Source organism: Cyanistes caeruleus, chromosome 6 (assembly GCF_971803275.1).
Source record: "Cyanistes caeruleus chromosome 6, bCyaCae1.hap1.1, whole genome shotgun sequence".
In the NCBI taxonomy this organism is placed as follows: Eukaryota; Metazoa; Chordata; class Aves; order Passeriformes; family Paridae; genus Cyanistes; species Cyanistes caeruleus.
In genome coordinates this window covers 53,780,539-53,924,717 of record NC_141706.1, presented here as the reverse complement: position 1 = coordinate 53,924,717, position 144,179 = coordinate 53,780,539, and the positions used below count along the sequence as shown (strand labels likewise).

At 38.6% G+C, this 144,179-nt stretch overlaps 4 protein-coding genes across 26 annotated transcripts; 3 read left to right on the top strand and 1 right to left on the bottom strand.

The window, feature by feature from the left end:
* The first annotated feature begins 9,338 nt into the window (after positions 1 to 9,338).
* On the top strand, positions 9,339 to 18,764 carry LOC111929853 (alpha-1-antiproteinase 2-like). 7 transcript variants are annotated; one of them, XM_086895599.1, is made up of 7 exons: positions 9,608 to 9,782; positions 10,149 to 10,248; positions 13,686 to 13,803; positions 14,143 to 14,802; positions 15,736 to 16,006; positions 17,792 to 17,939; positions 18,519 to 18,764. In XM_086895599.1, exons 4-7 carry the CDS (start codon positions 14,160 to 14,162, stop codon positions 18,711 to 18,713), a joined length of 1,257 nt encoding a protein of 418 aa, XP_086751725.1. In that variant the 5' UTR covers positions 9,608 to 9,782; positions 10,149 to 10,248; positions 13,686 to 13,803; positions 14,143 to 14,159; the 3' UTR covers positions 18,714 to 18,764. The 7 variants fall into 7 exon arrangements, with proteins under 7 accessions (XP_023783402.2, XP_086751723.1, XP_086751725.1 ...); XM_023927634.2 differs by lacking the exons at positions 9,608 to 9,782; positions 13,686 to 13,803 and adding an exon at positions 9,339 to 9,408; XM_086895597.1 differs by lacking the exons at positions 9,608 to 9,782; positions 13,686 to 13,803 and adding an exon at positions 9,339 to 9,408 and having other exon boundaries at positions 13,922 to 14,802.
* A 10,420-nt stretch (positions 18,765 to 29,184) lies between these two features.
* PPP4R4 (protein phosphatase 4 regulatory subunit 4) lies at positions 29,185 to 107,698 on the bottom strand. Of its 16 annotated transcripts, XM_086895594.1 has the most exons (26): positions 107,430 to 107,684; positions 106,823 to 106,896; positions 84,399 to 84,501; positions 79,871 to 79,968; positions 77,522 to 77,669; positions 76,725 to 76,798; positions 75,587 to 75,693; positions 73,002 to 73,109; positions 70,838 to 70,959; positions 69,186 to 69,308; positions 66,892 to 67,061; positions 65,743 to 65,862; positions 63,905 to 63,982; positions 62,972 to 63,055; positions 61,663 to 61,845; positions 60,839 to 60,944; positions 59,958 to 60,105; positions 56,891 to 57,035; positions 55,978 to 56,019; positions 55,810 to 55,884; positions 53,797 to 53,872; positions 53,288 to 53,368; positions 52,853 to 52,946; positions 52,345 to 52,415; positions 51,406 to 51,541; positions 29,186 to 29,278 (listed from the first exon to the last, which is right to left on the bottom strand). In XM_086895594.1, the coding sequence occupies exons 5-26, from the start codon at positions 77,640 to 77,642 to the stop codon at positions 29,251 to 29,253; spliced, it is 2,292 nt and encodes a 763-aa protein (XP_086751720.1). In that variant the 5' UTR covers positions 77,643 to 77,669; positions 79,871 to 79,968; positions 84,399 to 84,501; positions 106,823 to 106,896; positions 107,430 to 107,684; the 3' UTR covers positions 29,186 to 29,250. The 16 variants fall into 16 exon arrangements, with proteins under 16 accessions (XP_086751708.1, XP_086751714.1, XP_086751709.1 ...); XM_086895582.1 differs by lacking the exon at positions 79,871 to 79,968 and having other exon boundaries at positions 29,185 to 29,278; positions 107,430 to 107,698; XM_086895588.1 differs by lacking the exons at positions 77,522 to 77,669; positions 79,871 to 79,968 and adding an exon at positions 89,556 to 89,608 and having other exon boundaries at positions 29,185 to 29,278.
* On the top strand, positions 34,841 to 43,046 carry SERPINA10 (serpin family A member 10). Its single transcript, XM_023927648.2, has 5 exons — positions 34,841 to 34,912; positions 37,224 to 37,985; positions 38,938 to 39,211; positions 39,890 to 40,037; positions 42,767 to 43,046. Exons 2-5 carry the CDS (start codon positions 37,265 to 37,267, stop codon positions 42,956 to 42,958), a joined length of 1,335 nt encoding a protein of 444 aa, XP_023783416.2. The 5' UTR covers positions 34,841 to 34,912; positions 37,224 to 37,264; the 3' UTR covers positions 42,959 to 43,046.
* Positions 107,699 to 115,907: 8,209 nt separating the features above from the next.
* Positions 115,908 to 131,265, top strand: DDX24 (DEAD-box helicase 24). Of its 2 annotated transcripts, none has more exons than XM_023927650.2 (9): positions 115,908 to 116,161; positions 116,560 to 117,296; positions 120,212 to 120,589; positions 122,235 to 122,388; positions 122,749 to 123,264; positions 125,330 to 125,405; positions 125,979 to 126,167; positions 128,511 to 128,640; positions 130,092 to 131,265. In XM_023927650.2, the coding sequence occupies exons 2-9, from the start codon at positions 116,567 to 116,569 to the stop codon at positions 130,316 to 130,318; spliced, it is 2,400 nt and encodes a 799-aa protein (XP_023783418.2). In that variant the 5' UTR covers positions 115,908 to 116,161; positions 116,560 to 116,566; the 3' UTR covers positions 130,319 to 131,265. The 2 variants fall into 2 exon arrangements, with proteins under 2 accessions (XP_023783418.2, XP_023783419.2); XM_023927651.2 differs by having other exon boundaries at positions 116,006 to 116,426.
* The last annotated feature ends 12,914 nt before the right edge of the window (positions 131,266 to 144,179 follow it).

The following is a 144,179-nucleotide window of genomic DNA, read 5'->3' as shown; positions in this document are numbered from 1 at the left end:
ATGGATACCATTAGATTTTAGTAGCTAAGGATATTAAACTCACATTAGCTATCTGTGTCATAGATTAATTCACACAATTAATTAATTCATGCCCAGTTGGTGAAGCTCATTAGAGCAATGACAGTCTACTCTGTACAAAGAACCTCTTCTTTAGCCAGCTAAAAAGGCAAATTACATTTTTGCTACCTTGAAGATGATTTTTAATTAAACTTTTAAACTTTTAGAGAAAGCAATAAGGCAAACATGGACCACTGAGCACAAATTGTAAAGAGATGTAGGATTTTTGGTAAGATCTAATTCCCATCACTTGTAGATAACTAGAGTATCTAGTTCTTTGGTACCTAGATGGCTTCCACAGACTTCAGCTGGTCAGAACAGAGGCATTCACAGACTATGAAATAGATCCAGGAAGTCTCACAGCAGAAAACCTAGAGAAAGAATCGAGAAACTCAAAAGCAAATCTGCAGCTTCCAATGAATGGACATCCTTCCTCTGGCTGTTTTGGAGTCAGAGTGCAGAGGTCTGAGGGGCATGAATGAATTCATGCCAATATGGAAATTTATGATCAAGGCCTTTTCTGTGAAGGTGATGGAGAGATGGGGAGGGGAAGGAGGGGAGGGGGGGAATATGGAAATGTTTAAGGGATAAAGATGCTTTGCCACCTCTGAGATCATTTAACCCTTCCCAGGAAGACCATCTGACACTGCAGGGGCAGCTCAGGTAAGAGAGAAGAGTTTCTTGCCCTGGGACACCTTTCTAAGGTTTCTGCTGCAGCTAAAGACTCCTGCCACAGAGCAGCTTTCACCTAGTGCCTATCTGCCTAAAGTCACACACAGATGCACACACTGCTCTTCTTAATACTTCCTCATTGGGTTCAGACCCACCAGCAAAATCGATTTTCCTTCTGACCACACCTCCCAGCTACCTTCTTATGCCTAGCTCAGAAGTATCCATCCTAAAGCTACATCCTCTTCAGGATGAAAAAGAAAAGCTGCTTAACAATAACTGCATTTTTTTGAAAGAATGATGCATATAAATATCCACTTTCCACTCTCAATTTCTTTCATCATGTATCATGTGAATCTTGGATCACAATCTGAGGAGACTTGAGAACATATGGCATTCCTGGCTGTATATAAATTTGAGATTCAGGGCACTACCAAGACAAAAGTCTTGATGACAGATTCTACGATTGTTGCATGGGACACTACTGGTAGCTGCTTCCTTTACAGTTGTTATCTGATCACATGTAGGTAGCTTCCCATTTCGTGCAACTCCACATAACCCTTCTACTGCAGGAATAATTATCTGCATTTGCACCCAGAGTCCTTCACAATCACCTTTGCCTAAAGCTCCTATTCCCAATACCTGTGCAGTAGTGTGCTGACTGGTCAAAACATGGAATATCTGGATAGCTGATCTGCAAATATTAAAGAACAGAGAGAAAATAGGAAAGAACAGGGGGAGCCCTCACTGGCGTCACAACATGCTGGAACAAATACATGGAAATTCCTGATGGAGCTCAAGGTGAAAAGTTTGACTTTGTGGTACCTTCAGTACTTGCAAATAGTACTAGGATGTTTCACTTTGCAATTATTCCTTACATCTTATGCTTCTGGTAGGGAACAGAGTCCAAGTGAGCAAACAGCACCTCCAGGAGAAAGAGGGGTTTGTAGCAGACAGGTTAGAAGGTTGCCAGGTAAGAAAGCTCAGGGGGTCCAACATGCTTTTTCTACAAGAGCAAGGCAGCACTGCATGAATTACAGTTCCACTGGCCCTTCCCTTTCCCTTTGCTCACAACTCACCAACTGCAGAAACTGTAAAAAAGTGTTGTTTCATGTCTAAGGGCAACAAAGGATATCAATTACGTGCTTTACACACCTACAGATTGCAGTCCATCATCTTACAGGCTATCTCTGGTTTCTTGTTGGTTTTCTTCCATTTCAGTTTTACTGGAAATTTCCCTTCTTGATCCTAACCAGAAACACAGCCTTCTTACTGCACTATTTTTTCCAAATGTGAATTTAATTTATTGAGCAAACAACTGCACATTTCACATTACCAGATCACCTGCCTCTGCTTACGTTGCCTGAGTCCAAAAGACACGGGGCCTCCTCTGACTGAGGTGACTGGTTTCTATATCTTAGCTGGGACCAGCTGCTCTCTCACACCCATCAATATTGTTCTCCTTAAACACACCTGAAGATAACAGAAAAAAAACCCAAAACGCAAACAGGTTTTGTAAGAATACTAATATAAATATTTCATAGTATTCAATTACTACAATATTACATGCATCAATTGTGTCAACCATTCCTTGCACTTTCATGGAATTCAGGAGTTTCAGTCACCAGAAGCAGGACTCAGCTCTGCTGAAGTGAGTGTGCGTGGGATGGGAGCCTTTCCCCTTGGAGGCAGGTTGGTGCCTGTACATAGTCCTCCACACCCTTCCTTAATTCCCACTGGTCTCATCCCCAGATCTGCTCCTGAGTGAATGAAACACCATGCCAGTGCAATTCTAAAAACTAGTTTCAGATCTGCCTTTGGATGAAAAACATTGTCAGCAAACCACTTTTCATTTTCTGAGTAAATGAGCTGAAAGTTTCTCCAAGAGATCAGCAGGTTTTGTCTGACCCCAGCTGAAAAGCAGCAAATTACTGAGCTGAGGCAGGTATTGTAAGAGTCAGACAATATTTTAAAGAAGATTCTAAAATACTGATCCAGTTCAGAAACTATCAAAATTAAATGCTTTCGTTTTTCATCTAAAAAGTATTTGGGAAGAAACTATTCAGCAGATTCAGCAAAAGCTTCAGAAGTTGCTCTGGGCAACCTGACACAACATGTCTGGATGAAGATGAGATTTGACAGGAGTATTTCACCTGTCAGAGGCTCTTCCCTCTTCACCATGCAGCTGACCTTCCCCTAACTAGAAAGTCTCTCTGCTTTTGTGAAAAAAGAAACACAGGCAATATCTACATTATTTGCTGTTCCTCAGGAATGGTTATCTGTCCCTGATCTGGTTAATGTTTATGATAGAGTCTGGGTTCATAACATTGTTCAACAGCTGAAAGGATATGAAGAACAGGACAGACTCTGTGCATTGGAGATAATTGACTAGACAAGGAATGAATATCTCTGAAAAAAGGCTGCATTTAGACACAGCTACTGAGCATCAGATCTTTCACAAACTGAAACCTTCAGAGCCCCAAAAACCTGGCTTTTCCTTCTACCTTGCCATCTCCAGTCACCTCCATGGCCGCAATCTCCCAAAAGCTGGGTGTGTTTCTGAGAAGTAATAAAGAAGGTAGAAAATAAAAATAAAACCATACAAGTCTCATTATAAGCAAAACAAGACTAGCTGTTAAACTTGGCATGAAAATGCATTTTTATGGTGTAAGAGATATTTCAAATCATTTTTCTTCACCAAAAGACATAGGGTAACTCCTGCCTGCTAATATCAGTGCACTGTTTTGCCAGATTGTGTTGGATGTATCTGTATATGTCCAGGTTACTTGTGGTGATGGTCAAGACTAGCTGGATCTGTTTGCTACGTGTCCATGATCACCATCATGTAAATAGTTGCAAAGTATACTCAATGTCAGCTGAAAACTGAGCTAAATCAATGCTGAATTTGCACAATTGTCTGTTTAAGTATTAGGAAATACAGAAATTCATGTGGCACTGACAAATACATCTCAAGAGCCTCTGTGCTGGTATCTTTATATTTTCCTTCAGGAAAGGCACCATGTTGAAAGAAAAAAAGCTGGATATTGCTTCTTTCAAGTATATGAATATCTGTGCTTGGAAGTAAGAATGAGGCCTCAGAGTTTTACCTCTGGAGAAATGTAATGTCAAATCAGTGTCAGTGGAGCAGGACTTGCACCAGTCCCACCCTTCACCAAGAAGCACAGCCACTTCACCCTGGCATTTCCTAACTGCAGGAGTTTGCAGTTAATGTGTCCCACTGAGGCGCCTGGCATGTGACAGCCCTTCCAAGAGCTCCAGGTTTTATCACCTGCAGTATCCCATTTCTGAGGTGTCTAAGTGCATAATATTCACTACATGTGGTGGATGAGACCAAAAAATGAGATTCTGGGGCAAGAGAAGACAGTGCAAATGCTGGAGCGATCAGCCTAACACACGGGAGATAATAGACTTATGGGGTTTAAAATCAAACTAAATAACAAGCTAGTTTTCAGTCTGCTGGGTATTTGTGTATTTCAAATTTCTGTAAATCTCCAATTTCCTAGCCATTTCAGAGAAATCTGAAGGCATCTGAGCAGAGGTGATGTGCTTTTTAAGGAAAGATTTCAAAGCCGAAAGTGTTTCCACAGGACATGTACAGAAGTTGATAACCCCTGAGCAGCTTCCAGAGCTTAAATCCCTTATGGACCATGTCTCACAGCTCAGGGCAGGAGGTGTGCAGTCATTTTAAACCTGCAGACCTTCTTTTGGTGAAAGAAGCAAGCATTATCAAAATAAAGATCTAACACTGAGTATGTTCAGACCACATAGTTTTAGAGCATAGAAGCAACAGGTTCACTGAATCTTCCTCTTTCCTATGGCTCTCCATAGGAAGCAATTGCAAACAGACACAGAGAGGAAGGAGATTTGTCCACATAAAAGGTAAAGAACTGTCAACATTTGTTTCCAGATACACTTACATATATTGTGTATTCACGGCTCAATAAAGAAGAACATGAATGTAGTCAATAATAAATATCTATGTGCAAGACAAATGAGTGCGTACTTGAACATTTTACAAACTGTGTTCTCCTATGATGATTTTATCACTAATTAGACTAGCTTTCCCCATGCAATCACACTTCATCTTGGGAGATGCCTTAGCTTGTCCTGAGAGAAGACAGCAGACAGTCAGATCTGTTGAGACACTTGCAGTCATGCTTTTTGCACACATGCTTCTTGCACACTAAGAAAGTAAATTGAATTAAATCCCAACTTCTTGACCCCCACTAAGGACACGTCTGAAAACTTGCCATCTTAATGGACATATGTGAAAGAAAATGGCCATATCAAATACTTCTTTCATAGCAGCTTTTTAAATAGCCCATTCAAGTTCACCTGTTCCAAGGTTCACCAGTTTCCATCTCTCCACCACGTAACCTATCAGAAAGTGTACCATTAGCAAGCAGGTATAGAGAAATCAAGACAGCTACATGGATTCCTACTGGGATTCAGTAAGTACTGGGAACTGTCAAAGTCTCTGAGGAGAAAAGCACGATCCTGTGCAGTGCTGCAAGCCTGAGCACAGGCAGCACCATGGAGAGGTGTGAGCCACCTGCCATGGCTGCGGCGTGCTGGGAGCAGGGCAGATGGCCCACCAGATTTGTTTGTTCTCGGGGTGTTTTTTGTGTGCTGTGGTCTACAAAGCTGTGTCTGGGCAGCCAGGAGGGAGCCTGCCTGCTTCCCTTGTGCTGGCTCTGCTAGGGCATGCCTGAGGACCAGGAAGATGACACCTTCCCAGGAACTGTTTCAGGGAAAAGCCTCAGGACTCATGTGGTGAGAAGCAGAGGGGAGTTTCCCTGAAGGATGAAATGCAAACCTGCAGCAAAACTGGAGACAGGGACTCCTGAGAGCATGGTTTCACAGTCATTTTTTGTTAGAAAAATGGAATAGTTTATGTTGGAAGGTCATCCAATCCCACCACCTGCTCACAGCAGCACCTGCCTGGAATCTAGCTCAGGTTGCTCAGGGCCATGTCCAGCCAGGTTTTGGATGTCTTCAAGGACAGTAGTTTTACAGCCTCGCACAGAGATGTGCCCTTATATTTCACCTCCCTGTGAACACTCCTTTCCATAGATCTCATTGGCATTTCCCTTGCTGCAGCTTGCATCTCATGCCTTGCTCACTACCCCTGAGCACCGCCGGCTCCATTTGCTCTCTAACATAGCCCATTATGTGGGGCAGGACAGCAAGTGCAGTCTCTCCCTTGGCCTTCTCTTCTCCAGGCTGAAAAATACCTGTTTCCCCAGTTTCTCCACACTTGTCTTGGGCTCCAGAGCCCAGAGGCCATCAGCCATCCTGGAGAGATGGCATGGATGCAGGGAGATGAGGCATCTCTGGCAGCAGCATCCTGTACTTTGGTCAGGTCAAAGCAACCATGCAACCACAGCCTAAGAGAAGGAAGCAGAGTCCAAGCCAGATTTTGGAAGTGATGGAACATAATTCTCCTCGGGACCAAGAAGTTCTTGACTGCATTACAGAAAGAAACAGATGCTAGACTGGCAGTAAGGGCAGGGACTCACTGCAGGGGCTCAGGGGACAGTACTCAGTGTGCATTCCCTCACTGAAGCTGGAATTCGTGTCTGAGCAAGACATTCCCCCTTGGGATGAGCCCAGACCTAATGTGTGGGGCTGGCAGGGGGCAAGACCAATGCACAGCATGAAAACAAAGGAACTTGAAGGTGAAGGTCTGCTGTATTCTCACTTGGAAGCACTAGAGAAGGAACTTGACACAATTGTACTTGATCTGTACTGGCACTTGTTCCAGCAGGTCACTACTGAACTGTTCCATGTAAACAGGAGTGCCTTTCCTCTTGGAACACAGAGCTCCACAAATTAAATATAGCCTGGCAGGGGAGAGAGGGATGCAGCTTTCACCAGCTCCACGCTGACATTTACCCTCAGCACTATCATAGGAGGGACTCTGTGCTCTCTGTACTCCAGAGGGCATCATCAGAACAGCAACAACCCATTGTGTTTTAAAATGGCTTTTAGGGAAATTAGTTACATATTTTAAAAAGATGAAAGTGTATCTCTACAAGAGAAGCAAGCATACAGTTCTTCTAATTTAAATAATTAATTATTTTTGGACCACAGCCAGCCTGATTTCAAGGGAATTCATGCTGGATAACTCTTGCTAATGTTGTCATTATACTAAAAAATGAAGCAATATTATTAAAATATAATAACAATAACAACAAATAATAATAATAATAATAATAATGTTAAAATTCCAGAGTAACTTGGGTTTCAAAGTAATGACACCTAATATTGCAGACCAAGAGGACCAAATGGAAGGACTGCTGTCTTTCAGAATACCAGAGCAGTACATACATAAGCTTACTGCCTGCATAAAAAGAGAGCTACAAGTTCCTATGCAACATATTCTGACATCGAATATTGAAACAGTCTCAGCAAATTTCAGGGTGGCTTACATGGTTGGATGAAACTGTTATATAGATGAGGAAAAAGAAATAGGTATCACAGTGGGTGTAACATTGGAGATTGATATAGATTAGTTTTATTTACTTCATTTTCCTTCTTGCAGTCCCATACAAATGTCAGCAAGTCAATGGCATTTCCAATTGCAAGAATAAATTGCTCTTAAATAAAATCATATTAAGTTGATTGGTTTTTCCTTCACCTTTTTCAGTAACTTTACTCATGCCTGAGCTTCTGTGCTCTCATTTTGCTCTCAGTGCATGTGTTATTCATCTTCAGTGTGAATATGTTTTAGGTAACTTCTGTAACCTCAAAGGCGATTTTCATTTTTTTGGTTTACAGAAAAATAGGCTGCATGTGCCCACCTTTTTTTTTTTTCAGTCTGTAAACAATTCAAACACATTTGCTAGCAGTCTGGATCAAAATTTCTGCTGAAATACTCTGCTTACCTTTGCACAGGTAAAAGGAAACCACAGAAGAGAAAGAGGTAGAAGCCAGGAGGGAAAGGATTTGCAGAAGCTCCAACAGCTCTAAATGCATAGAACCCTCCATGTTGTACAAACGTGCAGGCATACAGGGTGGAAAAGAGAGGAGAAGAAATGCTTCCATTCATTGCTAACCCCTGAGGAATGGCCCAGAGGAAAATCCTTCCAAAACATTTATCCTATTATTATAAAGCTTTTCCCTCTGAAAGATCCCTTCTTTAACATGTATTACAAGAAAAGGCATTTTCTTTACAAGAAGAACATTGAGGTGCTTCAGTGTGTCCAGAGAAAGGCAATGAAGATGTTGAAGGGTCTGGAGCATCAGTTTTATGAGGAGCAGCTGGAGGAGCTGGGGTTGTTTCTGCTGGGAAAAGGAGGCTCAGGGAAGACCTGATCACTCTGCCCAACTCCCTAAAAGGAAGTTGTATCAAGGTGGGTGTTGGTCTCTCCTTCCGAGTAACAAGTGAGATAAAAACAGGCAATGGCCTCAAGCTGGGCCAGGAAATGTTCAGGTTGGATATTAGGAAAAATTTCTTCACCAAAAGGATTATGAACAGTGGAACAGGCTGCCCAGGGAAGTGGTGGCATTACCATCATTGGAGGTATTTAACAGACATGTAGATCTGGCCCTTATCATCAAGGTTTAGTGATGGAGTTCTCAGTGCTGTTCAATGTTTGGACTTGATGATCTTGGATGTATTTACCAACCTAAATGATTCTATGACATATAGCACCTTTTCTCCTTGAATCCCCTACCTCCCAAGGGGAAGTTCCTCCTGGATGGAAAGTGTTCACTGGGGCACTGCCCTGCAGCTTTTCCAATCCCTCAGTCATACCCACATGAGCACAGTCCCTGTGGCTGTCCCTCCATGGGTGCTGCAGGAGCACACCCTCACATGTGACAAACAGCTGGCTCCAGGTCTGTGTGAAAGCAGGCTCTGGTGTCCTGGCCTGCCCTTCCCTGTCTGCCTTTTTGTGCCAGCCCACACTGGGAGTGCAAGGCAAGGGTTTGTCCTTCAGTCCATTGCTGTGTGCTGACAGCACTCTGGCTGAGGTGTGCTGATCCCATGGGGTCCTGGATGCACATCTCTGCCATCATCCTTATAGCAGCCCCCAGCCACTACAAACGTCAGTACTGCAGCTTTAATTTTAAAGGGGATGTCCCCAGAAATTGGCCATTATTAATGGCAATGCAGGCAATTAAGAAATAGTGTATCATTTAAAACAAATATACCAAATAAAAACTATTAAAAGTCTGGCATAGAGGAAGCAAAACACATCATTGAAAAATACTTGATTAAGATCTGGCTGCAGCATGCATCCACAGCTGTCTTTTCCTTAGGCTCCTGTCTAGTATTATGTATATGTTTCATTTTACTCCAGTTAATGCTACTGTACGAAATGATGCAGTTTACAGAAGTTAATGATGCACGTGAAGTATTTCCCAGAGTAAGTAGATAGATTCCCATCAGGAGGATGTGAAGAAATGCAGGGGACTCAGGACTGTTCTAAGAAAAGGCCATGTCTGGCCATGCATATACAGCAAAAATCAGGTGCCTGCCCAGAAAAATTGTCTTCACTGTTTACTCTGCACTGTTCCTAAAGTAATAATGCTTGTCTGCCCTGGTTAATGTTTTCTAGAGGACGTTTTGCTTTCATAATGCTGTTCAACTGTATAAATAAGAGAGGGAGTTGCAGGGCAGTCCTGGTGAAGACAGCAGGATCCTTGGAAGCTGCTGTAAGTATTGATTTTTTGCTTCCTATAGAGACTTTAAAAGTGTCTCCTCTTGTTGAAAGCAATCAGTTTTAAATCTGTTCTAGGGTTGTATCTTATACTGAAATCTGTGCATATAATGAGGGTTTCATTTTGTCAACTGGATATAAAAGACATTAGGCATCACAATTGAGGCAACGAGCTGCCTACGCATTGTGAGGTCACTGGAAGAGGTAGAAAGAATCTAAAAGCAGAGCAAGGTGTCGTGCCAGAAAGCAAGGTGGTCTCTGGGGTCAAGAAATCCTAAAAGGGGGACTTTCCCTGATATACCTCCTGCAAGAAACAGACCCTGATTCATTAAAAGCCTGAGGACGGGTGCTTAGAACATTTTTTTTAAGGTATTGGTGCTTCCTTTTAAGTAATTCTGGTGATTTTTTTACTGAAGGTCGACAAGAAATACCGTTGCTTAGGGAATGGTGTATCTAATGTCTACTTCCATTTGAGATGAGACATTATTGAGGTAATCATCAGATTACAGGCCCATTGAGAGGGAAGTGGAGAAATTGGTGATTTTCACATGTTCAGAAGATCACAGTGAGGTCAATATTTTTAATGAGTCAGAAACCAAGCTGTGGTCAGGTGTACAATGGAATGTAGAAACTGAGAACCTGGTCAGGTCTGTTCTTGCAGAGAGAAGAAAATCACCTCTATCTTAACCACTGCACTCACTCTTTTTTGTCTACTTTTTATTCTCTTGGCCTCAGTGATGCTTCATCCCTGAGTGTGTGCAGTAACTCAAGTTCAACAGCAAATACTCATGGTGGCCTGGTAGAAGAGTGAGAGCTCATGTTCACCTATTTCCAGGTAAAAGGAGGCTTTGAGGTGGGTGATGCCACTTTCTGGGTGAGTTCTCCGATGCTAAGCTGGCTCACAGAAGATAGAAAAAACACAAAACAACCCTGCTAAAGGATAATGCAAATGCTTCCACATTTCTGTTGCAAAAGGAATTACTTTCAATGAAATATTCACAGTGGTTGGATTCTCTGAACAGTCCAATGCCCTTGGCATGTGTTTGCAGTCTTCTCAGGGGCTCAGGCATAGAGGTATCAAAACTCTGAATGACAAGAGAAGTGAATGTCTAAATGATCAGCCTGGAATAGGCTCTGGACCTGTTCAGGTGCATATGATTAAATATGCAGAGCTTTCTGGGCAGCCAGGAAAGCACACATGAGTTTGTGGTGCTCCTTTGGATAGGTGGTCCTGGACAGGGCTTCTGAGATCGTGTCCTCACACATAGATATGGCTACTCAAGTCTTTCTTCTGTGATTTTTTGTGTGCTTGGGTGATCCTCTTTACAAGACTCTGAGTAGCTGATATTTAATTCAGCAGACACCACTAGTGGTTGTGGTGCTGTAACTTCATGTGCCCCGTGCCCTCAGAGTGCTGCTTCCAGGAAAAAAATTTCTCAGATTTCCTTCTTCAGAAACAATCAGGAGGGAAGCAGCACCATCTGGTGAGCAAACAGCTTTTCAATTTATGCCTTCATATGTTTTTGAGTAGTGCAAGTTTTCATGTTGTCTGAATGAGATTATCAGTGAGGACTCCTTATGGGAGTAGTATGGGATGAATTTTCATCTCCTGGAATATTACATGGGACTCTAGAGGCAGAAAGTTGTCTCCAGAATCTCTTCAAATCATAGAGACAGAAATCAGCCCTAAAATGGACAAAATAGCTATATCCACAAAGAAGCAAGGTCTGTCAGTCAGAAAACTCAGTCCAGCCCACTCACAGGTTTTCTGGTGGAATTATCTAAGGTAACTACAGCTGATCCCAGTGCTCTCCATTTTCTTTTTGAGTTGCATGGTAGGGAATACGGTGTGCCAGGGAAGAGGAAATATATTCAGCAAATGTTATCACCAAGTCTACTACAGATAAATTGCTGAAAACACTGTCTTCCAAGTGCTGGCATGCTCTTGTATCATTGTCTGGTTTGATTGAAAGCTCTTCTTTGAAGCAAACTATTCTTGGACACTACAAATAAACTGCATTGTGTAACGTACACAAAGAATAAGAGGCAGAGGTTAACGTGTTTCCTTCCAGGCTATTCAACAAGTCAGACTAGATTTGGAACTAGAATTGAAGTGCCTTTCACTTCTACTGCCATGTTGATGGATAAACTATTTTTTCTGGAAATTATAGAAGTTAAGGCCTTAAAAAAATTTCTGCAAACTTAACTCCTTCAGTCTGGGAATTTCCTAAAGGCTTTATAGCACAGGTTCTCAGCCCTTTGCTTTTTAATAGCTCATTAGCAGCAATGGTCCATAGGAAAATCCGTCAGTCTTTAAGACCATATGATAATTTGCATCTTCTGTTTCCTGCTGAAAGAGTGTCTGTTGTCAATTTGTCAATGGTTGATCACTTGCTAACCCAGAAGACACAGTAACATAAAATGAAAAAGTAAATATCAAATATGAAATAACAATCCCCAATCACATTCTGAAGGTTGGAGGGTGCAAATCTTATTATAAAAGTACCTTTAGGTTTCAAAACTAGGACCAATAAACATGGCCACTTGTATATGGAAGGCTTAAACAACAAAAAAAGACTTCTAAAAATCACAGATGCTAAGTCTTTTATAATTTTATGCCTTTAAAACTAACCATTACCAAGATTTTTGTGAGGTCTGAGTCATGACTCTTGACTGTTTGTGATTGGCCTGTACTAAGTAACAGATGGATGATTCAGATTCAGATTGTATTTAATTATCTGTGAATTCAGTGCTGTAATAAAATGAAATTAATTCCATGAAAGTACATAAATTAACCACAAAATGTGAACATGTTATAACTACATAGAGAAAAAATATCAGGATAGAGAAAATTGCCTTCAGAAAACTATAACTAGTATTATACAAAGCCCTTACAAGCAAAACCATTCCATATCCTTTCACCATAATTTTGAGGTCAAGTTAGTTAAAATCTCTTTCTGCTTTGCATTCCAAATAAATAGAATTTGCAGTCTGAGGAGTACAAAGAAAAGCCTATCTATCAGGTGTTATATTTTGTAATAAATATTAAATGCGATGAGATAGAGAACAGGTGGCAACTTATGTTTAAAATGAAATGTTTCTCTTTTTTGGAATTCATGTTATTCTTAATAAATTATGACTGCAGCTGAGTAAATAGTTCATAGTAAATAATTTATCCACAGGCAGCTTCTGAATCAGCCTGCTGGATATGTGGAAATAGATTGGGCTTAGCTCTGATGCTTTTGTTTGGGAGTTGATTTCTTTTCAAAGTCTGACTAATACATTGGCTCACTGATAGCAGTTTTAAAAACTCAGAACTGGAGCTCTTGTATTGAGTTACAAGTATCTAGATACATCGAGAATTACTTCAATGTCAAAATCAGACGAGAGCAAACTATAATTTAGAACTACTGTGTACAGTAATTAAAAGTGTAGCTACCAAGAACCCAGCCCTTATAGTTCTTACATTTGACAGTAATGCTGTTATTGCAAATAGGCCTGCTTTTTAACATTACTTATAATAAACATGTAAATGTTTGAATGTTTGATTATAGCTTGAAAATGTTTTGTTGTTCTCAAGAGTCTAAGTGGATATACTAATACAAATTGCTCCCTCTGATGCTATAGAGCAAGCAGGACCATAAGCACAGCACCTTCTGATGAGTCTCAAGTTGAGTCAGGCCAGGGATGAAAGGTGCAATTGATGCAATATGTCTCCCTGTGAACAATTTTAGCAAATCTGGCTCATTATCTCCTCAACCCCTGTGCAACTCTTGCACCATTTCTTTGCCCTAGATTCCTTTTCAGAAATGAGGCCTCTTGGGACATTGATATCCCCATTTCCAAGGTCTCTTTTCAAGAGCTTATACAGTGCAGAGTGTCAGCTCTGCAATGAAATGTGGCTACCACAGCCAAGTGTAACACATTGATAAACGCTTCGCCCTTTGACCAGTGGAGCAGCTGATAAAAATAAAGCCTTGTTCTTTGTTAATGGCTTTGACTGCTTCTGCTGTGCTGAAAATGAACCCACTCCAATGGTTTTGTTGAAGAGACAGCGCCTTGTTTCAGGGTCTTATTTAAAACATTACATTCTTTCTATTCAGAAAAAACCCACCTATTCCTTAGAGAGGTGGGTGTTTATATCTGGTTTGCTACTGAAGAACAGCCCCCATTATTTGTCCTTTCTTTAAACAGGACTCCTTATCAATCTGACCAAAAGTTTATTTAAAGATCTCCTGCCTGCCTGTTTGCTCAAATTCTGTTTCTATGTAGGTACTGATTTCTGCTCACTTGCATGAATTTCCTCTTTCTCCCCAAACTTAACAAAACACCCAGACTTCTATGATGAACTTTTAAGGAATTATTCAGACCATTAGTGTCAAAAGCAGAGGTATGGCAGTCTTTCAGCTATTAGCCAAGCAGTGTTTTCTGATGAGATATGCTCCATTCTGCAGCCTGCTGAGGGTGCTATGTATTCAACTAATCCATGCTAAATTTTGTCTTTGCAGGTATTTAGGGTGGGGGTGGCAGTGAGAGTTGGTGGAGACTTGCCAGGAGGCCTGGGAAAATAAAAAAAAAAATTCTGTAAAGAATTGGAGAACATGAAAACTGAGGACAAAAGAAAGATAAGACTTTTTAATTCAGTGGTAATGACAGAATAACTCTTTCCACTTCATTAATTTACTTACCTCAGAAATATAATCTCGTTTGTTTTTGGTTTTTTTAATAGGATTTTAATACGAGAACATGAAGGCCACGTTCTACCTAAGTTTGCTACTGGCTGGGTTTCACACTGCTGCCCACAGTCAGCTCCCACCCAGCGACCACAGCGATCCAGATGACCCTAAACACCACATACATCACGGAGGTGAAGCCATTGCTTGCCTCAAACTTGTGCCAAACAATGCTGACTTTGCATTCCAGTTTTTTAGGGAGGTTACACAGGAGGCACCTAATAAGAACATTTTCTTCTCTCCTGTGAGCATCTCCGCTGCCTTTGCAATGCTGGCCCTTGGGGCTAGATCATCCACACGGTCTCAGATCCTGGAAGGACTCGCCTTCAACCTCACAGAGATTCAGGAGAAAGAGATACATGACGGCTTCCACAACCTAATCCACATGCTGAACCATCCTGAGGGTGGAGTCCAGCTCAACATGGGGAATGCCATCTTTATAACAGAGAAGCTGAAACTCCTAAAAAAGTTCTTAGATGATGCCAAAGCTCTGTATCAGCTGGAGGCTTTTACAACTGACTTTAACAAACCCACAGAAGCTGAAAAGCAGATCAATGATTATATAGAGAGGAAAACACAGGGGAAAATTACTAATTTAGTCAAGGACATGGACCCAGAAACTGTAATGCTTCTGGCTAGCTTTGTTTTCTTTAAAGGTAAGTCTCCTCTAGGGTTCACATTCTCACCATTCTTATCAACAAATCTAATGTTGCCCACCTCAGCTGAAAACTGGTCTGGGGAAAATTTCAAATGCTCTTTTCTGGGTCAGAAGGTCTCCTAATGGCATAGTGGAGGTGGTGGTGAGGTAGCAGGACCTCTCTCAGCACAGAGAGGCAGCTGGAGGCCACACAGCCTTGTTTCTCTTTGTGACAGCTCCAGGAGCTCTGTTCCAAGCCACAGCCTTCCATGCAGCCTGAGCTGGGTTCCTGGGTTTAACCATAACTACGATTGTCCCATATGCTTCTAACTCTCAGTGAAAGCACTGAGACTTATATATGACCTAATGCCTCCTTTTAAATTATGCATGATTCAATAGCCTAATTTACTACATCTTTTTTTTCTCCTATCAGTCCTTTATACATGCACACTAACATTTATATATGGGAGAGTGACAAACTGGGGAGAACATTTTAAGGAACAAAACGGGAACACTGCATTTCTGCTGTGGGTTAGATGTGCCTTTAAGCCTGACATAAAACTACTCAGATATATTATTTTATCTACAAACTGAGGCTTCATGATTAAAGTCAATATAAATAAATTGCATGCAGAATATAAGTACACAGATGATGTTTACAGAAAGGCCACTTAGTTCTCCTGAACAGAAAAGCAGTGGTAGGTGCAAAAAAACACCTAATTATTTCATTACTGGCATCTGAAACATAAATTGAAAGTGGAATACAATGCACTCTTTTGAACAAGTAAAAGATCCTTACATTACTGTGATACACATTCTAAAGTGTTACGTTTGAAAATTCTGTATTTAACACATGGAAAAATAGGTGAATATTATTACTAGCTATAAAAAATTTAGTCTATGATGGGATAGAACATGGGATATTCAGTTAAATTCTCCTTCTCTGTATCAGGCAGCTGGGAAAAGCCTTTTAAACCAGAGCATACTGAAGAAAGGGAGTTCTTTGTGGATGCTGAAACGACTGTGAAAGTCCCTATGATGTACCAGATGGGCAGCTTTGACTTCTATTTTGATGAGGAGCTGTCATGCACTGTGGTACGGCTGCACTATAATGGGAGTGCTACTGCATTTCTGGTTCTGCCAGCAAAAGGGAAAATGAAGCAGTTAGAGCAAACTCTGGACAAGGAAACCATCCAGAAATGGTCAGACCATCTCTTCAAGAGGTAATCTTCTGTCAGTCAGCTGCAGCAGCACATAATTTATAGTATTTTTTTCTTTTCAGAGAATGCATACACTATGAACATGGTGATTCTGGGAACTGAGTGGGTTATTTTTGGCTTGTGTGCCCTAGTTGTAAAAATCATGCAGCTGGTTGGTATTTAACTATTCTTTTGTTGATGGCTGAGTGACTTGCTGCTCTCCTGACCAGAGCAGAGACCATCCTACTCCTCTCTGAGGAACAGCAAGCCTAGATTGCTGTTTCTAAAATACTCCATGGACTGAGAGGTATGGTTTCAATTTTAAGCCAGATCTTCTATACTAGCTGAGATTTCAGCTAGTGTGTTTTTCCTTTTATGTCAGTGATGCACTGTGACTCAGGCATAAGTCGGAATCTTAAATAAAGCATAACTTACACAGTTTGTAGTGGTGCTTACAGACATGGTATGTCCTACACAATTTTCTTGCAGCATTCGGTTGTTGTTAGAACAGGCAAGTGATTAATTGTGGATGTCCTGATTTTCTGGCATTTTGTTTTGAAACTATAAATATCTAATGAGTTTCTGTTAGCTTCAACCATTGACACCAACATCAGCTAATGCATTTTACAACCTTGTTTGTCTGGGAGAGAAGAGATCTTAGCAACAGTAGATGAGTAATATCAAGTTAATACATGCTTAATTTACCAAGCTCTGCCCTAATTCACAACTAATAAGGCTGTGCAGTTCACACCCATATATCTCAGTGCATCATCACAGAAATACCAGAACAGTTAGTAAAAACATAATGGGTAGCAAACTGAATATGAGCTAATAATGTGATACCTCAAATATCAAAATAAAAATGTATCATTCTCAGCTGCAATATCAGGAAAACCCTTATCTAAATGAATTTGTGGTGCAAAGTCACTGAGGATCAATATAGAAATACGTTCTTCATGGGAGAAACTGTGAGAGCCAAATGGCAATTTCTGTTCTATTGCTTTGTTGTTGCCAGTGCTGATACACTCATTCCCATCCTCTTCTAGTGACTGGGCAGTATCACATGAGGGCTACAGCACCACAGTTTGGGTCCCATCTGTTTTGCTATTCAATATTCAACCCAAGCTGTCTCTGGGCAGGCAGCAAAAGACCTGAGCTACCTGAAGTGTTATCACTACTGTGGGTGACTTGGACTCCCTGAGGATCCCTGGACGGGGCACGAAAAGAAATCCAGCAGAAAGCACAGCAAGCAGGAGCTGCCTACAGACTGCTCACAGGCAAAGGGGAACTTGATCATGGCCAGCCCACAGGAGGAAGACAATTAGAGGACATGGCATCCAAATGTGCAGGCAGCAGGGAACAGACCTCTCCCGGGGCCATGTCAAATGCCCCAGTTATGCCAGAGATACTTATTTGATTTGAAATGATGGGATTTACCACAATTCTCCCCAAGCAGACTTTGTCAGGACTTCTCTTCAGCTCTCCACTTTCCTGAGCAACATGGGTTATCCCTCATCCCTGCCTGTAAATAGGGGGTCTTGTTACTGTTCTACTTAGCAGAGTGCTCTCAGATTTCCTGAAACAAAACACCAGATAAATAACATTATGACTGCTATTATTATGATTAAGAGTGATAGTTCTTGTATCACCATGAGAAGCATCAGCAATCAAATTAGTGCTCATTGTACATTCAGGATCCAAACCCCTGGGATTTGACACTCATGGGAATTAAACAAATTTCTCACCATCATTTATATTGGTGAAAAAATCCTTCACACCACTCTCTTGTGTTTCTCTTCTCCCTAACAGGTTTATGAACCTCTACTTTCCCAGATTTTCTATTTCTGGGAGCTATGAAATAAGTAACATCCTTAGCAAGATGGGAATTGTGGATGTGTTCACCAACAAGGCAGATCTCTCTGGCATCACTGGCACTCCAGAGCTGAAGGTTTCCAAAGTAAGTCTGTGGCTGTTGTCCCTTTCCTTTCTTTCACAAACTTGCAGGAAAATCCACCAGTGGTAGCATCCAGAAACATCAGGTATGTACAGCTCCCAGCTTCCCAGCTTGCCTGCAGCCTGCAAAGCTTACAAAAGGAGATTGGTCCTTGGTGACACTGGAGATCAGATTAGATTGCTGCACGTCTGTTTTTTCCAAGACTGGTACTGGCCAAGATTTTTTCTGCAGTTTTCTGAAACATGAGAGGAGCAACAACCCCTGACTCCTCAAGGAAAACCACTAATGTTCCCAGGCACAGCACAACCTGTCCCTCTCACCCTGGAGATTCAGTTTTGGAGGTGCAGACAAACAACTACAGGTGGAGCCTCCATCCTTCATCCAATATTTTGGATTTGTTATAGGAGTTTTCCATAGCTCCATCCTAACCCTCATTTAAGCAGCCATGACTACAGTGCAGCTCTCCTGCCTCTACTCACTTCTCAGGGGATCCCTCAAAGCAGGACTGCTTTAAAGGGACTCTGATTCATTTCTCAAGGGGCTGTTTACTGCCCAGAGTGACTCTATTTTCTTTTTTCCTAGGTTGTCCACAAGGCTTCTCTGGATGTTGATGAGAAAGGCACTGAGGCAGCAGCAGCAACTGCTGTTGAAATAATGCCAATGTCTCTTCCTCCAACCATTGAATTCAGCCATCCCTTCCTCATGCTGATTTTTGATAGAGATACAAACAGTACACTCTTCATAGGAAAAATAGTTAACCCGACTCTCACTAGCTGAAGTGACATATGAATTTTGTTTGCTACTACTAATTAAAGATGTGAAAATTCATGACATGGTTTATTTCCATTTGTACCAGCTCACATATTTTTCTTTGTTAGTAACAGTTTTTATTTTATGTCATCATCAAAAACTATTGGTATTGACCATTACACTTGCTGAAGAGGAAGGAAGAAATTGTTTTAAATTCTGCTAGAAAATAATACCTTTTTTACTTGACTGAAAAACAAGGAAAGACCTAATCTTTGCCAGCATTTGGAAGGAAACATTTATATTAAAATGGAAGACTCCTGCTTAATACAAGGTAGTCAGCAGGTAAAATTATGAACATTCTTGCCAAGAAAGCAGAAGTGGTTGCAATTTACCATAAATTAATCTGAGATGGGAACAGTTGGATCAATACTGCAGGGTCACAGAAACCTGGAGCTTCTAATGGAGACAGCACTGCGAATGTGAAAAGCTGCCTTCAACAGCTGTCTGTACCAAAACCTTTTATCATTCTTAGTATCAATCTAGCAGAAAATCTTCCTGAGTTTCTTGCAGCTTAAAAGAGAGCAGGAGGATCAAATCTGCCTTGAATCTGAAGATTTTCACCACGTGTTACCAATTTGTCAGATTCAGATGGAGTTACTGACTTCTCACACATGTTTCCGTCAGTGGTGAGAGGGAGGATGTAGCTAAATGGGAAGGTGAGGTATTTGGATGGCAATTACACTAGCATACTGTCAGCTGAGATTTGTGGAAAACCTATAAAGAGACTCTGGAAAATTAGAGATCTTTCAAATGCTTTTGTCCTTTTACAGCAAAAAATATAAGTAATAAACATGCAATAAGCAAATCATCGGATCCAGGTAGGGGTGAGAGGCACCCAGGTAGAACATAGGGCAGTTTGAGGCTGGCTGGGAACCACTTTTGGTGGACTTGCCTTGGCAACTGGTATCAGAAGGAGCACAATTGGACCTGTTTTCTCTAAAGTTGTGGGATTTGGGAAGAGATGAAATGGTGTCATGTCATTGGCAATGATGCTGGGAACAGTCAAATGGCTTGGGAAGCAAACACAACATCAGCAAGGTCTTGTGTGCCCTCTGCAAAATTAGTGTGGTGCAAAGCATTGTCTCCCTGTTGCAGTCTAAAGGAAAGCCCTCTCTCTGTTCTGTGTTCCTAGTCAATACCCTCTGTTAACACGATGCTTGACGGTGCTTTTTGACTAAATACAGTCTCAGTACAGACGGATATGTCAACAACTCCTAGCATCGAAGGCAGGATGCACAGTGACAGAAATGCATGCATTCTGACACATTCCTGCACTCTCCTCCATCTGTCTGGGTGGCTTTGTGGCCCTATGCCCACACAGGGTAATTAACAAGGCCCCCCTACCTGACTGCAGGTTTTTCATCTCCCTTAAATAGAGTTGCAGAGAGCAACCTCAGTGGGGTCAGTCTCAGATGTTATCACTCCTACTGTTAACTACTGCTAAGCAATGGGCATCCAGCAAAGCAACAGCAAAACCTTTAGGGGGTAGAGAACTCAAAGAGGTGAGATCCTTGCTTATGTATTGAGTTCCCTAGAGTTGCAGTTGGAAAGAATTGATTTTAATAGGGTGATTCTCAGTTTACATCAAGAAGTGTGGAAGAAAGAGGGGCCACAGCTGAATTAAATATTGCTTTCTCCCTTGTAAACTAGTTTGCAGTGGATGAAGACATAAACATAGAAATACAGCATAGTATAAGGAAAGTTGTCCCCGTGTGGTTCTGGGAGAGATTTGAAGATGAAGAGAATTTCTCACATAAGCTAAATCAGCTTTTGCAGGCTGTTAATCCTTATTTTTGGAAGGAGATTCCTTCCTTTCCTACCCTTAGTGCCTTGGTGCCCTGACAGATGTGCCCCCTTCACAAGCAGGACGCTGGAATTGTGTTTTCCTCACGTATTCAGAGAGAAGAGCCCACAGGGCAGCAGGAGGGAGGCAGAGGAGCAGAAATGCTGCTGTGAGGAGCTAGCTCTTCCCAGTTGGTGCTTCTCACCGCATCTCTCCTGATACGATCTCTCCGTGTTTGTGCAGTGTGCTGGGGAGGGTACAGGGGCAGGGAGTGGTGGCAGCCACGGGAGGACAGAGTGGCGGTGAGCAGGGGTGTCTGCCGTTCCCACAGGGGATTTCCTCTCCAGCGAGACCGGCGTCCAGGAGCCGATTGCTAGACTTGCTTCATCAGGCAATAGCTCCTGCTGTACTGACATCATGCTGTGATTTTCCACTGCAGGATTTGCCAGAGACGGTGTTAAGAAGAGGCAGGCACCACACTTAGCACAAAAGAGCAGCAGACAGCTTGCTCCCTGCCTACATCCGTGCTGCGCTGTTTGCTATGTGGCCCCTTCTCATCTCTCCCCCCCCATCCACCAAGTCCTCCTCCCTTAATCCTGCTCTCGTCGCTGCGAGCAACGAAACAGGTTTTCCTGATTACACTTATTCTTCTCGTTTCCTCTCCGGACCAGCTCTTTTTCACAGCCTCCCACTCTCCCTCCTGCAGACTAACATTTGTCCCTCCCACTCCTCGGCAGCGTTTGTTCATGCGGGAGGGGGATGCTGCCGCCTCAGCTGCGGCGCCTGCTCCGCCAGCAGGTCCTCCTCTCTCCTTCCCCAGAAATGGAGGGCAGGAATAAACAGGGGTCCCTGCCTTCCACAAAACATTACTTCCACAAATCACTGCACATTGAGGAAGGCAGGGCTTCGGGTCGCTTGGCTATTGCCATTTGCTGTGACGGGCAACGTGGGAATATAAATGAGCCAGAGACATATCTCAGGGACAATTAGCGGCCAGGTTAATTAGCCATTGAAAGAGCTGAGACAGCTCTAGAGTGTAAGGATGGAACTCACAGCTGTGCTTGTGGCGATCCCAGGTTTGGGTGACCCGCTTGTCCTTTGGCCAGGTGCCAGTCCTGCTTCGCTGACTGCACCTCGGTGATGCCGTGGGCAGCAGCCTCCATGTGCTCCCAATGTCCCATCCCAAACTGCAACAGCCCCTGGGCTGGGCTCACACACTTGGCTGAAGCAGGCGTTTAGGGGTTTGCTCTTTTCTCACCATCACTAAGGCTGTACCTGGAGGGAGGGAACCAAAAGCGCCCTCACTTCTCGCCCCACAGCCTTCAGCCTTCCACAAAGAGGAGTCAAGGGAAGAATTCCTGATTTATTCTTCAGGCAGCTGTGATCTGATAGTTCTTGCTCAGCAGGAGGAAACACACATGTCAGTACAACCTCTAACTTTGCAAATACAGCAGTGTTGTTGCTTGTAATGCCGTGGTCTGCATTACATTACTTTTGTTAAACAGCCCAAACCTTGGTTCTCCCCGCTCGCCGGGCTTTGCTTGGACCTGCCCAGGCCTGCCTGGGGTTTTGTTTTTAGCTACTTTGTTTGTAACAGTAACTATCCAGCAATTGAGTGTTGTTACCTAATTTGTTTCAATTTTTCCTTAGCTTCGTGTGATTGTATACAGATAGTTATGTAACCAGAAGACATTAAGAACAAGGAGTTCCTCAGCTTAGAATGAAGTGTCTGTGGCCCTAGAATGAAAAATGAAGGCATAGACATGGTGGCATGGGGCTGGAGAGTACAGACAGATGATGATACTGGACACCTCAGAGCTAAAATCACCTTTCCAGATGTCACTGGTCATCAAAGCTTTACAGACCCAGGAGCTGGGTGAAAACAGTTTGGGTCATACCTAATAACTATGAGAACAGAGACATGGTGTATGTATCCAGTGTATGTACTGTGGCCAAGGGTACTGTGGACCTGTGAAACATTGAAGAAAATCAAGGGGAAGAACAGGTGAGCAAATGTGTAGCAGTGATCCCAAGCAGACCCCCGAGCACAGAGGTTACATCGGCCCTTGTACTGCTCCTGGAAAAGAGGTGGCCATCCCTTTCCTTAGGTTGATCGTAGAAGAAGAACTGATGTTTTGGAAAGAAAGCATCCCCCCCAAAATACCCCTTTGTAGTCAGTCACTGAGCTCTGCCAAGCACCTCAAACCTTGTGGACCAATGCTGGATGAAAGACAAAAGTTGGTGCAACGGGGGAAGAGGAATTGAAGGCAAGGAGCCAGCCCTCGAGGGCAGTCCCAGTTCTCCCCCAAAGACCCTCCTCTGGCCTGCCCTCCCACCAAGCCTGGGGCTGCATGTTGGGCCACTGGATGTTCAGTTCTTCCCCACAGCCAGGCAGCAAGACCATGAGGAGGGCTGGCCAAGGGCCACATCACAGAGGGGCAAGGGGACACCCCAGGCAGGAGGCTGTGATCCACAGCCCAAGGACCTTCTGGCTGACTGCTCTGTGGCTAGCAGGCACAGAGCTCTGTTGACATCTGTCCTACAGACAGCATTTCACTGCTTTCTTTATTAGCCCAGAAACCAAAGGAAGCAGTACAACAGGAATCAGTAGGAGTCCTTTTTCTGTGCCTTGTTATCTTATCTCTTATACTGGTACTCTGTTATTCAGTCACTAGATGTTTAGCAACTTGGCGAAAAGCACCTTTTTTTTCTCTTTTTCTTCCCCCACCCCGCACTGGATAGCTGCAAGAAATAAGATGTCATCGTTATTTATTCTGTTTTATCTTCAGGAGCTGAGCCAGTCAGCTACAGATTAGTGGAAGGCATCAGTATGCCTCTACTCATTGACAAAGGAGAGCAGCTCACTGAGAAGAAATGCGACCACGGCTGAAACTCTAGTAGGTTGCTTTCTTCATGGTTACATGGAAAAAAACCTATTTTAAAACAAATCTTCACAGCTCTAAATGACTGTCAGTCCTATGACAGCAACACAGAAGTTGCTGTGGCAAAACCACTGCGTGCTCATTCACAAGTGTCAGAGTTCCCAGCCTCTGACCAGAACTGATGCTGAAAAATCCAGTGGTGTTGGGGCACCGAAAACAGCCAGCATTTTTAAGGACACTGTGCTGCAGGCCACATGTGAATGTGGTTGTGCTGGTTATTGATTGTGGCAGACAAGCATGAGAATCTAGTTTTGTTTGTCATCGCTCCTTAGGCTATCTGGGTATAATTTGAAGCACTTATATTACAGCTTGATCTAGTTTTATCCATTATTTTATATCCCTGGGTTGGCTATGTTAATTTACACAGAGAAGCTATTTGCCTGGTAAATGGTGCAGCTGAGAGATTATCAGACTACCTACTGTGTTGAAATAGCTGGCTTCAAAGAACAGGAATTCACTGTTTAATCAATTTAACATGTTTGACCACAGGTAAAAGTCTAGCATGACTTAATAATTGTATAACATTTAAAACTTTAACAAAAGCTTCTTGGGGGATTTATTTTATTTTATTTTATTTTATTTTATTTTATTTTATTTTATTTTATTTTATTTTATTTTATTTTATTTTATTTTATTTTATTTTATTTTATTTTATTTTATTTTTTTAAATTTCTTGGGGGATTTAATTTTCAATATCCTAAAAATATATCCTGAGTCCCTTATGCAGTCATGGGGAAAAGACACACTACTGGAGTGGCTCTGCAGTGGAAATGAGCTCAGCCTGTCATGCTGGCCAGTGAAGGTGATGCCATCCCACGGAGCCCAGCAGCATCAGCCAAGAAAACCTGTCTAACTCAGCAGTCTCCCCAAACAGGCAGATTGTGTGTGCATGTTTCTTGGTCAAGTTTGTGTCCTTTGGTCACAGAAGAAAAACTTCCTAATGATTCCAGGCTGTAGTAAAATATAAATGCAAAGTTCAAGTGTGTGTTTGAGCTGGTGGCTGCAGAAAAGCTCAGCCTCTTTGGTTAGCACAGGAGATCATCTCGTTCTGCTTCTGCCCATGGCACCAGAACTGGCAGTGCTGGGGCTCTAGCTGAGGCCTCTTGGGCAGAGAAAATGGGGGTATCCCCAGAGGGGGATGCTGATCACCAACAGGAGTTAGGGTGAGAAGAGGCTTGGGGTTGTAGCTCTCAGCCTCACTGCCAGGCAAAGAGCCACTGACCATGGTACAGAATCCCAGGGTCATCTGTCAGGTGTCCCTGGGTCCTTCCTTGGGTAGCACAGGCAAGGGCATGAGGGGAAAGGAAAGATTTCCATGCAGCTGGAAATCTGAAGCCAGGAGTGAATTTTGCTGCCATATTTGTAGGCATGATCTCCCTGGCAGAAAAACCACCAATTTCCAAATGTCCCCTTTAACATGACACAAGCAAGCCCCACAGTTTTTAGGATATGACAGCTGAGATCACCTTATCGCTGCAGAATCAAGAGACACAGAAACAGTACACTTTGTTTCAGCTTAGCTCTGCCTGACATGTATATCATATTGTAACCAGTGCAGGTCATGTTTATCAACATAGGACATATCTCCATGGCCCCTGAAATGCATTGAGATGAGTCTCACACCTCATGCAGTTGGGGAAGTGAACAAAACCACACATCAAGATAGCACAAAATCTGGATATTTTTGAGATTACTGGGAGATTGTGATGACAGCACTTTATAAATACAGGTTTCTCCCCAGCTCAAATGCATCACTGTTGAGATGACAAAAGCAACCACGGGGTTGAGGACTCTGCTGCCTCCTGGCTGTTTCCCCACACTACTGAGCAGTGTTGGGGCTGCTTGGCATGCCAGCAGGGCTCCCTAGGTGGGCTGTGCTCCAGCAAGGCATGCTGTCTTCTCAGATCCCTTCCCAAGATCTGCTCTGAGGGTGAGCAGATGGTGCAATTTGGTGGTGCAATTTGCCACCATTCCTAAGCAAACCCTGGCTAATGGACAGAGACACAACCCAGGTGCTCCCAGCTCTGCATCTGTTTGCTTAAGTCCTGGCACCCAGGCTCAGTGTCCTGTTTCTTTCCTACAGATGCATCCACACACAGACAGACTTGCTCACTGATCTTTATTGTATGGTTTGGGGACATTAAAGTGTTAACCACTGTTAGTATAATTAAACCAAATTAGTCTAAAGGAGATGGTGGCTAAGGCACTCTCAGTGCACAGAGGAGATTCTATGAGAAAATGCTTTGCTAGCTTATACCTTTGTTTTCTGCTCTCTCGGGGCAAATTTAAGATAACGCTCATGTTTGATTTGCAGTGAGCATGCTGACTTTGCATTGTTCTTCCACCCTGTCTCCCTATTTTAAACTAGGAGATAAAACTCTGGATGAAGACTCCATTGCACAGCTCATTTTTCTTTTCAGCAGAACTGAAAAAAAAATGAGGCATTTGCATTTCATGTGTGCTTAGGACAAAATTTCAGCCTTTTGCTTTTGCAACCTCATCTGTTAGAGCTTGTTTGCTTGCAGGCTTTCAGTGTCATGCTGTGGACTGGCCTCAGCAGCTGAATCTATCACATCTGCTTGAACCAGACACGCTGTTACCAGCAGAAACTGCAGCATGTACAGAATTAATTACTACAATGGTCCTTGCCTGAGCAAGAGCAGTTAAACCCGCAGCCTGCTCAGTGGAGTAAAGGAGTTATGTCATGATACCACTGTCTCATACAGAGACTGTTTATGCCACTTCTTCCCCTGAGCAGCATGAGCTGTTCTGCTACAGGCACAGCTGTATTGGTGTAATTGCTCCTACAGGGAGCCTCCCCCTGGCTCAGCTCTCAGAGAGAGCTCAAAACACCACGGCAGGTCTGGGCACGCCAAGAGTGAGAGCTGCTGTGTAAGTCAGAGAAGTATGGGAGTCACACAGCCACAGAGGGGCAACAGACCTGATCCTGGGCTGCTAGTTGGCAGTGTAAGCTGTGAGCATTGCAAGGCTTCTCATGTTGAATTTTGGTCAAAAAGGCAGAAAGAGTGAAATCAATTTCCCAGAATTATATTCAGTGATGTGCTGAATCATTCCATCTTCCAGATGCACGCAAAATGCACTAGATGCACACAAAACCAAGGTTCTCCTATGATCTAGAGGATTGGTTTAAAGTAATATAGTTCTAGATTAAAAATTTTCTTTACAGAAACTTGTTCTGACATAACAAATCTTTTTTATTTCTCATCTGCTGAAGAGTTTAAGAGTTTAAGCTCACCCAAGAAGTCACTCATACTAGAACAAAAGTTCATAAAAGGATTTAGGATAGTAACAATTTTCCATCACAGTTCCACTGCATTATTTCTTCAGCCCTATGTCAGTTAAAATTTACTGATATAACAATAAAACATCCACACAGAAAGCGCTGGTAGTTTTCCTCCCCTTTCTACTGGAACTGCCTGTATCTTATATGTTTCTTTTTACCATGAAGAACATCAGTTCTCTATTTCTGATGTTCTCTTTTGTGCTCCTGATGTGCTGCAGCCCATCACGTTACACATTACCTGGGAGGGGCAATTTGATCTGGTACACAACAGCAGCACATGGTCACACATGAGCCACATTACTCATACTCAAGCCTAAGAAGGAGTGGAGACAGGATGTCTGCAGCAGGTTAAAAGCAAAGATGTTCGTCACACCAACCTATATGGAGTACAGGCAGGCTGGATTATCATTGTGTCTGACCAACCACAAGCATCAAAGCAGGTGCAATGACTGTATTCTTCTTTAGAATGGGAGCACCTTTGTGTCCAAGCTTAGATCTTCCAGGGCCTACAATGGCTACGTTGTGCCTAAGCTGTAAGATGACTACAGCCAAGCCAAAGATCCAGGTTTGGGTGGCAAGTGTATGAACCATGATGTTAAAAAGTCTCTTACAGTCTCTTGACAGAGTCCTCAATTCTTTGCTATTACTGCACTGTGTTCACAAGAGCACTTGTTTGCTTTTTGGTCAGAGAGAGCAAAGTCTTGTTAAATATAGCCACTTGCTCAATAAAATGTAGCTGAAATATCATATTCACCCTACGCTTATCTTCTGCTGAACAGAGATGTTGGCTGACAAGAAGTCTGACCACAGGACTGGCTGTCCTTTAGAAGGACAGTGACTGGAACTTGAAGACACCACTGCTCACTGAAGAGGAATGGGTGGTGGTGTGTAATTTAAACCTCCCGTCAATGCAAATGCTCCCATGCTCATTACAATGCCAACAAGAAAAATGAATACCTCCATCAAAAGCAAATTATATGATGCAGAAATCTTGCATTCATTCTATAATCACATGCTGACCAAGGTTACTATCATTTACTATAAGAGCGACTTCAGTGGGATCCAAAAATTGTTTCATTATATAGGGAGTAAAATAGGTGCTTTCAATCAAAAATGCCTAAGAAGGAGCAAGTAAAGATGCTAGATGAGGCCTTCTGGGAGGTAAGAAGGATGTCTTGGATGTGTTCAGTCACTTATTCTGATCTGGCCACAGCCCCAGGAAGTGTCTGAAGTAAGACTTCTCCCACACTGGAGATACCACTCTCTTTAAAGGAATATATAATACAGTGTATTATAGGCTTTTAAATGCTTCAGTTTGGCACAAAATCCTGACTGTAGGAGGCTAGGAGTCTTTCCAAGAAAAGGCACAGAGAACAGTGCTGATATTGTAGTTATGACTGCAGCACAGAAGAGCAAGATTAACCTACAGCTGAATCACCACCATGGTCCTGACAGTGAAGGTGTTTTGAGCTGACCCGTGGTCCACATCCTGTGGGAACACAACTTTCTACTCCAGGTGACCCAGAGAGTTCACTGAGAGACTGCATTGTCCATGCCAACCACGTGGGAACATGCTGTTACTAGCCAAGGAACAGACCTCGAATGGCCAGATATGTTTCATGGATTGATGGAATCTTGGGCCAGGTTTTGAGTGCCTACAAGGTTATTTTTTCTGAGCTCCATTCGATAAAGTCTCAGCTTTCTGCAACCTTGATTGTTGTCCTTTTCTTCTCTCCTCTTTCCAGCTCTCCTATCACCCTGTAGGAATGGATACTTACATAAAAACTGTTAATCATGAACATATCTCACTACTCTTTGTTATCCCAGAAGTGAATATGTCGCTCTATTAGGAACAGCGAGAAGAACGACACAGACTCTCTATGGAGTCGATCAGGAGAATTTCCTCCTCAGTTTATTACTTCAGGTCTTTTTTATAGACTGATACATGAAGAGTACAGAAAAGAAACTCTTATTGGTTAGTAAACTACTACATCACCATCATTGGTCAGTGGGGCACACCACTTCTCGACCTTCTCCTGCAAAGAAAACAAGGAACAAACAAACAGCACCTGCAAGGCTGTTTTCTGTCTCTGAGGATTGTTTTAAATCCTCCCCATAATTTCATAGGCCACTTTCTCAGGCAAGACTGAAAAAGCTATGCAGCCTGTAATTTTCACAGGCACTGTGCTTCTCTGTTTCACAGTTAGCATCCATATGAATATTAAGATTTTACCTACCTCTGACGTTGATTGGATTAATTTACATCTGAATCTGAATGCAAACTTATTTGCACTGTTTTGGTACATACAAAAAGTTACCTGGCCTGCAGATTCAGTGAAATCTGGTGTCCATAACTTCTCTAGTGTGGATTATCTGATGTCTGGCAAAGATGAGCTCACCACTTCCTCCCACAGTACAGGCTGTAAAAGTGTCTGGCCTGGTTCAGGTCATCCAGCTTCATGGATTTGGTATGTTTCAGACCTTTACCATTTTGTCACGGTGGCTGCAAAAAAAGAATGCTTTCAAAATATATAAAATGCAATTGAGAGAAGGCTAGAGAGAGAGAGAGAATGAGATAAAGAAAGTATAACCTAAATCTCAAAAAACACAAGCTGAAAATTTACTGACTCATAGTTCAGGGTTGGATGGCATTTTAACCAGAAAATATCAGGAATTGGTTCGAGCAGTTCTGTAGTGGTCTAATAGAAACCTCTCAAAAGAGCTTTAAACTTAGCACCTGATTTACATCAGGACTGAAAGCAGTTCATGCATTTGCTCCATTTGCCAAATTTTTTTCCAGTACAAATTATATTCTCACTAGCAATGTATGTGCATCCTTAAGAAGTTCCATTTCAAAGATGAGTAAGGTTGCTAAGTGACATTAGCGCCTAAATCAAGGAAGTGAAAAATTAACACCTCACATCTGGCACTGCCCACATATTAAATCCAATATTCTTATGAAACACAAAGAAAGCCATATTTGAGTACCTAAACAGCTCATAGACAGAGGTTGTTGTCCACTTAATTGTTTAACTGTCTTAATAATTTTCCTTAAGAGAAAAAAACAATGGAAATGCAGATACTGTAGATACTGTCTTCAAAACATGGATGCATAGATCACAACACAGACACTGGCTTTAAAAACCTCAAAAATGAGTAGAACCAGAGAGGCACGGGCATGTCTCATGGAACAACAGGTACTATAAAGTGCTGGAGCAGCTTAAACAAACACACCAAGTCCTGTATGAAAACTAATTCCTGCTTAAATACTCCATGAGACCACAGCCAGGTTTCTTGAGGAAGAAGTGCTGGTTTTGAATATCCAACCATGCATCCTCCAACAGGAAGAGCACGCTCAGTGCCAGGCCTGCAGCAGGTTACTGCACTGATATTTTGGTTCAAATGGAAAAAACCCTATAAAACACAAGTACCCAACCCCACAATGCAGAGCTCTTTGCCAGTCACTCTGGACAGTGTAGGTAGCACTAACTTGCACTCATTTGGCACTTTGTAACCCTCAGCACATTTCACAAGTGCCAGAGGGCACCTTTTGCATGTCTGCTACAGAGGCCAAAGTGCAGAGATTTCTTCATTACATCAGGTAATTGCCTCAGGCCAGACAGTCAAACCCTGCAAGTCCCAGAAACTTGATTGATTATCACAGCAGTAAGGAGATGCATGTGCAGTGCATATAAATACAGAATTTGGATAAGAAATAGTGGGCAAATAAATCATATTTCAAGTTCAGGTCATCAGAAGTTATTGATTGAAAAAATTTCTGCCATTCTGAATATGCAATGGAAAGGGATTTTTCCCCTCAGACATACCAATCTCTTACACACTTTGTAATTCCTGCCTTTTGAGTTGAGTTTTTTCCAGGAATTTAAAATAGAAATGCACTTGCATTTCACATCTACTGGAGAAACTGGAGATGCCCTCCCTGGAGAACAGAAATATCTACCAGTGCCATTTTTTTGAGTTTGTGTCTCCTGCCTGCTCAAGTCCTGTCTCATGACACAAACTCAGTAAGGCACAGAGAAGGGCAGCTGTCCAAACACACAAAATTATCCTTCTTCCCATCTGAGAACTAAAAGTTGTGATGACACCTGCTGGCTTCATGGGGACTCAGCAAACACCAGCCAGGTCCTTCTAGAGCTCCTCAATGCTTGCAGGTAAAAATGGAGGATAAATAAATAATTGCGAATTAAAATTTTTCATTGCTGCAAGTCAGAAAATCACAGGAAACAGGGTTAGGAACATTAAAAGGTCATTTACTCAATCCTCTGGGAAAAAAAACAGGGTTTGTGCTACTTCCATCATCCAGCATGGATGATTGTTTTACTTCTTACTGCAAATTGATAGTACTTCTCTGGACACAGTGTTACAGTGTTTCACTATTTTTGCATTTCCTACAAAAGATTCCATAATCTTACAGCAAGTTAATAATACAGCAAGATGTATTATTAACAGAGAATTATACTTCAATTTGTGTGTTCAAGGACAGTTAGATAGCACTTGGCTGTGAAGTTGAAAGCACAATGGAAATACTTCAGACCTGTTTATGAACTGCTACAGGTTTACTGCTTTGTCCACCTTGTACACCCACCCCACCCCAGGAGACATGCAGGAATAGGTACCTTCCAAAGAGGCTTTCCCTGCAGGAATCCTGTCACATGAACAGAGGCACAGTTGTACAAATGTGTCAAGCTTATAAACAGTGGAGGCCTGGAGACACAGTTGCATCCTGATGATTTCAATTATATTGTGAGTTTTTGGAGTGGGAGAAGCAGCAGTCACCTTGATGAATCAGCTTGTTGACAAACTAGGTATGTTCAGGAGACTGTACAAAGAGCTTCTTTTATAACTCTTGGAGCATTTTAGTTTATGTGTTATGAGTAATTTCACAGTGAGACTTCAGAAGAGCTACAGATCCCTGCAAATCATCACCTGCACTACTCCCATTTTGTTTAGTCTAAGAAATGTGGAAAAGGCTAGATCACATTCAGCCTGAATATTTTCCTGAACTGACACTTTTCACTTTCTCATGGCTCTCAAGTATGGTCAGTATTTCTGACTGATTTCACCTAGATCCCTCAAGACAGTTGTAAATACTTGTGTCTGCCCTCGAGAAACCAAGTGAGTAGCCACTCTCACTGGGAAGCTGGTAGAGATACAATTAATTAAACCACAGACCTGTAACCTGTAGTGCAGCCTCAGTAGTGCAATCATGCCCACCATATCTCATAGCCCACTTTGAATCTCAGCTGTAGTCGAGTTACAAACTGCTAGATCATTACTGGGAGGAATCATAGTCAGCACAGGGAACCTAAGCCCCCATACCCTGAATATTAGGATGACTGGTTTCTTCATGGTCACAGAAGGCTTCCCAAAACTGACTGAGGAAATTAAGAGGAAAAGCAGCCACTGGAATAGAGTGTTGCCAGCCCCACGAGAACTGCAAAAGGAAGAATTCTGTCGTATAACAGAAACTGTCTGACTATTTGGAACAAGCAGATGAATCTGCCTCTGCAGTATCTACCCCCAGGTACTCAAGAGTCACAGGGCTTTGTCAAACAGATTGGTGAGAACCTGAACTACATCATCACTGCCAAGTTTTTCAGAGTTGCATATGCATCCAAAAACAGTTGTCTGTTAGAGAACAGAAGGTCTTTAGCTCAACTGTTGCCCAGCCTCAGCACTGGCACAAGCTCCCAGCAGAGATGGGACTGGGCAGCAGTGCACTTGTATTGTCCTTGCTTGTTCTGGTTTCAGAGGTGGTTTTGCCCTAAACTGTGGAAGAGTGCATTTCTGCCAGAGTCACACACTGGCAATCCTCTCCCAGTGAATCACTCTGTGAACATGTATAGCTTGGCAGAGTGTTACCCATATGTTGTGTGGAGTTTAGCTGCTCAGAAAGCTCTGTTGAATCCAAAGGGCAGCTGACAATATAAATAGGAGCTGGTGGGAGGAATACGCTACTCCTGATAGTGTATGGTGGATACGCTCAGCAAGGTGTTACCTGGCACGAGAAACTAGCAAGGGCTTTGGGAGTAACTAGAGAGGAAGACAACTCTCAAATCACTGTGCACAGCCAATACATCTCATAACAGCATCCTTTTTCCTCTGGGTAAAACAGGATTGATATGGCCTTTGTGATCCAGCTAAGATTTAGCTAGAGATTCCAAGACTTTAAGATTTCTTCAAACCCTTCTTTTCAGTATCATCTATAAACAATCTTAATCTTTTGATTATTAAACATCAATATTGAGTGTCTTAGCTTCCAGCAGTGACCACATGTGTTGGCATCCTGGTGCAAGGAGGAAGAGGCTTGTTTGCTACTGTCACTGCAAAGGACTGCTGATTTTGCTGGCACAGAAGCCAGGCTCTGGTGCAGGTTTTCCTTGTAGTTTCTTTTGGGCCACAACCACAGTACCACATTCTCCAGAAGACACAGAGATTCAGAGGCACACCACAGTAATGCAGCTTTGTTGAACCATATCAGATGCAGATTTCTTCCATGCGATGAGAAGACATTTGAATTTTAAATCCAACTGAACTAACCACAAATACATATAGACTAGGAAGAAAAAAAAAAAAAAGTCCAGTCACAAGGACAGAGAACAGAAGTTCTGAAGTCACTGGTGCATCCACAGTGGAGCTTTTCATGTTTAGGGACTAGACTGCCTCATGTTAGAGCAGGGCCTTCAGTCCATCTTATTTTCCCATATTCTTTAATAAAGCGCCTACACTGGGGGCCTATTATGACTGGGATTGCTTCTAAAAGGAAGAATATTTTAAATTCATTTAAACCAACAAGAATTTAAGAAACTAGAGCCTGTAACCCCTCTGTTGGACTTCTTGAGAGCATAAACCCCTCAACTGCCCTCTAGTACAATGTCCTTGCAACAAGGACACAAATCTGGTTAGGCAATGGAGGGCCACATTCAGTTCTTAATCCCTCCTTAATCAACTCCTGCATTCTGTAAGCAGACACTCTTATAGAAGCAATACTCATCAGCAACAAACAAAAGCCTTTTTTTAAATTGAGTCCTGGATGCCCTAATGGTTTTAGTCTTTCTAAAATGTCCAATGCACCCATTTAGACTGCATTTTTTTTTTTTTTTTTTACAGTTCAGTGGAAAATTAGAGATCAGCACCCATATCTCATATTTCAAAGCCAAATTCTTTTTCTTTTACAATATAAATTGAAATTAAGTGTTCTATCTCATTTGGTAGTATTTTTGAAATTATTTAGGAGCATGAGGGGAAGACAGGAAATTCCATGTTTATGTCTTATCTGGAATTAGGCCAACAATCAAAGTAGTGGGGACTTTAGACCATTCCATGCAATAGAAATTGTTGAATGAACTATCTGTCTTAAAGAATGTGCCTTGCCCAACTAATAAGGCTCAAGACCCAAAGCCACCCTTTGAATCTGTTCAAGCAAGACCAACTGAAATTTCAAAAAATTTATTAATGCCTCCTCAGCTCTGTATAATTTTTGCAGGAATATCAGCTTAGCCTACTTTGTATTTTATGGGAGAAACACCCCTCAGTGGTTATCAGGCAGCTGTTGGCAGACTGATCCATCACTGAATACCTGGCATGCTCTTCAGAGAGGGAGTGGAGCCCTGGCCTCTTCTCTCAAAGCATGGCCAAATTGCAGTGCAAGGGAGCTGGTAACACCCCTACAAATGTTCTGTACCTTCTCCCTCCCTCCCTTATTCATGCTCCCCTGCCTTCGTGAATACTGACATATTCTTTTATGTAAGGGGATAATTTAAACAGGATTAGATACATTGTCCACCACAGAGTAGCTCAGAGCCTGCCTGAAAAATAATTCTCATGGGCTATTGGATATGAGGGGCTGAAGGGCTAAATGCAAAGAATTTATTGTTCACTTGTTTCTCATGAAAGACAGAACATATTTACTGGAATATAACCCTCCCTTATTATGCCATTTATAGGAAATACATAGTCAGTGTTTATAAAGCAGTTAATTTATAACAGACAAAACCAGATTATCAGTCTTTGGAAGAGCAAATATTTGTTCAAAAACTTCTAAATGAGACAGACATCTTCATCTCATTTTTAAACATAACTGATTGAGAAAAGTAACAGAAGAGCTATCTAATAGGTAAGATAAGATTTATATGAAGCATTTAGATTGTAAAGGATATATTTTATTTGATATATATATATAATGCAATTTTTTATATTTATCAGTGATTCTCTAGATGTGATGTTTTAAATGGTTGTAGACCTTAATCAGCTTCTAATGGATTTTTCTCTTGCTCTAATGCCTTCAAAAGAAAGAGGCATTTGCACAAAGAAGATTCTTTCTTTGACATATTGATATTACTAGAAATAACTATTTCTTAAAATGGAAATAATGTTCACTTTGCTCTAACACACATTTATTAATGAACTGTCTGCTCTGCAAATAAAGGGAGTTGTCTAAAATTAGCAATAAGCTTGACTCAGGCCTTAAAATACAAGTCTATAATGTACATAAATCCTACTTTATTGTTCCCAGAATGGTTTTTCCTAGTTCTAGAGGACATGTTCTATTTCTAACTAGTAAAGGTGAATGATACAGCTGCTGTATTGTTAAGTTTAAACGTTTGCAATCTCAGATTTGCAGTGATTACTTAGTGCAACTGCAAGGTTCTTTTTCCCATGTTCATTACACCCAAACCAGTAGCATTTGTGTATGTGTTTGCCTGAGGATTCAGGAATTTTTTCTTGAGTGTTGAATAGTTTGGGATAAACCTGTAAACAAGGACTTCTGTGTTTGTCCTGCCCTTTCTGTCCAAAACCTGTGTTGGGAAGGCAGAGCCCTCTGGGAGGCAGCTCAGCACTTTGCCCAGTCAGACCTTTCACATCTCCTGGGGGAAGCTGGTGGCCACTTGAGCCAAGTACTGTCCCAGACCTCCCAGGGAGAGACACAACAAATGCAAATGTTGTCAAATGCAACACTGCTAGATGTTGTGCAGGAATTGCACCCTGCCTAGAAAAGATGAGGAAGAGCTTGCACTCTGCAATGCCCAGCAAGCATTTAGGCCTGATGCTCTTTTAGAGAGAGGGACTGCTGCTGCAGAAAATCCTTTCCCTGTAATTGAATATGATCAAAAGCAAAACTTTCCAATCCCTGCCTCTTCGCTAGAGCTGACTCTGCAGTGTCCAAGGATGCTTTTTCAAAGTAGGGATGACTCCCAGAGGAAAGAACCTCGTTCTTTGCTGCCAGGGCAGGTGCAGCATTGCGGCAGGAACAGGACCTCTGCACCTTTGTACTTACCACAGAAGTGGGTCACTACTTAAGCAGCAGGAATGCTCAGCAGTTACTGCAATAGCTCTGAACTGCACTGCTTCAGCCTGCCAGGGGACAGTGAGCATCCCAGCACTCCAGAAGTCGCATGCACCGCTTGACCCGTAAGGCAGGAGCTGAAGTCAAGTCATCCCCTTCCTTACTCCAGTCCTGAAAATCCAGACACTGGGAATCTCATTAAAAATAAATCAAGGGTTAATGGGATAGAGAAGTAAAGAAAAAAATATTCACAACATATTTGTTGCATATTTTTCTCTGTTCTCTGTCTGCCATGCACTCAAGAGCAGGCATAACATTCACCAAATTCACTGCCTCTCGATTAAGTCATGACAGCCCATCTGTGTTGCAGAAAGTACAGAACGTGACCTATTATTTCAAAAGAAAATAGCACACCACCTGACTGCCAAAAGCACCTCGTGACTTGGCACCCAAATGTCTCAGTACTCACATCAACATACCTTTTCAGGACTAACTCCCACAGCCTGAATCAGCCAACTGTGAAATTCAGCTGAACTCCGAATAAATCGGATAAAACCAGCTTTCCCATATGCCAAATCACAAATTATACAATGACCGTAATTTGCTGTTACAGATCCTTAATTTAAATGGAGTAGTTAACAATTGCCATGTGATTCTAGACTGTTGAATCACTTACTACTTTAATGACAGGCCATATAATCAATTTTTTAATCTCATTTATCCCTTTGCCCACTGCTATACAAAAGGAATCTGTGCAAGTTTGGTGGTCTTGAACATCCTGTTTAATTTACATGGGAAAATGCATCTCCAAAGATTCTAGCCTTTCAATATTTTTCTATAAGGTGTAATTCAGCACTGCTCTATGGGAGAGGATTCATATATTGCTTTAATGGAAAGATGGATGAAAATCATATTTGCACTTTATCCTTGCAAAGTGCATTTCATTTGCAAATCTACACAATGTCTGATGCTAAGGTCTGCCTGAGGTGCCCTTAAGATCTGCTTAGTCTTCTCTGAACATTTTGTGGCCAGATTTAGAGTATATACCCTGATAATGCAGAAAGACCATTTCACTACATCTTTTGCATTGTGAATGGAAGGAAATATAAAAAGTCATTTTGTTGCCTTTCTTTTTTTCTAGGGGAAAAAATAACTCTAAAGAGCTCATTATTTGATGTCAACATGAAAACAGGAATCTACATACTTCTTTTAAGTGAAATATGTTTTGAATTCATCAAGGCTGATATCAAACCTAAGTTTCCTAAGGAGGAAAAAGAGAGTAATTTCTTGGAAAGAAACAACATCAGTATTTCCAAAGAGCATTATCATCACAAAAATATCTCTAAGCCTTTTGAAGACCAAGGTTTTGAAGACCAAGGTTTTGAAGACTTCACTGTTCACAACTTCACTGAAAAGACTGCAAATTTTGGATTTAACCTCTACAGAAGAATTGCAATGACACATGATAACAATGTAATCATCTCTCCCCTTTCTGTGTCAGCTCTCATGAGTGTCTGCATGATGGCAGCCAAAGGAGAAACACACAGACAAATTGTAAAAGGTCTAAACCTCCATGCTGTGAAGGACAGAGTGGATCACCAACATTTACCAGCTTTGTTTAAACAACTGATAAGTAACATCACAATGAATGAAGAATTTCTCCTTGTACAAGGTATTCTTTCTTTTATTCAAAAGGACTTCGGACTCAAGCAGTCTTTCCTGAATTTGTCCAAGCAGTACTTTGGTATGGAAATCCTGAAAGTGGACTTTGAAAACTTAACACAGGCAAAACTTTTCATCAATCAAAACATTAACAAAATGACCAAAGGCAAAATCCCAGGGCTTTTTGAAGAGCTGGACCACCATAATAAACTAGTGCTTGTGGACTACATTGCCTTTAAAGGTAATTACTGTTTTTATTTTGCAGAATAATTCTTTATTAGAAGCAAGACTCTAACTTAAGCTACATTAGGGGGAGTTTAAATTTAGATGCCCTGCTTTCTCTATGTGTCTAAGTTTACTTTTTTCTATTAAGCTTATTTAATAGGAAAGTGCTTTTCATGATAGGGAACCACAATTCTTCTATGCTGTCTTCCACACAATAGAGTGTCAAAGAGAACAAAAAGCCCTGTATCAAATGATCTCAATCCATCTCCAAATTTTCCCTCTTTATGACAGGAAACAATGTTTTATTTTCATTCAACCATTAAAATGAAAAAGTTTTAATCACAATAGTCTTAAATGCTGGATACTGGGCATAAAATCATAGACTGATTTAACAGTACACAAAATCACTGAAACAAAAATAATTTCTCTATTTCCATCAAGAATCATCTGCCCCAGAGAAACCCAAGTACCCAATTATATTATCTTACAGGGAGAGGGCAAGAAATACCAGTGATGGGCAGAAACCATTCCATGGAGAAGTCAGTGAATCCAAATCCAAAATATTGGATAATTAAATTAAATACAGGATACTGAACAGCTGGTAGAGAATTTCAGTGGAGGCTACATGTTAAGAAAGGTCAGATGCTCACCAGGCATTTATAGAATAAGGAGAACATAAATTCTGAACTTGAGTGGCAACTAACCAACCTTAGAAAAATATTTCCCTTCTTTCTATGCAAATGAAGCACTTTATTTTCTGAATTACTTTGGGTTTTTTCTCTAAAAAAAAATTATATACAATAAACATAAAATATACTGAAATTGTCATCCACTTATCTCAGATACAACTGACAGCCACTTCAACTAGATACAGAAAATATCCTACAGTTTCTAAAAAAAATTTAGAACATTTTTCTGAGCAAATCTAAACACACATAATTATTCAATTTCTTTCCTTCTTTCCTCAGGCAAGTGGGTCTACCCATTTAATTCCAGATTCACTGAAATGGAGACTTTCCACATAAACAAATACAGAAGTGTACGGGTACCCATGATGTTCAAGTCAGATAAAATTTATTCGACTTTTGATGAGAACTTAAGATGCACTGTGATAAAGATACCTTACAAGGGGAATGCCTACATGCTGATTGTTATCCCAGAAAAAGAGGGAGACTACATTTCAGTTGAAGACCATTTGACTACAGAGCTTGTGGAATCCTGGCTTGGAAACATGAAAACCAGGTATTGCTTTGACACCCTAATGTCAGTGGGGCCCTCCTGTCTTCGGTGTCTACTGCGGCAAAGCAGCAAAGCCCAGCAAAGATTAGCTGCTCTTCCTAAGCCTTTTCCCTTTGTAGCATCTCTGTGGCAAGAGGTATCTACAGAGTAGAGGTCCTTTAATGGCCTATCCACAGCCCTAGTGGCATGTGATAGTTTTGACTTTGAGGGGACAAAACTTCAGCTCATCTCAGTTAAAAATGTCTCTATGAAGGCATGAATCTTTCCATATTCTTCCTTAGGTCTCCACTCTCCTTAAATTTAGTACAGCTGAGCAAAATCCACAATAATCTAGACATTTATTAAACATTTCTTACCAGGGGAAACCCAGAGGAATTGATAAATTTGAATATAAAAATGTAAACCCAAATGATTCCTGTGAAATGTAGTTCCTGAAGTGACAATTCTTTCCACCAGTCAGTAAATTAGTGTGTTGCCCTGGTGCCAGGACCCTGTACTACTGGTGGAAGTATCAAAACAGAGAAGAAAATGATTTCTAGCATCACTGGCAGTCAACAGGTTAGGAATTATTTTCTGCCAACCTAAATGCCAGCAGAGACTCTTCAGTTTTTTTCCCTTCTTTCTCTGTGCAAAGTTTAATTCCTGAGTAGTATGCATTGATTGTTTGTTTCTTTTTATCAGAAAAGTGGATATTTCATTTCCAAAGTTTAAACTAGAGCAAAAATACAAAATGAAGAAACTGCTTCAAGGTCTTGGAATTAAAAAGCTCTTTACATCTTCAGCAGATCTTAGTCATCTGACAGATCATGAATATGTAGCAGTTTCACAGGTAAGCCCACTAAAATTATTTGTTTTTTGGTTTATAATAGTATGTAATTGGCCCAGCCAAGATGATCACATAAATTTATAGAGACACTAATAGCAAAGTACCTCATCTGCCAGGTATATGCAACCTACACATCTTAATCAGGGTGGATCCCACTTCGAGTATGAGGTGTGTAGAGGTAAGGGGCGGTGACATCTCACAGGTGCTCAACACCTCCAAAGCCAACCCATCACAGGAGGAAAGCTCTGCCTCAACAGGAATATGGCTGGCAGGGAATGAGCACAATTTCACAAAAACTGTGAACAATAAAAACACTGTAAATGACAGTCAAATGGCAAAAGCCAGGGCAAGGAAGGAAATTCAAGGAAAGAACTCCTCATACAGTCCAAAGACTTGTGTACTTTTCAAATAATAAAGAACCTTAGAAAGTTTAAATAAAATCCCAAAAAGGTAACAGTGAGGAAGAGAAGTCAAAGCACTCCTGCTTTTCCTTCTGCATACCATGGAGGAGAAAAAACAATCTCACAGCAAAGGATTGACACAATATAATTGTACTCCAACCCACACATGATGTTGACTTTGTATGCTGAAACTTTTAAAGAGCCTTTAAACAGGTAAAGGCAATGGCCAAGAAGACAGGAACACAGCCCCATGAAAAGGAGGAAGAGATATCTTGTAGCACTGTTTAAGGGAGAGCATAGATGAATTTCAGAAGAGAGGCATAATGAGAAGCAGAAGAGAATGGAAGACAAAGGACTTGTCAATCACAAGGATATCAAGAAGGAACAGGTCTATGTGACCAGAGATGTCTTATGAGAAAGAAACAGCTAGTCTATAAAGAAACCAATTTGCTGATAATAGTAAATTAAAAGGTATGGTCAAAGAAAGAAGATGAAAGACATAACACACAGAGATATATGTGCCCATAAGAACAGAGTGTATGGAACAAGATTAAAAGCAATTCTAAATACAAGTTCATCCATTACAGTAAAAGTAAAAAATTTCTGAAACAAGATGAATTTATAAACAACATCCAAATAAAATTAATCTGGCACAGGATTTAAAAACATAGCTTCATAAATTTATGTAAGGAAATTGTAGCATGCAACTGCTTGTGGCTGTGGACCAATACAATACAATCCAATCCAGGACCGTAACTCCAGGAGAGGCTTCCCAGAACCACAGAATGGTTAAGGTTGGAAGGGACCTCTGGAGATCACCTGGCCCAACTCCTCTGCTCAAGTAGGGTCACCTCAGCAAGTTGCTGAGGTCCATGTCCAGACAGCTTTTGAGTATCTCCAAAGAGGAAGAATCCACAGTATCTCTGGGCAACGTGTGCCAGTGCTCAGTCACCCCAACATGGAAAAGTGTTTCCCTTCCGTGTTTCAGTTGGTGTCCACTGCCTCTGGTCCTGTCACTGGGCACCACTGACAAGCCTGGCTCCACCTTCTTTGCACCCTCCCAGTTTGTACCCTATGAGAAAGAATCCTTCTGCTGCTGCCCTTACAAGTCTCCCTACACCAAATCCTTATAGAAGCCTTTGTGATAAGCCAGTTAACAAGGTGGTATAATCAACATTTCTATATAAATTTCAAAAACTCTCATACTTGACCTACAGGTTTTCAAAATTGCAGTGGCTTAACAAAACAACCTTTCTGGAAAGATGTAACATCCTAAGAAATATTTAATGGATAAAATTGCAGTGATTTTCAGTTTGGTATGAACTATTTCACTGTACGGAAATATAATAGCAATCTGCAGCACTTTCCTCCCTTCCTCTTGATCATGTAACTTTCATGTTGATTCTTAGCAGTTAACTCTATTGTGTTATGAAAAAATCACACTTTAACAGGAGCTGCTAACTGATATTAGAAGCAATATGTGCATCAGCTACAAAGTGCCAGAGGAGCATCCTGTCCCTGTGAATTGTGAAAGACAGATATATTATTTAAGACTATGCAGCAGAAAGCTTAATACTGCTGAAGTCTTTTAACAGTTTTCACATAAGTAATTCCTACAATCAGGAGTTTAGGAGCTGGAAATCCACTAGATGACCAGGCAGTTCACCAATACAGACAGTAACACAGCAGAAGCACTCAGAGGTACAAGCAGGCTGAAAGAACAAAATGGAAAAGATTAAAAAATTAAAAATCAGATTCTTCCAGGCTGCAATTTCAGTGGGAAAGGAAAATATTCAAACCAATCCAGGACTGTACTTCATTGCTCTACATATTTAGTCTGTGCTACCAAATGTAGAAATTAGAAATATACAGGGGAAACGGCAAAGATTGGTGCATTTCCCTAAGCTTTCACAAAATCAGATGTGAATGACATCCAGCCAGTCAGTGTTTGTGACTGGTGAAAACACATTTCCTACAATTGAGAAGCCCCTTTGCACAGTTAGGTGGCAAAGAGGAGCACTCTACACAAATGCAATGGTTGCTTCATGCAAAACCCCCAATCTCTAAGTGCTCAGAAATGTGGAAAAGTGCAATGACTCCTGAACTAGCATCCACACCATGAGCATTGTGGGCACAGTGGCTGTGCTGACTCCTCTGCTGCTGAAGCAGACAGCACAGTCTGTCTAACCCAGTCTAACAGAGGCAGAGCCCTGAGCTGCTCATTTTAATTCTTAACAGAAGCCTACTTCAACCGAACGCCTTCACCTGCAAAAATATTCCTCATGTTAGTATTTACTTCTGTCATGTATTTATTTCTGCCTTGCACTTCAGGTTGTCCAAAAGGCATTTATTGAAGTGGATGAAGAAGGAACTGAGGCTGCAGCAGCAAGTGGGTCAGAAATAACTGCATTCACGGTGCCTCCTGTAATCAAAGTGGACCGACCTTTCCTTTTCATGATTTTTGAAGAAACTTTTAAAACATTACTGTTCATTGGCAGGGTGGTTGATCCAACAGAAATGTGAATAAAGGTGATAGTTTCTATGCTTTGGCACATAAGAAGCTTTATTTTTATAAATTTATTTTAGAATAAAAAACCACTGAAACATGAAATGCGAAAACCTGTTTTGTCTCCCCAGCTAGCACTAGGTCATCCTAACAATATTTTATTAATGTCACATAACAAGCTAACTTCATGAGGCTCAAAGCAACAAAAATGTGACTTGTAACATCTACCTTTGGTAAAAGAAAACCCAACAACCACAGAAGTGAAATTTCAAAAATCAGTATTTTAGTGATAAATATGAATAAAAAGCCCCAGGCATTCACATGCCAAAATATTCAGGAAGTTCATTCCCAAACACTGCATATTCCTATCAATGTTATCTTCTGTTGCAGAGACTGAAGAGCCCAGGGACCTCAATGTTAGCAGAACTTTGCCATTTATAAAACCAGAAGCAGTATCAATCCCTAAAAGAGAATTTATAATTTTTATCTGGAGAGAGTTATTTTATTACTGTAGAAAATGTCTATCATGAAGTCTCCATTGTGAGTGTGACCTCTTTCAAAACATTTATGCAGACTATCAAATCACCTCATTTTCTCAGAATATATCATGTGCCTTAAAAATATTCTTTGAATTAAAAACAAAATCATTCTGAAAAATAACTTAAGTATTCTAATTTTGGAAAATCTGGCCTGTACTATTTCATAGCACAAAGCTAGCCCTCTCCTAAACCCAGGATTTCTACCTGTAATGCCATCTAGACACCAGGGTGAACAACGTAACAGGACTCTATAACTGAACTAAGGCAGATTTTGGGAGGAAAAAACATACGTCCATTAAAGTGGAATAAATCTATTCACAGAGTTGATTATAAAATCCAAAAGGCAACATGTTTCAGAAAAACATTTCCATGATCTAAACACAATTTCCTTTATTCAGGTAGAGCAGTGCTTCCAAGAGAATGACAAGGTCTTAACATTTAATAGATTTTAATTAGCAGAGTCCTATGTATAAAGTACGAAACAATGAAAAAGCGACTTCCAGGTTTATGCAACTAACAGATCCCAGTGTTCTTCTGCTTGCTCATACAACCTTCACAAAATAATTGCCCAGAAAGGAGCAGAAGACTTTTCAAAATCATTTGGCAAGGAACTTCACAGGTGTCTATCAGTGAACACACATAGATACATCTGCTAGAGAAGATACAAAAGATACATTATAGGACAAAGCTGGTAAATCTGTAAAAATCACCTCAGTTACCACTTGTTGTCTGCCCACAGCAGCCCAGACACTGATGTAAACCACTCACAAAAGGACTTAGGAGGCAGGCTCTGCTATCTGACTATGAAGGTGCATCTAACCTTACTCTGGACTGCATTACAAATGTACCCAGAAAGCGAATCCCTCCTTCCTGCCACTGGTCTGTATGAAAACCAAGAAATTCCACTGCACAGTTGATCTTCAGCTGTTTTTCCAGAGCTACAGCTGACCAGCAGGTATAAGCAGTGCTCTGAATGGTCCAAATGCATTGGTGCTGTTTGACAGAACTAACCCAGAAGTAAGTGACCCCTAAAAAGATTGCTTGGATGGAGGTCTGTAGGGCAAAGGACTGGTGAAATCATGCACAAGACACCAGGGGCATTTTACAAGGAAAGTGTCCAGTCCAAAAAATGTATGAACAGAGCATTTAAGGATTACATTGAAGGAATTTTGGGTTATTGGGTAGAGCACACTATCAGCATTAAATAAATTAATCAGTTTAAAATGACAGATAGGGACAGAAGGAACAAAAGACAGACTGTTTACAGAACTCATTACATGCTTATTAAGGGGAGAAAGAGCTTCAAATCTCTGAACTTACTGGTTGTTCTGCATTGCTCTAACCCCCAACACTCTCGTAAAGGCATTGAAAGGGCAAACACAGTTTTGAGTCCTGTTCTACAGCCAGCTGCTCATGGTCTGAGTTTGGTCCCTGCCAAAGGTCAGGACAGACTGAGGAGTCTCCTGTGGCCCCCAGGGGAGCAGCTGGAGCTGGCACTTGAGTCAGCTGTCCCTGGGGAACTGGGGCTACCTGCTTGCATTAATGAACCAAGTGCACAGCCCAGGAGGAGCCAGCCCAGGTCATCTGTGCACCTATATCAATACTGAATGTTAAACACCATGAAACTTGAATAAGCTTTTAAAGAAATTCGTGGTTTAAAAGATCCTCTGCCAGGCTGCAGAACAAACTGAAAAATTAAGTATTTCCACAGAACCTCAACAATGCCTACGACTTAAGACAGACAATACAGCTAAATCCAACTGTGGTGTAGGAAGCTTAAGAATTCAGACAGCGCTTAATCCAAAGAAACATTTTGTACTTCAAGCAATCCAGCATTATTTCTGTTTTAAATAAATACCCTTCATAGGTAAGTGCTTTTATTTATTTTAATTAAAAAGATGCCCTGAGAAATTTTTTTTCAAGAACATGCATGTACAGCATTGTCCTAGGTTTTATTTTGAGTAAATCATCATTCATGTTTTTACATTATAAAAGGTAACCACACACACAGATGCATACACAGACCAGATCATCTTTATCATACACCAATAAATTTTAAAAACCATATGTTTCTGATATCAATATATTTATGCTGCCTCCATTTTGAAAGAGAAGCTGACAATAGCTTCATAATCTCTCTCTCAAGTATTGGCATAAATAGAACTTTTCAAAATATGATTGCATGTTTTTCCACATAAATTTTGATAGAAATACTAGCATTGATACAAACAAATGCAGATGACATCACTGAACCATGACAGCTTGCAATAGCAGCTGATTAAAACCTAGATTCATTATTATAAATTATTAAAGTGAAAATACAATTTGAAATACCAAAATTAAAACAAGTATTTATAAAACAAAACTTATGAAATAAAACTTTTTTTTACAACATCTGGAGATATTTGTTTCTAGATTTCTTTGCAACTTACACAGAATTTTTATGAACTTACTACTTGTAAAAACATTAATTCCAAATTCACAGCACAATGCTTCAAAAGTCTGCTTTTTTATAGATTGATCAAAGGTTCTGGACTTTGGTCTTAAATTAGGCTTGCAGATTCTTTAAAATGTGAGATTACTTTTTCATATAACAATTCTTTCTGTTTCTTGCTTAAAATACGGGAGCTAAGAGTTGCTAAGGTTGTAAATAAGCCAATTCAATAATGGGTATGTGCATTCTAAATCCAAGACTTCAAACTACAAAGGCATAACTGAAGAAAACAAAATCTTCTCCTTAGCTGCAGCAGTTAAGAGCACATAGCTGAAGTTATATTTCATATCATTTCACTACAATGTTAAAATTCTGCAACCATTACATTGTTTATCAGAACATATTTTACAGCTTGGAATTTTATTTAAAAGATTTATTTTAAACTTTATCATTGCAGGATGCATTTTATTCAGTGCAGGCACTAGAGAGTCCCATCTGCTGCTCCCACCTTATCCCATCAGAACGTTTTTTCCTTCACTCTCTGGTTCCCTCATTTTTCTGTCAGATGATCTAGGAGTTTGATTTTCTGTTTTTGCTTCATACAAAAGAAGAAACACACAAAATATGTTGTTACTATATTATTAAATTACATAACATATTAAACTGCTATTGTGCACAACATTTTAACATAACTCTTAGCTGCTGTACTTTAAAAATGACGAACTGCTCTATTGCACCCACTGGAAAAGCCAAATAGACATATTCTGAGGGCATTCTTCTCAACAAGGGTGAAGTTCTCCACTAAGTTGTCTACAGAAGCTCTTGTAGAGATCCATCTAAGTGAGATGGTTAAGGTGGTACAAGCAGTCTACTCATGGCTACAAAAAGCACCATAAGTCTGGCCCATTACACTGTGATCTCTAGACTGACCACAAGGTCATTTGGGTAATTTCTGGATTTTTCATGCCTTAATTTTTTTAACCTTTAGATATACTGTGCTTCAGTTTCAAAGAGTTGTAGCTGTGTCAATTAACAACTATTTGTATCAGTCAGAAATACTTCAAAGAATGGGGCGTAACTTTTAGAAATATTGGAAATACTAACTTGCATCAATATTTTACAGTACCATTTACAAATAACACAATATATTGCTCTGTTCCACAGTTTTAAAACTGCTGAATATTTAAAAACTGCATATATTATATGATCATATATCAGTGGCAGGATAGCTTCACCATAGAAATTGGATGCAAAACACATGGCAAGTCTCACTGGAACTCAGAACTTCCAGCATCTTAAATGTCATGATGAAAACATAATCCAAAGCTGTAAGTAGCCAACTCAAAGTGTAGTAGTGGCAGAACTATTTCATCTTGTGCTTAACTTTCTAAGCAATTACATGACTGGATGAACAACGTTACCTTAAGATACTTGTTTATAAATATAACTGGTACATCATGCTCATGCACCAAACTGGATGTCTTATAGGTCAGTTGTGGACATCTTATAAAATACTGGTATTTATTTAGATTTATTGTTGCATAAAAATTAACTTTCTAACAATAAATTAATTAGAAAATTAATTTTATGCAACAATAAATCTACTCCCTCTTTTTACAAGATGGAAAATCTGTACCACACATCCTTGAAGAAAGTATGTCTATAGGCAAGATGCAAAATACTTAACTGCTATCTATAAAGTGGATATATTCATTGATGAATCTATAAAGTTTCTAAATAGTTTTAAAAAATTGCATGCTGAACATTTGCAGTCATATTACAGCAACATAAACTCAAGCAAAACATCTTATAGCTAACTTAATCTCATAGAGCTGAAAACATTCAAAAGAATATAAAAAAGCTACATAGCATAATGATACAAGATCAGACTGCTTGATAGAACACAGTGTTCATGATTTAGGTCCATGTCTGCACCAGGATGATTCATAATCTAACTGGCAACTCTTCAACAGAAAGTCAGAAAAACTTCTCTGCATACTAAGTAAGATCTCTTGTGGGACAAAGCACTCAACCAGTGCTCTTTCTGATTCTTTCCTATTCCATCAGGTACTTAAAGCAGGTAGTCATCTCTTCTGTGATTCCCTCATTAAGTTATATGGGTGCTGCTTTGGCATAATTCTGGCATTTTCTATGGCCTAAGTATTACCTAAGACCTAGCAACTGGCAGCTACACTAAAACAATACTTCCTTGTCACCTGCTTGTGAGCACTGGGTCATGATTTACTAACTTTTCTTTTCTTGCATCTATGGTATTTTCAAAAAGAGATAAAACTTTAATTGGCACACATGTATTAATTAGTTCATAAGTAAGAAAAGACTTCAGTTCTCCACCAAAGTAACTCTGAGTTTTGAAAAACCCTGGAGTACTACCATGTATGAAATCAGAAATTCTTCATCCCTGCAAGCTGCACTATATTGTCAAAAGTGAACATTTGCCAGTATTATGGAGAACAATTTTATGGAAAATATCAGGCTTCAGCAATTAAACAATATTTTGTCCAAACATATATCACTAAGAACCATTATACTTTCATTATTGTGTTATTACTCACACATTTACTTAAAAAAAGAAACATATTAGAAGTTACCTTACTCAAGTTGCAGAGTCAGCAAACTAAAAGCTAGGTCTTTCCAGAATTGAGATGGTCAGTGCAAATTTTAATCAGCAAATACATAAACCTGCATGATGATACAGTCTAAAAAATAGCCAATTATTATTTTCTCACCTTAGCGAGTTTTCTCCTTTAGTCAGTCCACCAAATATAATGCTCATTAATGAGCATCTATTCAATTGTACCTCTCACTGTACAATTGTCAAATTTTTCTCTCAGAGTGGTTTCTGTCAGCTGCTTATATATTTGGATATCAGTTTTTCCATCACTCAACTTAGAAAATAATGCTTCCTTGAAACTGACATTTTTGTTGTCTTGTTTGGTGTTTTTTTAAATTTAAGTGTGCATATATTTAGCACCAGGCCTGACTTCCTGAGTAAAAGATAAAAAGTACAACTAAACTGTACTAAACAATGCATATCTGTGATTGAATGCATTTACCATCAAACCTTCCTGTATCTGTATCTCTTCATATCTCCTTATAGAGCTGCTTCATTTTCTCAGGAAAACAGTTAAGTATTGGGTCAGTTTACAAAAGGGAAATTGAATCCACAGCACAGCAGCCATTGGACCTATTTGAGAGATATTTTTTCCCAAAGGAACACAGAACACTACAATTCTTATTCAGAACTAAATGTAGGACATCTTAAGCTTCCTCTTCTTTCCCCAAAAACGTTTTTTTTCCCCTGGTATACTGTCTGTGGCTTCTGACCCTATGCAGTTCAGGGACTTCCTGAACCAGACAAAGCACCCAGATCACTGTGTGTGATCAGATACCTACTTTCAAATACTCTGCTCTTAAGGTATTCATTTGGGAATGGTACATAGAGACTTGAAGCTGTGCTTCTTACATTCCATTCTCCTGCCTGAAGACAAAAGTGCAAACTGCTCTGTGTGAGCCTTTTACTATCCCTCCTGTGTTTAAACAAAAGATATCAGTCTTAGTTTAAATGAAAGACAGAAAAACTTTTGAAATTTGGAAACGTTTTATGTGATTTAAAAAAATATATCTAGCTAATCTTTGCACCTCACTGCTTTGGGAATATTAATCCATTCATTTTCCCCAAATCCTTGTGGGATGGCAAATAATTGGAATTTCTACAGATTGCTAAAAATATTTACAACATTTGAACTAATTTTCTGGTTTAAAGCAAGGAAAAGAGGCATAGAGTGATTAGGATGAAAGAAAATGAGGTTTTGAGCACACCTAATTTTTGAAACTATGTAGCACTCCATGACATTTTATGTTCTCAAGATAAATGCCCCATTTACCTTATAGATAGCAGAAAATGTCAGCATGTCTACTAATCTAACTGCTGACTTTGAAATGGTGCACTTTGAAATAATTGACCCCCTAATGATCACCTATAAAAAGTCTGAAGTACTGTGGGTAGTATTAAGAAAAGCCATTAGACACTGGCAAAGACAGGGACACAGGGCAAAGTGATTTGGCACCTTAAAGTACTATTCCTGTGAAACCACTTACTCAACACAAACAGTCCATCTGCGTTCACAACTTTCCTTCCAACCTTCTCTACGTTATAAAAGCAGTTTTAAAAACTATAGGTCACTGTGCAAGCTTGAGTTCATTCTGGAAAATAATTTATCTTGTACAGGGAAGATGGTAGAATTCCAGCAGAAAAAAAATCAAGTACGCAAGGAGCTAAATAAATACTGTCCTGAGTACAGGAGTAAATACTGAGTAAATACTGTACTGAGTCCTGTTCTTCTTTTGTTTGTTAAACTTTTGAGTGCTTTATTTTACAATTTAGTAGTTTTATTAACTTAAAATCCTGAGTAAAGCTGGGGAGATGTTTTGGTTTCTTTTTTAAAGGAAATACAGAAGTGGAAAAATATGTTCATACAGACATTTAATTCACCAAAACAGACCATGACTATTGTTTCATCTTTATAGCTGGCAAACCAGTATGTTTCCTCTTTCCTATCTTAGCTTCCCATTGTAGTTTCTGTTACATTGAAGTCTACATTCCCAGACTCCCTTTCTTGATGTAGCTGGCTCCTTCCCTTTCGCCATTCTGCCTTGGCTAAAAATGCAAATCTCTGCTAGCAAAGAAAAGCCTCAGTGTGAGCCCACAAAATTACAGCTAGTCCAATGACAGTAATTTAGTTATAGTGTAAAAGGAATCTGCAGGGAATTTGCTGCTAGAGTCTACAGAGATTTGGGTAAGTATATGTCACAGTGATTTTCTATGACTTACAGTTTTAGCACAGGAGCAAGAAATGCGCCTTTGATTTTGTTCTTGCAAAATGCTGAACAGCATAGGCTGATGTTTAAAGGAAAGCAGCCTGAGGGTGATGCCTAGCACTGAATTTTTGTGGGTTTTTGTAATGGCTATGGTAAGGCAAGGAAGGCAGCATTAATAACAAGTACCAGTACCAGTACCAGTTCATCCTAAGTCTCAAGATTAATCACAGAATTGTTAAATAATAATAGATAAACATACATAAGTTCACAAAAAAAAAGGAAAATGAAAAACTAAGTAGTCTAAAAATACTTCCATTCTATTTCTCCAACTACAGGCAGCTAAATCACTGTGACTGAAGTTATTACATATGCAAGGCACTAACCTTCACTTTGTCCCATTCCACCCTCTCAATTATGTACCAGCTGAATGCAAATATGTGCAGGAGAAACAATGTGAAAGACTAATTAGAAGGTAACACCGTCTTAGAAACACTTATAATAGCATACATCTCATTTCTACCCTGCTAATTTAGTATTTCAAAATCAGTGTGCAAAAGTATGATAAATACAGGCCTAGTTTTACATGGCTCTTTTGAGTTCCCCTTGAAAACGTTACCCCTGGGCTCAGTTTAACACCTTGTCAACAACTTACACGCTCATCTTTCGGGACTGACCCTCCTTATTGCCGTTGTTCTTTTGGTTGGCTGAGTTAAATAAGTTGCGAGAACAACTAGAAGGGAAGACAGCATTCCCACTATTACCAGCAGAATGAGTCCGGAATGAATCATCTGAAACACAGAGGGGCAGCTTAGACAAAGATTTTTGCTTGACAACAGTGCACAGAAAGTAAATAGAATGAGCTGGTTTTCCTGTGGCAATAGAGGCATAATTCCTACAGGAGTAAACCAAAATTTTAATGGAATGGCTTCTACTTAACATTTCTTCAAGTATTTTTATAAATAACTGGAATAAATATAATATAATATCTATAAATATAAATTTATAAATAACTGGAATACACATTTTCAAAGAAAATATTAATACATTTAATGGATGTAAAGAGTGTGATTTCTTGGGCTAATCTTTAGCTGATTAAAATTTAGCTATTTAATGTAATTTAATTGCCTAGTGCCTATTGGTGAGCAGAAAGACAGGTTTCTCTTGGAAGCCATTCATCTCAATCTTATCTTTAATCATCCAAACTCTTTAAAATTTAGCAAACAGAACTGCAAACAGTAGTTTCTCTCTCTTAATTCAGAAGAAGTTTTATATAATATTCATTTTCCTCATGTAAAATAGGTGGAAACTGCAAACCCAACCTTTCATGATATCTGAAATTCCAACCAGGACATGAGAAACTCAGTCTATTTTTAGTATTTTTAAATATGACTTAAAACAAACATGTAGGGGAAAGCAAATCTGAAAAATACACTTACTAGACTAGCACCTAATGCCCAAACCTATTGGATATCTTTAATTTTACTTTCTGTAGGAGAATGACATCTTAGAGTATGCCTGTCTAATTGGGTCCATATATTCAACATGCACACAAAAAAACCTGAAGTAAAATACATTAAAATAACCTACTTACCACTAAAGGATAACATACAACTCTTTCCCATTCCTGGTATTGAAGATGCATATCCTGTAGCAGAACTTTTACTTTAAAAAAAACCCAAACAAAACAAATCTAAGTTGGTTATTTCCGAAAGTGTTCCTCTCAATTGTATCATCCTGTTGTTTAATAGTATTGGAGGCTATTTCTGAGTTTATATGAAAGAATTAAATGAGAAAGCTATGCTGAAATTTCTTTAAGAAATGTACAAAATTAGATTTAGCTATTCACATTGAAAATTATTTTTAATATATGATAAAAGGTGGCATATATTAACTTAAAAGGAATTAATAACCATTTCTAGGCTTCAGCATGCCTTATATGATTTTTCTTCCCTCAGCTAATCAATTAGACAGAAAGCTGAAAATATAAGTCACAATTCAGTGAGTACATCACTACTTTCAGAGATTCATGAGCATTAATTTCATAAAAGCTATTAGCAAACATTTGCCTATGAGGTAAGCAATGAAGATTGTAAACATACTTAGGACACTTGTCTATGTTGCTGTATTTTGGATGAAGTACTTGAGTACTGAAAGATTGGCTTCGAACCAGCTTGGATTTTTTTTCTTCTTTGCCTAAAATTATAAAGAACATTTTTTTTAATATGAATATTGCATTTCCTCAATAATTAAGAACACTTTTAAATACATTTTTCTGTCAACCTATGGTAATTGAAGGAATTAGATGATTTAAATAATTCAACTGAAAAAGAAAATAAACCTTAGGTCATTATTTATATACCAAAGAGTAAAACTAAACTAAAAACCATAGAAAATACATTCAGTTCTAGGAGAAGAATCTTTTCCTCTGTGCAGTAGGTGAAACTTGGGTCCACAGACGTCAAGAGCAGCTTTCCTGGGGTTTAAGTTGATGATGTGAGATCAGTATTCCAGGTGAGTTTTTGAACTGTTCTTACCTGCTGATGTACCAGAAGAGCTTCCAGAAATAGAGAGATTGATACTTTTTGCCAACACTGATGATGTTTTACTGTCTCTACCTATAGAAAAGAAAAAAAAAGTCCAGTATAATCTCTTCCCTCTTAAAACTTAAATTTATATAAAAGAGAGGACATAACATATCACAATCCTGGACCAAAGAGTAATAATATCTAAATCAGTAGTACCAGCACTTCAGAAATACCGCAGTACTTACACTATATCCCAAAATAAAAAATAACAGAGAAATAAAACTGTAATGTATTTTATTAATAAAGCCAAAATAAAACATATATATTATTATATATTATATATAATATGAGGCATTTTTTCATAAATAGCTTCAGAAACATATAAAAACAATTTTTATTTCCAATTTCTACATCTCTAATTATTTTATAAAGTGTCTCTTTCTTGCTCCTTCCTCTACTATCTTTGAAAAACAGTGAAGCATGCATAAACATGTATGTAAACAAATAAGCAAACTTACGCTTCTTTTCAAACATTTTATCATTAATATTTGCAGACCTTCCTTCATTTTTCTGTTTTTCTTTTTCTAATTGTTCCTAAAAGAATAAATAATTTTCTTAGACATTACTCAAGTAAAAGTAAATAAATTGTGTTTCCAAATAACAGTTCATTTCTACTCTCTCAGGCTAGCAGTAAAATCCCTGATGAATATCCAGACAACCAATTAAGTAGCACAGAAAGAAAGCAGTATTTCATTTAAAAACCACAGTATGAAGAAAGCAGAGTTGAAGTTCACATCTGAAACTTATAATTAAAATTATGCCTGGCTTTTGGGTTCTTTTATACTCAAAAAAGATACAGACATTGGTAGCTGGCAGTGTAAAAATTTTCTGTAACACAGACACACTGAAAATAGAACAGACAGCACTTTTATTTCATCCAATTCAATGAAATTTTTTTTTCTTAAATTTTAAGGTGTGTCACATATATTCAAACCTTATAAAGATCTAAAATTAACACCTACAGTTGATAAATCTTTATGAAAAACAAAATCAACTATGTAAAATTGTTCAGGTTCATGGAATTTATTTGCCATTCTGTAATACTACCTAGCCTAAAAGTATATTCCACTTGTGAATAGATATCACTCCAACTTCAAAAAACTATACAATACTAGCTTGTTTTCTAAACCATTTTCATAATAAAGATTGTTAAGTGAACCATAATTGCTCTATTTTTTCTAATTTCTAATATTTTTTTTTCATGTAGTTCTAATTACTACTCAAGAAAAGAAAGAGGCAAATAATTCAGGTCAGGGTTCCTGGAAAATAGCTTCAGCTACTTAAGGAAATTTACTAACATATTGAGTATTAACATCTTTAGCAGTCAGATACATTTAAGTGGGTTGAATTCATCTTCATCTGTTTGGGACCTCAACATGTCACAATTCACTGTATCCATCTCACATTCCCCAAAGGCATGTCTCTCACAGACAATGCTTAGAGGCCTTTCTGATACAGAAGGGTTGCACATATCAGTGCAAAATACCATAAAAATTCAGGTGCTTTTCTAAAGTAAATAGCTGTAGAAACAGGGTAAAATTTGATGTCATCAGATAATACAGGGTAACACAGAGCATACTGGAGGCTATTTTGCCCCACACAAATCCTTTCAGCATAAAAGCATTAACTGTATCTACCTGAAGATTGCTAGAGCTAAGTTCAAGACTTGGAGTGAGTGTATGCAGGTCCTGAGAACAAAGCTGAACCTCTGCCTGGAGACAGTGGGAAGTGGCAGGAAGTCTGTGGGTCAGCTATATTTGCTCATACTGACCTGCAATACCTGTTGACATCAAAGTGGACCACAAACAAAGGAAAAAATGACATTTTTGAAGCACTCTTTAACCTCTTCTGGCTTTACTATGAAGAAATTAATTTACTACAAGTCAGAGGAACCATGCTAACAATTTTAGGATCTTCTGAATCCTATCAGCTGTTCAGCTTCTCCCACCTCAGGCTGGAGGGGAGGCAGCAGATGATGGGGGGACTGCAGCAGTCCAGTCTAGGCTTTGTGGAGATGCAGTATGTGGTGAAGATATAAGCTGTGTGCTGAAGTGCCTACTACACCTTTTGCTTTTCTCTTTTTCCTGGCTAATAGGAAAGCCTGTAACATAGAGCATTCTTCAGCTTCCTTGGGACAACAGAAGTTATGAGATTAATTTCTTTGCCTAGGGAAGTTGTTTGTGAATTCTGAGGTGTTTCATTAATCAGTTTATCATGTTATACATGGTGTTTCTCAAGAAACTCAAGTTTGCTTTTCTAATTGATACCCCAAAATTTAGGTAGTAAACAAAAAATATTACATGTTATTTTGAAGGACTTAACCCTATTATAAAGTGTAAAATGAAACCACCCATAGATTATGAACTTATCACATCTCTCCGAAATATGCATTTCCCCTAACTTAAAATTATTGTCTCAGTAATATGTAGGTACAAACTATTTAAAAATGACAGTGCACTGATAAAATATACCATTTCCAAAAGGAGATGTTCTTGTCTCTCTTTTTCTTGATCCAACAAATCATTTTCATAAAACCTTTTCTGAAACTTCAAAATAAAATATAAATAAAAATAAAAAATCACTACATGAAAATGGAAACTAAAAGTAGTTGATAAGCATTAAAGTTAGTAAGCACTTACAGCATCTACAGAGATCTCCATTCTGTCCAATTCTAACACCGTCTATAAAGAAGATTAAAATGTTATTTATTATTACTCAATAGCATGCCACACTTTGAAGTAAAAAATTGTCTTTTTTTATTAAATATTTTAATCCTGTGCTTTTATTTTTGTGGTACAAATGCAGTTTAAAAGTGTCAGAGAGAAATCTCAGACCCCTGCTGAGACTCACAATGAAAGGTTCACAGAATATCTATATGGAAATCAAAATACACTCAAGGAAGCACCACAGCAAGAATAGCTTTAGCACAGTCTTAGGAACCAGGACTGAAAAAAGCAACCCAGGAATCTGTGTATAACTCTGGAAGTTCCACACAGGTGTTCACCCAGTCTCTCCTGCAGACTGGCCCTGTAAAGAAGCCACCCACTTGAGTTATTTCACTTCATGGTTTCTAAATTTGAGACTAAGCATAGGCATTCCTTAAAGATGTACTTTTTTAAATATTCACATTTTAAAAACACATTTGCAATATTTTAAAATCCTGAAAATGCTTTGTCTGTATATTGTAAAATACATAGACTAACAAGATACCTCTATCTCACAGACCTGAGGAGTTTTACTAGAATCAACATTCAATCTTTCTCTAGTCATTTGCTATGTTTTCATAAATGGTCATTGAGCCAAAATCCTGAATTGGAATCACTACAAGATAACTGCAATATAAGCAACCAAGGAAACATCAACTCTCCTAAATTTCACAGAATGTACTGTACTACATCATCTTTTAATTGTTCAAAATTACATATCAGACAATGAAAGTTTTTTATCTCCTGTTCTTACATTGAGAAAATCAACAGAAAGCATAACCTTAGTAATCTTAACTTTCAGTGATAAACCCAAGATTAAATGCTGCTTAAAAAGAAAAATGCTTACTCTTTTCACAATAGTCAGGACATCTTTGTCCTTCTCTTGACAGAGAAGTTTCCTTATACATAATTCCAGCTGCTGAAGTAAATGTTTATCAGTGGGAATCTTCAGAGTAGATTTTACTTTTGGCAACAAACAGCATAGCTTCATTCTACAAAAAAAAACCCCAAACAAACAACCCAAATATTCATCTTTTGAAGCAGATGCTTAATATATATTATTAATTCTCAATTAATTGCATGCTAGCATTTGACACAAAATAATTAATTAAGGTGGTCTTATTTTTCATATATGTTTGTTGCTTCTGTGTTGTTTCCAGACATACTGTTTTCAAAAAATCTCTACAGATCATGAATACAGTCCATAAACATCTTTGGTTGTCTGGGTTGGTTTATTTAATCTAGAAAAATAAGGAGACCTCCAGATTTTCCAAGTGATCTGCACACCTAAGTTTATCAGCTACCTAAATACCCTGGAAATCTGGTACAAAGTCTCACCAAAAATCATGTTACTGCAATTCCATACAACTGCAAAGATGAAAGTCTATCAGATAGACAGAAAAGCAAGCCCTTTTTTCCCCCTTCCTTATCCTCCTGTCTATGTCTGGAGGCTGCCCCTGCTTGTGCTGTTCCACAAGGCCAAGTGCCAGTTCTGCCCTTGGGTCACTCACAACAGCCCCACAGTGCTGAGGACAGAGTGCACAGAGTGGCTGGGAAGCTGTGTGATGGAAAAGGACCTGGGGGTGCCATTTGACAGCAGCTGAACATGAGCCAGCTGTGCCCAGGTGTGGCCAGGAAGGACAATGGCATCCTGGCCTGTGCCAGCAGCAGTGTGGCCAGCAGGAGCAGGGCAGGGATTGTCCCCCTGTACCCAGCACTGCTGAGGCCACACCTCAAATCCTGTGTTCACTTCTGGGCCCTTCATGACAAGAAAGACACTGAGGGGCTGGAGTGTGTCCAGAGAAGGGCAACAGAGCTGGGGAAGGGTCTGGAGCACAGCTCTCACGAGGAACAGCTGAGGGAGCTGGGGGTGTTTAGCCTGGACAAAAGGAGGTTCAGGGGGAATCCTGTGCTCTCTACAACCACCTGAAAGGGTGTATTGCTGGGTTTGGTCACTTCCCCTAAATAACAAGAAATAGAACAAGAGGAAATGGTCTCAAGTTGTTCCAAGGGGGCTTAGATTGGATATCAGGAGCAAGTTCTTTACCAAAATGTTCGTCAAGCACTGGAACAGGCTGCCCAGGGCAGTGGTGGAGTCACCATCCCTAGAGGTATTTAACAGATGTGGTGCTCAGGGACATGGTTTAGTGGTTGACTCAGCAGTCTTAGGCTAATGGTTGGACTTGATGGTCTTAAAAGTCCTGTCAAACCTAAACAATTTTGTGGTTCATTCCCTTGATTCTGAGATATTGTTTTTAAACTGTTTTTATAAAAAATGTGTTAATTGTTTTTTATTTCATTATCAACAAAATAATCTGCAGATTAAATAAAAAATATTTCATGCAACTGAGGAAATAAAAATTCCTTCATTTGATCAGACTGTAATAGCATGTAACAGTGACCAGTTTTAACCTGCAGAAATAGATTTAAAAGAAACACCAAGAACAATACATGGTTATATTCTCTCAGAGTCAACTGGCTTTGGATCAGAGACAATCCTTTGCCAGACATGGTAACTCTGATAATAACATTCAAAAAAATTTTCTCATATTAATTAATCTCACCATCTTTTTAAAATATTTTAATCACAAATTAGTCACAATTTCCCATTACCATGAGTTACACCACACTGTAGAAATCCAGAATAGTATGTCCCTAAGTCTGTTTTAAAACCATCAGCTAACAGTGTCTAGCCTGTAAACTTCACTCCATTGGAGACTGCATTTCTTTTGTACAAAAACAATCCAGAAAAGAATTAAGACAAAATGAATTGTAATGTCAGCTAAGGGATTGCAAGTTAGTTCAAGTTTCCATTAAATTTTAATATTGTATCAATAGAGCTTTTAATTAAAATATTTGTTAAAAGGAATAAGCTCTTTCAGATTATATACAAATTTAGTTTATTGTTTTAATATAATCCTCTTAATTTAATGACATGAGGTATGAATGTTCGTCATCATACAAACTGATTTAATTTTTAGGATCCTGCTGAGTTGAGATGTGGCAGCTGTACTAAACACAGTGTCTATTTAAACAGTTTCACTTACTAATAAACAGTATGTGGCAAAGCTTACTGAGTGCACACATGTATGTGCAAATTATGCTTACATAAATCCCTGTGCAGCATTAATATTAGAAGTTCAGGTATATTAATGATGACAACATGAATGGCACACATCAGAAACAAGATTAAAAGCATAAAATCACACAAAATATGTGACAAAAAAAAATCGATTTTCCTATTGGTAATAACTGCCTGGTCCCTATCTGTTTGGAAAACAAAGAAAAAACAGTTACTACAAAAATAACAGGAAAAACACTGTATAAAAATGAATAAGAGATCAAATTCCCTAATATTACTGTATTATTTTTTAATTTTCCTTAACAATGAAGTAGATACCCTTTTCCATAACATAAAACCTGTTCTACATTGTTTAGTTCAGACCACTGAAATAATTGCTTGAATGTTTCACTTTACATACAGTGATGATGAAATGGATGGCAATTAATGGAGATTGAAGTTGCATTCTCTCTTTATACCCATGAAACACTATATTACTTTCTTCCCATCTATTGCTGGCTCTCCTCTGCCTCATTGTTCCTTTCATTCCCAAACTCTGGTGCTTTTGATCAGTCTCTCAAACACTCAGAATTGACCTGCTGCTGGGATTTTATAGCACCATTCCCATACTCCCCTGCATTTTTAATACTGGTCATCCTGAAGGCTCTTTATGTTTTTACTCAAGTCCCACTGTTTAAGCAAAATGTAAAACTTCTAACAGTATTTCTTAATATAATACTTAAAGTATTTATATATTTTATTTATATATATTTATATATAAAGTATTTATATATATAAATATTTAAAATACTTAAAACTTTTTTTTCTGTACACTGTTACATATTCTTCATACCTGACATTTGCCACTGGGTCATGTGTAAGTTCAAGCACAGGTAAAAAGAAGTATTTACAGAAGAACGATTTTGAAAACAGTTCCATAATGAATTCACAAGTATCTAAAAACCGAAGTCTGTTCCAGTAACTTTTTCCTTGACCCAATTCTGAAAAATAAAAATTTGCAGATGTTATCTGTCAAGTTTTCAATGTCAAAGAGAAAACATTTCACAGGTTGACCTTTAACTTAAAAATGACAATCACAGTCATCAAAAAAATTTCTCAGCCTCATTTCTTCCTTTTAGTAAACAACTAAGATTCTGAATTCAATTAATTCTGTCAGTTATCACTAGAAAAAGTGAACTAGCTACTGTGTTAAACAAAGCCCTGTATGCCTTTCAAATCATGTCACAGGAGTATCAAAATTATTGTGTAAACATTAAGGAATGTTAATGGGAATTGTTAAAACTTCCAAGCTATCTTTAAAACACATAGCATACACCAAAACATCAACTTTAGGTGACTGATAAATAAATTAATTTTTGAGATTTATTCAGCACTAAGCCTCTAAAGAATTTTACTTCTTACAAAGGAACTCTGCTTTTTATATTGCAGTATCCAGAACTTAGTAATTTTGGCTATAAGAAGTAGGGTTGGAGAGGTCTTGGCATATTATCAGTTTCTGCATTGCCTCTTCCCCAGTCACTTTATATAAGCTGCAGATATATTCCTCACGTATGCACAGTACATTTTGCTGGCGATAATATGAGCAACTGAATGTCTTCCAAGCGTAGTCCCTCCGATGATGAAAGGAAACTACACTGAATAAATGTAACTGTAAATAGATCTTCAGTTAAAACTGACTTTCATTTCTCAGTAATCGAGGAAAGATCATCTTACGTTCAATCAGTTTCTGGATAACCTCATGTCTCTGTTCTTGTTTGCGATTGTAGCGCAAATAAACGCAGAGAGTCCGAGCAGCTGCCTTTTGGACTGGCAGGACATTCTTGAAAGAAATACAGGGAACACAATTGAACATATCTGAAGGAGTATGACTAAAAACATATATAGAATTAGAAAAAAAATAGCTAAAAAGTAGCCTAACTTTATAAATTTTGAAATAAATGTCATACTGTAAGGGAGAATTAGGAAGTTTGGCCAGTTCATGAGACACCTGCTTCTTTATTCCTTCTGCCCAACTTTTAGATTCAACTATTTTATAAGCACTGTAAAATATTCCATGTTTGCAAGGCACCTTCTGTATTTCAAGTGTTAGGAATAAAACTAACAACATCTTCTCTTACAACAGTTTTATTCTTGAATTAACCCAGTAAAATTTCAGACTAATAGCTCTAAATGATAATTTATTTTAGAAATGCAGAGTTTTCCATAAAGAACAAACACAATGTAATGTATAGAATCAGGAAAAAAAAGGCATATTTCAGAGGAAAAAGTTTTAACTAGAAACAAACTGATGATGAGCACAAGGAAAGGAAGAAGTCTTGGGTAGGAGGAAAACTGTCAATCCAAATTTTGCTCCTCAAATGGGGGCAAGTATTCAGTGAAAATTCTCATAGAAAAAATGCCACAGCTTGCTATACCATATGAAAGGGATAGTATTTTAAGATTTCTATAACACAGGAAGTACTACACATAGCAAATATCTAGTGGTCTAACATGCATTAACAAATAAAAACAAATGAGAAAGCAACAGGTGAGCTCACATTTGTCAAAACGATTGTCAACATCCTTTGAATAAAACGGTAATAGATCTGATCACTTGATATGATATGAGGGAGACATGCATATTTTTGTAGTAACTTCTCATGCGTTCTCCATTTTAAAGAAGTTGCTGCTCTCTGTTCTGCTGTTGTTAATGCAGGAATCAAGTCAGGAATAGAAAGTAACTGGAAGCAGAAGGATAAACAATCATTTTATATTTTCAAGCTGTGTGTCTTGTCACTGTTTAAAAAGCTAATCACAACAATATAAGAAGGGAAGACTAATCCAAAAGCTATTTCACTACCTAAATACACTTTCATCTCCAATCCCTTCTCCTGACAAAGGAAAACCAAACACCGTTCTCTTTGTAACACCCTTTTATAGATATTAAGACCATTATGCCAACTCTCCTCACATTCTCTTTTTCAAACCAAATGAATCCCATTTCTCTTTTATCCTCCTTATCTGAGCAGTTATTGTTCTCAATCCCCTAATTAGTTTTAGTAGCAATTAATTATAGTAGGAATTATGCACCTTTTCTCAGTAGAAGGCAAAGAATTCATAGTAGCCAAGCTAAATTCCCTTTAGCACTAAGAAAAATGAAATAGACTGCCACACCTGACATTGCATTTGCTATATGCAATACATATATACATACATACAATATATATTTACAGCTGTAAACATCTGACAAATTCCAATTTTTAAATTAAATTGTCAAGTTCTGTCTGTAAAAAAAAATAAATTTCTTCAATTCTTATATTGCTGCAAAATCTCAATTTATCCATACATTTAGGAAATATGCTCAAAACCAGCATCCTTTCTGTTCCATCTTAGAGGTGAGGAGTCATGGAATAGACCATCATCCAGAGCAATATACAATTAAATTAGAAAAGGTGGGAGCTGAGTACAGATCTCTTAATTCAGTGTCTTTACTCCTAAAGTAAGTTTATTTCCTTCTAGCAGAAGCCTGAAAATGACACCCATGAGCAATTCACACATCAGTATGAAAAAGATTTAAAACATGTATTAGCTATTGTTCCCTTACCATGAAACCAAATTTTGTTTTCACATAACTGTGGTTAATTAGAAAAATAATGCATATAAACTGTTCATTTTCATATTAACATTTCCATTTTTTTTAATATTAAAGTTTATAAAATCAACAAAATTTAAAAAAAACAAACAGAAACTTCCTTTTTCTCCAAAGCAGAAACTAATCATGAAAGCCTTTTTCTACAAATTTTGTCTGAAATTTCTTACTACCTTCATTTAGAAATAAAACTCTAAAAACCCCATGAGAATACTCACCTTGCTTTCTGATCCATTCTTTTCTCCTCCATTAGTCATTAGTTCAAGGATTTCAGGAAGGTGACCTACTAGGGCATCTAATACCTATTTAAAGAAAGGCTGCATGAAAGAGGTCTGTAAATGAACTCCATTTTCAACTCCCACCAACATATCCCTGCTGACACCTTTCAAGTTACTGCTCTCTCATGTTGAAAAAGAATGGAGATTAGTTGCATTGATTAGTTGCATAGATGACTATTTTGATAGTTATGATATTTTAATGCAGTAAGTAATATAAGTATTACAGTCTCTGTTTTTATATATGTGATCAGACAAGTTTTCTAACTGGAATACTCTAACTTATTACTGGAGTAACCAGTATCAGAGGAAATGGTGATTTTTTTTCTCTAATATGAATATGTCTCTTTTTTCCATCCAATAAAGTATAACTATGTTAACTCCAATATAACTTTTCATGTTATTTTCAATGATTCATGTTCTATGCAAGTTACCTGGGACTAAAACTCTTTCCATAAATCTTGATCTTCAAACCATAGACAACTTCTTTATCTCCTTTTCAATTGAACAATAAAAATAAAACAAAGCAAAAGACCTTGAATCCTATCAACTATTATTTTAACATAGTTCCAAACCGAAAGCTTTTTAGAGTTTGTATGATAGAAAATAATATAGCAATTAAAACTATTTAGAATTAGTATTTTTAAAAGCTAATAAATTTAGTGTGGTATTACTAAATTCAAACACCTTCCCACTTTCCTCCTTTTTATTCACAGAAGACTGGCATCTTTATGCACAGTCTGTGCAATAGAAGTAAAAGCTGTTAATCATTTCAAATTGTTACTCTACTACTAATTGTCAGTGAAGAGTTATTAAACATGAAGATAATCTGCCTCGATGTAACAAGCCAGAAAAGTTCCAATAGAAGCGTATTACCTCCAGTGACTCATCCTGTAATAGCGTAACCAGTTCTTTATGTATTGTATACACATCAGAATTTAAAAGCTTAGCAACCTAAAAAATGACAGTAAGATAGTAAGGTGAAATATTCTTTAGTTCCATGGCACAACATCGCTTACTTTTCAGCAAGCATGAAGAAAAAAGTGTTTAATATCAGCTTCCTAAAGTTGTGTACTTTCCCACTGATCACATTAAAAATATGCTTATATAAATAACATGAGTCAAGAAACAGGTCTATTATCTACCTATGAAACATGCTTTTAGAATTAACTCTATTTCACATTTACCAAAAATGTCTTAGGCTGCACTGCAAGGGTAGATATTTCACTGTGGAATATTCAAATGTTGTAAATTAGGAGAGTTAAGAGCAGCCTGCTGTATAATTTACAGAACATAAACCGCAAAATTTTCTTAGCCTGTGCTGGATTTTAAGTTTCCCCAACCTTCCAACTGAAGGAAGGTCATAAGTCTCATGTAAATTTTTAAAAAACACTAGCAGTCCATCTCCATGCTATTATAAAGGTTTTATAGCAAACATAACAAAAACTTGAGGAATGTGATTTTTTTTTTGCCACAATAAATATCTAGATGATGTTTTTTAATGTTTTTTTAAGCCAAGCAAAAATAAGAGCTTTCTTCCAATCAAGATGAAGCTTTAAGGAAATGGCTTCAAGGACTTTTACTTTTTGGAAAATAATCCAACAAGCAGGGAATGACATAAATTACTCATTTTTGTCTGTCACATGGCTGCCTAGTTAAGCTGTTAAAATTAAACCAATGAGAACTAAATGTACATTTAGGCCAAGGTGTAATTTTACAGTTTCTTTAAATGAGCTAAAATACTTTCTTTATATTCAGGTAGTACCTTAATACTGTTGTACAGCTAAAACAAAATATTATGCAGAATTAGGTGCTAATTTTACAATTTCAACAATTAGGTTGGACTATCATTCATTAAAACAAGGCATTAATAGGTAACAAGATGTGTGGAAATCCATATATCTTTCTTACAGTGGTGGAAATAAAGACATTTTCCCCTCTACTATTCATTTAAATATTTTCAAAAAACTGCTTAATTTACCAATTTCCCCAGCAACAAAATGGATCAAAGCTGAGCTCAAAGACTGAAACACAAAGATTCTCAGTGAAAGAACATGAAAACATTAAAGATTTCCCCATATTGGTTTCTATATTCAGGAGAGTGTACTTTAATTTCTGGTATTCACTCCATATAATTAATATTACCTATGCATTTCTACATTTTTTAAATTTTTGAAAATAACAGAGTAGAATTTATATAAGCTGAATGGAAATATAAGAATACATATGCTCATACATCTGCATAAATTTCCAAGAAGTTTCATATTAAATTGAGCGTTTCATTTAGATTTGTTCCACATAAACATTCCTTACACCAGCAAACTACAGTTCTGAGTTTTCGGGCACAAAAGGGAGAATTTCCTTTCTCACATTTGTCTGTTTTCTACTACTATTGAAAAACTTCAAATTTATTATAGTTACATAAACATTTGTTTATGTTTGTGGTACTAGATCATCAAAAGTTTCTTCCACCTTTTGCTTCTTACAATTTGACCTAGCAGTAATCTCTTGTAGCCAAATGTCACACAATTTAAATAAAATGATGTGTGTATATGGGCTGTACACAGAGGTTAGAAGGAACTTAACACCCTTGATGAACTAAATAATTTCAATACATTTTCTCAAGTCTTTTATTTTTGGTTGAGCAGTCACAAATGTAAACTTAAAGAAGAAAACAAAACAAAATAAATCCAAGTGAGTTTGAGAAGACTTACTTCAAAGAAGCTTATGGCCATGGTATATCTGACAGAAACTTCAGGGTCATGACAAAGGCAGAAGAATATAGAATAAAGTTCTAAATGGAAGTTCTTTGGATCCACAAAAACAATCATGGCCTGTGGAAGGATGAAGTCCTTTTTTAACAACACAGCTAAAGGATGACACTACCACAGATTATCAGATGAACTTGAGAGAGAACAGATTGTTATTTTAAGAAGGAAGTGTGGAGGTTTTGCTAGCCTTGTTAAAACACAGGCACCAGACAAAATCCAGAGTGGAGAACTAAACCAAATTTATTTATCTTCCAGACATGCTGCAGGCTGTTTTTCTGAAGATAAGGACTGAAACTATGAGATAAAAAACTTCAGATTTATAAATATTGTTAACGTTTCTGTATTCTAGCAAAACCGGTAAAATGGATACTTCAAAAACAATGAACACTTCAGCAAGCAGCAAAGCAGGAATCTGAATTTCACTGACTGTCTTTGTACATACCTTGGTTTTGCTCAAATAAATCAACAGATGTCTATCTACATATAGTGTGCTTGCCTTTAAAAGGCAGAAGGAAAAATAGTTGTCTACTGGCTCTTGGTGCAAACATGTTTTCATTGAATACTAATGCAAATTTCAAAATATAAAGTAGATTTACAAATATATGACTGGTGTATTTAAAGACCTCACATAAAATTGAAAAAACTTTCTGTACTCAGGCAGGAAGATGAGTAAAACATCAACCTGAGTATTCAGTTTCAATCTCCAACTCCCTAAAATGAAGTGACACACAGTGAATGTGAAAGTGTAGATTCAAGTGGTTTTAAACTGGAGACTGTTTCACAGACCTTTTCCCAAATCCTTTGTGCTAAACATTTGGAGAAAATGTGTAGGAGAGAATAAGACTGGTAAATTCTTAGACCAACATTTCTTCAGTCAAAATTTGTCAATAATTTTCTGAGAGTCTGCAAAGAACAGTATTTCCTGCTAACTCTTTTGGACAACCTCACTAACTGAAACTTTGCAGAAAAGACTTAAAATCTAACTAACAATGAACAATTTGGGAGTAAGTCCTCTATCACTTGCACAGTCCTATTTAGTGAACTATATGCACAACACAAATTAATATTAAACTTTCAATTACTGTTACTTACTGGAAAATTGTAAGCACAGTTCTTCCTCACTGAAATATACTTCTTTTCCTGTTCCAGAGTTTGCAGATGTAGTTGATTATCATTATGTCCATTTTCCTGCTGTAAACCCAGTGTGGAAAGTTTCTTATAAAATTCCAAAAACCGCAAGTGCTGTTCAGGAGTAAAAATGCCTCAAAAAAAGAAAAAAAACCAAAAAAAACCAAACAAAACAACAAACTTTCCTCATTACAAATGCCATTAATAATATACCCAAGCAAATCTTATTTTAAAATCTATCAAATATCTTGATTTTATCCTTCCTCCCCCTCCAACCCCCATTGAATCTAGCACAGTATAATCAGTACACACAAGTACTCAGAACAAATTGGAATGTAACTAGTAAGAAGAATTCAAAAACTACAAGTACATCAGTAATAAGAGAATAATCAAGAAAAGGCTCAAATTTCTATTTCAGAGAGGGAGGAAAGCTATCAGTGATTGGTATGAAAAAGGCTGAAATGCTAAATAATTTTACTTTGTTTTTCAAATTCCACTAGTATCATCAGGTTGAGTAAAATTAATAACTCTGACAAAGATTCAAACTTTAAGTAGAGAAGCAACAGGTCAGTGCATCTTAAACAAGAGGTTTTCAAAATGTGCAGTCAGATGTGCTTCATTCTAGCATTCAAAATGCTTAAGTCCTGGCTGTTGAAATCTTAAATTTAAGTCAAATAACAGAATAGAAAAAGGCTGAAGTGGTACTGACATTTAATAGCTGGAGAGAGAAAGGACAAGCCATATAATTAGGTAAGGGAGGTTACTTTCACATGTTTGAAAAAATTGAAATAAAAAAAGAAATAAAAATATCTACTATTAAATACCAACACAGACACACATACACTCCCCCAAAAATAATAGCAGTAGCCAACATGGCAAAACAAAAACTTGTCAAACTGATTCAATTTCCTTCTAGTATGGGACAACAGGACCTGTGAAACAAAAGAGGTAGTAAAGATAATGACTTTCACAACAAGTGAATAGAAATGATAATTAAAAACTACAAAAATGCTCCAAAAACTGCTTGGAAAAACAACTAAGAGAAAATTACCCATATACTACTGACAAGACAGGAAACTGTAGAAAGCAAGTTCTATCCTAGTGGTACTATTCAGTATTTTCACTGATTTCTGAAAGCATCAAACAAGGACAGAGTCTGCTTATTCTTCAGAAGACAGTTTAAAATGATCTTCAGTAACTGGACATATGGTCTTAAAACTTTAGACTGTAATTCCATCAAACAGCAGTAAGGTGCCATGCTTAGCCTGATCTGCATCACCTGCACAAGGGCAGGAAAGAGAAAGACTAAGTAGCTGCTAGATTTTTTTTAAAAGGCAATTTTTCATACTGAAAACTGTGAACAGCAATATATCTGGCAAGACATGTGAAGTAACCCTTTCACTTGATTCAACTGTCCTAAGGTATAAAACTTCAAGAAAAATATGAATTTGTCAGATGGAAAGATCAGGAATTAGTCATTCAACCTAGAGAAAAGGAAAAAGGAAAAAAATTATAAACACAGGATGGACTGTTCTAGCCCTTTGCTTCTGGAAATAACATTTTAACACCGTGGAACAACCATTTCAAGTAATCTGTAGTGAAGCGATGGTCACTTTGATAGTCTTTAACATAATCATGAAGGCTCATTTTAAAGAGCTGTAGGAAAGATCAAAGGTTTTAAAAGTCATGGGAAAAATTATAATGTAAAGCCATGATTCTGTTCCATTCTTCCACAGGTAACATGGTGGGCAGAATTATCAAGAAATATTGTGCTGTGATCAAGTGAAAATTCAAGCAAAAATGATGGGTATAAAAATTATGAGCACAGATTTGGACTCAGCTGCAGCTGGGGAATCCACATGGCATTTGATCTCCTTTCTCCCCTGAAGTTTCTTATGGACCACACTCTGCCCTGTGCCTTAAAAAGGAGATCAAGCACAGAAATGAGCAAAGTTAACATCATAATGTTTTGAAAGGTTTCTAGCTTCAAAAATTCAATCATACAAATCACAGGCTCCAGAATACCCAGATAAATCAGTCAAACCAATAAAGATAAAACACCATGTTTCCATCTTTGACCCTGTCTAAACAAAAGAAAAACAACAATAAGTAATATATAGATAGTCACCCTAAGAGGAAATTTCCAAAATCTAACTACCATTTCATTTGATACACTCAAATCTGGGTATTTTCCAAGGGGTTCAAATTCTCCAATCTTCCCTCATTTTTAAGCTTTATAAAAATAAATTAAATCATACCATATAATCCATTACACAGTTTCCCTAAATGGAAAGATAAAGAAACTATGATAGATTCATCTGCTTTGAAGGATTTTTCACAGAATGATTTCACTAATGGGAGAACAGTTTGACTCCGATCATCTGAAAAACAAAAGACATTTTTAGAGTTAGCCATTTGTCAACATTTTAAAAAGAGCACAGAGACTGAACTTCCGTAATAAATTGAGAAAAATTTCATTTAACATTCTCAGGATTACTTCTGGCAGGCACTCACTGAAGGTACAAAACAAGAGGTAGAGAGAATGATACTAAATTTAGTACCTTCCCTGTTATGTTCATTTGTTTGTTTGTTGTTAGTGAAAAGGCATCCCCCAGTAAAGGATGAGGCAGAGAATAAATAAACAGTCACTACCTTCTCCACTCACCAAGAATACAGAGAGAAAGAATACTGCAGTACTCCTACAACAAGATCTTCTACAATAGTAGGAATACAGGGAGATCAAGACTGAACATGACAGCAACAGTAAATAGAAAAATCAGGATATGCTGCAAGTAATTTTTTAAACCTACTGAGAAATATTTTGGTATACAATAAATTTACAGAGACACAAAATAGTTAAGGACACAGGAAAGAAATTAAATCATTTAGAAACTAAAGCCAAATCCAAATACTCTGTGTCCTTATAAAATAAAGGAGAAAATGTTTGAAGAAATTTATATCTTTGGACTTAATTTAAATAAAATCATTGTATTAAAATGTTTGAGTTTTAAAGGGATCATGATTTGTTTTTGGTAGATGAACAGCAAGATTCAGCAAATTAATGTGGCTAAACAAAGTTAGGTTTGGCTGAAGAAATATTTTGATATTGTGGGAGAGAAACTCTAGGATGACTTTTTGGCTCATCTACCTTCAAAAGTGTTCATTTTCTAGTTCAGCCATGAAAACAAAACCCATGCAAACCTAATTTCTAGAAACATTCCTTAAAGACCTGCAAATAACCTCTGATTGCTTTCTCTAAGCTTCTTACAGTAACTCAAAGCAGTAGTTACAGCAAAGAGTAGGGAGGAGGAGTGAAGACTGAGAGGTGCAAAGAGAGGCACAAACTTGATAGCATCAGTACAGAGGCTCAAGAATTAGAAAATAAAGCTACTATCATACTTATTGATATAAACACTAACTGCTAAAAAGTCTATTTACAGTATTCTCCCCAAAACTGTATTATTTTTTTCTTTTCCTTATCCACTCCTCTATATGGCTTAAATACAACCATATATTATAGTAATTCATCACCAAGTTCCTGTACAGTACATTTTTGTTGAGCTAACACTTTGTATTCTGTGCACTGATAGCACTACATTAATTAATTAAATACTAAAAACACAATATTCCCATAATTTATACAGGTGTTTTACTCATTCTGTTTAAGCATATTATACTAGAAACTTGGAATATGATAACTGATTTCACAGACAACTTGCTCACCTCCCTTAAAACTTCCTGCATATAAAGCACTGCAAGACATGAAATACAAGGAAATATAAAGGACAACGAACAAAACAAAATCTGAAATGTCTGAGTAATGCTGTCAGAACAAAAAGCATTTAAACACAATTATAAGATGCACTAGAGTACTAAGAATTGGGCTACTGTGCCTAAATTAAATTCCTACCTGCATCAAACATATCGAGCAGATTCACTAAAGTCTCAAAAGCTGCCAGGCGTACACTGCTGCCCTCATCTCTGGCCAGTTCCACTAACTCAGGAAGCACCACGGTTTTTGTTAGATCTGTCCTGCAACATGAAGCAAGCAGTCAAAAGAAAACTTACAGTGAAACAATTCTGCCACCACAAAACAGAATTCTTCCTTGAAATACTCATTTAGGTGTTTTTTGGGTAGTCAAGAAGAAAAAACTGACAAAGCCCTAAGAAAATTAAATAAAAACTTCCAGTCAATCTCAGGACTTTTCTTCTTTGTCAGAGAAACATGAAAATTTTAAATGCAAAACTTCATCATTTGCTTGAAAAAAGCACTCAAATTAGTTCAAAATAAATTAGAGAAAATAAAGTCTGAAAAAAATCAAATGACTCCTGATATTTCACTGTATCACTAAAAAAATTCTTATGCTAAAATATGCTCATTATGATGGTCCAAAGCCGAAATTTAGTAAGTATAAGCCATGCTGGAAATTTTATATATCAAAGATAAGCCTTCTTTACAGAGAACAGCTACTACTCAGAGAAAATGCAATTTCCCAACTACTCTAAGCACTGGCTTTTGGCCTTGGTTTAAAGTAGTAAAGAAAGGGTTCCACTTGTCATTTTTTGCTTTGGTACAGACTGACCTACTAATATAGTGCTAAATAACTCCAGGATGCTGAAATAAAAATGCTCAAAATATCCCTTCTGATCAGACTAAAGCAGTAACAGCTGCCCCTTTTGTAAGTCAATATAAACAATAATCCTTTCAAATGTTTATAATCAGCATTAAAGTTGTTTGCACCTTACAGAGATTATTATATGTACCAGCAAATCAGGAGGTGTTAACAGCATTCCTCCAAGTAAATGATTAAACATTCAAATAAAATGAGAAAATTATAGATCATTTAATGACTATAACATTAATTAGTAAAAAATATGCATTTGGACTGTTGTCACATTATACCTTCAATATTTACCTGAAAATTTGCTCATATCTGTTACTTTTTAATTTACCTACTACCTATTCATCTTCAGCATGATACACTGGAATAGCTTCCATACTGAAAATGTTCAATGTCCACCATTTCTCATGAGATTAAATCATCTAAAGCATTGAGAAGGGATTAGAGTAAAAAACTTCAGAGAGAGAACAGTCGATACGAATACATTAATGCTAAAAATTAAGTTTGGTGAGGAAAGAATCAAAGAAAAATACACAGGACAGACCACTAAATTATAACAAAGTATTTAGCCCTATCAAACCCACTATTCTAAGGTGGACTAAATACCCAATAATGCTGTCATTTGCCACTGCATAATACCTATGATTTTTTTTAACTTTCAAATCCAAGGTAGAATAAGTGAAATTTAGTTCATTTTAAAGACACTAAACAGAATTAAGAAAACTTCATTTACAGTATGGTAACTTGTTAGTATAAGATCTAAGCTCTCTCTGCTGTCTAGCACTGGGTAAGGAATGTTACTTGATAATTTTTCAATTCTGTAAAAGAAGTTACTGCTGTTTTTCCTCCCTGATAAAATGATAAGTAGAGAGACCCTGAATTTTAAAATATTTGTTCACTCTGAGACCAATCCTGAGTGTAATTAACATTTTCTTTTATTAAAGTTCCAGACTTTTTCAATCCTATGTGTGAATATTGAAGGCCTTCAAGCTTCAAATAAAAGTTGATACTGAGCTGAAATTTGCTTACAAAAGCCATTTAACATCCTTTCTCAAAAAACTGGACAGTAATTATTAAAACTGTTAATAGTTGTCAGAATTTTTAAATAATAAAATTATTTATTGATAGTAATCCATCATCAATGGACAATCAAGATAATTTCAAGAAGTTACAGATATAGCTTATTTACAAAAAAACTGCTGGGTTTATGGTTCAGCAATAACCTTTACTCTCTTTCACTATATATTATAACGCTCTTTTACAATAAAAGAGAAAGAAAAATCTTGAAGCGAAAAAGAAGCAACTTCCAACAGCCAAGTACTAAGAACACATCTGTACATTTCAAATTCATTATTGAATATGCATGAATTCAGCAATTTTAAAAGGAGCTTTTAGGTTAACATTTTAGAGAAATATTTTGCATTTAAGATCAGCCAGGCAAATTCCACTCACCCTATTCCTCGAGCTACATGTTCCAGTTGCCGACACATGCAAGTTCTAACTTCATATTCCACATCCTGGCACAGTGATTTTACCAATGGAAGAACCTCCCTTTTAATACTAAAAACATGAATATTTTTTATGAAAATATAGAACAAGAATATATTAAATCTATTGAGCTGTACTGAACTTTACTCACATATTACTTGTTTATCCCATATATTACTAATTTATCACACACAGTAAATTATTTTTCTGATAATCAGCAATTAGAAATGAATATTGTACATTGGATGCAAATATGTGCTCCAAAGACACAGGAAAAGGAATAGTTACTGTCAATATAATTCGCTCATATTTCATCTATAATTTCTTATAAACTACAAAAATAGTAGGTAGGCTACTGTAGTAGAATGCTGTCCTCATTTAATAAACATCTTCAGAACAACTTCTGAACAGCCACTGAAAGAATAAAAAGATTATATAAATGGAAATGCAAATCCCAATTAAATGTCTGTAATACTTCACCTTTGATATGCAGGTATCACCCAAGACATAATTAGGAAAAAAGGAGAAAAAGAATTTCAGATTAAAAGCTTGAATATTGCAATATCTTCAGGCAAGTAGACCAAGTATTCATGTAAATCAAAGGCAGATACAAAATAAAAATTTTGAGATTTTGAAATATGTTACTTCAGTAAAAACACATATTACAACTTGACAGAATCAGCTATTGTGTTTCCTTTCACTTCCCATGGTTCTGTCATAAGTATTCATAGAATATCTCTATAAAAATTCTTATGTTACTGCAAAACTCAGATAAATAATATGCAGGCAATGACAAGCAAATTTGCAAGCCAGCTTGCATTCATTCCAGTGAAAATTAATTTACTTCTTACAGAAAAATTTAGCTTCAAGTTTCAAGAAATTGTACAGTGTTGGAAGTTCAGCATTTTAGAATATATTAAATTAGGGGCTACATAAAAAAAATTAAAAAATAAAAATAAAAAACTTTTAAACTTGGAACACTGGAACAGAGGGTAGAAAAACTAATGTTCCATGACAAGGACAGAATATAAAATAACCTGGGAGTAACATCAAATAAAATTTTTTATTATAATATAAATTTTATGAGGAAAAACTGTGCCATTCTGTAGAAGAATGTGAAGATATACTTATATATTGCCTACTCCTGAGGATAGATCTGTCTCCTGGTCCTGTACCAGAAGCCCTTCTCAAAGGGGAACGAGAGTGCATCCTGAATTTTATTCATTCTGCCACATTCTAAACCTCTCTTTTCAGGCCTCTGAACTGCACTCAGAGGTCTCTACCAGAAGAACAAGATGTCTCAGAAAATTCTGAGTTATCTTCTTAAAATGTAGTGGCTGTGCAGAAAAGCTGCTAAGACCTGTTTACTGAAATGAGGGGATTCCTGCTTCTGAACAGCAAGGAACCGTTGAAGAAACACCACAAAAGATGTGTGTTGATTATTAAGACTACTAATTAACACTACTGTATTTTCACATAAGATTCCAAGTAATCCCTAAATTCACGTATGTCCATGGGAGCGTAACTTCAAATAAATAAATGAAACTACTATTCTGACAGACCTAGAGATTTGGAACATAAAGGTTTGGTAACATTCTCAAAAAATACTATTCTACCATTTCCATTAACTTTTGAATGTCAACAAGTACAGTCTAAACAGCAAATGAAGATTTAGATAGTTTCCTTTTGGGTGCTTCTAGTTCTTTTTTATTGAAGAAAAAAAGCCCATAATCTAAAGAAATGTATTCCTAAATGTCCTGTCATATTGTCCTGTTATGCTGCATTCTTACATTTTGGGGCAGATCAAAATGATTCATAGAGTGGACTTCCTCAGCTAGACAGTCTGGGCATTTAGTGGCCCACAGTGGATTTCTATTGTAATTCCAAGTCATGCTGTCGGGTTGCCCAGATAACAAACACATTTGTTGGAGTGGTCCTACTGCCATAAACCTGGGTAAACTGACCAAGGAATGTACCACACCAACAGCTTTGGGCAGATGAGTGAGTCAAATTTACTTTCATCATTGCACCCTCTTCTGTCCCAGCTCACAGAGACCGAATCTAAAGGGCTGGGTAATATCAGGGAACAGCAGTAGTTCCTGATATATCTACATTTTCATTAGGGATAGAAAAAAAACCAGACCTACATGCTAAATTTGGTCACATAATAAAAAGTTAGGAATGGAATTCCTCTTTCTATGACAAGAAATTCTAAGGAGATGAAGCTGTGTTTTGAGCCTGTAAGTTTGCAGAGAAATCCACTGTGTGGCTTATTTTCTCGTAAGAAAAACAATATGGAAAAAGGGCATGAAAATGTTATCCATTCAAATTGGTGAAAGAACATACAAATTCAAGTTATGAAACGATGAACATCAGAAAGTCTGAACATGCTAGTTAAATAATGAAAGGGATCTGTGATTGAAAATGAGCATGAAAAAAAGCATTTCATTTTTGCAATAAAGTCTACTTTTCTTGTAGTAATTTTTGTCCACTAATAAAGAAATACTGGTTTCCACTGTGGAATGTAAATATATTGACACTCTACTTACATATGAGCTTCAAATTTGTTAGCTACTTTTCCCATGATTTTACAACTAACTAAGCGGGACTGAAGTGTTTGAGAAAGCTGTGCTTTGGAAACAAGTGGATTCAGGATCTACATGGGAAAAAAAAAGAAGAAAAAAGAAGAGAAAAATTGTGAGCATTAAATTAAGTATTCCTCTTCTTAAAGAAAAAATCTAGAAAAACATATTCCAAATGTCATTAACCTTTACACTGAATTAATCAGTACTAACAATAATGGTGCCTATGCACATTAATAGTCGATTTTGTTTAAATGACATCTTTAAAATTACACTGCAATTATATTTTGGAGGTGACTAGAATAATTTCTCTGTGTTTCTTCCAACCTAACTTTTTACCCTTTAGAAGCTGATTTTTTAAACAGTTCTGGATTCTAGTCTTATTTTAATGAGAATTTTTATACTACGCAAACAGTCATTTAAATCTCCATATTGTTATAAACACAGTCAGTATATCTGCTGCAAAGCTTTTAAACTTAACAAAATATGAATACTTAAAATTATATGTATATATACTATATACTAAATATATATATAAATATATATACTACAACACTAAAAATAAATTAGTTGACTAAAGGGGATTGGCATTATAACTTGCTGACAGATTTTCTTTTTCTTTCTTGAGCTACACAGTGAAAAATTAAGTGTTTGCAGTGCATTAAAGTTTTGTTATACCAAAAACTACTGAAATACACTAAGGAATGGATCTCCAGCATTCAGTTCCATTTAGCAGATATTGGAATTTTAGTCCAATAGTAAACAAAATGTCATTTCTTCATGAAGACACAGAGTGAGATACTATCCTGTAAACCAAAACAGGATGCAGGAAAAGATGTTACTGAGAATACAAAGTGCAGTGGAAGTGTTACAGTGGAATATAAGTAAGTACTGGCTTTATTTGTTGAAGAAAACATTTTTTTTAGGGTGACCTTCCTGTCTCACCTTTTCATGCATTTGTCTCTTAGAGTGTGTTCCACAACCATTACCATCTTCACAGGTACAGTGAAATTGCCACAAATCTGACTGAGGTGAATAAAACTTGCAGGGAAATACAACCTTAAAATCTTAATTTTTTTTTGTTAGCATGAGAGATTAGAATTACCTCATGTCTGATAGTTTCTTTTGGTAAAGCTTCTATTACAGCAAGAAGAGTTTCTAACCATGCATTGCTGACACCTATTTAAAAGAAATGAGTTACATGTGATATCTCATATTGTACATACAACTAAACCAAAACATACACCAGTTTTACAAAATTTGCTCTCTTTACACATCTTCAAGGAGCTATGTACCTGAAAGCCACTATATTAACATTCAAGAATTCAGAGTAAGAAGTAGGATAGGTAAGAAGCAGGATAGATAAGAAGCAAAGTCTGCCCCCATTTCTTTTCCATTTCCAATTTCTATATAAAATTAATAACTAGTCTGATTGCTTTATAAAGCTAATTCCCCTCACTTAGAAGCATATTCTTTTCTTATGCCCACTGAAACTTTTGAGTTTCACAACAGCCCTTTTTTTTTCCTTTGCATTCTAAAATTACTGTCAAAGAAATTACAAAAAAATAATCAACACAGAAGAAATCTCAACCATCCTCCCTCCATTTTCTCAGCCACAAAATGTTGGTACTTCAGGAGAAGCTCAGACTCAGAAACAACTTTGGAATTTAATCCTTCAAGCAAAGTGAGAGGTTTTTTTTGCTTCAACCGGAATTACATTTAATAATAATATTAATAAATATTAATATGAAAATGGTCATCATGCAAAAATCTTTTCATTCATGCAAGTCTAGATACAAAGTCACAGTGATTTCACTCACTGTTGACACTGTATTGTGAGGCCACTAAGGAAACAAAACATGTAGAGGTCATCAGCCATCAGAGTATCTGTACAGCCCTGACCTGCATCTCTGTGTTCCAGGTTCTGGAGAATGATGTGGAGGAAGGAGTGGGAGTACGTATGAATGGACACCGACTCCTCTTGCAGAACAGTCAAAAAAGAAACAGCAGCTGTTAACTGCATTTCCACTCCTGCAACATGCAGAACCTCCTGTATAATTATAAATTATAACAATTTAGAGAGTGAGGCAGAAATGTCCTGAAACAACATCCAAATTTTTGCATTCACTTAGAATTAATATGCAACAACCTGGGTAAACTACAAAATTTGCTGTAAAATTATTTTCTCTTAACAATTTATTTTTTTTATGTCAATTTATTGGAGACATTATATTTTCTTGATGCATTATAAAATATCATGAATCTTCTAAGAAAAAAAAGTTACTTATAATATTTTTGGTGACTTTAAGTTTCATCAAGGCAATGAGTGCATTTTCCTGCTTTGCAAAATGAGAGGTAGAAACACACGAGCCAACAATTGCACTTCTGCTGTTTATGCACACAAATTAAAAAGAAGTATTTCATTCATTCATTCAGTAAGAGATACTAAAATAGCAGAAGGCAGTTTAAATTTCACTCCTTGACTAGAATGGAATGCAAATGAAAAGTACATATATATAGTCTTAAGAATAAAGCAAAATACACTAGAATATTTATTTAGCTAACTAAACATTTAGTACTTCTGAGCTCTGACACACAAGAATTAACTGGGTTGTCTTTAAAATCATCTATTCAAATTTAAACAAAGTTAATATGTTGAAACGAAATTAAATATTACTATTTTTTAAATTTAGAAATGGGAAATTTAAATTTTAAATTTCAGATTTATGCACAGACCTTGCAAGCCGCAACTTTTGACAGCATTCGTTGTAAGTATTAGTAATTGTAAATATCAACTAAGTGAATATTCCATTTGTTTACTTTTCTAAGTGTGTCTTTCTATTTTGTGAGAAAATAAAATGAGTTTATTTTTCTACTACTAATGCATTACACTCATTTTAAGAATGATGGCAAATTCAATAGGAGTCTAAAGCCCATATTTTCTACTTAGCACTTCATATATGTGTTTCTGTTTCTTTTTTTAAGTGATATGAACAGTGTTTTCTCAGATCACTTGCCAAAAATCACAAAATAAGCTGGACTTTTAATTGAAAATAAAAATAAGCCTGAATAAGATTTTAAAAAAATAAATCATTTTGCACCTAAGTGCAAGGTTGCTTATGGACTGGACTCTTCACTGGGTTACAAACTGGCTGCAGTGCCGGGTCCCAAGTGCTGGTGAATGGAATTACACCCAGCTGGCAGCCAGTCTCTAGTGGGGATCCCCAGGGCTCAGTGCTGGGGCTGGCTGTTTAATATCTTAATTAAGATCAAGGCCAAGGCCAATGGTCTGAGGTTCAACAAAGGCAAGCTCTGGGTGCTCCACCTGAGGGACACAAACCCCATGCAGTGCTACAGGCTGGGGACAGAGTGGGTGCAGAGTGGCTTTCCTCACTGGAAAGGTGGTCAGGCATTGGAACAGGCTGCCAGGGATGTGGTAGAACCACCTTTCCTGGAAGTGTTCAAAAGGCATGTGGATATGAAACTCAGAGACATGATGGAAATGGTGGTGCTGGGTAAACAATTGGACTCGATAATCTTAGGGCTTTTCCAAATTTAACATTTCTATGACTCTAAGCATTGCATCTCAGAGGAATTTTGCTGAGAAAATAGCTTGTAGAGAACATCTGAGAAATTATCGACTTAGTAAAAACCAAGAAGTTTTCATTCTACAAATGTCAAAGCATTTGTACATGCAAATGTACAATTATTAGCTTATCTTACTTCAAGGAGAACCATAACTTATCTCTCAAGACCTGTCTCACTTTACAACCATGTTTCTTTCTAAAAGGATTCTCTGTGTCCTTGCTCCAGCAAATGAAAAAGAGAAACAGCACTATGCTGCTTTCCAACAAAACATTTGCCTTCAATACCCATGAAACCTCCTGCCCCCTTCTTTCCACAAACTTTGTCCTTGTTCCACTATTGCTCTTACAGCCACATCCAAGAAAACATAAGGACACCCACCAATTTTGTATTTTGAAGATTTTTGGATCAGAATACCTGTTCATACTTTTCAGGAATTCTGGCTTACACTTGTTCAAAAAAACATCACCAAGAGAACCAAGAGCACTATCTACACACTGGATGCTAACACAGCAGCACAGACCAGAAAATCATGGAGCAATGCCTAGTTAACAGTTGAACTTGATGAACTTAAAGGTCTTTTCCAACCTAAATAATTCTGTGATTCTATGAATTCCGTTTTCCGTACGTATTCACTTTGTACGCAATACAAACAGGGTTACTTACCAACAAACAAAGTTCCCAAATAGTCTCCTCCACTGATCCACATAACTCTGGATAGTCATGTGTGAGAACACATTCTCTGGATGTGCCTCCTCATGGACCTCGGGAGACATTGAAATATAAATTTCTAGATTGCTTACACACCTGCCTGCACTGATGTTTACACTCAGAACTGTACAGTTCTGCATTTGGAAATGTATGGGTCTCCTCTTTCCATTTTCATACAATCCAAGCTGAGTAACTTAAATTTACTTAATATAAATTTATTTATTTAGAAAGTAATGTATTTTTCTATACATGGAAACTCCACAAATTTTCACTCCAGACAAAAAAAGCTCTCCCTGTTTTCAGACAAACATATTTTAATGGAATTTAAGGGTATTAGCGTGTTCTTAACTATTCTAATGTCTACAAGTTCAACTCAGGCATCAAAACTTAAAATTAGAAAGCCTGGTTTATTCCATTAATTGGAAAAAAGAAAATTCACCTCTAGTTTAAATGCACATTTTGTCCTGCAACAACAGAATTCTCTTGAAAGAATGCTGCATGCAGAGACATAGTCAAATCATTTAAGTAATTGGATTGGTATGATAGAAATTTTCATTTAAGACTAAAAGACACAGAAATAATGGAGAATACAGAAGCTCAAGGATACAATGAGAATGGATCTTAAAATTAATGTTAGGTATAAGGAAGGATGAAAATCATCCCAACTTTTCTTAAACTATAAAATCAGCTATGGAAAAGAAAAGGTTTCAAGAGGAGGCTGATAAATTAGGAAAATAAGTAAGTATGAAAATGAGTTTGGAACTAATCAGACAACACTGAATAAGGCTTGATGTATATACAACAACAAGAATAATCATAGTTTGCTGCAATCACAGCATTTGGAAAAATGGCTTATTAGTCATTCAGATAGACACCTGCAATCCTCCATCACTTTAAGTTGCAGAGCCCAAAGATGGAAAGCAGGAAAAATACAATTAACATCATTTGAAAAGAGCCATTTTGTGGACAAAGAGAAATGCTTGTAAGAATGTCTAAGCTTTCCCTAAATCTGCATTTCAATGACTTCCAAGGTTCATGAGGAGGTGCATGCAGAAATCCAGAGTGGAGTTCTCTATGCAGAAGAACACATACAAGGATTCAATTTCATTTTAATGGCAGAATTAAAAAAATACAACTTCCTAATCTCATTACATTAACATCTAAATTATATACTGTAGGTTTGTTTAAACAGCATAACCGAAGTACTGACACTTAATTCAATAATTAGTTATGTATGTCACATTTATTGATGTATTGATTTTATTAATCTCAGACCTAAAACACTTATGTTAAAGTGTCTTTGATATAATTTCAATTTAATTAGATTTCACAGAATGATAAGCAATATGCATCCACCCATTTCTATACTTCTAGAAGTAACTGGATTTATCAAATTTTCACAAATGAAATACAAATTTGTAAGGTATTCAGACTGAACATTCCTTGCATTTATTTCTTTCTTTATCTGCTTTACCCTCAGCTCTAATAAAAACATTCATTTTGCTTTGGGTGTCTGCAAGTATGCTAAATAAGTACACTGGTTTCTTTATGCAATTGTATGGTGACAATACTTTCAAACAAACAGCCTCCTGAAACTACTACATAACTCATTTTTCATGTGCCAATTTGATTTCACAAATGATTATTCCCAACCTAAAGAAGTAGAACCAAGTGCAATAATTTAAATCAGTTTATTTCCCTGCAATGAAAGATTACATCTGCAAGACTCATCACAGCTGAGTTCAATTATGCCTTTACAGACTATAAAAGTTTCCAATTAATGGTCAGGATGATTCCTTCAATAAAAACAAGGTTAAGAAAAATATAGGTCAAGTTTATGATGTCAAATGCTGTTTTGCAGTTAAAAGTGCAGTGGACACGGGTAAAACATCACTTCTACTACAGATAAATAATATTAGATAACAGAACACCATTGAAGAACTGTCTTTATAAGAGCATTCCCACAGAAAGGAACTTAATTCATATACATTCCACAAAGTTTCAGTTTATAAAGTTTAAACTTGAAAGGAATGCTTGGATTTAGACTGACCTCATTATATTTTACTTTAATACCCCTGTCGGGAGCCCATTAACTTAGGTTTCATTTAATTTGTCATCTAGGAAGTCATCCAGTTTGGGTTTAAATGACACTGTAAGATGAAAGCCACACTACTTTTCTCAGTAATTTGCTCAAAGATTGATTTTATTTATTATTAATGTTCTCTGCTTCATTTCAAATATTTCTGTCTTCAATTCCTAATGCTTCTTTCTCCGTACACTATTTTCAGTTGAATATCTTTAATATACAGGAAGATACTTTTACAAAGTAACTAAGTACAGCCTGATCAAAGATCACACTGAGATCCAGCTCCCACTGTACAAATACTTTCCAGGCTCTAGGCCCTATTCATGCAAATGATCATACTTTCAAATATTTTCTTCATCCCTATATAAAAAAACCCTAAAAACTAGAATCAAAAACTGTATTCCCACACTTTTTATTGAAGACAGTCCAAGACTAGCACTTCTCTACAGCTTGAAAAATAAGGGTAGAAAATCCACATTGTTTCTTATTCCCCCTTAATTTCAGGAAGAATTCTGCTCTCAAAGTAGAAAACCAGAGGCAAAAATAGATTGATGTATGGTAAATCACAAAAAAACAAACCAACTTTTCTTGAAGCCAGTAGATTGGTTTAGAAAGACTGCATTACATATGTCAGAATAATGTCATTGTAACTGCAGATATTTGGTGCAAGTTGAAGGGTTACCAATTACTTTGAAATTTCAAGTCATTTTTCTCAAAGCACTTTTACACTTACACATATTTAAGCAAAATGCCTATTGGCCTGTATCTTATAGCACAGAATGCAACCAGAAGCAGTTTACCATTTTCTAAACAATCTCTCAGTCTACACCAATCCTTAGTCCTGAGGAGAGCTATTTCTTGACTTGGTATTTGCTGAATCTAAATAATCAGACAAAAGTAGGAACAGCTCCTCTTAAGGAACAGAAGTCTCCTGAGATCACAGATGTTTCAGGAGATAACATGAAGTTGAGAGGTGATGTCTGATATTCACAGAATGCTTGAGGCTGGAAGGGTCTTCTGGAGGGCATTTTCTCCAATCCCCCTGCTCAAGCAGGGCATGTTACAGCTAAGACATGCCCAGACTGCTTTTCAATACCTCCAAGGAGGAAGGCAATAACATCTCTAAGCAACTTGTGCCACTGCTCAGTCACCCACAGTGAAAAAATTATTCCTGATGTTCAGAAGAAACCTCCTGTGTTTCTGTTGGTGCACACTCCAACAAGAGTTGCAGTTCTGTCACTGGATACCACTGCAGAGAGCCTGTCTCTGCTTTGTTAGGTATTTGTATACATTGATAAGGTCCTCTCCAACCCTCTTCTTCTGCAGGGGTCCTAGGGGTCTTTAGCATTATTAAGTTTTGCATTTGCATTTGTGATTTAGTTTGTTCTTATTTGGCCAATGCTGCTCCTTAAACCACACTTTAAATGAACTTGTACATTTCTTGTTGTCAAGCGTTCATTATCTGGGACAGAGTGGAAATACAGAGACGGGTATCTTCTCCACAATCACAGAATCATAGAATGGTTTGGGTTGGAAGGGACCCTTAAAAGTTAGCTAGTCCTCCCCCACAGCAAACAGCAGGGACACCTTCCACTAGACCAGGTTGCTCAGAGTCCCATCCAGTCTGACTTTGAACATTTCCACGGATAGAGCATCCATAACTTCTCTGGGAAATCTGTTCCAGTGCTTTACCATCCTCATGTTAAAAAACTTCCTCCTTACATCTAGTCTGAATCTATCTCTCATTAGTTTAACCCCATTGCCCCTTGTCATATCTGAAAAAGCACTGCCAAGAAGTTTGTCCTTATCTTTTTATAAGCCCCTTTTAAGAACTGTAAAGTCAAAATAAGGTGTACCCAGAGCCTTCTCTTCTCCAGGTTAAACAACTCAAATACCTTTTATAAAAACATATCTCCATATAAAATTACTGTATAAAATTACATGGTAAGCATGCATTTATCACAACTAGCAGTGATGTACTAAAAATGTGGAGGGCAGAACATGAAATTGCACAGACAGCTAAAAGGAAACTATGCTCTTCTGGACAGCACCATCAAGATCTTAATGTTTGGATGAAATGCAATTGAGAACATCAGAATCAACCATTATGCCTGGATAGTCCTCAAAAAGAATCTTCAAAAAGCTGTCAAAACACTGGTAAATCTAAAGAACATTTTAGTAGTATTAATTCTACTTTCTTTTTCCCACTGTTGTAACAATTTTTTAAAAACTGTACCTGTAATACTTCTTAAATTCAGTGGATTAATGTGGGAGACCTACTGGACATACACCTCCTAGAGACTGAGCTTGCAATAAAAGTGGGATTTTTTATTCCTTTGTTAAAATACTTAAACTGTCAGAAATAGATACATCCAAACCTCAATACACAAAACTTACCCTGATTTTTGGTAAAACCCGACGAAGTGTTTCCGCAGGATTCTGTCTCATAAGAACTGGAAGATTTGCCACCACACTTGTTCCTTGGATATCCTGGCCAGAACTTACAAAAACATAAACATACACTACATTACTCACTATGATGATTACAAGCTCACAGCTTTCATTAAAAAAACAAAACCAAGAAAAATAAATCTATCCTATTCAGGCTTTTCATGCAAGCAAAGAGAGGCATTATTCTTTTTTTTATAATATGTGGTAGAAGTCCACATTTTAAAATACCATCCTGTCAAGCTATTATATATCATTTCCTACATGGAATGCTTTAATTTTTAGTGTAGCTTTGCATAAAAATATGAAACTTTTGAAAGATCTTTTCAAGCCAGATGATCAAGGCATTGGTTTCATGGAATCTTTTGCCTTACAGCAACACAAGGGATAAACCATAGGAAGTGGGCAAATAGAAGATATAAACGCAAGATGTAAACTTGTACAAGATGAAAACAACACACAATATACAATATTTTAACAGAAATCTACCATTATTTCCTTTTGTAGGGAAACCAGTCAGACATATAGTCATATGCACACAAACATGATTAAAAATGGATATAAAAACTTGGTTAAATTACAGATCTTGTACCTTTCTCCTCATTCTGTCTCTCACAATGGTATCCCACAATTGAAAAAGGTAACAAAACAAAAGCAGGATGGGAAGGAAATGGTAGGCAGCAATGAAAAAAAGTATGAGGTGAAAATAAAAATTACTCTACTGGATCAACTCCCAGAATAGAATCAGAAAGCAAGAGGGTCTGGATGCCAAAATTAAAACTAAAACTAAACATCAACACATCCTTTTCCTTTGGCAAGGCATACATATCTTTGTGTTATCCAGTAGTAATGCAAAAAGCCAAGGTAACTTGGAGAAGCTATTTAATTAAAATTTTATTCATTTTGTATCAAGATGAAAGAAACCCTAAGTGCTAAAAAAATGCAAACAAAATGCTACTTTTATCCATCAAAATGTAAAGAAAAGGGAAGCATTTCCCTTTAAACCAGAAATTCTTAGTTTCTGGCTTACTGCCAATTAAGAATGTGAAGCAGGAGGCATTTCAACACCTACACACTGTAATTTTCCAACTGCAGATTTTTCTTCTATTTCTACCAAATTAGCTGCACCATAGATTTCCTTTAAATACTGAAGACTTCAGAATTACAGCGAATTATTGCTAAATGCTCAGATGTACACATTTTTGTACTAATAAACAAATTAAAATAAATGCTAAATCTTTTCTTCAGAGTCATAGTAAGCTCAGTGTTATGAAGGCACTATTCCTTTATTAACAGTGCTAACTATAGAAGAACACAACAGAGCCCTATACTTAGAAGCAATTTAGCTCAGCCTCTTTTGTGCTAGCAAAATCCACATACCATTTAAATATAAAACTTCAGGACTCATCTTCTGAGTTCGTCCTACAGGAGATCCCAGTGACTTAGCAATGCTGGGAATCCTTCTGCAGGGAGGGAAGCTCTCAGGCCCCAGCACTCCTAATATTTCCTTCCTCTCTGACAGCAGCTGCTTGCTGCTGGCCAGGGGTCCCAGACCTGGTCTAAATGGAGGACCCATTGAAAAGCACTTTTCAAACACTTCTCAAGCACAAGCACAGCACTAAGCCTTCTCCCTCTAGCCCCTGGATTTGCTTTTACTTGTTTCTTCTGCCATAGTAAAATGAACTCCTCATAATGTTTGTGAGGTCTTGAGACAGAAGCAAATCCTCCTAGCAACCATTTACAAACATATGAAGGACAAAAACATGCCTGCAAGTAGTCAGCCGGGATTTGAGAAGGTGAAATCAATCCTGACCAGCCAACTTGACATCATGATGACTGGTTGAGATGCTGAAAGTTGTTCAGCTTACTTTAGCAAGGCTGTTGACATTGTCTGCCATCATAACTCCATAGATAAATTGATGAAGTACAAGCTGGACAAATAGAAAGTGATGTAGACTGAAAACTGTGTGAATTATTGTGCCTAAAAGGTTGTGATTAGTGGCAAGGAAGCCAGCCACAGGTGGTTTACCTTGCTGAGGGCAATAAAGTTTTCACTAATGGCCTGGGTGATGGGACAGAGTGCCATCAGAATGCCATGTCTCAGTATGCAGATGACACAAAACCAGGAGCAGGTGCTGACAGACCAGAATACTCTGTTCACTCAACAGGTTGGAGAAACAAACCAACAGAGATCTTAGGAAGACCAGCAGCAGGAAATGCGAGTTCTGTAGCTGCACCAGAACAGCCCCATGCACCAGCAGAGGCCGGGGGGCAAGCCAACTGGGAAACATCTCAGCAGGAAAGGACCTGGAGGTCCCAGTGGACACAGAACTGACCCAGAGCCAACAATGCATTCTTGTGGGAAGGGTAGCTGACAGTATCCTGGGCTGCACTCAAGAGCATCACCAGCAGCTCAAGACACATGATTGTTCTCTATTCAACACAATAATCTCACAGACAGGCAGCAGTGAGTTCATTGCAGAATTTGTGCAAAAGCTTAGACAACAGGGATTTTTAATATTCAGAAGAGAAAGCTTGGGGGCCTTAGTTGACACGTATAAACTCTGATGTGAGACAGTAAAGAAGACAGAGAAAGATTCTTCCCAGTGGTGCCCAGTGATAGGATGCAAAACAATGGGAACAAATTCAATACACAGGAAATTCAACTTAAACCTTAAAACACCCACAAATTCTTCTGTATCAGAGTATTCAAATATTGGAATGAGTTGCCCACACAGATGGTGCAGTCTCCATCCACAGGATTCAAAACCCTGAGTACAGGACAAGACTGAATATATGGCTCTAACTGACACTACTTTGAGCAGGGAGGTGGACTAGATGATCTCCAGAGGTCTCTTCCCACAACTATACTACGATTATGCTCAAGGTATGTGCTGCCAATTTCCAAAACTTTCATGAAGCTCATTTCTTACATTAATTTTTAAAGCATTTTTAACAACTGATTCTACAAGATAAGAACAAAGAAAATTTTAAAAGTCTCTGCATACTCAATTAGAAACATTTCTATCTGGAAATGGATGGAAGGACTACAATTTCTGCAGCATGAAAAATGAACATTAGTCACAGGATGTACTGCAAGACAATATTACCACAAAGGATTTTGAAAAAGAGAAGGCAGATTTACGTTTCTCTCTCTCCTTCATTCACACTAGCCTATAAAACACAACAGCAGGAGCAGAATACAGTATTGAAAGGAAGACTGAGGTACAAAGTTTACCCGAGCTCTAACTGGAGCTCCATTTGTGTAGAGGCTTTTCTGTGGCTAACTGCACCAGTTCGGCAAAACTGATTTGTTAAATGGCCATTGTGGAATTCACCACTGAAGTCTGTGCTCTGTGTAAACAGAAGTTCTGATGAATGGCTGCAGGGAATTACAGTGTTAACACCCCTTAAGTGATACTATTTTCAGTGCAAATATCATGTTCTGTGTTGGTCCAAATCTGAATTTTTTGAAGACAGAAGTAAAAATTTAGCAACCTCAATGAGTGAGGGATTAGAATAGCGCAGTTAAAAAAAATAAAAAAAAAAATAAAGTATTCAGTAACTAACTGAGTATTAGGAAAATGAAATTCACAAACACTCGAATTTGAAAAAGGGTGTCCATGGTTGTGGGAATCTTTGAACACTTTCATAACTCATCTGGACAATGTCTTGAGTAATGTGATCTAACATCAAACGGCATCAGACTTGAAAGCTGGCTCTGCTTTAAGCAGGGCATTGTACTAAATAACTTCCAGGGGTCCCCAACCACCTAAAATATTCTGTGACTGGGATTCATAAATCCTAGAATTAATTTCCTATTTGTATAAAAGCTCAGTATCTGACAGGATTTAGCCTTTTCAGAATTATCTGATTTCAATTCTACCTCCAGGATTTTTGTTTTCCTGTACAATCTACTGCTGCCAAAGCAAACTAGAAATTCAGAAAAATATTTTTGTAAATAACATAAAACTGTGCGGCTCACAAGACTTCCTTTGAGAATCACCTTTAATTTATTGTGAAGACTTTTACATAGCAATATTTCCTATACAGACAGGTAGACACAGACTTAAACCTTTTACACTGCTTTCTAGGTACTAGCTCTTGCTAATAAAAATTAAAACTTTTACAAGATTTCTGATTTTTTGAGGGGTTTTCGGGTTTACATTTTTTCTTCGAATAATTTTAGGTTTTTCAAAAAAAAGGGGGGGAAATCTAGAAATTACAAGAATGTGTTGAAAACACAAATATTAATGTGTCATTTTATGACTAGTTTTCATTTTATTCTGAAGGGAATATTCCTTGGACAAAATACAATCTAGTATTTTCTTTAAAAGTACAAGTCTTTCTTTACACTGGTGTAAAGTAGTAACTTTCCTCTTATTTCATGTGATGTATGCTTACATTTCAATTATACTTCTTTAAACACCAATTATGTAACAGGAGTGTCTGAACATCTCTTTGACATTTATTGTAGCAAGTACATTAAAAATATACTCTGTCCCATGGAAAGATTTGTCATTTTTTTGAAGTAACTTTCTCTAAGATCCTCAGTTGAACACAGAGTTGTGAGCAATATAATTATTAGCACAGTCTTGAATCTATATATTACAAGGGAGTAAACCTGCAGTAAATCCAGAGTAAATTAGGAGAAGATACTCAGAGATACTTCTTTAAGTTCTTTAAGTGAAGAAACTTTGTTTGTAGGCTTCTATAACTTTGCTGAAAATAAGAAAGAATAAAATTAATCTGAAAATTTAACTCCATAATAATAACAATGTTCAAGACATCAGAAGTACTAATAATATCATAGGCTGAACATCTCCTTGTAATTGACATTGTAGTCCTTTCAAAGTAAAATCCAATTTTCAAAACCACTTTCTCATTTTGATCTTCTACTTAAGATATATGTGGCCATGATCATTTCAGAGCATATCTGAATAAAATCTACATGGTCTATATATTAATTAAGAAGAAACTAATCTGATTTTAGTATAGATCTGAACTTGTACCACTACAAGTGAAACTTCTACTGTAATTAAAGTGAGAACTGAAACTTGAGATTTAGCTGCATAGTAGATCTATATTCACAGCAACTTTGTTTACCAGGATAGGTTTGGTCAACTGAAGTCTCTTATTTCTGTTTCCTTGTTGAATATCTGTCAAAGAGAGAAAGGAGAATGTCTAACTCATACAGATAGCCCTTTCTGTTTCTGAACCAAAATAAATGCATTATGATGACACAATAATTTCTTCCTAATAAGTTTCTACGAGTTTATACATTAATTCTTATGAGTAAACATTGAGCTTTTCTCCCTTGAACTTTAAGAAAAGTTTCAAGAATGTGAGCAGTGCCTCAAAGGAACACATTTTTCCTCTCAAATATTATCCCAATATCAACATTACAATCTCCTAGAAGACAGATGTTTTTTCTTCCTTAGAGGGCTTATAACACATATTGCATTTTATACGGTTTCTGGGTAGAATTCATTTTGGAATTTTTTATTTTGAGTCTGAATGTGAAAATAAAGCCAGTCTTTTTACTTCAAGATTGAGATAATGCCATTTCCCATTCCTAGGTGATATAGTAAAAATTTACTAGGAGCTGGTACTATCTTTCATTCTGCCAGTCTTCATTCACTGACCGAGAATTTATAATTTTCACATTCAACAAGATTGGTCATGTTCACAACATGTTGCATTATGTGCTATATGAAGTCTTCAGAAAAAGTACAAGACCTGTAATTTTTCTACACTAAAAGTGAAAAGAAAAAACAAACAAAACCACAGATGCTAACTGAATTCTAGAAGGGTGAATTACTTCTATTGACCTAAATTTTTCTTAGTCTAATTTAGACACAGGATGTCTTTTCATTCTCCAGTCTTATTTTTTCTATCAGTATACTTCATACACACACAGAGAAAAACTTTAAATGACCTAATAAGTATTAAAATCTACTTAAGTCTTCTTCAGTTTGTGGGTCTGACCTATGTGGAGCACTATAAACAACAGATACCAAAACTCCCACTTTATTACTAAACGTATTTCTAGCACGTCCTCTCAGCCTTTCTGACTACAGCATATTCCATCTTGTATCAATTCCATACTTTTTTTTTTTATAGCAGCTCTAATGTAATAGTTGTAGAAGCTGATGAGAATTTCTAAAAAAAAAGGAAAGCTGTAGCTGTACATTTCAACCCCTCCTTTCTAATCTGACTCACAGGTCTAAAAAACTTGTTTATTTTTTTCAAGATTTATTGACAGCTCTAACAGAAACTGCCACTTCACCTCAACCCTTGCTATGAGTCTTTTCAATCATGTAAAAACAAATTATGCTATGCTAAATCCACTTGCAATTCCTCTGCATGCTATTAAGAAAAGCACATTAAATGTTAGGAAAGCAACTGTTAACTGTTCTTTCTGCCTATATCTGCTTGGCTTTGTAAAAAGACCTTTCTGTATATGCAAGAGTTGAAGACCAGAATACTAATAAAAGCCTGAATAACCCTAGCCTTTTAAGAATTAAAGTACAAGTAGAACTTCTTATGAATCCTCAAAAAAATTCAAACTTTTTAGAATAGGCTTATAATCCCCGTAACAAAATCATACTAACAGTAAAAGAGAGACAAATGGTAAACAAAACATATTTTGTACATGAGTTGACCAGCCCTTTTTACCAAAATCACAGAGACTGGATCGAAAGAAAATGCAAATGCAAAAGACCTATAGAGACACTATAAATAACGCTGAGAACAGAATTAAAGTATTAGCAGAGTGACTGAATGAAAAGCCACAACAAAGTAAAAATAAAAAGAATAAAGAGAGTGTTTGAAGCTTTTGATCACAGCATTTTCCTCATATGCAAGAAAATCATAACTAGATATCTTAGATATATTTTATATAGATATTGTAAGTAGATAGGCATCAGATCTAATAATACAAGCTAAGGTTGTGTTCTAACTGTGGGCTCTGAATGACTTCCAACCGTTCATATTAAATTTCTTTCAAATGACTGCTGTTATACTCAAAGGACCTGATGACTCAAAATAAAAAAATAATCAGAAAATTAACACAGAACAGTGAACTGTTACTCCTCATAAGAGCTAGGTTTTAGACAAGCTGGAAGCAGAAAAGCTTTGCTGGTTCACATCCTATTTATTATTCAAGGAGTATACATCACACTAATATTCAGATTTTCAAGTATATTGGACAGCTACTTCAGACTGATGCAATTCCACGTATCAGCATACAACGTCAGACAGCTGACTCTCATGCTGCTTTCTCACATAACAAAAGCAACCACAGATCAAAGGCAGCTTTCTGAGGGAAATACACAAATAACTAAAAACTGCTTCAATTTCAAGCTGTTCCTGATTCATGTTCTGTCAAACAAAAAAGTGTTTTACTTGCTTTATGTTCACTTTGGAAAGTAGGATAAAATTCAGCTATTTAATTAAATACGAGAGTTAGAGTCATGTCTCTCAAACAAACATAAGATTTGTTCCATGTTGGAATGGACAACCAAACCAGGTCATACAATTAACACAATAAATAAATTGAAGTGGTGACACAAGTCTTTCAAATTTCCAGCTGAAATTATTCCAGACAGAATAATTTCAAACACTAGATAAAAATGAGCATTACGTACACAGATAATCTACATCTGCATTCTTCATAAGACTATTATCAGCACACCATCAGAATCCTCCTGCCTATCTGTGCTGGTTTGGGTTGGGTTAATTTTCTTTCCAGGGGCTGGTATAGGGCTGTGTTTTGGATTTGTGCTGAAGACAGGGTTAATATTAAAGAAATATTTTTGTTACTTACACAGGGCTTACACAGAGCCAAAGCCTTTTCTGCTCCATGCTAGGGAGGAGACTGAGGATGAATGGCAGACTGGGGGAAGACACAGACAGGACAGGAAACCCAAATTGACCAAAGGGATATTCCAAAGCACATGGAATCATGCTCAGTTTACAAAGTGTGGGGGAAAAGGAGGAAGGGGGGAACATTTGGAGCAGTGGTGTTTCACTTTCCAAGTCACATTACGCACGACGGGGCCATGCTCTCCTGGAGATGGCTGAACACCTGCCTGCCTGTGGGAAGCAGTGAATTTGCTTTGCTTTGCTTGTGTGCATGGCTTTTTCTTTCCCTATTAAGTTGTTTTTATCTCAGCCCACAAGTTTTCCAGCTTTTACCCTTCTGATTCTCCCCCAGTGAGTGAGTGGCTGGATGGAGCTTGGCAGCTGCCTGGGGTTAATCCACAACACTACTCCACTATGTTTAGATAACTGTAGTCCTAGTAGCACTCCCTATCTTCAAAATCACTGCAATAATCTTAAATAGCATTTTATTACACTATTTTTTTCCTCACATAGTCATATTAACTTATTTCTAGTGGTACAGTTATCCCAGAAAGAGTTCAATGTTCTGCAATGGAAAAAATAAACAAAAGCATTTACCAGTAATTCCACCCACATTTACTAAAATTAGTCCAGAATCATCTCTGAAGAAAAGAATATCTCTTTCCTTTGAATGCATTTCAAATATGTTCAGCTGCATAGATCCTTCTCAGCCTATATCCACTGTTAACCTCCAGAATTTCTGGCTTATCTATTTACTACATTGATATCAGTATCATTCTACGGAAGAAAATGTAACACAGAAAAAAAAAAAATTACATTAGAAAACATCTACTGATATAATAATATTTGCATGCCATTCCCCTGCCCTCCTCTAAAAAATAACTTTATTAACTGATCACTAAAAGGTTTGGGACAATAAATTTTTAGTCTAAGGTTATGGTGTAATATTAACACAATATATTATTTGCATGAACAATACTTTTATTAGCTATCTGAAGAGACATCCATGCAAATGGATATTGACTGGCAGAATTTACCATAAACACAGCCCACCATGCTTAAGCTATCAATGTTATTCTAGTGCATAAAGAACTCAGAAGTTCTATACAACTTCCATTGGGCCAACATGATCTTTACAAACATCACACAAACCATCTCAGTTGGTATTCAGCATGCAGTACCCTGAAAACAATGAGCTTAAGGCAAACTCTCGGTGACAGCAATCAGGGCAAAGAAAACATAAGTAAGAAAGGGGAAGGGATAACACTTGGGGAAAAATACTCACATCCTTTACCAAAAAGCAGTAAACTCAATCATGAAAATCTCAAATGACCTATCAAGTACTAAACTCTAGTTAGAATCTTTTTCAGCTCATGGGTTTTACAGGTGTGGGACATTATACCAAACAGAATCAAAAGCTGCTATGTTCTAACTGTTCATTTAAAAAGATGAAAACCAACTTCTTCATTTAATGAGAAAGTAAGATGAGACACTGAAGAAGTTTTCACCTAATGTCCTCAAGTTTTCCATAAATATGTAAGAAAAAAAAACCTGTATATTAATTTTATTGATCTATCTACCCTCTAACACATCACTCTCAAATAGGTGGGACAGTTTAAGTGATCAAATCACAAGTGTATTTATCTGCACTAAGAGTTGATTTTTACATACCAGTATGCATCTAATGAATTATTACAAACTCATGGTGCAAGTATTTTCTTGCAATACAATAAGCATGCAGGGTTCAAAAGAATTTACAAGTAACCCTTAAAATACACTTAAGTTTGCTTTACATGGTAAAAAAAACAAGAAGAAATAGACATACTCTTGGGTTAAAACCTGTAGTAAAGAAGCAGTTTAATTTTAAGTAGCTATCATTATTTTCTCCATTAATTTAGTGGCTATCAATTGCTGCAGTTGGAACAAATAAAATTAAAATTAAATCTTACCCTGAATCTAACATAATCTATATAACTATAATCTAACTTCCAGTTCCAAAATGGCAGAGAAATAGATGTTCTAATCCTGAGCTTTGAAATAAAATTACATAAAAGAGATTAACTGTTTATAACAGAATAATCTTGGTGCGAGTGGCAATCAGGCAATGACTCATGTTTTGCTATTTAATATGGACATAAATCCTCCCCCTCAAAAAGCTCAATTACAATTTCAGCAGTGAAAATGGCATCTTTTCTGTTTTTCCCTTTAAAGACAGGATTTTTATCTTCAAGCCTGCCCAAGAATGTAAGCAATATTATGATGTAAAAAAGTGTATTAAAGCAGATGCCTTTCACATTTCTCTTCTACAAATGTTTATTCTGCCAGAAATAATACAATCAATCCCTGCTTACAACAAAAATAAAATTAGCATGTTTAAAGCATTTTCTTTCTGTCCCTAGTTGAGCCTTCTCAATGCATTCTTGGTAACAGAAGTTACCAAGCAATTTCACTGAGGAGGAGGGAAAAAAATCCCAGTATATACTACTTTAGAAAATCTGACCACAAGCTGGTCAGCTGCACTTCTCATACAGCACAGATAAACAGTAATTCACCCCATTTTGTAGGCATAAACTACTGCAAGAAAAATGCAATGGTATTATTGAGTGCAACATCACTTCTGCTGTGCAGCTTGTTAATATCAATTGTGTTATCAAATGCTTTGATGCACCTTGAATCCAACTTTCCTGGTCTATTCCAACTGGTAAAGAGAAATGCTTTGGAATTAAACAAGCAGCTTTGAACAAACTTTATTTAATCATAGCATAAATTTGTGGCTGCAGTGCTTAATGTTACTCTTTGTTGTTCAACAATAGCAGAGGTGGGGAGAGGGAGAAGCTAATTGATACCTACCCAAATTAATTTACTGGTTTTACTTCAAAAAAATGTGGAATTTTTACTAGAGGTATAATTGACAATTTGGACACAAAGCTACCTCAATAAACAAAAGAAACCCCAAGTTCTTCAAGGTTTTCTATTTATACATTTTCTCTTGGACTGTCACATAAAACCTTGTGGAAACTTATGTAATTTTATTTAAAGTTACATTGCTTTACCATTTAAAAAACTAAAAACAAATTATATCATTCTGATTTAAGATAGACTGGGGAAAGAAAAAAATTCTGGGTGGTTTTCTTTTTCCCTCACAATCAAATAGGAGATTCAACTCTAAAAACTTACAGGAAAGATGTCCTTGGAAAAAATACTGTATTGGTCTGTTTCCAAAGTCAGATGTATTCTCTTAAACTGGAAGATGGTATTAAAAATGGTATGGAGAAGAAGAATGCATAAATTACTTTTTTCTCAATTAGAAAGAATGTAAGACTATGCTCTTTAAGACTGCAGCCTTTCTTCACCACTATACATTATATTGATTTAGCAATGTGTGTCACCTTCATTTATATAATCTTACAAACATTGTCAGTTTAAAAAAAAATCTCAAGTCTTACAACAAGCTTCTGTTACTATATAAACTTGGACTCACACACACTTAAAATGCTGCAATTCCATTCATGCCAGTTCATCTATCCCTGCTTATATACTGTCTAAATCTGACTTTCTTATAGTAAATTCAAGAACAAGTGGAATAATGTGAAAGTAAGCATTACACAGAAACACTGAGGCTAAATTCACACTGTAATATGTTTCTGCAAACAAAGCAACTGCAATTTTGGCATTATGCAATGACTAAGAAGTACTGCCTATGTGTAGTCTGTTAGGAAAGGTAATATATAAGGGATAGAAGGGCAAGACATTTCCAACAACAGTTAATGAGTTCAGTAAAGCACACAATTATACTTGGTCCTGCTCTGAATTGATACAACTGACAAGGAATGACTCAGCTACTCTGTACATGACAGTTGCACACATTCTCAGAACCCACAGTCACGTAACATGGAATAAACAAAACTGCTGCTGGAACAACCGCTACCAAGATACAGGGACATATTCAGAGCCTGATATTTTTATTTCTTAACATTAACCCCTTATAGGGTGCTGTCTTACAAAGAAAAATATGCAGAAACATTTTTATAAACGTAAAAGAAGCTAAATAGAATAATTTAAGTAAGAATTAAGTGGCATCATCAAGAGTCCATTCAAATAATAACATGGATGTGAAACAGCTGTTACCTTCTGCTTATGCGAAAGTATCAGGCAGAAGCAAAAAAAGCCTCAGACAGATGTATCCAGGAGATCTAGCAGAAGTTTTCAAGTGGTTCTTTGTCCCTTTCTTCATTCTGTTTAATTATCACTCTTAAACCAGAAAGACATTTTTCTTCCATTTACAAAGGTGGATAGGCCATAGGGAATTAGCATTCAAAGGCAAGGATTCCATCTTGCCAAAGAGTCTCCATGAGACAGCAAGGCTATTCATGGAGAGAGGAGCAACTTCAAACTGCAGTGAAAGTGACGGCCATGTAAAACTGGTTTTAGCAGACTTAGGTCTAGGAGTTAGGAGAGCCCTGGTTTTCAAAGTTTGCAAATGATACTCTTACTGCTCAGACTGCAGACAAATCCATGACCTGATCTAGGAAGATAAAGATACATTGCGAGGAAGGAGAGGAGAATCAAGATATTAAGAATGCCAGTAATACATTAATACTCAAAGGGTGAATTTCAAGAACAACTCAGTTATGAAAAATTCCCATCAATGTGCTTTTGTATTACTGGTCTTTTTTTAAAAATCTTTGCCCGAGGACATGACTGTCTTTGGCTAGAGATGCTACTTCTGGCTTCAGTTTTCATATCTAAAGTGACCTTCTTACTCAGGTACAGAGTCCTATAATTGTGTATAATTAAAACAGTTGGTTCTTTAGCAGTAATATGGATTTTTCCAGACTATGTCAATATAAGCCTTTGCTATAGAAATCACTCCAATTTCCTTTTCTGTTTGTCCTCAAGAACTAAATAGAACTTCTCTTTTACAAAAAAAACCATCCCTAAAAGACTAAATAAGATGTTCTTACCAACACTGGAGAACTTCTCAATGGATAATGTAGACCTCTTTGAGATGCTTAGTCTCAAGGACTGTCTATATTCCCATTCTATTTTCACAGTGAAAAAAAAAAATCTGTATAAGTGATTAAATGACCCTGGTTTTGTTTCCTGTAACATAAAGCTCTGGGCTCCAAAGCTTGACAAAATCCAGGTTAACTCAGTGCTGGCATTTAGAGTACCAGCTGGTGGAACAAGTACAAAAACATTAATATTACTAAAGTTAACTCTAAAAATAGCTAAATGAGCTATTATACAAGTTTACCCTAGAGAGCAGGATTAATTTTAAATCTCAACAAAGCTATTTCTTGTCTCATTCCAAATTCTTCTGTCATAGCATATCTGCTAAGGCACAGATACAGGCCCAAGACTGCAGTCCTAGTTCCTGAAGTCCCAAAATTATAGTCAGAATTTAACCTCAGTAAAACAACTTCCATTCACATAAAGTTTACAGTGTAGCAATATGAACCAATATATAATGGAGTTCTATCTGCTTTGTAGAGATACAGAAAAGCTTTTAAACAGCCCTGAATGCAAAAATACCAGGTGTATCAGCGTATCAGCACTGAGTCACTCTTCTGAAGAGTCTCAGAGTACCCTGACTTTTGGGACAGGTAGTGGTGCATGCTACTAAACTGCTTTTATGGAAAGAGTAGCTGAATCAGTACTAACTTCTGTTTCTTCTTTGTGCTAGCAAAATACAGAGTCAGAGTGAAGGGCCATGGAAGCATCATATCATGACACGTGAAGGGCTCCCCATGCCTACAACAATGTAGTCCTCAAAACACCAGAAGGAATCTGCAAGAAAAACATGTTCAGTAAATAAGGAATTGGTTGGATGATCACATTAAGAGGACAGTTGTCATTGGCTCAGAATCTTGATGGATATCAGTAGTGAGTGGTGTCCATGAGAGGTCTGTACTGGGACCAGTGTCATTTAGTATCTTCATTAATGATACAGACAAAAGGATTGAGTGCAGCCTTAGCAAATCTGCTACCAACACCAAGCTGTTCATGGCTGTAGCATCAGGTTTAACAAGAACAAGTGCAAGGTGCTGCACCTGGGCTGGGGCAACCCCTGGTATCAACACAGGCAAGGGGATGAACAGATCAGAGCAGCCCTGCTAGGAAGGATTTGGGGGTGTTTGTGGGAGAGAGGCTGGATGCGAGCTGGCAATGTGCACTGTGCAATACCCCAGAAAGCCAGCTGTATCCTGGGTGCATCCAAAGCAGTGTGGCCAGGAAGGCAATGTGACTCTGTCCCCTCACCTTGCTGTCATGAGACCCAACCAGGAGTTCTGGGTCAGGGTTCCTCAGCAGAGAAAGGACATCAGTGTGTTTGAAGGAGTCCAGAGGAGGGTCACAAAGACAACTAGAGGGATAGAGCACCTCTCCTGTGAGGAAAGGTTGAGAGAGCTGGGGTTGTTCAGCCTGGAGAAGAGAGAAGCCTCTTACAGAAGCCTTACAATACCTAAAGGGACCCTACAGGAAAGTTGCAAAAAGTCTTTTTACAAGGGCATGCAGTGATAGGACAACCAGAAATGGCTTCAAACTGAGAGTAAGTTTAAATCAAGTTCTAGGAAGAGATTATTTACTGTGAGGGTGGAGAGGCACTGGAAGAGGTTGCCCAGAGTTCCCAACACTGGAAGCATCCACAGCCAAGTTGAATGGGGCCCTGAGCAAAGTAGCCTAGTTGAAGGTGTCTCTCTGCCCATGGCAGGGGGCTGGAATTACATGACCTTTGATCCCTTCTGACCCCAGCCATTCAACGATTCTATAAAAACTGGCTAGAGATTGTGTTTTGGTCACTGGCATACAACAGTCGTTATTTTACAGGGTACCATCATGTGAAAGCATATTCAGACTAGCCATAATAGACAGCTTGATCTACTCTTCTTTGAAGAGTCTGTACTTCTGATGTATTCTAACACAAAGTACTACATTTTCCCTTCTACATCTTCATAGAATTTCCATTGGAAGCATTTCCAGGTCTTGAAAAAAAATACTCCAATACTATCAGCTCTTGCCAAATGAGGCAAATGATGAAATTTAAATTAGTAATATTGAGCAATACAAATAAAAGCTCCTTATGTGCAGAAAATATTTTTATAAACACATGGAACTTTCTAAGGAAGGTGATATAAAGAATTATTATATTTATACATTAATTATGTGACATCTAAAATGAACTGCAACTGTTAAACTCATTTATTAAATGCCAGTGCTCATCCAAACAATAACAAAAGAAACTCATTCTCCTGCTGGGCAACATGCTACTTACGTATCGGATCCATCATGCAGAAAGAAAGGAATATAGGAATATCTAGCTAAATATTTCCCATGTCAAACATTTCTAGGAGAGGATGATAAAGGTTTTCCCAGGACAACAGAACAATGTTTAGAAGTTAAGAAAACCCACAGATTTTTCAACTGTGCTTGATATTCAAAAATATATTTTTTGAATTACAAACACCTAGCTTCTCCTTATTATGCCATGAGCAAAGATGCTCTGAAACACAAATATATTTGACATCTCCAGAGAACAATCTGACAACATGTAAGAAGAGCTACCTGGTCTCACACATCACAGCTCAGGCAGACTTCCAAATCTCACGCTGACTGGATCTCCCTTCTATGACCAAGTGAACCATGTAGGGGTGGTGCAGGGTGTGGCTATAGGCTATGTGGACTTCAGCAAAGCCTTTGACACCATTTCTCACATCTTTCTCCTGGAGAAGTTGACAGCTAACCGCTTGGATGGGTGTACTGTTCTGGGTTCTAGTGTTCTGTTCAGCTGGGTTAAAAACTGGCTGGAAGGCTGGATGAAGAGAAGGGTGGTGAATAGTGCTCCATGGAGTTGGCAGACAGTCACTAGTAGTTTTCAGATTTTAGTATTGGAGACAGCCCTGTTATCTTCATCGATGATCTGTACAAGGCAATCAAGGTCAGTTTGCAGATGACACCAAGCTTGGTGGGAATGTCACTGTGCCAGAGGGTAGGAAGGGTCTGCAGGAAGATCTGGACAGACTGGATCCATGGGCTGAGGCTAGTGGTATGAGGGGTTCAACAAGTCCAAGTGTTGGATTCTGCACTGGAGTCACAGCAACCCCACAGAGCAGAGTGGCTGGGAAGCTGTGTGATGGAAAAGGACCTGGGGGTGCCATTTGACAGCAGCTGAACATGAGCCAGCTGTGCCCAGGTGTGGCCAGGAAGGCCAATGGCATCCTGGCCTGTGCCAGCAGCAGTGTGGCCAGCAGGAGCAGGGCAGGGATTGTCCCCCTGTACCCAGCACTGGTGAGGCCACACCTCAAATCCTGTGTTCACTTCTGGGCCCCTCATGACAAAAAAGACACTGAGGGGCTGGAGCATTGAGGGCAACAGAGCTGGGGAAGGGTCTGGAGCACAAGTCTTGTGAGAAAAAGCTGAGAGAGCTGGGGGTGTTTAGCCTGGAGAAGAGGAGGCATAGGGGTGACTTTATGATTTTCTATAGCCCCGTGAAAGGGGTTGGGAGCCAGGTGGGGATCAGCCTCTGCTCTCAGGCAATAAGTGACAGGACGAGAGGAAATGGCATCAAGCTGTGTCAGGGGAGGTTCAAGTTGAAGATCAGGAAGAATTTCTTCACTGAAGGGGTAGTTACGGCTGCCCAGAGCAGTGGTGGATTCTCCATCCCTGGAAGACTGGGCATGGCACTTAGTGTTACAGTTTATTTGACATGGTGGTGTTTATCCAGAGGTTGGACTCAATGACCTTAGAGGTCTTTTCCATCTTTAATGATTCTTTAAGACCATTTATGTCAAAAGCCATGTTATATAAACAACAGCTGATACTTTCTATTCTCTGGTCATTTCAACCAGTAATTTACTTCACAGATTCAAAGTATACATTCAAAATTAGACAAAGAACTAAAACAAGAACTAAATCTGGTTTGCTATTGACAAGAGAGTCATCTACCAGCTACCAGCAGCTGCATTTTGTTTCACACTTCGTTGGAAGCAAGCATCTAAAAAATTTGTTAGAATTAGCATGCTAATCTGACTGAGATTGTGTGGCTGCAGTAGCATCAGTGCAGGTACACAAAATTTATCAGTAACATGCAGTCACATAATGAAAGAAGAGGAGAGGAGAGCTCCTCTCTGATATCAGGAAAGCTTCTTTCAGCTAAGCTTGACTGTGAAACAAGACACCAGGAAGCTGTAACTTCAACAACACCATAAACCAGCCAAAGTCTCAGACATTTCACCCCCTCCCAAGCATTGTTCCCATTCTGCTATTCAATTCCTTTATGCTGGCATAGTTCTTTTTTAATGTATACAAAGTCCTGGACCACATAGTCGATCAGTTTTAAAACTAACCATCATTTTCAGGGTTTGACTCAGGTTAAGTCCCCAATGTACTATGCAGGCAAAAGGGCAAACATAGCACAAACACTAGAATAGGGAGAGGACTGGCACTGCCATCTTCCTGCACTGTAGCCTGAGAAAGAAAACTGAAATGTAGATTTTTCTTTTTTTTTTTAAATGTTTCTCAATGCACTATATTAACTCTGCTCTGTATATTCACAGCTGGTTCCTCAGCTGCAGTTTCAACTCAACAAATATGATTAACAGAAGTATTTGCATAAATCTAAATTTAAATAAAAGTATGTGACTTAGCAACACTTTTGGAGTCTACAGGTACACCTTTTACTTTAATTTTATACTCATTAGTTTATTTGCATAACACATTCAAGGTCAAACAAATAGTTAATCTGTCCAACTAAGTGAAGCAGAATGAAACTTTTATAAAACTTAAGTTGCAATTTGAAAATTAAAAGATGGGGAAAATGAAGAAATACCTTTTACGTTGATATTAACAGCTTGGCAGGACAGATGGAAGAAGTATGTTCCAATATGCTGATCATTACAGCTGGACTGTTCAGTATACCATGTATGCATTAGGACCATAAACTGTTTAATTGGAATAGAGTGGCCAGTTTCCATGATTATGTAACACACAAAAAAATTGATACAATGCAGAAAATCAACTCCTGAAGTTACATGTAAATGAAAGCTTTCATTTAAAATCAAATTAAGTGATTTGCCTGCACCTACAGAAAAATTAAATTTTCCAAAACTAACACCATCACTAAAAACTAGACAAAAAAATAAAAAACCCACAAACTTTTAAATAGTAGAGGTTTTGACATTCACAGTCAACAACATATAATGTATTAAAAGATGCTTAGAATTTGAGAATGCACTAGCTCATCAAGGACAGTTGTACAATGAAATACCACTTTTCTTGTTGCTGTGGTCTTTTCAAGTTATTTTAAGTTTAGAGCCACTGAACTCTTTCCAATCTAGACAGAGCATCTATTGTGTCTTCAAAAACTGTGTTAAATGTTTTGGAAAGGGATTGTGTAGTTTTCTACACTGATAGATAGGATCTTTCCAAAAACAAAGGTTTTGTTCCCAAGAGGGTGAATAATTCAATCTTCCACCTTGATAACTCATTATTACCCTGTTATTTTGAGTAAGACACAAATGTCAAGGTCTGGAAGCTTTAAAACTAAGCAAGCACAAATAAAAAAAAAAAAAAAAAAAAAAAAAAAAGGTAGCTGAATACAAAATCGTACAGTACACACAATGTAAAAGCCCTAGGGAAATCTATCAGAAAAGTCCTCAGGAAACAAACTACCCTGCAGTGCACATGTCAGTAAGCATCCAGAACCATATTCTCATCAGGCAAATACCTCCTTTGGGCTGTATACCATAAGAGTGAGCTACAGTAAGACAAATTAATGTAAGTAATAACATGAATCAAGCATCAGAAAACACAGAAACTAAGATTACAGGCAAAAGTTCACAGCAAAAATAAAAATAAAAATTAGTGTCCCTGAGGTTGCTTATTGCCACTGTCCTAGTAGAGGTCAGGTTGTGCTGAGATGGAATGCAAATTATTTAGTTGCTTCAATGTGTTCTGGCAGCTCCTCTGATCTGCTGATAGTTTTATGATAAGCCATCAATCTTGACAATGACTTGGTTGAGACACACAGCTATTTTGCTGTCCTTGTTCTTCTGTTAGGCCAGCATTATGCAAAGCACAGACAGAATACAACTATTCCGTGACTCCTGTTAGAGGCTCCAGAAACCACCAAACACACAAGCTGAAGCTCTAAAACATGGATCTGAGACACTCAAATGCCTCTCCCTCCCTAAGTCCCTAAACCCATTTGGTTTCAATGAGAAGTTCATAAACATCTCTGACAGTCTGGTCTAAGGAAGCCCAGCTCCTCTATCAGAATCAAGGTTAAATGAGATTAAAATAAATTACAATCCACTTTGTTACCACATTCTTATTAAGTAAGAACTTGCTCATTCTAATTGCAGAGTGTTACCTAATTAAAACCAAGTATTCTGGGCATCAGTGATTTAAAGCAGAAGCTCACTTATGCTCAAGTCATATTAAAGTAACCCTAGCCACCAGAAGAACTGCTATATCCTCTCCTTTTGCTTGCAGAACTGTTTAGATATCCACATGATGTAGCAAATCAAAGAGTTGATTTATCTGAAAATCAGTGTGATTAGAAATTAGCAGCTTTAGCTAGATCTTCTTATCACTACCTCATTACATAGTTATCTGAAAAATAGTACTAGCAGAAAAGGGGGGACTGAAAGCAAAGACATTCACTAGAAATAATGAGAGAGAGATTAACTTTTCAGGATTTTCAAAATTACAATTATCACTTAAGAATGTGAAACCAAATTATGATAGGTAGCAACAAAAAAACAATTACAATGAAATTATCCCAATGGAACTGAGATCTCACACAAGTTCAATGTATCAATGTACTTACCACGTGCTAAAAAATTTGCAGGTATATAATTACACCACACTTAAGAGAACACAATGAACAGAAATTTACAAAATCTGTGACCATACATCATGGCTAGACACAGACAAGACACTGTGGAAATACAAAATAATCATTAGATGGTTACAAATACATACCAGATGAGCAAAACAATTCACTGTACAATATCAAGAAGTAGAAGACCATGCCACAAACTCTGCAGTACTAGTGACAAATCAGAAGCAAAGAACAGAAGTAAAAAGAGAATAACTGATGAAATTCTGAGAATTGGGAAATTAATACCTTCTCATATATACAGTAAGCAAGAACCAGTCACAAGGGAAAAAAAAAGAAAATCTATCCTCTCCAACTTGGATCTCAATGTATCCATTTTCAGACTACTATAGTAAAAGACTTCAGGAGCAAAAATCTAAAAACAAGTATCAAGTAAACATACAACAACTCTGCATATAAGCAAATCCAAGCTCAAGGGTGGGGAGGAGAAGCTGGGGGAGGTTTTAGAAGGAAAGGATGTGATAAGAGAAAAAAGTGGGTGACCTTTTTTGTTCAGAATGAAAGTCTTTAAAATGTGAAGACTCTTTTCTGAACTTTCCCAAAAAATCATTAGTAAACATTAGCTTTGCTGTAGCACACGAAGGTTTCAGTCAGTATTAATCAACTCCATTACACTGTACAAGCAACACCAAAATACCTCAGTATATTTAAAAGCTTCAACTTGCAGATTAGCGTGCAACAAGCAAATTACAGTACAAAAGACATTGTGACAAAAGTAGTATTTTGATGTTTTCTGTAGATATTTAAGGGGAGAGATTTGCATTCCATTATTGTTTCTGTATATTTCAATGTATGTGGAGGTAACACTGTCCTTTCCAAATGGGATACAACAAAGGTGTCATTAACAATTTGTTTCAATCTTAGCAAAGCTCTCTCTATAGACAGATTTTCAGAAAAGGCAGTGGCTTTTTGGATAAGATCAAGAAGAGTCCCAAATAAGGAACAACCTGAAGGACAGTGAACAATGCATCTGTGAGAAAATGAGGCACAGAAAGACTGGACTGTCATTACCATCAAACAGCAACAGGCAGGGATATTGTATTGAAATAGATAAAATATTCCTGACAAGCCAAAAGTGCATATTCTTGTACATTATATAAAAAGTGCTACTGGGTTACAGGCAGCTTTTCAACTCTGCTTTTACTCTACTCAGTACAAGGACAGCAATATGCTATTCAACAGCAAAAGCTTCCACTGGATTATTGTATTAACATACCTGCACAGTGAGACTACATTACAAAAAGCCTATCAAGCAGAGTTGAATATATCTTTCAGCAATGAGAACAGTGCAGAGGAAAAAAATGAAAGTGCCATTAACAGAAAAAGAATGTTATGTCTCAAGAACAGCTGCTTGAGAAAATCAGATAAAGATGTCAGGAGAAGGTCAAGGCCAAGTTGAAAAGCAATTAAGATGAAAGATATGAAGTGGAACCTTTTGCCACTTAAAAAGGCAATCATCTGGTAAGGACATATATGCTGGAAACGTGATCTCTAACTGGAAATAGAGCAAAGAAATTTGCTACCACACTGGAAAAGAAAAAAAAAAAAAAAAAAAAAAGTCACCTATGCTGGTTGTTGTGAGTAAAACCCAGAATGGATACACATTCTTTCAGTGATAAGTACCACATGCAAACTGTTTCCTCTGAATTTCTCTACAGTCAACAGACTGCTTTGATTGCAACAACTAAGAGCAAAGCAAGTTTTAAAATCCTCTATTTAATACATTTCAGCACAGAAAAAAATACCCAAACCATAAACAGAAGTCAGTATCAAAAACAAAAATGGTAACTTAAAAATAATGCCATGAACCCCAAAAAGAGAAAATTATATCACCAAGAAAATCTATTCTAAGTACTGAGCACAGGCATAGACTAGAAAAGCACTTAAAATAGCAGAATAAGCAAACTGAGAGGGAGCTGCAGCTGGTTCTCCAATTACTAGGTATTGTTTAAAATTGCATATTCAACTCAAAATCCCCCAGAACATTTGTACTCTCAAAGATGACTTACACAGTAGTTGAAAGATCCATATTTTAAATTACCAAATTCAAGTTATTCAAGTAGCTGCAAATAAATCTTCTTTCAACAAGAAGAAGGAAGTAAAATGAAGAAAACCAGAACAGAGGGAAGTATTAACAAAGTATCTTCTACAGTAATTTCTAAGGACTATAGAACTAATCTCTCAAGTTTTCTCTTCTGTAAGTCCAAGCACACACAGGATGCTAGAACAGCTCTGTTACCAGCCTGTGTTAACTGCCCATGAGTGAATATTTGCTTAGAGTGAGTATGAACTCCCTGAATTATTTGTGTTAATAACATTAACATTCAGGGAATCTTGCAAAATCAGCTGTAGGGAAACAGATGATTAAGTACAACTCTGTGCTGGTGAGGAGCATATTAAAAGCTCAGAAATTCTTATACATGTACACAGACATCCCATTATAGGGTGATTTTTAAAAAAATTACAGTACCTATCTTGCCTATATGCTTAACAGTTGAAGGTAAAAGAACTAATAGAGAGAAAATTAAAGGAGTGAAGAGTAAAACACTAAAAAGGCTATGTAAACACAATGGTCAGCAATGTTTCACAGCAACATTTTAGGAAATACCTGAGTAGAAAAAGAGCCCTTTCAATATCACTGAGTTCTTCATCAACTGTCAATCTTTCTATTTCTTCTGGTGTCTGTCAAGTGTGAAATAGAGATTATGAGTTTACAATGCCTTACTATTTCACTGTTTAAATCATAAACCAGTCCCTTTCTCCCTACACATACAGGGCTGGCTTCACGAGTAATTTGAATTTATTCATGAAACCTCTAGCCAACATTTCAAATTCAATCAAATAAATCTTTCACTAGGAAAAGATGGAATGTCAGAGAAGTACAGTTTCAAGTCAGACACTATCACTATTAAACAAGTAGCACATAAATTAATCTGAACACCCAAGTTAGTTTATTTGTTCCCATCTTAAAATTCTCATGCTGAAAACATGAAATCCCTGCTCTACAGAATTCGAGATTGTTTATTATAGAATGACTGGCGTTTTGTATCCTGATGCTGTAAAAAAAAAACAACAAAAAACCAAAAAAACTAAAAAAAAAAACACCAAAAAAAAAACCAACCAGAAAAACCTATCTATTCACTTATTTGTGCATAATTAAAACAGATACAATTTAAAATGGATTTTAAAGCAGCGTTCTTTTTCGAGGTATATACCTTCAGGCTCCTGCGTACTGGCCTCTCTATAATAGTTAGTTCCTGCAGGTCTTCTATGTATCCAAAAAGACTGCTATGACTAAAATCCATTTTGGAGAAGATTATTGGGCGCATGTAATAACTAAAGCCTTCGGCAGCCGACGCTGTCCCCGAGCCTCACATCGCAGCGAGGGCGGCAGGACCGAAGCCCCGGGGCGCTCCCGCGGCCGGCAGCAGCCGCGGCTCGGCGCACACACTGCGGCAGCGCCCGCGGCCGCCGCCCCCGCCCAGCCTCCTGCCGGCAAACTTTCTCCGCTCCGCCCGGCCGGGCAGGCGGCGGGGCCGGCGCCCGCAGCCCCGAGAGCCCGCTGCAGCCGCCGGTGCCTCGGCGGGCGGGAGTTTCTAGCCAAGTTTGCCCTCGTCGCCGGCCAGTCCTGTTCGCAGCGAGGGCGCGGGGACCGGGGTGTCCCCGGGCGCCAGAGGGGCAAGGCGGAGCCCTGGGCTGCGGGCTCGCTCCTCGCCGGCGGGCACGGAGGACAAGGCGCGGAGCCGAGCGGAGCAGCCCCGCCGCGGAGCCCGGGTGCCGCCTCCCCGCCCGCCCCGGGAGGAGGGACGGTCGCTGCGGTGCAGTGACGCTCCCCGCCCCCGTCCCGCGGCGCAGCCCCTCGGCTCCCTCCCCGGGTGAGAGCCACAGCCCCCGGCCGGGGCAGCCCCAGACAGCCGAGCCGGTTTCCGCGGCAACGCGGCGCTACCGCGGCCTCCGCGGGGCAGGGCAGCGGCAGCACGGAAGGCGCGGAGGCGCGGCCCCCTCAGCGGCCGGCCCCGCGCGGGGGCTGCCCCGGCCTGCGGCGCTCCGGGAGCTTCCCTCGCACGGCTGCGGCACCTCCAGCCGCGCTGGGACCCCAGACCAGTGTCGCCCGTCTCACAGCTGCGTCAAAGCACAATTACACCGGAGAAACTGATAACAAGTGCTGTTTCTAATGAAAAGTCCAAAGCAGGCTGCTCCCCCCAATGAACGCTTTTATATTAATGTTTTTTAAAAAATAAATTAGTTCTTTGGCAGTAAATTGTGCAACTCTGACGAAGTCATCACTTAACATTCTTGATAAATTCTTATTCTTCACCTTTTGCATTGTAAACCCAGGTTACACATCGCTCATACAGCAGCAGCACAGATTTCCAGCTGTCCTGGTATATGCAGTTAGGCCTTGGATGCCTTTACCATTTAGGCTGACAAATGTGCATTGACTTGGGGGTTGAAGGGAGAGTGTTTTTTTCAAAACAAAAGTATGCTAATTACCTGATTCGTGTACAAATAAGCACAGATGATCTTTAAAAAGTAAGAGGGCTCCTTTTGGGGTGGGTTAGTGATACAAAATACATACAGGCATACAGGACAAGAATCATCACACAAAGCTAGATGCAGCATTTACTGATATATGTTATTCACTGGACTTCTAGACAGTGGCCTTTGCAATGGTTATATGAACACATCACACTCAGACCAGGAGTCAAAAAACCTGAAAATATTTCACGAGGGCTTATTTGAGGGGGTGCAATGTTTTTTTATCCTTGTGAGATGCCCATGTGACTAAGTTTTGTTGATAAAAAATTAAAAGTAATTCCAGAAATCCTAAAGATTACATGATACTATATAGTATATTGCCCAGAATTTTATTAATTTTTTTTTTCTATGACTGGCAAGTACCTCAGCTTTCATCTAGCAAAAAATAAACATGGTCCCCTATGTGCTGCATCTCTGTCTTCCAGTTAGGTCAAATCCTGTGCTCAGATAAACCAGTAAAACATTAAAAAATTAGAGCATCTCCATTAATTTCAAATGTAAAACAGAATTATTAGCAGGAAAATCTAATCCAATATAGATATAAATAATTAAAGTGTTATGTAATAGAAAACTAAAACCATTTGGAATTTTCAAGGCATGATGATGAATTAAAATGAGAAACACTTTTTTGAACATCTCCTTTGCAAAATCTTTTTGAGCATCATTAGACAGCAAATATAATAAATAGTTGTTACTGAATCTAAGTTCTCTCAGAGTAGGTAAGGAACTAGCTCTACAAGAGGAAATAAAGTTTTAGACAATGCTCCTTCCTCAAATTTAGAATCCTGACATGCAGGTTTCTGCTAATGGTAAGTATAAGGAAAATATACCCAATCCCAAACGCAGTTAGTTAGGAAAATCCTTTTGCAAGTTGTTTTGCAGCCAAGCTGTGGTTATTTCACCTTGCAAGAAGTTCTCACGAATCTTAGAGATCTTCTGAGGTCACAGGTATTTTCTTTTGCATGCCTTGAATAGAAACTCAATGCTGTTTTCAAACAAGGAATTTCAGAATTCAGTTTTGAAGACTGAAAAATATGGAGTTTAAATATGCAATTAGGTTGATTTCTCATGTTCTATTTTACATAAATTTTGTAAGCCACTAAGGAAGAGAGTTTTTATAAATGTGTAAACATTTAGACAAACATCTCTTTCTTACTGTCTTTAAAAAACTGTCCTTCTAACTCAGCCCAGGAAACTGAGCAGACATGATTCTCATTAACTTTAAAATTCATAGATATGTCAAAGAGATCTACAAATATCCTGGAAATGTGAAAAGCAGAATAAAAAAAGTATTTTTTTTTTCAATAAATATATTTCTGGACTAGAATAAAGATCACAGAAGGAATTAGATTAAATATATCTCATTTTGACCCATATATTTGACAGAAAAAATAAAGTTTGCATATTTTGTTCTAAAACCACATATAAAAAAATGAATCCCCTCTGATAATAAACCTGCAGGCAAGTGGTCTCTCATTCTCATCTGTGATTAAAGTCACATATGACTTGCCTTCCACTGCTGCTGCTTTCAGCTCCTCCCTTTTCCACTCCTCTCTTCTCAAAAATAAAGCTCTACTCTCAGCTTCATTCTAACCTTGTTATAGCTATTGTATTAAAATCAAGAGCTATTTCATGCTGCTTTAGTGAAATCCAGAGTGAATTGGAACCTTCGTTTGAAAACAGGAGCTGTGTAACCTTGAAAAGACAGTATCAGGCTGATTTCAAATAATCCTTCCTTGATGAAGACAGCTGCAGAGCACCCGGGAAAGTGGCACCCATACTTAGCAGAAGAAGAGAGAGTGTTATTCATGCCTTCTGAAGCAATGAGCTCTAAATTCAATGCAGGTGAACACAGAAGAAAAAAAAACCCACAACGTAGATGGAAGGACTTTGTACCTGAAGAATTCTTCAAGTACTCTGACTCTACCTAAACATTCTGGGGTGATTTGTCAGGTTGGACAGATGCACAGTTCTCCTTTGCCACCTAGCAGTTAGGCGTCTGCCTTCTGGAAACTGCTCATGAAAAAGTCGTGTTTCTTACTGTACCTGTTACACATGCCAAAAGCATCTACCTGTAAATTAAGCTATTTGCAGAGAAAGTGAAAATTTGTGAGGTCTCAGAATGTATTGCAATGCCTGAATCAGCTGAAATATGAAGGAACTGGTTTGGGATTTAGGGAATACAGAAAGATATGCCAAGAAATGCTTTCAGGCAAAATGTGTGTGCTCCTGATTAAGAGCCAGAATTTGATATGCAATAGCCAAATCAAAAAAAAAGAAGGAAAAATTCAGTGAAGTATTTTTTTAATTATGTTGGGGAAAAAAAAAACCCAAAAAACCCAAATCATTCTTCATTTCCCATTTTCCCTAACTTAACAGTCCAAAGAAAAATAAATACCATTTCATAACGTACACAGTGTAGGTTATGCACTGTGTAATTACTGTTCTGCTCAGGACTCAGCACCTGAACTGTGCAGAAATTCAATCCAGAATTTTGTGTGTTCCCCACCACTGAAAGACAGCCAAAGCTGCAGCAGCTGTCGCTCACCATTTCCAAATGAGCAACCTCTGACTGGAATTGTTTTTTACAGTCCACCAAACTCTTAAAAATGCAATTTTGATGTTCAATCTAATCCCTTAACCTCACAAAACAAGATTGTTTTTATTCCATTTGTACTCCAAGTAAAAATGTAGCCATGAACAGTGGTTCTGCAGAAAATCTCCATGTCAAGGCAAACCTGTAACAAGATTAATATAAAAGAAACATGCTCAAAAATATGAATCTACCTCAGAACAATAGTTGGAATGTAGCACACACAAACCTCAGCAGGAAAAAGATATTATTTAGCACATTTTCCAGTTTGTTGCTTAGAAACTGTTGCTTCATCTCACTATTTGCAGAAAAATTTTGATTGTTCTTTTGCCATTTTGGTCATCTCATTGTAACAGCTGTATAATATATATATTTAATGTATAAATGGGTTACAAAGAGAAAAGCACTGGATTATGTTCAATGTGCTTTCATCTGTAGCCTGATCTCCCAGCCTGATCTCTCCATCTCTTTCCTGTAACTTCGTTCCCTCCAATAAGATCTAAAAAATCAAATTGATTATTTTACGAGAACGCAGAAAATAAATTTATTTTTATGTAACCTATAAAATCTGTAAAATCACAGTCATTATGTTCACCCTTTCTCTAAGAACCAGAAATGTTCTCCTACAGTGTCTAATCTGCTGCCCTCTGTCCAAAAGTAGTTAAAAGCACATGCAAAAAGATAGAATAACAATAGAGAAAACAGAAAGTGTTGTTTTTCTTTAAATCATCCAGCTATTTCTATGATTTTCTTACCTGGCAGCAGGACCTAATACACAACTGCTTTACAAAGTTTAAATTCATGATTTTCTATTGTAAAAATTGGCTCTGCTATATACGTAACAGGAAGCTGACAAGCCCAGTTCCTTGCTATGACAACCATGAGCATTGTCTGTCATACTCATGTCAAATATTATATTAAAACTAACAACTTTTTGCCTTCAAGTATTCTTTACTCATTAGTTGCCATAGAAACTTAAGATTTCCTACCTAATATTACTGTTGGCGAGTTTACCAAATTTCTTCTTGTTCTAGTGTCCTTTACTTTATTATTCCTTTCCTGGTATTTAAAGACTGCAGTCATATCTACTCTAATCCTGGATTAAACAAGGTATGCTCAGAAGTTAGTTTTAACTCCTATAACAGGCTGTTCATTCTCCTGACCACCCCAACACTTCCCTTGGCATCTGCTGCAGTTTGATTTCACCTCTCTTGAATTAAGGTGATCAGAATATAGTACTGAAAATAAAAATATCTAGGAAATAATGCCTCTTGCAAAGAATGAATATCTGTACAGGAGTTAGCGTACCAAATATACTACACTGGCAGCTTACACTTAATCTTGTGATCAATTACTATTGTCATCCACAGTGACCTAAAATTAATTAAGTCCAGTCTTAATGGTATACATTCTCAGTATTAGCTTTAGCTGATAGTGCTGTACTTTGTATAGTACAATTCATCCAATTATTCTGGTCCTCAAGGTCCTTTCAATCGGCCTTGATATCATAATTCCCCTCTGTATTAAAAACTGTGTCATCAGCAAATTTAATATTGTATTGCAATTATTCATTAAATAAGATTAGTCCACAAGACTTTAAGAAACTCAAGTAAACCCCAAATAGCTGAAAGGTTAATCTATTAATATACACACCAATGTGTTCCCCCAGAAGACACATGCATTTCCCTTCCTCTTTAGCCAACTTCTTTCCCCTTGAAGTTCTGTCCTATTCCTTTTTCTCCTATGAAAAATACTTTGAGGTTGTCCAGATAGGTTACATGCACCTTTATTTTTCTGCCCAGAAAACCAGTTACCCTCTTAAGGGACAGGACTTGATTTCCCATTTCCCCTTGGTTCAACAATAGAGAGTTATTTCCATGGTGCTATGATCTTGGTGATATGATCTTGTCAGCCCTAGAATGGCATTCCAGAACTTCTGAAAATGTCAATAAAGGCCTAAAGCCCAAGAACCAAGGCTTCACCTTGACACTTCAGGACCAGGACAGCAAGCCTCATCTGGCTGCATGCCAGAAAAGAGAGAAGAGCAAATTTTACAGTCTGCAAAGCACAGGAGGCATCAGGTCTCCCACTGGCCAGCAGCTGCATGTTTTTCAGGTGCACAGTGCACTGTGAGTATTAATATAAATCACAGTATGGTGACATTCTTTTGTTAGCAAAAATAGCTATCAAAATCAGTAATTAAGCACATACCTGCAAGAGATAAAAAAAAACAACAAAAAACCAAAAATCAAGAAGAGAGAAACCAAAGAATTTGGTTACTAAGTGAAAGCCTACATCAGTTGCTGGCATGCACATTCAACTGTTACTGGTTCTGAATTCAGCTACATGAATCCCAGAAATTAAAGGCACTGGTCAAAATCTGGCTTAACTTTCCTTAGGAGAAGTCTTCCATATTTTATAAAAAAATTAAAATATTGAGAAAATACATAATATCTATTATGTAATACTGCACAGTGGGACCACACCACAACACCTGATCTGCAGGAATGTAGATTTATAGCTGGGAAAGAACAGGATCTGTTACCAAGTAAAGTTCTGTCATGAGGATATCAAATACTTCAAGTTTTCTTGGGGTCTCAGACATACTGGCTTAAATAGCTTGAAAACTATTCATAAAGTACCAAAATATGCATGTACTGACATGAGTTATGCAAGCAAATGACATAATTCATTAACTTATTAATACACAATTCACAATTTCCTGGTATTTAAATAACTGTTGATCTAAAGAAGCTTAGGGGGGTAAAGCAGACCTGTTTCATTTGTCATTGATATTTTTACTAAGAGCTCACTTGGCACTGTTGATAATGGAATTGTATTTACCAGGAGTTTAACAGCTGACTCTCTGTTAGGACATGAAGGTGAACTTCTCATTGACAAAGCCTTGTCACAACCTATCAAAGCTGCACCACTTTCAGGTCATAAAGGCTCAGAAGGATTAACGTTACAAAGGCTTAGAAAGATTATTGTTGCTTTAATACTAAGCAAATGTTTAGTTCCCTTGGTTATCCCATTTCAAAGCAACTCAAATAACTGAAGGCCTCTTGTACAACCAGATCACAGAGTGGCAGTGAGAAAGTTACCATGTCTTTGTAGGCTGTTCTGAAGCTCATTGCTTATTACAAACAGACACGTCCCTTCTTTCAAAATGAGATTTAGGGCCTGTAATTCAGTCCCTTAGTCTAGAATATAGAGCTCAATACTGATCAAGAAGAAAAGTCAGCCCTCACATGAATTCTTACTGAAAAAATCAGAATACTCTATCTGCTGTAAAAACACGTCCACAATTACGTTAAAAAGTGCAATTCAACGTAATTTGGCAAGGCGTTTCCATATTAAATCTTTCTTTCAGGACAAAGCTGGAAAATCTACAACTATGAAAGGACATATAATTACACCTAGGAGTAACAGCTAAGAACTCTTCAGTCCAAGTTTTTTTCATTATTTTTATTCAGCATCAATGTTAAGTCAACCACACCAGAATTTCAGAATAATCTGTTTCTTCTGCTTCTCCAAATTTACTTTTGCTAACATGCAGTAAATGAGAAAAAAATGGAAAAATTGTAAACAAGCTCTTTTGTTGCTTACAAATTTGACTCTGAACAACCATTAGGAAAGGTACTTTCAATGAAGGAATACAGGAAACTGCTGAGACCCTTCATTAAGGCTGGCATTAGGATCCAGTCCCAGGTCCTATCAGTGAGACAGTCCTGCCGGCCACTGCCGCCTGCAGCTCAGTACTACGTAAATAAGGGTTGATGGCTGTAGTGTTCAAGGTAAAACTTGCTCCTTGAACTCACTTCCTGACTGTCAGTGATTTAAACTCATCTCATACAGAACATCAGATGCTCTTCAGCCTTGCTTGTGGAATATGCATTGGAAGAAACTCCTCATATTGTGCATTGGTAAGTAATAAATGATAATTACCTGGAACTGAAACTGTCATTGGAAACCTTTAATATGCTTATTTATGCACTTGCCCTTAAAACATTAAAAAAAAAGTAGAGAAAACAACCTTCTGTTTTCCCATCTTCTCACAGAACCAGGAAAAACCTGTAAATACCAAAAGGAAGAAATAATTGCAACTGTTGTTGCAATTGTACCTGACTGTACTTAATTGTACAACCGGATTTGAACCGACTGTCCTAGTTTCTATCACCTACAAAGCTCCTGGTTCTTAACTCACTCTCCCTGTCTCATAGCAAGACACTCTTCTGAACATCAGCCGACTTTTTCGGAAGAAAAAAAAATCTTCCATTATAATTTATGACGCCCTCTTCCTACGGCAGGCTACGGCTGCGAAAAGCATGGATCACACAAGAGGCAAAAAGAACCTTGCTGTGACCTCGGTGGTGTTTGCTCCTTTTCTGTAGCTATTTGCAACTTCTCTCCTAAATGCCTAACGTTACCCGTAACAAACAGGCCCACACGAACACACAATCTGTGACTAACAGATCTTTGTTCCTGAATGCGCCCTGCCGGCGATGCGCAGCCCTAGGTGTTCATTTGGGGCCGCCATTCCAGAGGCCTCTCCCGCACTCCTCACGGGACACCGCGCGCGAGCTCCCATCCCGCCCGGCGCCGCGCAGTGACGTCACGCGGCGGGTGACGTCACGCGGCATGGCGGCGCCCAGGAGCGCACGCTGGGGGCAGCGGCGGTAGCGGCAGGCCGGGCCCGGGCAGGCCCCGCTCGCTTCCCCTCCGGCTCTATTCGGTCCCCTCCGGTCCCCTCCGGTCCCCTCCGCCTGTCTCCGGCCCTCTCCGTCCCTCTCCGGCCCCGGGCTCCCGAGTGCGGTAAGCGCTGGGCAGGGCGGGGCGGGGGGAGCAGTGGCCAGAGCTCCCGCGCGTGGCAGCGGAGGCCGTGCTGGGCCCTGCCGCGGCTCTGGCGGGTGGTTCCCGTGAGGAAGCACTGCGCATTTATCCAGCGATTCTGCTTTTATCGCCGCACGTGTTCCAGGAGGACGCAGTAGGCCTGGCCTGCCTGTTGTGTTTAGTTATATTATAGCTTATGAAGTTATTTTTAGCTATATATGTATGTTAGCTCCAAGTTAAATTTAAGGTATGTTATTGATGTATTTAAAAAAGAAGTAAAATAATTATTCCATTAATTCCCCGTTTGCTCGAATATCAAGGTAGTCTCCATTTCTTGGATTTGAAGACCTTCTTTTTTATTTCCTTGGTTTTCTTTTTAGGTAAAAAATGAAGGCTAAAAAAGGAGGGAGATTTAACTCTTCCTTTAAATTGAAACGAAAAGGCATTGAAGTAGTAGGAGAATGGAAAAGCGTGCAGATCGACCCCAATCTATTTGCTGAGGAGGAGTTTCGAGATATAGTGTGCTTGGAGGAGCTCACAGAATACAAGCTAGTAAGTTCTTCCAGTGTGGGGAAAGTGAAAGAGAAGAAGAGAAAGGCTGAGAGTGCTTCTGAAGAAGGCAATGAAGAGGTGGAAGAATCTGCCATCCCTCCAAAAAAGAAAAAGAAAAAAAAAGATTTGAGAAGCCAAACAGATAAAGGCAATACTTCTAATACAGCAGAAAATGTTGTGCTGGTTGATAAAGTGGTAAAGTGTAATGAAATGATTGAAGATGTTAATTCTGAAGACCATGGACATGTGACTGTGAGCATATCAAGCAGAAAAGACACTCCAAAGAAGAAAAAAAAGAAGGTACCTAAAAACAAGGCTTCTCAAGCACAGGAAGACCTTCCATCAGTAGTTACTTCTAAAAAAGTCAAAAACTGGACAACAGAAGTTTTATCTGCCACAAATGATCAAAAAGCTGATGTGTCTGCATGGAAAGACCTGTTTGTACCTGAGCCAGTGTTGCAGGCCTTGAGCTACCTGGGGTTTAGTGCTCCAACTCCTATTCAAGCCTTAGCCTTGCCTTCTGCCATTCGGGATAATATGGACGTTCTTGGTGCTGCAGAAACAGGTACAAATCTGTTAATCTGATCGTGTATACTTGGAGCATCTCATTTCTCTTCTGAAAATTTAGCCCATGGTTTCAAGCTTTTACATGCAGAAGAAGCAGCTTTTATGAATTAGAAGAGCTTTTGTCTTTTGTATATCCACCATATTAGTAAAATTTTAAAACTTTGTAACTTACAAACATGGGAATGACCCATCTTTAAAAGAATGCAAAGCTTTGAAGTGTCAGTGTCTCTTTTCCTTTTCCTCAAACTACTTCCTGTTTTGGGAATGGTAAGGTGATACTCTGCAAAAGGCAGAATTAATGAAGCAAGCAGGGTCTGTTTGCAGACACTGTGAGGCAAATGCGTGAGAAATGAGGCAAAGCAGAGAACCAGGTTCCTGTGGAGATAATTCATACTAGTGTAGAGCAGTGAATGAACACTGAGCACAGTGTTAAGTGTGAATATGACCCAGGTCCTAGAGCAAAACAGGCCCACCCTGTGCTCTGTCCCCTGGCTTTGCCTGTATGTTGTCACCAACCCTTCTTCCTGCTTGTGCTTAAAGTGAGTTATTATGTTTATGGTTTGAGAGGTAGATTCATGAGCATTGAGATTCATTGAGCATTGCTAGCCTTTATGACATTTGTAATAGCTCTTTGTTTACTTAATGCTACGAAGTCTCAGAACATTATGTTCCCTCAAACTTTGTGGTTCGTACCTTTGTAGTTTTGTCTTTAGCAACAGTTTTTTCCTTTGAACACCTAGGGACAGGAAGCACTGTTGGAAGCTGCCTTGCTTTAAAAGCTTCCTTTATACTGTTTTCATCTGTTCCAGTTGCTTTATCTCACTGCTGCTCTGTAAAGTCATTTACTGCTCTTGAGCAAGAAGGTATAGTAACTAATAAGATATGCAGTCATTTGCATATTTATTTTAATTAGAAGCTGTGTTGATGCTATTAGCTTTAGTGAGATTAAAAAGCCCCGCAGGGAGTGTTTTTAAAAATGGAACTGAAAATTTAAGTGGTGTTTTTGTACTGCAAAAAAGTGCCATTTTGGCAGTGCTGGTAAGCAAATTCCTCTCTAGCTGCAGGATGGAAAGAGTGGTTGGTGGTAGGCTGTGTTGTTGCTTTATAATCTTGTATAAGCCTGAGGTAGTAGGAATGTGTTTTGCTCATTTATTCTTTCATGAGTGAAATCCAGATTCACTCCAGAGAGTCCATCGGTCGTCATGCTTCTATAGAAACTTGGGACATGTGAACAACTGCCTGTCTTGAGATGCTGCAGTTGGGAGAGGCTGAAACTCAGTTCTTTTTTCTGCATCCTGCAGCACCTCTTAGCAGTGGGCCTGAAGGAGGAATGTGTGAAATTAAAGAACTATTAATCTGTTTTGGCAGTAACATTGGGAAATCCAGCAAGATTTTGATATGGCAGTAGATCCTTGTGCAGATCAGACTAAGGGAATGTCAAGGCTTGTTTTTGCACTGTGTCTAACCCTGTTCATTACTTTGTAGAACTAGTGAAGTTTCTGGTTAAGAATCTAAATCTGTGTGAAATTATACAATATGAAACTTTTCAAAAGAGCATGAATTGGTGTGAGCTGTAGTACCAAGACATTCTTTCCTCCTGGTTTTGCATGCCTGTCTATGGTACATGGTTTGTATGTTATAAGGATAACATCCTGTGAGGTGATAATTGGTTTAATTTGTGGGTGAATCTAGTGCCTGCAGAATAGTCCTGATTATCAGAACCATAATCTATCTGGGTGCATTACTGACATTTGCACCAGCAAACTGCATTACATTTAATTCAAAATCAGCAGTGTTCTTCACCTTAAAAACAGATATTCTGTATTACCAGAACATTATTGTATAAGTGCTCTAAGTACAGGTTATAAACATTTCCTGTTTCAAGTGCAGACTGAAATCATAAAATACCTCCCAGCCATGCTGGAAGGTGGATAAGTGGATATGAGACTTTGCAGCAGAACTGGTCAGGATGATGACGCTGGGCTTATCTGTATTAGCTCATATTAAGGTTCTCCCCTTAAATAGCCAAAATTCTGTGTTGCTGAATTGGCAAACCTTTACAGCTTTTTGATATGGACAGGAATTGAGATTTCCAGAGGATTGCTTTCCAGCAGTGGCCTATTACAGGAATTGTGTAATAGTGTCTTGTACTCTGGATGCTGCTTTCATGATTAGCAAACTGCTACATCTGAAAAGCTTAACTGGGGTGGATGAGCTACAAGGCTTTTCCTAATGTCTTTATTACTGACAGATAGTTCAGAAGGGAATATGTGGCAGAGGTGCAACTTGCAGTTGGTACAGTAAACCTTTGCAATTGAACTTGTTTTTGACAAGCCCTGTGTCTCCAAAGTGGACTCTGTCTTTTAAATTAGATGTATGTGTTCTGTTTATAAAAATGTGACCCAGTGCTAGATCAGGAAATTAGACGGTGGAGTATTTAAAAATACAGTATCTTAGAAAGCTGTAAATACAGGACTATAAATTGAAGATAGAAGCTAATCCTTCAAGTGCTTTCCAGTTTGTCCTTGGCCTCATTTGCTATTCCTTTATTTGGAGAATGTTGATTAGAACTTTCAATTAGGGCATGGTATTCTCCTTATGGGTATACAGTTATTTAAAAATATCTTGACTGCAACTGCAGCTTTTAAAAAACAGTTTTAGAACAAATAAATATGTCTGACCTGCTAGAGATTGGAAAAATACCTGTTCCCCAGGAACAGAGAACAGGAGATGTATAAAGGGAACAGGAGAAAAGATGCTACTGCTGCAAGTTTCTGGTCTTCTAAAGATAATGAGTTTGCATCTGTTACAATGCTGTGCTTTAAGAAGAGTGTGTGATTGGCTGTTGCTTTTCTCATCTTTTCAGATAAATGAGTTGTCAGTCTGTGTTGTTATTCTTGTTTGTTTTTTTAGGAAGCGGCAAAACGCTTGCATTTGCAATTCCAATGATTCACTCTGTGCTGCAGTGGCAAAAATCAAATAACTCAACAACTAGAAATGACAGTGTTTCTAAAGAGTCCCATCAGCATCATGATGAAACAAGATGGGAAAATGAGGATGAAGTAGAAAAAGTAACCCATCAGCAGGCTGAAGATAGCAGAGATGAAGATGATGAATCTTTCACAACAGGCTGTGTGAAGGTGCTGGAAAATGTTGAATTTGATTCCGATAACAAGACACATTCTGTTGACTCCCATAAAAACAGACCTCTTTTAGGACTGGTGCTTACTCCTACAAGAGAATTAGCTGTACAAGTAAAGCACCACATTGATGCAGTTGCAAAGTTTACAGGTATGTAAATCCCACAGGCCGTGTTCCACAGCCAGATTAGACTGGTTTTGGATCTTGGCATTCGGTGTTGAGTCAGAATGTGTGCAGCACTTTCTTCCATAAAATCATGAAATTGGTGTAGCTTTTGAGGGGTTAGAGTTTATAGCCACTGATGTGTAAGAAATGCATGTCAGTTCTTCAGTGAGATGCATGTGGAAGTAAGTAGTTAATGTGAGCTGTTTTGCTTTAAAATGTGTCTTCCTTGAAATAAGTATTGATTCATGTTCTCACAACACAGAGTCAGTACTAGATACCTGGTGACAGCTAACTTTGTTCTAGTTTTGGATAATACAGTCTATATCTAATAAATAATTTCATTATATACAACATTTTAATTATGTATAATGATTTCATTTTTAACCATTATATCAACTTTGTATATAATGTATATGTATAACTTTGCTCTATCTAATAATAAAAAAAAGAAGTTACAGCCATAAATATTTAGGTTAGATGGCATTGCTGTATTGTCTGACTTACCTCCTGCAGCAGTCAAGCCACAGAAGTGTTACTGAGTAACATGCCTGACAAAAGCAATTCCCCCTCCTCTTCCTCTCCTTTCCAAACCAGAAATCAGTACATCTGTAAAGTGAATGAGTGAGGACATGAAGCTGTTGAAGATGGCGAGTTTTTCCCAATTCTCTTCAGTTCTCCAGAACCAGTAATTGTTTTTTATTAAAGAGGATATGTATAGTGCAACACACTACTTTTAAGTCCATCTTTCTTTGGTGTTTGTATGTCCTGCTGTGCTCATCAGTCTGTGTCTGATTACAAGGCTTATTTTAACTTCTAGGCTGAAATAATTTATGTCATACAGTTCTGATAGAAGCAGTGTTATTTATATATAAAAATCTGCTGCCCAAGTGATAATACAGTTGCTGCAGCAGGAGAGGAGATAATTTGATGTGGACTTTATTGCCTTGAGCTCACTTTGGGAAAAAACACTGCAGTGGTGTTTCCCAAGTAGTCCAGAATAGAGATCAGAGGAAGCTTGGATATTGGCAGGGTCTTGCACAGTAGCATTGAGTTTATCATGGACCAGTGTATTCTTTGAAGGAGTAGGGTGAAATAAGCCATGTGTGGAGTCTGCTTCCAAAGATAAACTCCTTTTAGTACCTCTGCAGACTACTTAAAGCTAACAAGGTCTGTGCTACTGTGCCAGAATCATTAATCGGATGGGAGCATACTTGGTAGGATTATTCTATAGCAAATGAGCAGTTGTTTAGCAAGACAAGTATTTCTCAGTCTTATTCTTGAAAGGATCTTCTGGTTATTCTTAACAGGAATGTGTTTGTTCATGCAAATATAATTGAGAAAACACAAGACTCTGAAATATGTGTAAACAAAACTAACAGCTATGGATGTGATTCTTCATGCTGTTGAAAGACAGGTCCACTAATTCTTATCTAACTATAATGAGGATTTTTCTGTAAAATTGAGTGCATTTCTGTATGCTCAGTGTTACATAAAACCCCTAAAGTTTCCTGGCCAAAATGCTTGTTGAAAGTTGCAATGTAGACTCTTTAAAACACTTCAAAATGTAGATATGTATAAAAACATTCACTGGTAAATTAGTGAAATAAAATCTGTTATTTTTACGTTCTAGGCATTAAGACTGCAATACTAGTAGGAGGCATGGCTGCACAGAAGCAAGAACGTGTACTGAATCGAAAGCCAGAAATTGTAATTGCAACCCCAGGCCGTCTGTGGGAGTTAGTTAAAGAGAGACACCCACATCTTTCAAATCTTCGTCAGCTCAGGTAAAGGTGCCTTTTCAGATAACTGCTGGGTACTGAACCGGGCAGTCCTGGATACTGATGAGGTTTACTATCAGATTAAATAATTTAGACTACACAAGATCACCTATTTCTGTTTCAGTGTTTCATTGAAATGCACATTGGTTATTTTGATGGAGGGAAATGTCAGTTAAAGGCAGTAGTAAAAACCTGATTTTTCAAAAAGAAATGCAGAAGGCTACTGTAGCTGCCCCAGCATACCTGGTGTTCCTTTTGGCTTTATATGCATAACATCCTTTATGTGTTTAGCAAGAAAAGTTGTTCTTATCAGGTTGGTATTTAGCTGCACAAGTGTATTTTCACTGTGTGTTCTCTACTTGACAGGTGCCTTGTGATTGATGAAGCAGACCGAATGGTTGAGAAAGGTCACTTCTTAGAGCTGTCTCAGTTGCTGGAAATCTTAAATGATTCACAGTATAACCCTCGACGACAGACTTTTGTTTTTTCTGCCACTTTGACTTTAGTCCATCAGATTCCCACAAGAGTTTTACAAAAAAAGAATGCCAAAAAGATGGACAAGAAGACCAAACTGGAATTGTTAATGGAAAAAGTGGGAATAAAGGGCAAACCCAAAGTAATAGACTTAACAAGGAAAGAGGCTACTGTTGAGACTCTGACAGAAACCAAAATCCACTGTAACACAAATGAGAAGGACTATTACCTCTATTACTTTCTTCTCCAGTATCCAGGAAGAACCATGGTCTTTGCAAACAGCATAGACTGTGTAAAACGCCTCAGTTCTCTCCTCACAATCTTAAATTGTGATCCTCTTCCTTTGCACGCCAATATGCACCAAAAGCAAAGGCTGAAAAACCTGGAAAGGTTTGCTGAGCGAGAGAGGTGAGTTCATTTTCAACTTCCTAGCAGAGAAAAAAAATTCCATAAAGGGTCATGGGGAGAGGAAACAAATCTGTTAGAGTAAGAGCAGGTCAGGGAAGTTAGCTAAGCATGTGAGTCCCCTGTTCGTAAGCCCAAGATACTAATGATTCAGGATGAGGTTTCACAGTTAAAGTGGTGAACTGGAGCAAGTTCAGTGGAAGGCTATCAAGATATTCAAAAAGCACTGGCTCTGCAAGAGAGGAGTCTGAAGGGGCTGGGTGTTTGTACTACCTGGGAAAAGTATTTTGTGGGGAGGTAAAGGCAACCCTCTGACACCATAAAAGATGGAGCCAGGCTTTTCAGAGTGGTGCTTGATGGAAGGATGAGGGGTAATGGGTACAAGTTGAAGTAATAGGTTCAGGCTGGATATGAGAAAGGGCTTTTTCTCTGTGAGGACAGTCAAGCATGGGAGCAGGCGGCTTGTCCTCAAGTTTTCTGAGGCTCAGTTCAACTGAGGTTGAGTTGAACTGACCAGTTCAACTCGGTCCAGTCTTGCAGCTCATCCTGCTTAGGGACCTCCTGAGGTACGCTGGAGCTTGAAATAGCCTGTGGTCCTGGAGCTTGTTGCTGCTGAAGGAGCTGTCACTTGGCCTGTTTTCAGGCATGTTTTTAGAACTGTCCTGCACAGCTCTGTCCATGTCCTGGCTCTGCAGCTCATTTGATCCTCTGTAAGTTATTGAATCTTCCTAAACCATCAGAAAACTAACCACTTATTAGTCATTTGCAGGTTTAGTTACATAAATCAGTATCCCAGGGGTCATGTCTTTGAGCAATGCAAAAGAAAGGGCAGTTGTGCCTTTCAGCAGTAGTGGGCATTCAGGTCTTACCCAGGGAGACCTGTCCTGCCATTTTAGGAAACATTGGGTTGTCTTTGGCATGGCCTTTGGGAGGAGATTTTTAGTGTCATTACTTCCATAGTCCAGAAGCCTCACAGTTTAGTCCTGCTGTGAACTGCTGAGTGCTGTCTGGGAGTTTGTAACTTTAATAGATTCAGGCATGGAGAACAGAGGTTGAATTGCTGTGATGGAGCTGCAGCATCCCTTGGCAAATGTATTGATAGCATTTGCATAGGTCAGGTGAGGTGTTTTCAGAGACTGCAGATTTTCAAGGCAGGAAAGAAATCTATGAGACCATCTCTCATGGCCTTCTGCAGATTGCAAACTGCAGAATTTTCTGTTGTTATTTCTTTGAACCTTGTAGCAATAGAGTATGCAGTCAGATGCCATAAAATCGTAACAAATTTCCATTTGTCATTCCAAAGTCATTTCAGTTGCTGGAAGATGTTTTTAAAACAAACTGTTCCATATTCTAGGGAGACTTTTGTTTCTGTAGAGATTGCTTATATAAAAGAGCAACTTTTGTGAGTAGTTGATCTTGTCTAGGGATAAGGAGAAATAGTAATTGTTAGAACAGAACTTCCCCTTTTATTTCTAGGGTTTAATTACTGAGAGTTTGAATGCAAGTTGGTAGAAGATGCTTCACCTCCAAAAAATGTTATTGAAATAACATGTTAATGTTAATAATGTGATTTTTCTCAACTGGTAAAGCTTTTAATAACATGTCTGTACTGCCAGAGGACCAACTGTGTTGTTAATGGTGTGATCCTAGCAAGGTAAAGAAATTATTTAAAACATGGACAGTGCACTTAAAAGTGTAATGCAGGGACAAATAACCCCCCTTCCTCACTGAATAGCATTTTTTTCTAGCGTTCTTGTGAACTGAAAGAGAAACATAGGAAAACAGGATCCAGCAAGGTAGTGCATTTATTTATTAAAAACAGAATAGACTTGCTGAAGGCAACATTTGCATTTTAACATTTTACTTTAAGAATTATTATTTCAAGACTGTTCTTGAAGTAAATTGGGTAACTGTAAGGGCAAACAGACTGCATATGTCCTAGAGATAATGCAGTATAAATTTGTTTGTTAAACTGCTATGGTAGAATTCTAGGTTGCTGTATTTTATGTTACTTGGCAAATTATTTATTCATCAATTTCATGATCGTTAAATTCTGTCAATTTCTCAGCTGTGTCCTCCTGACAACAGATGTTGCAGCTCGTGGTCTTGATATTCCTAATGTCCAGCATGTCATCCACTACCAGGTAAGTATTTTTAATGTTTTTCCTTTTACTATTTTGGTTTGATATAAGTTTTTACTGATCCTGAACGCTGTAAAACTGTAATTCTTGGTCCCATATATTGCATGGTCCCAAGTATTGAGATTAAATCATTTAACTGTCCTTAGTGCTTTATACTTAAAGATCTCATTTCTGCAGTGACTAACTGCAATAGGTAGCACTTTTTGAATGTGTGATTATGTATCAGAAATGATATAATATAGTTATGATCCTCCTTGCATTTTGCTTACCATTGATATCCAGTTACTCAGCCTTATAACTCTTCTCTGAGGACACATAAAATATTTTCCTGCTTTGCAAATGAAATGACAGAGGGTCAGAAGTTAGGATAGGTTCACAAAAGAAGATGCAAGGAAAAATTCTGGATCAGAGAACACAAAGGGTGTCAAGATACCATCTTTTACATACTTTCACCCATTTTCATGCAATGTGCTATTTGTGTAAAACTCGATGTTCTTCTGCAGCATCTTATCCAAAGCATGCCAGGCTGCTGGCAGCTGTCCATGGCCAGCTGCATGCTTCTCTGAATTCTTGCAGGTCCCTCGTACTTCTGAGCTCTACGTGCACAGAAGTGGCCGAACAGCCCGAGCTGCCAATGAAGGCCTCAGCCTGTTGCTGATTGGTCCTGAAGATTTGATCAATTTTCGGAAAATCTATAAAACCTTGGAGAAGAGTGAAGAGCTGCCATTTTTCCCAGTTGATGCCAAGTGCATGACTTCTATTAAGGTAAAGAAATATCAGTTTTTTTGCAGCCTGGGTAGTTGCTTGCTTATTTATATTACTGATAGGATACTGCCTGTCATGTTCTTTCCAGGTTTCAGATGAAATTTACTCTCGAGGATCTGGATTTGAAAATTAAGTTAATTACACTTTATATTTTTTTAAGCAATATCTTTGATATCTCCTCAATAACAGACCCAAGAAAGGTGTTCAAACATAAACATCACTTACGTTTTTCCAGAAACAGTATAGGGAGGTGAATATGTTTTGTGGCTGTGGAGCTGGAATGGCTCTGCTAAGTACATTATTTAAAACCTCTTCCATCTAAAGTCTCTTACAGACTAGAGAACAGTAGCAGGTCCAGGGATATTCAGTGGTCTTCACCTGCCTCTTCACATCTGAAGTTGTGAGTTGTCGGCTTTTCTAAAATTTCCGGTTCTGTGAGGCCACAGCTGCCACTGAACCCTATCAAACTGAGTGTGTTTCCCTTGTCTAGGTTATTACACATTTTAAAGAGGATTCAGCCGTTCACTGACTCACAAGATAGACAATGGTTAGAATTTACAAAACACTGTAGACACAACGAAGTGTCTAGTCACTACAGATTGTCTACTTGAATGAGAGACTATTTCATGTCTTAGCATTCTCTTAACAGTTTGGATGGTCAGTCATATACAAATGGGACATATTTAAATACTAGATTTTGAAGGACTCCAGATGGGGTAGAAATGTCTGAATATTGCACAGTCACTGAGAACAAGGAAGAGTGCAAGCAGTCAGATAGTGCAGCAGGTGTCTTCCTCATGGTATTCTGATTGTGGGTTACCTAATTGCATTGGACTGAGCCCAGGGTCTATCCCAGTGGCAACAGCAGTATCCTCATCTTGGGAATAATGACAGCAAGTTTCAAAACCCAGGCTTGCTGCAAATAGGGTATTTCTTTCAGGAGATGAAGCTTTCTGAAAGAGGAAAGAAAATCAAATAAATGCTTTCACTGATTGATTTTTTTCCTCCTCTTGGTAATGAAGAGAATCTGACTTCCATCCCTATCTCCCCCACTGCCCCCTTCCACTCACTGAATGTTTCTAGTTAACTGAAAGAAAACTCTTGTTTTGAAGAGTGTTGCTTCAGAGGTTCCTTTTCTTGAGGAGTTGTTCTTGGCTTTTATCATCCTCCATCAATTAATGGGCAAATAAATACCATTTCTACACTTTACTTTTCTTGTCACTATGATCTCACCTATCTGTAATAGTGCTCCTCTCCCCAGAAGCGATCTTTGTAATTGTAGTTGCAGGACTCCAGCCTCATAAGCCCTTGCAACAGTCAGGTCTTATTTAGGCTTTGGCCTGGGTTTAATCACAAAGTCATTGTAGTTAGAACTAATAGTACTGCTGGTTCTTTATGTCTGTCCTGTTGGCACACTTCTTCCCTCCTTTTGCATGCCTTCATTCAAGTTCAGGAAAAGTCTGAAGGGCTTTCACACTTGAGAGGAATAGAACTGTTGAACCAGGATAGACTTAAATAGGACTTAAATTTTACAGAGATGGAAAAGCTTACTTTAAATTTCTTGCAATGATCCAAGAAGTGACTGACTTAGTAGTCCACTGCAAGTGTTACTACTTGTATCTCTCACTAGTAATTACTGTGGCAGTCCTGGCTGCTGCTGTTACTGTGTAGCACCTGACTATTCAGATTCCTGCAGGGCTTTGTTTTATGCAACTGCAGGCATATTCCAAAAAGCAGAATTTGCTTCTGGTTGGTTCACATTTACTGTAAATGCAGATTTCCTTTCCACAGTGAATTAGTTATTTGTTTGTCCCAGCTGGAAGCCTGCAGGTCAGGTTGTTTGCTGGACATGTTTGTTCCACCTGTGTGCTGCTGGGAAGAAGGACAGGACATTCTGTCCTGTGCCTAAACAAGAACCAGGTGCATTCCTGAAAATATGATCTGTTCCTTCCGTATGGCCTGCAGGAGTTTACTTTCTTCAGAGTAAAATGAAAGTGGTGGCTGCTCCTTACTGCTGAGATTAATAATTGAGATCAAGCTGTAACTATATAAGTATGTAACTTGGAAATGGTTGGTATGATGTCTCTCAAGTGTTTATAGTGATTCATTCATAGAATGTTAACGTTCAGATATGTTTAATAGCTGGATTCTATCATGTATCTAAGGAAGGAGACAGCTAGTGAATGATGATGTGTTTATTAGGTGGGGCATCTCCTGGGACAGGGGTAGGGAACAGAAGTGTCTCTGCACCCCAGTTGCATTGTAGTGCATGCTTTCAAACACCCTGCTAAAGTACCCCACATTTCAACCTGATCATAATGTCTGAATGTACTTTCACTGCAGGAACGGATGAATTTGGCAAGGCAGATTGAGAAGGCAGAATTTTTCAACAGTCGGGAAAAGCAACACAACTCCTGGCTCCAGCAAGCTGCAGAGGCTCTTGAGATGGATCTTGATGATGACATGTTGATGGGCAAGTAGAAAATGTTTTTTCATGGATATACTCAGTAGGGCGCATAGTGCTGGTGGCCAGAAGACTCTTCACCGTGGCAGAGAAGCTTCAACAGCTGCAGGGCAGGGGTGGAGGGGAAGGAAAGGAGTGCTGCTGATGCGTGGTGTTAGTGGTGTTTTCAGGATGATCGTGCAGCAGAGAGTGCTGGAGCTGAGGGAGTGAGGTGTGACAGTTCTGGCAAGTCACAGACAAGTCTACATGTAGGACAAGAACTGCTGAGCTTCTGGCAAGCATTTCAGAGTAGTCTAAGCAGCCCAGAATGTCCTGATTGAGCCTTGTCCCCTCTTGTCACAGAGAAGGCTGTTTCCACACTTTTGCTTCTCTCTCCCACTCTCGTAGTCAGGCATCAGGACAGGAGCCTGACAGCTCTGTGTGGGAACACCCAGGAAGTGCTAGGGAACACCAGATATTATGTGAGCCTTAAGTAGGTTGAGCTGTGTGGGCTAAATGGCCAATACATATATTGAAGTTGATGAGGTTTTTGGTGGCTTGTTAGAAGTAAATAATTTATTACATTTTTAAAATTAAATATTTTGCAAGCTGTAGCTGAGAGAATGTCTAGGACTGTACAACTGCGAGTGGCTATTGGTTCAATGCCATGAAGTTTTGCAAAGCTTAGGTGCACTGTAAAATGTCCCATTGTGTTCATATTTTGGGAGCTGAAGTTCTTTGAAGGCAGGCTGAATAGCTGCAGAGGTCAATTCAGATTAGTCTGGCTCTAACCTGTTAGCTGCTAAATATGTCAATGCCTTAATTTTCAAAGATGTTTAGATTAATGTCTTTCTTTATTCATGCCTGGACTAGCTGGTTCTCAACCACTTTGCAAGCAAACACTAACCATCTCTGTCTAAATTGTTCAGGAGTGCTTTCAGATAATTAGCACTCTGCTGTCTTGTTTTGACATAATCTGAGTATGCTGTGCTTTGGAATGAGTTTCCAAACAGCACATCCAATCCAAGTAAGTTGTGACTCTCAAGTGAAACATTTTGTAATTGCAACTCAGAAACTTGCCAGGTTTATGCTTTAAAGTGTACTTATTATTTAATTCTTGTGTAGCTTCTTGGAGTCCAATTAAACTCCCAATCATTCCTGCTGTAAGTGAAGTGTCTCTTACACAGTTACAAAAGATGTAGTAATGTGCTTTCAATTTTACCTTACAGCAACTTTCAGTTCATTTTTCTCCTCAGTTCAGGCCTTAACTATGGTTATTCAGTAGTCAGAATTCTTCTCAATCTCATTACCTTGTGAACAGCCTGGGTGATTTGAAAATGTCACAGGTGACTGGCAGTTAGTTGAGTGACCTTGTTGGAGAGAGAAAGCTTGGGTCATTATCTGCCCCTATCACTAGAAAGACCTGCAATGCAAGTTTTTTTCAGGTTGTAACATTCTGTTTCTTTGATTTCTGCCCCAAGGAAGAAAAGCTAGTGAGCAAGAAGAAAGCCAGAAGCAAAAGATGCTAAAGGGGATGAAAAAACAACTGAAACATATGTTGTCCCAGCCATTGTTTAAAGTCCTTATGAAAACCAAGTACCCAACACAGTCTGGAAAACTACTCTTGCCTCAGACTTCAGTGGGTATTTCAGCTCTAGGTGCCATGACCAAAAAGAAGCAAGCCAAGAAGAAGAAATCAATAAAATAATTCAGATAACAGCCAGATCATTGAGTGTGACAAAAGCAAGGACTATCCTCATCAAGGCTCTCAGTGCTGATGGAGGAACCCATCTAGAAGACAGACTGTATAAAGATGTTGCCTGTATATTGGTTGTGCAGACACAAAACAAAATGGTGATTTAAAGGGCACAATTAACATCTGGTTAGTTACAGTTGAATCTTGTCTTGGATCTTGGTTTTTATCTTATTTTTTTTCTTAAATCTCTATATTAATAGAAGTTAATTAGTTTTCGCATAGTTCTGATAATTACTCCATTTTGTGAGATGGGTAAGAGTTACTGGGTGGAATTCACTGTGGGCATACTCTACTGATAAAACTTGATTTGAATTTTAATGTCTTTGAAGGACAGGGGAAGGTCAGCTATATACAGTGCGAGTACAGTCTGAGCTGGTGGTTGTGGGAGGTTTGGCTTTTACTGCCTCCAGCTCAGTGTGAAAGGCAGAAAATACAGATGATGTTACCAGTACGTCCACAGTTCTGGTTATGGAAATGTCCCAGTTTTCATTCTCCTCTGATAATAGTTCTCTGTTCTGTTCTCCACCAGGTTTAGTTCTCTTAGTCCTGTGTTAATACCTTTTGAATGTGCAAAAAAAAGTTAAGGTGGCAATGGGCCAGGACTGACCTTGTATGTCAGTCAAATGTAGGTTTCTGAGGAATAAGTGTTTCTACTCAGTGTTTTCTTGATTAATTTTTGAAGTTAAGCCGGTATTTGAAAACATGTTAGAACCATGATCTTCGCTGTAATGGAAGAGGTCATGTTTTGAAATGTCACTTTTGAAGATTCCTCCTTGATGATTATGCTTTTAAATAACTTTAACCTGATCTGGGAAAATATTTTTTAAAATGTTTTTAAAAATATGTCAGAAAAATATATTTTGAATTTTTGTTAAATTATATCTGCCATAAACTCAAAAGCCTGTGTCTGTTTTCAATTACTTGAGATTTCTTAATCCCTTATAGCTGATGCTGTTTACACTTAGCAGACAAGAAGAGGGGAAAAGCACCCAAAAGATAAGACAGGAATCTGCGTTGGTGGGAGGACATGTACCCTTCACCTGCTGGCTCTGGATGAGGTCTCATTTCTGTGTCTCAAACAGTATGGAATGAACCTGTGTCAGTGCCATGACAAGAAGCACCAATTTACTCAGCTACTCAGGGAAATTTGTCTGTGGAGTTGAGTGCCCCCTCTAACCACTTGCTAGTTATGTGAGAATAACAAACTCCTTATTCTTTCATCTGTGTAAATAATTGAAGCCTTCTATCTCTTTTCTCTTGTTTTCATGCATTACTGAATGAGAGCTGTGACAATGTAATCATAAGCATACAGAGCTTGTCAATTATGTATGAGACTTTCCTTGCAATGCACTGTTTGTCTCATGCCCTTGGGAGCAGAGGGGAAAGTTTTGGAGAGAAGAGATGGTAAGGTTCTCTTCCTCTCTCATGTGAGGAGACACATTTTTGGAGTTAATGTGACATCAGAAAAATAAAAACAATTTTATGACAGTTCCTTGTAAAGAAAGCCGAAAAAAGGAACTGAACAAAGGTAAGCATGCCCTCATTTCTCTCCTGTGCCAATTTAATCAGACTCTTACATTACGAAGAGGAAACTTATATTGGTATTGCATCCTGAAGGGTTTGAAGACCAGATAGGCCTTTTCTGCATTTTATGATGCATTTCTGTTTCCATTTCATTAACAAAATCAAGGCAGGATCCTGACAACAGAATCCAACATCTCCCTGTCTGAATCTGCATGAGTTTTGGCAATTTCTAATTCCATGAGATCATGAGGAGAACTGAATTGGGGGACAGTGAGAGTATTGTTATTTCATTTCTATCATTGCTATGAAGCTTTTCAGCTGCTTTTGTTTCCCTGTGTTTAACAACCCAGCTCTTACACTCCCAGAACACGTTCCCAGCCTACTGTCTTACCAAGTCTCCCCAGGATGGAGCATGGCACTTGTGCCCTCCTTGCTGTCTTCACAGAATCATAAAACCTAACATCACTGTGCCCGTATAGCAAACAGCCACATCCTCTTGTTTTCTGAGCACTCCAGGGATGGTGACTCCATCACTTCCCTGGAGAGCCTGTTCTCATGCTTAATAGTTCATGTTTGTCTGTGGGACATGCTCTGGGGCTGGTTTTCTTCTGCAGTCACATGTGCTCTGCATGAACTCTCAATGCTTAAATCTACTGATGCTGCACCCCCACAGGAACTAAAGCAGAGCTTGGACCCTAAAAATATCTCAAATGTCTTAAAAAGAATACTTGTCTAGAGCTCTGAAAGCTCTCTTGTGACTGCTTGTTTTGCCTCGTCATTATCTTACCAGGATACCCTGAGTTTTCTAGCTAGAGGAAAAACCTTTTATTTTCTTCAGGTAATTTAAAAAATGGTTAAACCAATAACAAAGAAAGATTAGCATTTAGCTGCCTCACTCCTATGTGAATGAAGTTACTGCAGAAAGCGAGGACAGTAAAGCAGAATGTTTTCTCTGTCTCTGATTTGCATGTGTATTACTAGTGCAACTTGGACACAAAGAATTTTACTTCAATTCCATATGGGCAGTGTAATCTTAGTGTTTATCAAATACGTAGTATCAAATCTAATGTTTTCTCTAATGCTCTGCTGGCACAGCAGTTATACTGAGGCCTCAAACCAGTAATCTGGCAGCTTATGTCTGCTGAAATACCCATAATTAAAGGACTTATTAAGTCTATTTAAGCTGTCAAAGCAACTTCCAAGTAGTTTAATAAAAGCATGACTTCAGCGGAGTGGTGGCAGGGTACAAGCTGATACAGAGCAACCAGTACTAACCAGTACCTAACAGAAAAGTGAAACTGTAGCTTCTGAACCTTCATTTTTATTTTCTGAATGCATGAGGCCAGTTGACCTCATCCCTGCCACAGAGTTCCTGCTCTGTCATCTCTATAAAGAAAAGGAAGAGTCCCTGCAGTTTAAGGCATATGCTGAGGAGATAGTTTGGACAGGATCTCACATATTAGACAAGAGAGTTTCCTGACATTCCCCATGCCTTTTCTCTCATCCCCTGTATGTTAATAAAACAGCAAATTAGCAGAGCAGAAGCTGGAGTGGTGCCTTGCCATATGCCAGCAGCCCAGGCACAGGGCTGGCCATGTGGCACAGGGGAGGTAATTCACACCTTCCTGAGAGAGGGCTGGGTACCACACACTTACTGCAATTAGTCTGCATCAGGTTCCTGAGGGGAGAGGAGATAGGAAATGGACACTTTTTGACAGCCTCACCTCACACAGCCTGATAAAAGCAGGAAAATATGGTAAGAAACACTGTACTTTCCTGTGTGTTGAAACACCTACTGCTTTGTCCTGTGCTACCAGGATGAGTTTTTTGGGTGCCTGAGCTATTCCAGACTTTTTGATGAATGGCTTGGTGAAGAAAGGAGCTCAAAGACCATGAAATGAATGACTGATAATATAACAAGCAACAATCTGTAATATCCAGCAGTCATTGCAGAAAAGCAGGATGTTGTCAGTGGTCATAGGTTTGGGAAGTAGAAGGGAGGCACAAGACAAAAGGGCTCTCTTTAGGAAAGTTTTCCTGGTTCTGTAACCCTCTATAGATCCCCTCTATAGCCCCCTTCTGACACTCAGGAAGATGTCTTGATACTGCTCTGGCCTCTAAGAGATTTTCTATTTCAGCTTCTTTTTGTGAAAGGTATCTCAAGGCTTCAGTGTTTTCTCAACTCAGTCATAAGCTCCTCCTGGGGTTGGCCTCCCAGAGTGAGTAAGAAAGAGGAAAATAATCTGTCACTCCTGTGGCAAGTTTATTGACCTGGGGAGGCAAGTGAGTAATAGCTGCTGTGCTTCTTTGCCTTGGAGTTCAGCAGCTCTTGCTGTGGAACTGGAAGAAATTGTAGCCAGTTTCCAAAGCAACCACCTTTAGATGGTATAAATTGCCAAATTTCTGTAGGTGAGAGCTGCACTTACAGAACATAAACACAAAACCTGGCTTGGAAAAGAGAACTACAAAATACATATGGGCAATATGCAATAATATCCCAGTAATAAAAGTGGTTGAAACCCTCTGTCTTGTGCCTTTTTTTTCTTGTGGATGTTTTTGTGTCCCTGGTATAAATTTGGTAATTCGTTCTTCTCCATCTAAGAGGCTGGTCATAGCAGGGGCAGAGGTGGCAGATACAGCTAAATGCCTGCCAAATACTATTTCTGCTGGTGGCATGAAGTATTTCTAATAGCCACTTGATTCCTTTTCAAAGCTACCTGACTACAAATTCATTATTGAGAGTCTTACTCGAATATTCTTTTCCCTCTTCTGAGGACTGTGAATGATAATGTGTAGTTGTCACAGTGTTCCTGAAATTTTACAGATGTTGTTTAGTATTCCTGCTGGAAAGTGAAATCTTCTAGCAGGTTCTATATTTTCAGGTATTCCATATCTGGTAAGGATGTTTTAATCACTCCAACAGTAATAATTTTCCTGGTGGGAAAAGCTTCTATCCATTCTGAGAGCTGATCCATGATTACCAGTGCTCTTAAGAGGCATGTCAGCATAAGCACTTTGAAAATGGGGAAAAATTAATATGATCATACTTCAACCTCTTGTTTGTGTTTTGTGTTGGAAAACTTGTGGGTGGGACAAGAAACATATGTGGGACAAGAAATCACAATACTTTTTATATATATATATATATATATATATATATATATATATATATATATATATATTCTGGGGACTGCCCACATATTTTCAATCTGATTAACAATTGCTACTCTCCATGTATTTTATCATGAAACCACTTGACCAAGCTCATGAAATACTTTCTTGGTAGAATAGGTTTTCTCCTGGTAGTCCAAATTCCAGTTTCATCTTTCACAGTCTCCCAACTTTCCCATTGAGCCCATTCTTCCTGAGTAACCTCTGCATATATTTGGGCTGGATTACTGATCTCGAGTCAACTGTCAGCAGAGGGAGTTACTATGATGGCACACTCCTTATAGGTTGCTGGACAGCAGTTTTAGTTGCTCTATCTGCCAGATCATTATTGGTCCTGCTTTTGCTGGACCCTTTGATTTGGGCTGGACAGCACACTACAGTAATTTCTCTTGGAGGCTGAACAGCCTTCAGATTTCTGTTCCATTCGAAATATACTTTCTTGCTGAGGTAAAGAACCTTCACTCTTCCCATAGCATACCCATTGCATGTCACATTTCAAAAATTTACTTAGAATAAGCATAAACACTGTTGATCTCCCCACCAGGCTGCTCTTGCCAACACAGTTAGTTCATCAAGGCTTGTAGAGGTTCTGCTTCAAGTACCTCTGGCTTTTTCACCACTGCATAGGCTACTTATAACTTTTCATTCATGTAGCATAAAGATCTGTCAGTGCTAAGGGTTAGATTTGAGTTCTCTAGAGGCTGATCCAGCAGATCTTCCCGTGTGCAGCTGGAGTGAAACACAGCCTTTAGCACAATCATGACTGGGCTCATCATCATAAGGAGCAGGCAGGAAAGTTGCTGGATTCAAAACTACATCTCTTGAAAATAATATTATTCTCATTTAAGAGAATTAAATTATTTTAAATCATAGTTCTGTTCCGTTTGTGGGGACAATGCTTGCGTAGCATGTTGCTTCGACGCCAGCTTTCCTTCATGCGGGACATTCAGGGCTGAGGGGTGACCGGGGGTGATGCTCTGCTGCTGGCCGTGCCAGCTCCCGAGGCTGCGCTCGCTCCTTTCTCCTGCCCCGCTCCAGCTCCGCCCGGCGCTGCGCCACGGGGCGGCGGTGTGGCCACGCTCTGCAGGAGCTCCCACACTGTTCTAAGGATTCGGAATAATTCTGCGATTCCAGCGCAGGAGCAGAAGCCCCTTTAATACTGTGGAAATCCTTTTCTCTCTCTGGACCCCCTTGTACAGGCCCCCCTCTCTCTGCCTTTGTAGCTTCTCCCCCAATATCCAGGGTCTGCAGTAGGCTACTGTGCCTAAAAAGTCAAACAATATCTTTCAAGCCATCTCAAAACAAACTGAAGAATACAGTATGAGAGCCAGTGAACTCTTGGGGCAGGAGAGTCCATGTTAGTTGTTGATTTTTCCATATAAATGCAAACAGAAGCTGGCTGCCTTCTGCTGCAGGAATGACAAAACCTAGTATGTCCCTGGAGGAACCCCTAACCCAGATCAAGCCCCTCAAGTTATACCTGTACCACCCACCACTCAATCCAGTCAATTCTGGTCAGTGGTCTCTTGATTTCTTATTATTTTTCACTCTTGCTGGGCTGACCTTCCTCTGACCTTGGAATTGTTCTCTTGGAATTGTCTCCTTCCTCCTTGTCCTTCATCTCACTCACACCTGCTGGATTCTGCTAGTTCTGTGTTAGCAGAACTTGTTTTCTCAAAAAATTTGCTCTTGGTCAGCCCTTGCAGCCTAGAGCTACAAGTGCTTTAGTTACTAGTGCTAAGCAATTAATGCTAAATGAATCTATTCAGAAAGAATAGTTAAATGTCTTCTGTAACACATGAATAAGGTATAAAGTGCAGTCACTGCTCTTTCTTGTCAAGTAACTTCTAAGCTGGCCCAAGTGAGGCCATTTCCACTGTCTAAGTTCTGAGATGATGTCAGTGTGGTTTTGTTGGCAAGTTAAAAATATTGTGAGAATTGATTTGCTGAAATATTTCTTGCTAATTTTCTTTCTTTTCCTAGGTTCTCAAAACCTCCTAAGTTCCAGCTGGGAAAAAAGTTTATTATTGCACATTTATGCATGTATGAACATGATTGGAAATAACATCCCTTTCATAATACAAGTTTTCAAAAGTCTATTTTCTAGTACATCATTCAACTATATGTGTGTATATACATGCACACAGTGTGACTTTTTGCCTAATTGAATTACATATTTTTATATAAGAAAAAAGTATTATCATTATCTTCATTCCCCCAGGAGTTGTTTGTTTCATTCATTAAAAAAAAAATGAAGTATGTGTTTACCAAATGGTACATGAAAGTGAACTGGAAAAAGTGTTGCCATCACAGATTTTAAAAGTAACAAGAAAATGTCAATGTTCTATCTCAACTAAATCTGAGACAAAAAAAAATGCAGCTTTCTTTAAGCCTTGAAACAGGATTCCTGATACTGACTTACCTTTTTTTCTTCCTATTTTCCATACAAGGACAAGAAAAATTACATTGATTTATTGGGGAAAAAAAAACAACAAAAAGAAAAACAAAAAAACCAAGCATGAATGAAGACTTGATATTTGGGGTATAAAAACCCTAGGAAAGGTCTATGAAGTTGAAATTTAATGTTGTTTTCCTCTTTTTAAAATATTATCATTGTGAGCACAAAAATAAACCGAGTAAATTTATAGGAACTGTTTAGTTAAAAAAAGGTACCACCATTTCTGTACACAAAAGCCCTTTTCTGTACACAAAACCCATAACCAGGGACAACTTCCTCCTTCGAATAAAGAAAATGTTTGCAGTTTCCATTATATGACATTCACATTTTACTGCAATGCCTTGTTGTCTGAAAACAAAACAACCAAACCAAATAACAAACTAAAAGCCTAGACTGGGAAAGGTTTTTATGCTGTATATAACTGGAAGCTGTCTTTGTTAGTCCTGTATTTTAATTAAACTGTTCCTTACACAGATGCTGAAACCAGAATTCAGTTCATGATGAATTATGGCCTCTGAGAGCTGAGTTATGGTGCAAGAGCAAACAGCCAGACATTGATTTCACTGCTGGGCAATCAATGCAATGAATTAACATTTCTACTCCTTGGTGTTCTTATATTTATGACTATTTCACATGCTCTGAAAAGCAAGTCAGGCACTTGTATACACAGCACTATTTCCCCAGCAGAGGACTACTGGACAGGGCACAGGTACACACAGGGCTGGTGAATGTGCCTTGCCCTACACAACAGCCAAAGCAGAGGACTTAGGAGGAAGCAGTTCGAGAAAAAAATTCCTGTGACCTTGCAATTACTAGAACTTCATGTTCTTCTCTGCTTTATTTTTAAGCTATTAGCATAACTTTTCAGATGAGTTAATGTGAAAAGTAAAGACTTATTTAGAAAAATTTATTAAATACCTTAGAGTGTGTGGAGGGAACTAGATTTGAGTGACAGCTTTATAAGTGGTGCTTGCTAATTCCTGACAGCTCTCATTAGTTACCGATCCAGTACTATTAATACAGCCAGACCCACCAGCTGCAGACCAGGTTCCTGTGTGCTTAACAAGCACTGATCAAAAGGTTGTTCACACCCCCTAATTCAGAACCTGTTTGGGTGACAAATCATTTGTCACTTTAAACCCCTATTTGTTCAGCAGTCTACATGGTGTCTAGGAGAAAGAGAGTATCTTCCTCTGTTGATATCTGGTGACTGGTAAATATCAGGCATTGTGTCTGTGTGCCCTTTGCAGAAAAATTCCATGATTCTTCAAATCTTTTCTCAAGTTTTGAAGGAAACCATCATATTTAACAGGCTGCTGCTGTGAGTAGTGAACAGGTCTCTCTGCTTTATTCACTGGTTTTATCCATCCTGGCAAATCTGACAGTACATTTTTCCCTACCCAGCATGGAATAAAGTAAACAAATCCCCTTTGGTGTTGAATTATAAAGTGCATAGCACATTGCAGCAGTGGATACAGTGAGAGGTAAAGCTGGTACAGTGATTTACTCTTGTGCTAGTTTCACACAGAGGTGTTCTGTGGACATACTGTTTTTTGTCCCATGTACAAAACTTAACCAGATAACCAGAGTGATAAGATAACCAGACTTAACAAGCAATGGTTATCCTCATTGTGGAATCCTGCCTCCTCCTTGCAAGAGGGAAATGAAATCCAATAAGAGGAGAAGAAGAGCCTTACTTCTCCTCTAAGTTCTTGCTTCAGCATCTTGCATGTCAAAGTCCCTCACCACTGCTGTAGTTACCAAACACCTTTCTGCCTTGCTTCCCTGGGAATTATCACTATAGAAATCCTTCTCTTTTTATATTCTTAGCCTTCCTTATAATTATTTATTTGTTCAGTTATTGCACTAAAACCGAATCTTGCCAAGTGCAACAATATTGATGTAATATTCTCCATATTGATGGAGAATACAAGGAGAGGTCCTGAAAGATGATAAGTACTCATAGCAAAAACATCTGTTATCTCTTGTTAATATGATTTAAAACAAAAATTGTAATAGGACAGTGTTGTTTAAATTGAAGCGACTGCAGCTAGGGAATTCCTATTCCAGGTGATGTATTTTCCTTCAGTGTCTCCCTTTCAAGCAAAATGCTCTGTACCTGTCTGCCAGCCCATCTCTGAGAAGAATCTCTTCCCTGTCTATTTCCAAGTGTGGAGGAGCACGCTAAGAGAGGGATTACGCTTGGCCTTTCTCCTGTTAATCCAGCACTAATGCAATAGCTATCTATATCACTGGAACCTCCCACATTTTATCTCCTGGACATCTGGCATACCTTGAAACACTGACTGCTGCTCTCATCATCCTCCCACTGGCAATGGCTGTGTTTGTGCTGGTGGCTGCTGCCCTAGGCCAGCACCCACCTGTGCCTCCCACAGCAAAGAGAACCAAAATGAGCAGGACTTGGGACAGATCAAAGCATTGACAGAAAAAGAGAAAGAAGAGGTTTTCACAGGACAGTTGAATTTGTTTCAGATCTACAACATGGGTCCACCAGCAGTAGCACAAGTAGGAGAGTCTCCTGAAGCCTTACTGATTTCTTGAAGTATTAGCTTTGGCATTCTCTTTAGGTTCACATCAAAACATCAGCACTGCTTGCAGTTTTACTTGGAAGGTGACTCTGTTTCTGCCTGTGTCAGGCAGTGTTCACTGATGGCTTCTCTGGCCACATCACAGAGACTTTCTTTCTCCTCCAGGAGGCAGCAGGCTCCGTATTTCAGTGTACTGATCCTCTGCAAGCCTCAAAGGACTGTTCTGTAAGCCTTAAGCTTTTTTGTGTCTTTTGAAGCCATACAGATGTGATGTCTGATAAAATGCTCTATTCTATTGGATTGGAAAAAGCATTAAAAACTGATGCATTGTTTAAACAGTTAAAAGTATAATTCAGGCCAAATGAAATTGATGGATTGGGGGGATGAATTATTCAGGGAGGTTTTTTTTGTTTGTTTCTTTTCTGTGTTGTGGAGTATGGTTGCCTTTAGGTGAAAATGTAGGATCACAAAATTGCTCGGGTTGGAAGGGACCTTAAAGATCATCTAGTTCCTGCCCTCCTGCCATGGAGGACTGCACCTTCTACTAGACCAGTACCTAAAGGGCCCTACAAGAAATTTTAGGTTAGTTATTAGGAAGAAATTCTTTCCTATGTGGTGAGGCACAGGTGCAGGTTGCCCAGAGAAGTGGAATGGTGCATCCCTGGAAGGGTCCAAGGCAAGACTGGACACGGCTTTGAGCAACCTGGTCTAACGGGATGAATACTTGCCCCTGGTGGATAGGCTGAAACAAGATGATCTTTAAGGTCTCTTCTGACCCAAACTGTTCCATGAGTCTATGAAATAAGCGGCCAGCATTCATCCCTGGTGATTAATGCCACAATGGTCGTGTGTCTGTGGATGCAACAGAGTTTGTGCTGCTTGTCTCAGATACATCTTCACCCAGCTAAACTCATTAGCAGAGAGCCAGCTCACTCCAGCCTGTCCTCACCTCAGCAGGGGCTGCCCTGTGGGACACGGCAGCGCGGCCGAGCGGGCACTGGGCGGTGAGCTGGGAATGTGGGAGACAGGCCAGGATGGGAATACAGGAGACAGGCTGGGATGGGAATGTGGGAGACAGGCCAGGATGGGAATGCGGGAGACAGGCCGGGATGGGAATGCAGGAGACAGGCTGGGATGGGAATGTGTGAGACAGGCCGGGATGGGAATACAGGAGACAGGCTGGGATGGGAATGCAGGAGACAGGCCAGGATGGGAATGCGGGAGACAGGCTGGGATGGGAATACAGGAGACAGGCCGGGATGGGAATGTGGGAGACAGGCCGGGATGGGAATGCAGGAGACAGGCCGGGATGGGAATGTGGGAGACAGGCCGGGATGGGAATGCAGGAGACAGGCCGGGATGGGAATGTGGGAGACAGGCCGGGATGGGAATGCAGGAGACAGGCCAGGATGGGAATGTGGGAGACAGGCCAGGATGGGAATGCAGGAGACAGGCTGGGATCGGAATGCAGGAGACAGGCTGGGATGGGAATACAGGAGACAGGCCAGGATGGGAATGCGGGAGACAGGCTGGGATGGGAATACAGGAGACAGGCCGGGATGGGAATGCAGGAGACAGGCTGGGATGGGAATGTGGGAGACAGGCCGGGATGGGAATGCAGGAGACAGGCTGGGATGGGAATGTGGGAGACAGGCTGGGATGGGAATGCAGGAGGCAGGCCGGGATGGGAATGCAGGAGACAGGCCGGGATGGGAATGCAGGAGGCAGGCTGGGATGGGAATGCAGGAGGCAGGCCGGGATGGGAATGCAGGAGGCAGGCTGGGATGGGAATGTGGGAGACAGGCCGGGATGGGAATGCAGGAGGCAGGCCGGGATGGGAATGCGGGAGCCAGGCCGGGATGGGAATGCGGGAGCCAGGCTGGACTATACCTCCTGCATCCTCCCAGCCAAACCTGGGCCTCTGCAGCCAAAGCGTCATGAGGGGCTGTGACCAGAGTCATTGCAAGCCACCAGCATAATTCCCTCTGCTCCATCAGCCTCTGAGAGAGGTGTTCTTGGCCAAGTTTACGTATCTGTAAATCTTCCTGCTTTCGGTTCACAAGTGAAATGAGGAGCATTGGGTATTTTCACTGCCCCTTTTACTTGGCCCAAATCTGCCTATTTTTGGTAACTCATTTGTCTCAGCAACAAAGATGAAGCAGACTAGACTTTATCTCTTGTAGGTCCTCAGAATCTTTCAGCCATTTTTTTCTTGAGCCCTCGTGCTGATCTGGGTATGTTTACTCTGAAGGATGATGATGATGATCACAGTTCTTCCTTATATCCTCCCCAGTGAGGCAGGCTGGGGGAAACCAGAAAACTTCTGAGAAAAACAGCAGTGTGAAGCAAGCAGATGAGGGTTGAGACAGCAAAGACTGCCATTTTGTAATCAAATGGACAAACACTGTCCCAAAGCTGTCAAGACACAACAATTCTGGATTGTTTTCCCCATTTGCCTCCTGCCTGAGAAAAGGACTGTTTAACTCTTCTCACTTCTGTTCATAAATAGTCTCAGCAGACACTACTTATGGGTTTCTCTTTTGAAAATCTCACTCAAATGCTTCAATCATTAGTACTTACACTCTGTAGACTCCTAATTGTGGTAGTCTCACAGTGTGAGACCAGCTCTCCATTTGAACTGGTTAGTGTGTGTAGACCTTTGCAGGGCAGCAGCAGGGCCATGGGAGTCTGGGTGCATGCAATGGGATGCAGTGCAGCAATCCACAGCACAACCCTGAGGCGACATTGCAACCCTCTGCTGGACTTCCCCCAAGAGGCTGGAGCAGTTAAATTCCAATGTGCTCAAGTGGGTAATGACCTATGCTAGATTAAATCATGTCCCTGCAGTGGGCATCAGTGAGCAACTGAAGGCAGGAATCTTGATGGGAGCTGGAAGAAGATGATGGGGAGCTGTAGGTGAGGAAGAGGAGCACCTGGCTGCCACTGGCCACCCAGAGCTGCCTGGGACCAGTGCAATTCCATTGCATTTTACATTGCACAGGTTAAACAAAGGTGCAAAGAGGAGGAGCAAGACATTTCTGAGTTTTGTTCTTTTAATTGTCAGAGTCTCTGATTTCCACCAGAGGAGCTATGTCATGGTGGAATGGGCATGGGCACCATTCTGCCTTTGTGGGCCTGTGACAGAAAGGAAGACCACAGCAGCTCCAAACATTTGGTTTTCTTATAGGAAAATGACTCAGTGCTGCTTAAAGAAAAAAACAAGAAATCAAAAATGTTTATGTGTTTATATAGTTTTATAGTTAAAACTGTAATACAGTTTTAATTGAAATCCTTCCAAGCATTTTGGTGGAAAAGGGAAAGCCAGGGAAAATGTTGCTGAAATACAATGTTTGATTCAGTGGAAAATTCTGATTTAATTTCTGAAAACATGAAAGACTGCGGTCAAAACAGAAGCTGTCATGCCACTGAAAAGTCATATTTTACATTTGCAGCTGTCATTCTTGTCTGAGGGCTGAGATCCTGAGGGGACTGCTCAGCTTCCTTTCCCTGGGAGGTGCTGGCCTTGCTACTTGCCAGAGAGAGGGTGAGCCCAGCCTCCAGGAAAGCTGAAGGATACAAGGAGCAAAGTATAGCCCTAGTCTGTAGACCCCGTGACTTTCATTTTACAGGTATTTATGTAACTGTTGTAGTATTTCAAGGGTCAGTTTCATTTTCTATTAAACTCCACAGTTTCAGAAAGTCCTGTTCACATTCAGAAGCAGTTTCAGCATTAACAGTGCCTGTTAACAGTTAATGAGTTAATGAGATGCACTCCAGGACTGATGCACAACAGCCTTTTCCTGTGCCTGATGCTTTGTCCTCTTTTCTGCACACTGATAAACATGAGAGGAGAGACCCACGAAGCAGTTTTGGGTAAGGACACCACAAGTAAAGAGAGGGGGCCAAGAAAAGCACAGAGGCAGCCAGAAAGCGTAGGAAACATGCAGTCACTTTTAAATCTTACTTTTTAAGTCCTAATTAAGCTGATCACTTAAGATGTGCTCTCCCTGCTAAATGAAGTCTTGCAGAACTCTGTGGCACTGCTTGTCCCTTCCCAGCAAATCAGCTGACTGAACTGGACAGAGTTACTGGGGTCATGTTTCATATGCAC

Bases quoted from the DNA above. Each gene is read 5' to 3' on its own strand.
- SERPINA10 (XM_023927648.2), top strand. From the start codon at position 37,265: ATGAAAACAGGAATCTACATACTTCTTTTAAGTGAAATATGTTTTGAA. The intron at 37,986-38,937 runs GTAATTACTGTT...TTCTTTCCTCAG, and splicing joins GGACTACATTGCCTTTAAAG to GCAAGTGGGTCTACCCATTT. The intron at 40,038-42,766 runs GTAAGCCCACTA...CTTGCACTTCAG, and splicing joins AATATGTAGCAGTTTCACAG to GTTGTCCAAAAGGCATTTAT.
- PPP4R4 (XM_086895582.1), bottom strand. From the start codon at position 107,543: ATGCGCCCAATAATCTTCTCCAAAATGGATTTTAGTCATAGCAGTCTT. The intron at 53,873-55,809 runs GTATATTTTATC...TTATTCTTTTAG, and splicing joins AACATCTCCTTTTGGAAATG to GAACAATTAGAAAAAGAAAA. The intron at 52,947-53,287 runs GTAAGAACAGTT...TTATAATTTTAG, and splicing joins CTCTTCTGGTACATCAGCAG to GCAAAGAAGAAAAAAAATCC.
- DDX24 (XM_023927650.2), top strand. From the start codon at position 116,567: ATGAAGGCTAAAAAAGGAGGGAGATTTAACTCTTCCTTTAAATTGAAA. The intron at 122,389-122,748 runs GTAAAGGTGCCT...TCTACTTGACAG, and splicing joins TCAAATCTTCGTCAGCTCAG to GTGCCTTGTGATTGATGAAG. The intron at 123,265-125,329 runs GTGAGTTCATTT...TCAATTTCTCAG, and splicing joins AGGTTTGCTGAGCGAGAGAG to CTGTGTCCTCCTGACAACAG.
- LOC111929853 (XM_023927634.2), top strand. From the start codon at position 14,160: ATGAAGGCCACGTTCTACCTAAGTTTGCTACTGGCTGGGTTTCACACT. The intron at 14,803-15,735 runs GTAAGTCTCCTC...TCTCTGTATCAG, and splicing joins TAGCTTTGTTTTCTTTAAAG to GCAGCTGGGAAAAGCCTTTT. The intron at 17,940-18,518 runs GTAAGTCTGTGG...CTTTTTTCCTAG, and splicing joins CAGAGCTGAAGGTTTCCAAA to GTTGTCCACAAGGCTTCTCT.